The sequence below is a fragment of the Vipera berus genome (assembly GCF_964194415.1).
Source record: "Vipera berus genome assembly, chromosome: Z".
NCBI lineage: Eukaryota > Metazoa > Chordata > Lepidosauria > Squamata > Viperidae > Vipera > Vipera berus.
In genome coordinates, this window is record NC_138205.1 from 122038412 (window position 1) to 122182590 (window position 144179).

Sequence of the window (144179 nt, forward strand, 5' to 3'; positions counted from 1 at the left end):
TAAAATTAACCACAAATTACTAAAATAACAGTTTGATTAAAATCAACGATAGACTAACTTGATGAAAACCCTTCTCCAAAGAGAGGACTTCAGCAACTGGTTATTCAGTGGAAAAGGTGGAGTTTCTGCCTTTGCTCTATACTTCCTTAGCAAAGTTCTACATCCAGTGTTTATTGTGGTTAAATCATAGCAGCTATACAATCAGTCAATCAATCAATCAATCAATCAATCTTTGTTCGGCATAGGCCGCGCATAGTAACTGTAAAATCAATGGGCTCCATTTAGAAGGTTCTTTAAAGTTGTGCAATAGTTTCAAAATTCCTCCTGCTCCCATTCCAAAGATGCATTTTCAAGAGGCAATTGGACTTTATTGTTTTTCTTTGATGTTTCGCTTCTCATTCAAGAAGTTTCAGAGCTGAAGAAGCTTCTTGGATGAGAAAGGAAACGTCTTCAAAGAAAAACAAGAAAGCCCAGTTGCCTCATGAAAAAGCATATTTGGGATACGGTAACTATGACCTGGTTGACTGAGAATCCCCACAGACATCCTACTCCTATTGCACTTAGGCCAATTCCCCAGGTTGTCTGAAGATTTCCCTATTTTGTAAAAATAGGAAGGCTTGATGTTAGTGGGAAGGGTCAAGAAAGACCTCTTGAATTCATAAACTGTCCTGTTTGGTATTAGTATGGAATATACAGGTAGTTCTCAATTTACAACAGTTCATTTATTTATTTATTTATTTAATTTTATTTATTTGTTTTTATATACCGCCCTTCTCCCGAGGGACTCGGGGCGGTGTACAGAGTAAGGTAGGTATACAGTTGAACAATAGTAAAAAACAGTAGTAAAAACAACTGAGACCCCAAGAGCTATCGGGCCAGGCCGGACTGCTGGAACAGGTAAGTTTTTAAGTCGCGCCGGAAGGTGCGGAGGTCGGGGGCCATCCGGATTTCGGTAGGCAAGCAGTTCCAGAGGGTTGGCGCACTCACTGAGAATGCCCTCCCCCTGGGGGCCACCAGCCGACATTCTTTGAGCGGTGGCACCCTGAGGAGGCCCTCTCTGTGGGAGCACACAGGACGGAGGGGTGTTGACGTTGGCAGAAGGTGCTCCCGTAGGTAGTCCGGACCCATGCCATGAAGGGCTTTGTATGTCATTGTTAGCACCTTGAATTTCACTCGGAAGGCAACCGGAAGCCAGTGCAGCTCACGGAGGAGAGGTGTGATATGGGAGTATCGGGAGGCCCCCAAAAGTGTCCGTGCAGCTGCACTCTGCACCAGTTGAAGCTTCCGAGTGGCTCTCAAGGGCAGCCCCATGTAGAGAGCGTTACAGTAGTCAAGGTGAGAGGCCACAAGTGCATGGGTGACTGTACGTAAGGCATCCAGGTCCAGATAAGGTCGTAGTTGGCGCACCAGTCGAACCCGGGAGAAGGCCCCCTTGGTCACAGCTCCTATGTGATCTTCCAAGGATAGCTGTGAGTCTAGGAGGACACCCAGGTTGCGGGCCCTATCAACAGGGGGTAATAACTCATCCCCGATGTTAAGGGATGGAATGTTCTGAGTATCCTGGCTTGCCGGTATGTACAGCCAGTCTTGTCCGGGTTGAGTTGAAGCCTGTTCCTCCCCATCCATTCCCGGACCGCTTTCAGGCAACGGGACATCACGTCGAGGGCATCACTGATGCTGTTTGGAGTTGAGATGAAAAGCTGGGTGTCATCAGCATACTGATGGTACCCTACTCCAAAACCACGAATGATCTCACCCAGCGGTTTCATGTAGATGTTGAACAGGAGAGGTGAGAGAACCGACCCCTGAGGGACTCCGCAAACGAGAGGCCTCAGAGTCGATCTCTGCCCCCCTGCCAGCACCGACTGCGAGCGACCCAGGAGAAAGGAGGAGAACCACCGCAGTACCGTGCCTCCCACTCCCAGTCCCCTGAGGCGCCGCAGCAAGATACCATGGTCGATGGTATCGAAAGCCGCCGAAAGGTCTAATAGGACTAGGACAGAGGAATGGCCTCTGTCCCGGGCCCTCCAGAGATCATTCATCAGAGCGACCAATGCCGTCTCTGTGCTGTAGCCCGGCCTGAAGCCCGATTGGCACGGGTCAAGATAAACCGCTTCATCCAGGACCTGAGGAAGTTGATGCGCCACCACACTCTCAACAACCTTCTCAAGGACGCGAAGGTTGGAGACTGGACGAAAGCTATTCAATGAGGTTGGGTCCAAGGTGGGCTTCTTGAGGAGAGGTCTCACCACCTCCTCCTTCAAGGAGGCGGGGAAGTGACCCTCAGAGAAGCAGAGATGACCGCCTGAAACCAGCCTCGTGTCCCCTCTCGAGCTGCATAAGCCAGCCAGGAAGGGCACGGGTCCAGTAAGCATGTGGAGGAGCTCAACCTCCTCATAATCCTGTCCACTTCCTTTGGAGTCACAGGATCAAATTCCTCCCAGGTGACATCGACAAGACTGTCCATGTCCTGTTCCTCCAACTCTGCCCAGTTGGAGTCCAGGTCGGTTCGAATCCGAGCGATTTTATCCAACAGATATTGACCAAATTCCTCGGCTCGACCCTGTAAGGGTTCCTCCCTCACCTCTTGGTTCAGTAGGGAGCGAGTCACTCTGAACAAGGCAGCCGGGCGATTATCTGCGGACGCGATGAGGGTGGAAAAGTAGTTGGATTTCGCCACCCTTATCGCTGCGAGATAAGACCTGGTGAGGATTCTTAGTCGCAATCGGTCGGGTTCGGATCGACTGGATCTCCAACGGCTCTCTAGGCCCCGTCTCCGACGCTTCATCTCCCGGAGCTCCGCGGTGAACCATGGGGCTCGCTGGGATCTGCGCCGGGTCAGGGGCTGCAGGGGTACAACTCGGTCCAGAGCCTCCGTGGCTGCCCTTTCCCAGGCTTCCACTAAGGCGTCCACCGAGCTGTGAGCAGGGAGTGCAGGTGGGTTCCCAAGCGCTGCCTGGAACCTGTCAGGGTCCATTAGGCGCCTGGGGCGGTACCATCTGGTTGGCACCGTGCACCCACGGCGGGGGGTGGCAAAGGAGAAGTCTAGCCGTAGGAGGTGATGATCGGTCCATGACAGGGGCGTAACGGTCGTGGAGCCCCCACCGATATCATCACGCCACCGTCCAGATAAGAACACCAAGTCGGGGGTGTGCCCTCCGTCATGAGTCGGTCCAGAAATTATTTGCGACAGGTCCATGGCCGCCATGGAAGCCATGAACTCCCGAGCTAGTTCGGACGATCCTCCCAGGGACGGTAGGTTAAAGTCGCCCAAGACCATGAGTTTGGGGAATTCAACCACCAACCCTGAGAGGACATCGAGTAGCTTAGGCAGGGCTGCCGCTGCACGATTAGGTGGAAGGTACGCCAGCAGCAGGCCCAACTGCGCCCCTGGACCGTATCTCAGAAGGAGACTCACACCCGACTATCTGAGGGACGGTGGTCTCCCGCGGGCTAAGGATCTCCCTGATGATTACTGCCACTCCTCCGCCCCTACCATGGGCCCGAGGCTGGTGCAGCACCTGGAAACCAGGCGGGCAGAGGTCAACCAGAGGGACACCACCCTCTGGGCCCAGCCAGGTTTCCGTGATGCAAGCCAGGTCCGCGTGCTCACTCTCCACTAGGTCACGAACAAGGTGAGCCTTGTTAGCAACGGACCTGGCATTTAGGTAGACTAGCCTGAGCTTAGGAGGCTGCACATCTTCGCTCCCGGGTCCTCGGGGGAAGTACAGAGGGTCGGAGCGTCTCACCGCTTGTACAGAGCGGAGATGACCCTCCCGGTGTCGATACGGCCCTCTGCTTGTGCACCTTCTGCCGTTCCCCACCATCCTGGGAATTGGTTGTTCGTCAGCTCGCCACTGGGCTTTGTCGGCGACTGGCCCACATTCCTCACCTTCGTGAACGGTCGTAGGCCCGGCCTGCGCTATGGTAGTTGGAAGGCCCCCCTTCACCGAACAACCATAGTCTTTTCCCGCCCCCCTCCCTAACCCGACAAAGAACTTAACTAGGATTTAGTGACCAAAGTTACAACGGCATTGAAAAAGGTGACTTATGACCGTTTTTCACACAACCGTTGCAGCATCCTTATGGTCATGTGATCAAAATTCAGACACTTGGCAACTGATTCATATTTATGACAGTTGCAGTGTCTCGGGGTCATGTGATTGCCTTTTGTGACTTTTTGACAATCAAAGTCAATGGGGAAGCCAGATTCACTTAACAACCATCTTTCTATCTTCACAACTTCAGTGATTCACTTGACAACTGTGGCAAGAAAGGTTGTAAAATGGGGCAAAACTCACTTAACAAATGTCTCGCTTAGCAACATAAATTTTGGGCTCAATCGTGGTTGTAAGTCAAGGATTACCTACCTGTACATGGCCATTTTTTGCCTTCTCTAAGAAGCAGCCATAGAGGAAGAAAAATCTGCTAACTTGAAGCTTCACAGATTGAAAAACCTATGATAGATTGTAGAAGCTCTGAAGAAAGAGAAGAACAGAGTTGTAACAAGAGAAGAAGTCTAATTAAATCAGGTGTTTGGGGAGATACCTCGCCTATGGGATTGGCCCATCCCACTTGCTCCAGGAGAAGAGGCTAGCTATGGACGCCCATCTGTCAAGGAACTTCTGCTGGCAGGATTCAGGAGGAGAACCTTTGAAATATTCTGTCATTGCAGGTGAGATCTGCTTCCATCCTCTTGGACTTCTGGAAGGGTCTTAAAACCTGGCTCTTCCGGCTGGCCTGAAGCCCCAATTGGGGGCTCTACACTAGGGGTGGCTGATGGGGTAGAGAGAAAACCCTAACCCAATGCTGCCTGTCCTCTTGGTTTTTAGTTTCTATTTAATGCTGAAAATACTTATTTTTGATTGCATATTTACCTTTTTATCATTTTGTAACTTGCCCGGAATCACTTCCATGAGATTAGTGGCATATAAATTTAATAGATATGTAAATAATATGCAGAGCTATTGAAAAATTCCAGACCTCAGTTCCTTGATGATCAAGATGCCACATTAAGCCCCCATGATTGCACTGCAAAAACTCAGTTCATGTGAACTGGGTTTATTGGGCATTGCATTCTCATGTGTTTGAGCTCTTGGGAGAGGTTGGGAGAGTAATTAAGTTTCCTTGCTTTCTTGCTCTATTTTTGACCTCCAAGATAATGGCCTAAAGGTGAAATGGAAACAGGATCATGTCTAGCCAGCTTTCAAGTCATGCTGGTAACTGCCAACAAGGAATCTAGTTGCCAGCTGCCTTATTTGCATCCACCATAATGCTGAGCCTGGAGTGGACGCAGTGTCCTCAGGCTTGTGTCCCAAAGCTGTCATTTCTTGTCCTTCTGAACACTGAACGTTTGTATCCTGCTCTGGCTGCAAAACTTTAATAACTCATTAATTTTTAGAAGATGGTTTGTTAGCATCTCTGCCTTTCTCCTTTTTCAGTCATTACATCATGTATCTGAGGTGGCAAGCGCAGTGAACAAATAGCTTTTCAGTTCCAAGACCAAATCCTTTATACCTAATGAATATTTCTCATTTATTGGCACAAAAGGTTCTGCTGATCTTTCAAAGTATTCAGACATCATAGTTATAACTTTTTTTAAAGAGCACTTTCCTCATACAGGATTCCCTATGCATATATGGAGTTACCGAGTTACATATGGTGCTCTTTGCTTCCTTCCTTGCTGTGCAACCCATTTTAGGGATTTGAATCCAGAGCACTACCTAGCACAGGAGTAGGCAACCTTGGCTCTTTTATGACTCATGGACTTCAACTCCCAGAATTCCTGAGCCATCATGGCTCAGCTTGGAAACCTTTCTCAGGGAGAAGGGCGGCATATAAATTTAATAAACCTTAACCTTAACTCCCAGAATTCCAGCTGGCTCAGGAATTCTGGGAGTTGAAGTCCACGAGTTATAAAAGAGCCAAGGTTGCCTACCCCATGCTAGCATTTGCTAGGTTGGCAGGAACTGGGGTAAGAATGGGAGTTCACTCCATTGCGTGGCGTTCAGGTCTCAAATCTGGGCTGCCGGCTTTCCAGCTGACAAACCCAGTGTCTTAACCACTGAGCCACTGTGTCATCCTAGTCGGCAATGACTAGCAGAGCAAAATCTGCAGGGACTCCTTTACCTTTAATTTAACTAGCATTTTAAAGGTTTATGATACCCATTTTTGGTGTTTCAGCTTCAAATTAATTTCTGTTCCTCCAGGGAGATCGGGCAGAGTGGGTATGCATTGGGTGCCATTAATTTCAGTTTCATTTAATGAGATCCAGGAAGTACAGGAGCCTCAACTTAAAATCATTTGCTTAACCATTTGAAGTTACAATAGCACTAAAGAAGTGACTTACGATTGATCCTCACACATAACGGCCATGCAGCAACCCCATGGTCCTGTGATCAAAATTTGGGTGCTTGGCAACTGGCAGGTATCTGATGGTTGCAGTGTCATGGGGTCACGTGATCACCTTTTGCAACCTTCCCAACTGGCTTCCAACAAGCAAAGCCAATGGGAGAAGCTGGCTGCATTAAACAACCACATGATTCACTGAACAATGGCAAAAAGCTTATAAAATTGGATGTGGCTCTCTTAACAACCATCTTGCTCAACAACAGAAATTCTGGCCTCAAGTGTGACCTAAGAACTGTAAACCATCAAGAATCACCAGCCTGTTTATCAAACCTGATCCTTTTATGACTTGTGGACTTCAACTTCCAGAATTCCTCAGCCAGCCTGTAGCACTTTTTTTTTCAAGTAGTAACATGATAACGTCAGTATTTTGTTTGTCAAATTCTCCAAGGCAACATTATTTAAATAGACAAACTTAAATAATATAAGCCATTCATTGTTTTAATATTCATCTATAATGGTATATGGGAAAATCCTAGGCCAGGGGTAGGCAACCTTGGCTCTTTTATGACTCGTGGACTTCAACTCCCATGCTGGCTCACAAATTCTGGGAGTTGAAGTCCACGAGTCATAAAAGGGCCAGGTTTGAAGACTGCTGTTGTTGTTGTTGTTAGTTGCGAAGTCGTGTCCGACCCATCGCGACCCTATGGACAATGTTCCTCCAGGCCTTCCTGTCCACTACCATCTTCTGGAGTCCATTTAAACTCACGCCTACTGCTTCAGTGACTCCATCCAGCCACCTCATTCTCTGTCGTCCCCTTCTTCTATTGCCCTCAATCTTTCCCAGCATTAGGCTCTTCTCCAGTGAGTCCTTCCTTCTCATTAGGTGGCCAAAGTATTTGAGTTTTAGCTTCAGGATCTGGCCTTCTAAAGAGCAGTCAGGGTTGATCTCCTCTAGGACTGACCAGTTTGATCGCCTTGCAGTCCAAGGAACTCGCAGGAGTCTTCTCTAGCACCATAGTTCAAAGGCTTCAATTCTTTGGCGCTCATTCTTATGGTCCAGCTTTCACTGCCATACATTGCAACTGGGAAGACCATAGCCTTGACTATACGCACTTTTGTTGACAGGGTGATGTCTCTGCTTTTTAGTGTGCTGTCTAGATTTGCCATGGCTTTCCTCTCAAGGAGCAAGCGTCTTTTAATTTCTTGGCTACAGTCCCCATCTGCAGTGATCTTGGAGCCCAGGAAAATAAAATCTGTCACTACCTCCATTTCTTCCCCATCTATTTGCCAGGAATTGAGAGGGCCAGATGCCATGATCTTGGTTTTCTTAATGTTTAGTTTCAACCCAAGTTTTGCACTCTCCTTCTTCACTCGCAACAAGAGGCTCTTTAGTTCCTCTTCACTTTCTGCCATTAGAGTGGTATCATCTGCATATCTTAGGTTGTTGATGTTTCTTCCGGCAATCTTAATTCCAACTTTTGATTCATCTAGACTGCTGTAAATTGTTTAAATAAGCAAATAAATATGGGTGGGGGAAAACATCACTACTTCGTCCAAGGTGATTTTATAAAGATCTTCAGAACTAAAGGTTGCCATCTCTGACACAGTTCCATTGAACTCGATGAGATTTAATTTAGTATATAAAATAATCTTTTAGAGAAGAGTAAGAAAATATGCAATTTGTTTAAAAAATACAATTTAGTTCTTTATAGCAAGCTGAGTGCCAATACCTAAATACATATTTGTGGCTCTCCTTTGGACACTCTAAGCCCTAACTTCACAAATGGAGGGAATTAGCATGAATGGCAAAATATTTATTTATTTATTTATTTATTTATTTATTTATTTATTTATTTATTTATTATATTTTTATACCGCCCTTCTCCCGAAGGACTCAGGGCGGTGTACAGGGCAATAAATATAAAAAACAGAATATAAAAGTTAAAAAGCAATTAAATATAATGCCCAAATTTAAAATTTAAAACAATAAATTAAGAACATATTTAAAACCCAACCCTAACCCATCAGACCAGGTCAGATTGCTCAAATAAATACGTTTTTAGATTGCGCCGGAAGGAGCGAAGATCAGGGGCCATCCGGAGCTCAACCGGCAAGCGGTTCCACAGGTCTGGCGCGCCCACAGAGAACGCCCTCCCCCTGGGGGCCACCAATCGGCATTCTTTGATCGGAGGCACCCTGAGGAGGCCCTCTCTGTGGGAGCGCACTGGACGGAGGGACGTTGACGCCGGCCGCAGGTGTTGCCGTAGGTAATCCGGACCCATGCCATGTAGGGCTTTGTAAGTCATTACCAACACCTTGAATTTCACCCGGAGGGCAACCGGCAGCCAATGCAGCTCACAGAGCAAAGGTGTAACATGGGAGTATCGGGAAACTCCCAGTACAACTTGCGCGGCTGCATTCTGCACCAGTTGAAGCCTCCGAGTGGACTTCAAGGGCAGCCCCATGTAGAGAGCATTACAGTAGTCTAGACGAGAGGTCACGAGCGCATGAGTGACTGTACGCAAGGAATCCCGGTCTAAATAGGGCCGCAACTGGCGCACCAGGCGAACCTGGGCAAAGGCCCCCCTAGTCACAGCTCAAATATGCTCTTCCAAAGAGAGCTGTGAATCTAGAAGGACCCCCAAGTTGCGCGCCCTATCTACGGGGGGTAATAGCTCACCCCCATGGCCAGAGATGGAATAATTGGAATTTCCCAGGATGCCGGCACGAACAGCCACTCAGTCTTGTCAGGGTTGAGCTGAAGCCTGTTCCTCCCCATCCAGACCCGGACCGCCTCCAGGCAGCGGGACATCACGTCGAGGGCATCACTGGGGTGGTTTGGGGTCGAAATAAAAAGCTGGGTATCATCAGCATACTGATGATACCCAACTCCAAAACCACGAATGATCTCGCCCAGCGGCTTCATGTAGATGTTGAACCGGAGAGGCGAGAGGACCGATCCCTGAGGGACTCCACAAATGAGAAGCCTCAAGGTCGACCTCTGTCCCCCTGCCAACACCAACTGTGAACGTCCCAGAAGGTAGGAGGAGAACCACTGGAGAACTGTGCCTCCCACTCCCAACCCCCTGAGACGTCGCAGCAAGATACCATGGTCGATGGTATCAAAAGCCGCTGAGAGGTCTAAAAGGACTAGGACAGAGGAGCAACCCCTGTCCCGAGCCCGCCAGAGATCATTCACCAGCGCGACCAATGCCGTCTCCGTGCTGTACCCGGGCCTGAAGCCCAATTGGTACGGGTCTAGATAATCAGCTTCATCCAAGAACAAAGGGAGCTGTTGCGCTACCACGCTCTCAACAACCTTCGCCAGAAAGCGAAGGTTGGAGACCGGACGAAAGTTGTTTAATATTGCTGGGTCCAAGGCAGGCTTCTTGAGGAGGGGTCTCATCACCGCCTCCTTCAAGGCGGCGGGAAAGCTACCCTCACTCAAAGAGGCAGTAATCACTGCCTGGAGCCAGCCTCGTGTCCCATCCCGAGCCGCATAATTCAGCCAGGAGGGACACGGGTCCAACAAACACGTGGTGGAGCTCAGCTTCCCCATGATCTTGTCCACTTCATCAGGAGTCACAGGATCAAACTCCTCCCAGATAACATCGACAAGGCTGCCCGTATCCTCATCGTCAGACTCTGCCCAGTCGGAGTCCAGGCTGGTCCGGATCCGAGCGATTTTGTCCGACAGAAATCGACTAAACTCCTCGGCTCGACCCTGCAAGGGTTCCTCCCTCACCTCCCGATTAAGGAGAGAGCGAGTTACTCTAAACAGGGCGGCCGGGTGATTATCTGCGGACGTGATGAGGGTGGCAAAGTGGTTAGACCTTGCCACCCTCATCGCCGCGAGATAAGTTCTCGTGAACGACCTTAGTCGTAACCGGTCGGATTCGGATCGGCTGGATCTCCAACAGCTCTCTAGGCCCCGTCTCCGACGCTTCATCTCCCGGAGCTCCATGGAGCCCATTGGGATCTGCGCCGGGTCAAGGGCCGCATGGGTACAACTTGGTCGAGTGCCTATGTGGCCGCCTTTTCCCAGGCTTCCACTAGGGCATCGACCGAGCTGTGGGCGAAGGAGGCAGGCGGGGGCCCAAGCGCCGCCTGGAACCACTCAGGGTCCATCAGGCGCCTAGGACGAAACCATCTCATTGGCTCAGCAACCCCACGACGGGGAGTGGTAAAACAGAAGACCAACCGCAGGAGATGATGATCGGTCCATGACAGGGGTATAATAATTGGAGAACCCCCCCCCAAGATCATCTAACCACCGTCCAGATAGAAAAACCAAATCGAGCGTATGACCCCCCCATGAGTTGGGCCCTGAATAACCTGCATCAGGTCCATGGCCGTCATGGAAGCCATGAACTCCCGAGCTAACTCAGATGATCCTCCCAGGGATGGTAGGTTGAAGTCACCCAAAACTATAAGTTTGGGGAACTCAACCACCAACCCTGAAAGGATATCGAGAAGCTCAGGCAGGGCTGCTGCTACGCGACTAGGCAAAAAGTACACCAGCAGCAAGCCCAACTGAGCTCTAGGGCCACATCTCAGGAGGAGGGACTCACACCCGACTATCTGGACTATGGTCTCCCTCACAACTACTGCCACTCCACCGCCCCTACCCTGAGCCCGAGGCTGGTGTAGCACCCGGAAGCCTGATGGGCAAAGATCAACCAGGGGGACCCCGCCCTCTGGGCCCAACCAGGTCTCCGTAATGCAAGCCAGGTCCGCATGCTCCTCCTCAATCAACTCACGAATGAGAGGAGCCTTATTCATTATGGACCTGGCATTAAAATACACGAGCCTGAGCTCAGGTGGCTGCTCATCCTCGCTCCCGGAACCACGGGCCGAAATCAGAGGGTCGGAGCGCATCACCGCTTGGAGACAGCAGGGACGCACTCCCAGATATTGATATGGCCCTCTGTTCATACACCTGCGGCCATTCCCTACCGCCGTGGGAATAGGCAATCCCACACCCCGCTCCGGGGCCCCATAGGCCCCCAGCCCAACCCCCACCACGGCACGATCAATCCCCGACCTGGTCTGAGAAACGGTTGGTGGAACCCCCCCAGTTTCCAACCGAACCTGTAAACCCACTACATGTTCTACTCATGTCCATATGGATTAGGACAAGTTTCCATTGCAAAAAAAAGGCCAAAGGTGTAGATAACCTATGGATTGTGTAGGGCATGTATCATCTATTTTCCCCTACACTTACTTTAGCCTACATGAGTTATTACAAGAATAATTATTGTGTTTATTTTGAGCATAGTACTGTACGAAGAAAAAAGAAAATATAGTATTTCAAGAATGGTAAATTCCTAAGATTTTCTCACGGCTCTTATAAGCCTTCTTAATGTATAGATTTGATTTTAGGGAAAAGAAAACCTCCAATGTTGTGCTAAAAGTACAGGTGCCACCAAAATGTCCTGTTTGTCACAACTTAATAGGGTTCAGTTATGAGCCTGTGTAATAATAATCAACATGTCTTATTTTTTGGTGTCAGGCAGCAAGAAATATAATGATAAAGGGCAAAAAAATACAGGCAGTCGTTAACTATTCTTTTAGTGACTGAAGTTACAACAGCACTGAAAAAAATAATGTATGGCCGTTTTTCACACTTACGACCACTGCAGCGCCCCCACGTTCACATGATTAAAATTTGAGCGCTTGGCAACTGGCATGTATTTATGACATTTGCACTGTCCTGGGGTTATGAGGTCATGAAAGGTCACCATTTGTAACCTTTCCAACCAACGTCTGACACCCAGAGTCAATGAGGGGAAGCCATATTTGCTTAATGACTGAATGATTTACTTAACTGCAGTGATTTGCTTAACAATGGTGGCAAAAAAGGTCATAAAATGGGGCAAAACTAACTTAATAACTGTCTTGCATAGTAATGGAAATTTTGGGCTCAATTGTCATCATACGTTGAGGACTATCTGTATAGATTATTATACGGTAATGTTTTTCTGGATCCTGCAAGAGGAACACTGACACAAAATTTCTGGTTCTGGTGCAACAATGGTTTAATATTGGTGTAGGCCAGGGGTGGGGAACCTTGGCTCTTTTATGACTTGTGGACTTCATCTCCCAGAATTCCTGAGCCAGCATGGCAACCTCTCCCTTTCTCCTCAGCATGACTGGCTCAGGAATTCTGGGAGTTGAAGTCCACAAGTCATAAAAGAGCCAAGATTCCCTACCCCTGGTGTAGGCTATTGATATAGCTTTAAGTAGCTGAGTTCTTTTTCAAGAACAGCTGAACAGATCAGTGAGAGACATTTCTTCAAGTAAGGAGAATGGAAGAAACAAATGTAGCGCGCTTTGCTATTCAAAAATAATTCTTTTGTCTATGAGGAAAAATGTAAATTTGAAGCCTGGCTAGAAAAGTGTTAACAGACCAATTTCCATGTTACCCACAGGATTGCTGAAAGCATCATAAAAGTTGTGACTGAAACCTAGCTTTTAAATTAGCTGCTTGTTAAAAAACAGAGTTCAAAAATACACAACGATAAATCAAGAGAGTGGCATTAATCAATGCCATACATTATAGGACTCTGCATTTCCTCTATGAAATTTATATAATTAATGCGTCTATGCCAAGGAATGTAACTCTTTCTATTAGGAGAGACTTAACTTCAACCTGAAAGTTGACCTCACCTTGGAAACAATTTTCTGAATTATATTGCCATTTACAGGGTGGTTTTCATCAACACTGCAGTAGTAAATGGTTAGAAAATGTCATTTTCTTTCTCCTTGTCCTTTCTACATTATTTGTTGAATTGATGGGTTTAGTTATATATAGGAAAATGTCCATTCTTTTTTTACCTAGCGCTTAATGTCAACCCTTATTTCCATTAAACCCCATCCATGTCTGTAATGCACATTTAGCAGCTATTATGCATGATTATAGTGAGGAGAAAAGAAAGTCAAAATGGAAGAAGCAATAATGAACATAAGCCAGAAATCTTCAATGGCAACATTTTTCATTTTAGGCTTTTATCTTTTCAACTGGGAAGCAAAACAAGATCTGCTGGATAGTCTGTTTGAACAGAATGTGATTTATTTTTTTTAAATACAAATAGGAAACATATTTTTCAGATTTTTTTAGATGTCTTTTCAAAAATGCCACCTTTTATAGTCCTTTCTTAACCATCAGTAGCGAACAGAGTACATAATGAGTGTTTTAGTCAGCAGTTTTTGTTAGACTGGAGTATAAAGACCCTTAGGATAGAGCAGGGGTAGGCCACCTTGGCTCTTTTATAACTCGTGGACTTCAACTCCCAGAATTCCTGAGCCAGCATGGCTCAGTATGGAAACCTCTTCATTTCCCCTCAGTATAGGTGGCTCAGGAATTCTGGGAGTTGAAGTCCATGAGTCATAAAAGAGCCAAGGTTGCCTACCCCTGGGATAGAGGCTAGAAAATGACTTGTTTTAAGAAAAAGAGTAAGTGAAGTCTTTCATTTCAAGTCAATTGCACTAAGGACAAACTGTGCTTTCAAAATTTGGGCTTTCAGGAAGTCCTCAACTTAAAATCACAACTGGGACCGGGACTTTTGTCTCTAAGCAACGTAGTCACTAAATCACTCATGCCCAATTTTATGACTTTTTCAGCTACAGTTATTAAGTGAATCTAACGTTCCCCATTGCTTGTTGGTAGTTCCCTGGGAAGGTCACAAATGGTGATCACATAGGATGCGACTGTAAGTGAAAGCTGTTGCCAAACACTCAGATTGTGATCACCTGAAATGGTTGTAATAGTGAGGACTGGTTGTAAATCAATTTTTCCAGCACCATTATAACTTTGAACAGTAATTAAATGAACTATCATAAGTCAAGGATTACCTGCATATTTGTGAACATGCTATCCCTTAGTCCCCCACCCACTCACCCAATTTCTTTCCCTTACCTGGCACTCTTCTTTGCTCCTCCCTTAAGCACTGCATTCAATAAAGGAAGGGATTCAAAATTGGGGGTCCTCCAGAGAATTGCAAGCAAATTTAAGAGAGTCATACATTGCACCTGAAAAGCAGGATTGCTGCCATAAATTGTTTCTGCTTTTCCTGGGTAAGCAGAGAACAGTCAGAATTTTCTGCAACTGCTGCTACAAAGCATTAGCTTTTGACCTCAAATTGATGCAGAATAAAACAAAAATAAGTGCCTGTCTGAAAGAATAGAAACATAAAAGAAACGACAGCAGAAAAAGACCTAGTGGTCCCCTGAGTCTGCCCTTTGAGGTTTTTTTTGTTTGTAATGTATTAATTTATTATTTTTAATTATTATATTTATATTCTATCAATTTTTATTTTATTCTAATTAATTTTATATTTAATTTTTAAAGTTTTAATTTTAATACTTAAAGATGATGTACACGTGTTTATCCCAAGCAAGTTTAAACTCAGTTACTGATGACTGAACCACTGGAAGTTAGTTCCAAGCTTCCACTATTCCCTTCTGTGAAATAATACAGGTAGTCCTTGAGTTACCACAACTGAGCCCAAAATTTATGTTGCTAAGTGAAATATTTATTAAGTGAGTTTGTGATAGCTTTAGGAGCTAGTGATAGCTCCTAAAAACAGATTTTAAGAATTTTGCAAAACCAAGCAAAGACAGAATGCAAAGAATGTTCCCATTTCAAGTTTCACTTATCTCTCTTAGTAATAAGGTATTGCTAAAAAAATTGTAATTTTGACTTCACAGCACATGGAATGAGGACTGCCAAAAATACAAGTTTGTTTCAGAACAGCAGAAGGATGTAAGAACACATTGCTAACACCTGAAGAATAGTAAGATGTTTATTTTAGCTTTATTAATTTTACAGATCCTTCTGATTGTACATCACAACAAATCGGGGATAGTCCTTGAAAACATGGATGTACTGGGCCACTTAATATGCCCGCTGAACAGTTGTATGATGCCTAAGAAAAAACAAAATGGAATATGAAGCAGTTAAATAATTCAAATGTAGAAAAAGAGTATGTCAAAAGAATTATAGACCTATTTATTTAATGCCTACGCACTAAATGTATTACTAAAAATGCTGAACAAGGAGAAATAGAAATTGGAATTAAAATTGCTGGTAGAAACATTAATAACCTCAGAGATGCTGATAATATTACTTTGATGGCTTGAAGAAGACCTAAGCCAACCCAATACAATTAAGCATAGAAGGTCAAACAGACTTGTATCTCCTTAGGGTCAAAAATTCACAGGGGCAATGCATTTTTGTAAAAAATGGAAGGCATTTGAAAAAAAGACCAACTGAAGATGACATGGCTAGATAACATCACTGATGACACAAGAATGAGCTTGCAAAAGAACTTAATTATAGATACACATTCCTGGTAAAATGATGTTTCTTGGGAACTGAGGTCAAAAGTGATTGTACAGCAAGCTCATCCTTCCTATTAATATATGATTCCAAATTGGATTGTTTTATTAGTTCTAACAAAACAAATTATTTTATAAGGTTGCAAGATTTCATTTGATATATAGATTAACATGTCATTATTCAAAAGTTGCAGATTTATTTCTTCCCCAAACTTAATTTTATTGAATGGGGAGTCACACAAAGCAAGTTATCATTTGAGGGAGCCATAGCACTGCAAAATTTGAACTTTATAAAAAAGCATAATGTTTAATAGTGGCAAAATTTGTAGTATGCTGAATTGTTTGCTGAATTAACCATGATTTCTTATTTCTATTCTCCCCTTTTATTAAATTTATTTATTTATTTAGATTTATATATCGCCCCTCTCCGAAGGGACTCGGGGCGGTGTACAGGGCAATTAAAACACTATAAACAACACATAATATATAAAAATTAAAATGAGATTAAATCGAATAGCCCTAAACAATAAACATTCTAAAATTTAAATTATTTTTAAAATTTAAGATCTAAAATCCCAATCCCTCAGTCCAGGCCGGCAAGTTCGAATAGCCAAGTCTTCAGGTTGCGGCGAAACGAGCGAAGGTCGGGAGCCATCAGGAGCTCAACCGGATGAACCTAGTATGCTTAAATATTTAATGTTATCCCCCTTTTTACCCATTAAAGTTCTCTTAAAGTGTTTCTTTTCTGAGAGATTGAACATCTTAAAGATGGGCTGGAATCTACACGAATAGAAAAGCAAGTCTGTTGGCTATAAAGCAAAGTTGTCTATCAACCTTGATGATTTCAGGTTATCTGGACTCTTAACTCCCAGAATTTCCCAGCTAGAATTCCCCAGCCAGAATTCTAGGAATTGAAGTCTACAAATCTTGAAGTTGCCAAAGTTGACAAACATTGCCATAAAAAGGGGAAAGGCAAGATCAGCCAAGCAACAGTTAACCTTCTTAAAGCCTATATTTCTTCTGCAAGTTAACACCATTCTGATGCTATTTTGACAGCAAAGAATTGATCATTATTATTACATTACTCACAATTGCAATGTAACACTAAAGTAAGAAGGTTAACTTCTTGACAGAAGGAAGACAATCATGTCTGAAACATTTTAATTGAAATGGCAATTGTAAATAGATTCTCTCTGATTTATCATCACTCATTTGGTGACTTTTGAAGTTACAACTAAAAAAAAGTGGTTTATGACCTGTCCTCACACTTTTGACCATCGCAGTATCACCATGGTCAAATTTTGGGGGCTTTGCAACTAGCATTTATTTATGATGGTTGCATCATCCTGGGGCCACATGATCACCATCTGTGATCTTCCTAGCCAGCTTCTGATAAGCAAAGTTAATGGGAGGAAACGAGATTCACTTAATGATCACATGATGTACTTAACAACTCCAGTGATTTTCTTAAGACCAAAACAGCTTGTAAAATCTGTAAAATCAGATGTGGTTCCCTTAAACAATCACCTTGCCTAGCAATAGAAATTTTGGTCCCAATTGTGGTTATAAATCGAGGACTAACTGTAGGTCATCCTGGCACCTTTCTAAAATCTGTACACTAGCCCTGTTGCAAAGAAATAATCAACATAATGCATTGGTTAATGTGGCCTACATATTTACATATAAACATAATTTTTTAGCTCTAAAGACTGAATAGACCTTATCCATGCTCTAATTCTCCCAGACGTCAGTATAAATGTTTCCTGTGGATTAAAGCAAATCTATTTCCATTCTGGGAGAGGACCAAATCCTTTCAAGTCTTTCTCAAAAGAAATATGAAAGTAGCAATAACATAATGGGCCACAAGGTTAGAGTCCCCCATTAAATCTCATTTCTCAATAAACATATGCAGATTAAACTGAGATCATGTACAGAGATTGTTGTCAACAGTGTGATGGATGCCTTGCAGAACTTCCTCTCTTATGAGAACAAACAACTTGGAGGGCAATGTGTACTGCACAGTAACAATTGTTAGAGGTCTTTGTATTCTTCCCAGAACAATTGCAGAGGTATGTGTCTCGCAGAGAGTAAGTCTTTTGTCCTTCAGAATAGGCCTCTGATGAAGATATCTCATGAAACTGCAAACTAACAATTATGTGACTTGCAGCTCAACAAATTTTGCTTTCTTATCAACGCTGAAAATTAGGTTTGAATCCACATGAGCTGAGGGAACCGTAGGTTTATACATTTGTAATCTTATCTTCATAGAAGATAATAGTGATATATTGATCTGGTATGTAGTTATGGATCCAATTTACAACTTGTGAGCTTTTGATGTTTTGAGGTGTCCTGCTTTCATAACACAACTGTACTATGAACTTGAGAAAATATATTTCTTCTACAAAAGTTACATAGCATCAGATATGGACTCAGCATGGTGACTATTTTTCTCAGCCATGGTCATCTATAAAGAAGGGCAGCACCACCTTATTGTTAGTTTCTCAAAAGGTAAGCCTGGTTTAGTGACTGCCATGTTAAATACCTGTTTGCAGCTACAATGGTGATGGAAAAGTAATTTTGCGACCAATTCTTTCTCCACAGGTCAGTAAAGCAAAGGAAAATCAGTGTAAGAGTAGAAACACAGTTGTGATTTCCAAGGCTTCCCTGAGTTTCTGATCCTAGTTGTGGTCACCTAGTTATAAGGAATACCTGTATTGAAGTAGAACTGAAAATATGATCAAGCTTTAAATGCTTCCCATCCAACGGAACAGTTCAAGGACCAGGAATGCATTGGGTGTATTATGTTAGTCTATATAAGCACAGAATTTAATGCCTTCAAAGTGATAGTTACATAGATAAGAAATAAGATAAAGGGCATTTATAATTGAATAGCTGATGAAGAAATGAAAAAAGTACATTGTTTTTGTTTTTGCTCCAGCTAACCTCCATATCACTAAACCTTCCTGTGTTGTCAGTTATCTCCTGCAGGTAATAGAAAATACAGGTAATCCCTGTATTGTTTAGTGACTTTAAAGTTACACTGAATAAAAAATGACTAACAGCAGATCTTGTAACCATCGTAGCATCACCATGGTCAAGTGATCAAAATTTGGGCTTTTGGTAACAAGCGTGTATTTAGGATCACCATTTGCCAGTCAACAAACAAAGTCAATGGGGGATGCCAGATTCACTTAATAATCATGATTGCATGATTCATTTAACATCTGCAGTGATTCCCTTAATAACCATGTCAAAAACGGTTGTAAAATGGAGTGTGACTCATTTAACAATTGCCTTGCTTAGCAATGGAATTCCTGGTCCCAATTGTGGTTGTAAGTCAAGGTCTGTCTGTATTTATTTCTGCTGGGATAGCCTTCCCTTTGGCTGGAAGGAAAGTAGATTCCCACAATGTGGGAAATGCATCTTTCTGAAGGCAATGCAAGAACGGTTTCTTCCTTACTGGATATTGTCAGATGTATATAGCCAAATTTTATTCTATGGGACTCAAACTTTGTATCAGGAATTGAACTCTTGGATCTTTGCTTTTTAGAATATGATATACACTGTGTTAAAATCAAGAGCCACATTCCAGGTAAAACCCATATACATGTGTATGAGATACTGCAACATGCATATTCTTGCTGTCTGAGGGCTTAAGAAAAATTGGGCTAGATTTACCATTCTGACTGCATCCTTTTGCACTTGTCCATAATCAGTCAAAAGAACAAGCAGAAAGGATAGTCAGAAGAGTGCATGTTGAAAATAGAGGAATTTCATTAATATTCACTTAGATATAGGGAACACTACAGGTCTCAATAATTAGATGCTCTCTTCATATCAATGTTGACTCCAAAGTCCAATGGTTTTTTACTCAACCTCTGCAATTTTAAGAATGGTGTACTTCAATTGCCAGAATTCCTCAGCCAGTATTTGGGGTATGGGGGGAGAATAAGTCATTAATTAATATTAAGAGCTGTGGTGGCGCAGTGGTTAGAATGCAGTATTGCGGGCTAATTCTGCTGACTGCCAGGAGTTCGATCCTCACTGGCTCAAGGTTGACTCTGCCTTTCAACTTCCGAGGTTGGTAAAATGAGGACCCAGATTGTTGGGGGCAATTTTCTGATTCTATAAACCACTTAGAGAGGGGCTGTAAAGCACTGTGAAGTGGTATTTAAGTCTAAGTGCTATTGCTATTGATTGATTTCAATGGATCTTCACTAAATATGGTTATATTGGGATATATCTAATTTATTTATTTAATTCACTTTATGCCAACTCAAACTGAGTCTGAACACTACACAATATGAGATCATTTAAAATCTAGTACAAACCAAAAACAAGATGGGACCTGGTCATTACATACAGATAAAACCCTATATCACAGACACATCCAACAAGGGCCCCCATCCATGTTAACTCACGGCCTGGAACATTCAGGTCTTTAAAGCTTTATGGAATGTCAGACTCAAGCCTCAGGGCTGATCACTGAATTCCTCTTGAATTGTTAGAGGTCAGTTGTGTGACACTACAAAAGCATAAGATAAATGTTCAGTATGTACCTCATATCAAAGGTACTTTAGAAGTGATTAAATATTTGCATTAATTTATGCAGTTTCTCCTTCTGAAGCAACATAGCCTGCTTACTCAGCTAATTCTAGCAGATCTTCAATTAAATTCCATCAGTTTCTCCCTCAATATATCTTTGAGTGCTTTGGAATGAGTCACAGTCTAATTCAGATCTCCTTTTACAGCAATCTGACAAGAACCACACCATCTTGTCCTTTGCCTTTGGCAAAGTCACAGATGTGTCCTGACCAAAGGGGTGCCTTCCAAAAGAAGCTATAAATGGAGGAGTTGTGATACGGGGAATGTAAATGTGGAATGCAAATGTGTCAACAAGCTTAATTTAAGACAACCTGTCCTTTACGTAAAGGATAGATTGTGTTGACTTAGCCCAAAATGGCTGGCCTTCAAACCTAAAGTATGTTTTGCTCAATACCGACACATCTTAAATGTTGTCACAAAATGTTGCATGAATCATGGTTTGTTTAGTTAAGGTTCTGGAATAAATCACAATTAGCTGTGTTTGTGCAACTTGCTGAGCCACAAATTGTGACTGATAAATCCCATCATTTATATACTGGCTAGGTTCATAACGCACATTAAATCTAAACGATTATCCAATAGTGCTACTAGATGTTTCTCGCAATTTTACAGGTTTTTTTAAAATTTATAATATAAAACACAAAAAAGCAAAAGCAAATAGTAGGAAAAATAAGGGAGGGAAAGGGGAAAGGAAAAGTTAGAAAAGAAGTGTGTGTGTGGGAAAGGTGTTTAGTTCTGACTCCCTCTGGTGCAGTAGAATAAAACAGTAACATCAAACCTCAACTTTTTACTTTAACATAATAGGAGAAGCTAGCCATTTCTATAACATGGTTATTTAAAGGTAAGCATTTTCCCCTCCCCAGTTGATCCCACTCTAGGGGGCAGTACTCATCTCCGTTTTTTAGCTGAGGGAGCCAGCATTGTCCATAGACATTTGCAGCGTCATGATGTTCACATGGGTCTATGGCGAGGCGCATAGAATGCTGTTGTTCTACGCTCATTTGCATGCTTTCAAACTGCTAGATTTGCAGGAAGTGGGGCAAATAACAGGTGCCCACCCCATTACTAAGCCGGGCTAAGGGCTTTCTAGCTGACCAGTGTCTTTAACCGCTGAGCCATCATACCCTCTGTTGGATGTCAGGTTAAGGTTATGGCTAAAAAAACCCCAAAACCAGTGAGAACCTCATAGAATGCAAGAGCTGTGCTCGCTGGGAATTACAAGAAAATCCAAAACATATGGAGGGCTCAGGTTGAGGATGGCGAGCTCAATCTCCTCTGACTATAGCAGGGGTGTCAAACTGCCGGCCCATGGGCCAGATGCGTCATGGCAAAACAGCGCCCATCCCATTGCCAGCAATGGAAAAAAAGTTGCGATGCATTGCGACATGTCACGTGGCACCTCTGAACTATAGGTACTCCTCAACTTACAATCATTCATTCAATGACTATTCAAAGTTACAATGGTGCTGGAAAAAGTGACTTAGGACAGGTCCTCAGAATTACAACCATTGCAGCGTCCACATGGTCACGTGGTCATGATCTGAGTGCTTGGCCACTGGCTTGCAATTACAATGGTTGCAGTCTCCTAGGATCACATGACCACCATTTGTAATCTTTTCATGGGTCTTCCAAAAAGCAAAGTCAATGGATTTTGGTTTCCAGCGAAAACTCCCTATAGCGAACAATGGGTTCACTTAATGATTGCAGCAAAAAAAAAAAAAGCTAATAAAATCATGTCTGTCATGTGTTGACCATGGTTTTAACTTTAGTGGGCAGGCTCCATTCTGGTTGTTAGTTCTGGCTGTTACATGTAAACTCATTTGCTAAAAAAGTTTGAGTTTGTAAATGGAAGTTTTCTTTAAATGTGCCAGAAAATCAGGCACATGAACGATGGGAAACTGAAATGATGGATATAAATACTCTTTTTTGAATCAAGGCCAGAGATTGATTAAGATAATTACCACTGTAGCAACTGGCCACAAAAGCTGAGACTTGGAAATAACTGATTTATAAAAAAAATTAAGACACACGATTAGAATTTGGTGAATAAGTCAATTATTATTATTTCTTTCCCTTCAATCCTGTCCATTTCTCAGAGACTGCATGGATAGGTCCCTAAAATTATCTTGGCAAGGTTTTTTGTTTGCCATTGCCTCTTTCCTAGGACTGATTGGCCAAAAGTCACCCAAGGGGCTTCATGTTCATGATGGGGCTAGAATTCACGGTCTCGCACTTTCTGTGTCATTTGCATAGAACCAATTTCTTCTCTTTGGCCTTTTACAAAAGCCAACTTTTGGGGGTTTCCATACAACTTGATTGTTAATTCAGCTAAGGAATCAGATACATGGTCTACATCAAATAAAAAGCTGCAGTTTTGGTTTAAACTGTCCAGAGAATTGACTAGTAGTGTATCCATTCTACAGTATGCTTTTGAGAAGGCCTGTTCTCCTATATCCCATCCCCACCCCACCCCACCCCACCCCAATGTCTAATTTATTTTGTTGCTTCGGAGAAAAGCATGAAATAGGAAACTTTTCAAACAGACACACTGGGCTAATTATTACAGAGCAATAGGTTAATATATTTGCAGAGAGAACTGAGCTTTGAATAGAATATTGTTGAGGCAGCCAACCTCAATTAGGCATAGATGGAATTTGGCTATTTTGACTGGGAATTGAAATTCTGGGAATTGAAATCTAACATATTTTGGAGTAGCTGCTACAAGGATGATCATGTTATGAGGACCTTAGCGCTCTCTGACCTTAGTTGTTTTCTTGCAGATGTTTCATTACTCATCTAGATAACATCACCAATGCTATAAAGGAGTTTGCAAACTCCACTGCTTTCTAGTACTGATGATGTTACCTAATTGGGAAATGAAACGTCTGCAAGAAAACAACCAAGCTCAAAGAACACCAAGGACCCCACAGTTCAATCCTGACCTACAGATATTCTCTTCTTTGGTATCATCTTCAGTGTCATTTATGATAACACAACATTGGAGATGACATCCATGGTTCATCGTATTTTAGGGAAGTATGCTTAAACTACCCTTTATCTTCTCTTTGCACTCTTTCATTTTCTGGAGTGGATTAAAGCACACTAGTTGCACAGTTTAGCTTTCCATAATTATAAAAATTAATAATATAAAATAACTGGAAAATTATTCAAGCTGAACACTTCTCAGAATTGTTCATACTAAACAAATTACATATGCCAACATTGAACATGTGTTTAGATACATGGCAGGCTTATAAACTGTTAATCAAATGTTTCAATTGCTCTGCACAGGAATTCGCAATGACTACAATTCCTCTTTGCACTTTTAAAAGGTTGTCATTTTAAATTTATAGATTTTTACTACAATTGTTATTGATGGGGAACTGATGCATTTTCCATGCAATGGAAATTCAGTGGGGAAAAAAACATGGAAAGGGCCATTTTGTTTCAGGAAATGTACTATAAATCTCATTTTTTATGATATTTGAAGCTCTTACCCTGATGACTTCAGGGTCAATTTCCAAAGCATGTGCATCTAAAAGTAAGTGCAAAGATTTCTCTCTCTCTTTTTTTTGGCATGGAAAGTATTAAAAAGACAAAGAAATCCAAGACAAATCTTATTAGGAGCTCAGCATTTTGAATTCATGTAAAAACTTTAATCAAGCAGACTTGAGAAAGAGATTTTTTTTTTGAAGAAAACATTGGCACAAGAGATTCTAAATTAGAAAAGAAACATTGTATACAGTACAGCAGGGTCCCCAACCCCTGTTCCGTGGACCAGTACTGGGCTGCAGCATGCTAGCAACTGGGCCGCACAAACAAGCAAAGCCCCATCTGTAGGATGCAGGCAGCACAGAAGACCACTCTTCCTCCGATCCATGGAAAAACCTTTCCACGGAACCGGTCCCTGGTGCCCAAAAGGTTGGGGACCTCTGCAGTATAGTAAGTAAGTAGCTTTTGTATTTTCAGAGTTGGGGGCAAGGAGTACAGATAGTCCTCGACCTATAACCATTCATTTAGTGTCCATTAAAAATTACAAGATCATTGAAAAAAATAACTTATGATTGTTGCAGCATCCCAACAGCCATGTGACCAAAGTTCAGGCTCTCGGCAACTGGCATGTACTTATGAAGGTTGCAGTGTCCCAGGGTCATGTGATCACATTTTGTGCCCTGCTGACGAAGTCAATGGGGAAACCAGATTCATTTAACAACTGTAGTACTAATTTAAACAATGATAGTGATTTACTTATCCCAGGGGTAGGCAACCTTGGCTCTTTTATGATTCGTGGAATTCCTGAGCCAGCCATGCTGGCTCAGGAATTCTGGGAATTGAAGTCCGTGAGTCATAAAAGAGCCAAGGTTGCCTACCCCTGACTTATCCACTGAGGCAAGAAAGGCTATAAAATGGGGTAAAACTCACTTAACAACTGCCTTGCTTAACAATGGAAATTTTGGGCTCAATTGTGGTTGTAAGTCAAGGACTACTTGAACACATCCCCACGTCTCTGAGTGCTAAACTACACTATCTATTAATATTTTAATTCTACAGCCTTCACCTTGCAGCACTCATGGCTGAAACATGGGACTAAATTTTTGGATTTCTCCTGGTAAACTGAGTCCACACACAACCTACGCTTTTTTTTATGCTATGGGGCCCTATGCTACTTTTTGCTTGTCTGCCATTGCTGCTCTTTGTCGGTCCACTTAAGAGCAGCCTCGACTGAAGAGGCGAATAGAATAGAATAGAATCTGAAAGGGACCTTGGAGGTCTTCTAGTCCAGCCCCCCTGCTCAAGCAGGAGACCCTATACCGTCTCTTACAAATTTACAAATTAAGAATTTGTCTGCTTTTGGCTTCGCATATTACAATCCTTAACTAATAAACTTTACCTTCAATCTACCACTTATTTTCCGTAGCGCAAGCCTGGAGGACTTCTCGTCCACTGGCGCCTCGAAAGAAAGCCGAGCACGCCGCCTTAAGAGAGGGGCTCGCTCGCGCGCTTTCAGCGCCCCGCCGAGCCCCGAAGCTCCGCCTCATTCCTTACCATTGGTAGGGAGCGGGGGCGTCCCTCAGCCCCGCCCACCACGGACAGCAACTCCTCCCCCTTCGAGCCTGACAAGTCCCCGGGCAGCTGGTGCCCCTACCGCTTGTCAATCTTTGCGCAGGCGCAGTTTTCCCGTGAGAGTTCGTCCTCTCCGCGCAAGATGGCCTGGCACGCCCCGCGCGAATAAAGGGGCGGGGCGGCGTCGGAACGTGAGGCCGTCGGCGGGGCTGCCGCCTTCACCGCAGTTGTTGTCGCTGCCGCCGCCGCCGCCGCCGCCGTCGTGAGTGGCGCGTTCGGCCCGAGCTTCGTCTCTCCCGGCCTGAGGAGGGTCCCGAACGCCAGGCGTCGCCCACCGGCCATGGTCCCTCGCTTGTTCCCTGGGAGGCAAGAGGCGCGGGGGCAGCAGCGGCCATTGCTGGAGGGGCTATGACAGGATGGACGCGGACGAAGTGAGCATCCGCGAGCAGAACTTCCACAGCCAAGTGCGGGAATACACGGTGCGTAGCCGTCCGGCACGGCGGGGCCGCCTTCAGCTCCAGGGCTGCTCTCCGGATGCCCGTCCGCCCCTTGTCCCCGGCCGAGGCGGGGGCTGCGCTGCACCTGAAGCCACGGCCTGCCCGGGGGGGGGGGAACGGGGCGAGGGGGCGCTTTTGGGAGTCACTTTCTTGCAAATTACACGGGACTGCTCGGCTTTGGGTCTTTCTGCCTTTTAAGGCACTTTCCCTCTTCCCCGCCCTCCCCTTTAAGAAAACAGGTTCACCACTTGTGTAAAGCGTTTATATTTTTTTCCCCCTTGGCAGTTTTAATAATGCAGCGTTTCCCCTTGTGTATTGGTTGTGAAGGGAAAATGCAATAGGAATGTGATTACAGATCCTTTTTGTTGCTGTTCTATCCTCTGCAGGTCAAGATGTCCATTTCCATGCTCTTTTTGAGTCCTGGGAAGCCTCGTTTCTCGGGAGAAGCAGTCAAAACATAAGACTTCAATAGTTTCGCACTTTACAATTAAAGCGGGTAGAATTGAGAGTGGAGGACTGCAATCCTCCCAAAGCAGTTAGCATTGTACAGATATTCCTCAAATTATAACTACAAGTGAGCACAACAATTTCTGTTGCTAAGTGAAACAGTTGTTAAGTGGGTTTTGCCTCCATTTTATGACCTTTCTTGCCCCAGTTAAGTGAATCACTGGTTGTTTGTAACATGGTTAATTTATTTATTTTTTTATTTTAATCCCATTTATATCCCGCTCTTCTCCGAAGACTCAGGGCGGCTTACAATCTAAGCACAAATCAAATGTGCTTAGCAATAGTCTTCATTCTATGTATATGCCTGCTTATTAGGGCTTTCGCCCCCCCCCCCAAGCGGCATTATTACAAAGTCAGCTTAATTGCCCCCAACAATCTGGGTCCTCATTTTACCTACCTCGGAAGGATGGAAGGCTGAGTCAACCTTGAGCCTGGTGGGACTCGAACCTGTACTAATTGCAGGCAGCTGGTGTTACTTAAGGAGGCATTAGCCCACTGCTCCACCAAGGCTCATGTAATCTGGCTTCATTGACTGCTCCTCAGAAGATTGCAAAAGATCACATGACCCTGAGACATTGCAACTGTCATAAATACATACCAGTTGTAAGCATCCAAATTTTGATAATATAACCACAGGGATGCTGCAATTATGGTAAATATGAAAAACAGTCATGTCACTTTTTTCAGTGCCAATGTAAGTTTCAACAGTCGCTAAATGAATGGTTGTAAATTGAGTACTACCTTTATTTCTACTAGATGTAAGACAACAGGCACCATCGGAAATGAATTTCAATGAATTTTACCACTGATAGACATTTGCCTCACAAACAAATAATAGCAATTATCCTTTTGCCACAAGAAAACATGCTTTAGATGTATTTCTGGTACATATGGAAACTGAAAGGTGGTATATATGATGCAATCCTTTGAACTCTTTATACCAAAATTATGCGGTGCATGCTATATGTTTACAGCCTTAAGTTATAAAGTAATAAACGTGGGATAAACATTGTAAACTTTGGAAATCTATATAATACCAGGAATGGGGAATACAGATTACCAGATATATTACAATATTATGCCAGATTAAAAAAAATCATATATATGTAACTTTTCATATTAAAAATTTAGAGACCACCCATCGCGCCAGGCAACTGGTTTGTTGTTGTTGTTGTTAGTTGCAAAGTCGTGTCCGACCCATCGCGACCCTATGGACAATGTTCCTCCAGGCCTTCCTGTCCTCTACCATCTTCTGGAGTCCATTTAAGCTCACACCTACTGCTTCAGTGACTCCATCCAGCCACCTCATTCTCTGCCATCCCCTTCTTCTCTTGCCCTCAATCTTTCCCAGCATTAGGCTCTTCTCCAGTGAATCCTTCCTTCTCATTAGGTGGCCAAAGTATTTGAGTTTTAGCTTCAGGATCTGGCCTTCTAAAGAGCAGTCAGGGTTGATCTCCTCTAGGACTGACCGGTTTGATCGCCTTGCAGTGTACAATTAAAGATTAAATACTGTATTTTTGTAGATAGCAGTTAAAACAGGAATATAATTAAAATGAAAAAGGCAAGGGTGGGCTTCAAGGCGCTAGCCAACCCAAAATTTGCCTATTTTTCTGCAAGCCCCAAGCAAATAATCAGAGCCAGGTATTCAAACTGTTCTTAAAGACCAGGAGAGTGGGGTTTCACTTCCTTTTGGGAAGGAGGCTATTCCAAAGGGCAGGACAATGGCAGAGAAGGCTCTCTTCCCCTACCCTGTTAGTCAAAATTGGTTCCTGAAAAGCTGGGTTTGAACCCTGGTTTAATTTAGTACCTATTTTTCATCTTGGTGTTAAATTGCTTTATAACATTAAGTGATTTGATGAACTCTAGGTCATCATTTAACTTAATCCTACTATCCAGATAAATAATCCATGATTTTCCTACTGGCACAATGGCTAAATGTGACTTTTTGTTCCCATATTATGCCTGTGGCAGATGCATTTCATTAGTTTCAGAGGATTACATTATCTTTCACATTTCATTTTTCATCCAAAAGAAGGAGTTGTAATCCACTTTTCCTTTTACTATATTTATTTGTAAAAGTATATGCCACCTGTACCATTGTATATTAGCTTTTACTGAGCTGCCTGAAATTTAATAATACCATATGTTAATCATTACAGGCAGTTCTTGCTTAAGAATGGTAATTAAGAATGGCAACTCTGTTGCTAAATAGATAAAATACTATGTCATCTGACTGCACCAACTTACAATGTTAGTTGCAACAGTCACAGTTGCTGTCATTAGGTGAAGCCTGTACACTCATAGCATCCTGTGATCATTTGCTACTTCCTGTCAGTTTCCCCATTGACTTTGCTTGTCAGAATTTTTCAGTGAAGATCAAATAGGATGATTATGTGATCATGGGATATTGCAGCTGTCATAATTGTGAACTGGTTGCCAAGTGCCCTAATCACAATCATGTGATTGTGGGGAGAGAGTAGTGTCCACAGCTGAGTACCTGTCATATGTCCCCCTCATTTAGCATCGTCACAACTTTGAACATTTATTGAACGAGTGATCATTGAGGATTACCTTTATACCACATTGAATGGTATAACCATTAATTGCAAGTGTACATAGTTTGTCTCATCTCCTTGATATTATATTGCATGCTTTAAATCAGTTTCCTAATTCCTGTGTATATTGAGTTTTTCATTGTAACGTTACAGTGAATCATTCTGATTGGTTTTTGTTTTCCAACTTTGCGTTGTTTCACAGTGCACACAGTACATAGTGCATCACATAAGCTATTAAACATATATTTTCGATTCTTCTAATTCATGTTGCCATAAAGTTCAAAAGGAGAATCTGTGGACAAGCCGGTATAGCCTGTATTAAGCTATAGGTATGCCTCTCCCATTAGGTGTAACACCAAGTGAGCAAACAAAATGGAAGTGTGAGCAAATGGTACTTTTGCTTTTTATTTACATTAATGTTTAAAGTCAATCAGATTTTATATTTAGTAGACTGTGCTACCTCTCCTATTATTTAGTTACTTTTAAATGTATTCTTGCATATCTCCAGAATAATATGTCTCCAACCTGGCTTTTAGGTATTCCAATAGTGTACCCATTGCTGTTTCACTTGAGTGAGTCCATCCGCTTTACTGTTGGTCACTCTTTCCTTCTATTTTTCCTAGCATTATAGATTTCTCTAGAGCTGGGTCTTATGTGTTATACGTCCTAAGCATGCAAACTTGAGCATAATCACTTGTGTCTTGAGTGAGAACTCCGAGTTGATTTTTTCACTGATCTGCTTGTCACTGATCCATCCACTTCTTGGTTTTCTTAGCTGTTTATGATATTGAAAAGTGTCAATACTGTTTCTATCCTCTTTAAAATCTAACTTTCACTTCTTTATAGTTTCACAAAAGAAACTTCCTTGCATGATTTTGATCTTTGTAGATATGGAGATATCCCACATCTGAATATCTTTTACAAGGCCTTTGTGGCTACTTTATCAAGTGCTAGTCTGCTAGTTCTTTTACTATTGTAAATCATTTATAAAAGGCAAAAGCTACCCACCATTTCACTATCTTCATTGTTAAATTCAAGGCTGGTTGCTATACCTGTTAATACTGGTTTGATCTTTTTATTTAGTTGTCCAATTTTTTTCATTGCACTTCTTGACTTTCATTACTAGAGCTTGCAGTTTATTTGCCTTTTCAGAGTAGCATCATCACTACAGCAGAAATTACTGATGTTTGTTCCTCCAATTTAAAAGCACAGTCATCTTCTAATCGGGCTTCTCTCAATATATTCTGACTAAATTTGGGGAGAGTATACAGCCATATTTATAGCTATGTCTCACTCCTTAGCCAAGCTGGAGCCAGCATGTTTCAACATGATCTGCTCAGACTATGGTTTCCTCATTTTTGTATATATAATTTTCATGAAGACGTTCCAGGATTTCGGCATTCTATGGCTTGATATGGTTGATGCAATCAGGGGCATTTTCATAATTAATAAAACACACATTCCCTTATTTTGGGTATTCTTTGACTTGCTCATTGATTTAATGTGCCTCAGCAATAATATCTTTTGTTCCTTGCCCTTTTCTAAAACCAACTTTAACATCTGGCATCCTCTTTTCCATACAGGCGTCTAATTTATGTTAGTTGATCTTAGGCATTATTTTATTGTCTTGTGAAATTAAAGATACTGTGTAGTGTTATTGTTTGCATACTCTGTTGTGCCTCCTTTCTTTGTTGCTAATATATAGACTGATTTCTTCCAATATTTAATTTTTAATTTAATTTATTAATATTTCTATACCGCCCTTCTCCCGAAGGACTCAGGGCGGTGTACAGGGCAAGAATAAAACACAAAGCTACAAAAATTAAAAAGTAATTAAATACATGCCCATAAAAAACAATAAATACATTAATAAAACCCCAATAAAATGATAGTAAAAACCCCACCAATCCCCCCTCAGGCCAGGCCGGCTTGTTCGAACAGGTATGTTTTCAGATCGCGGCGAAAGGAGCGAAGATCGGGCGCCGTCCGGAGCTCAACCGGTAACTGGTTCCATAGCTCCGGGGCGCCCACAGAGAAAGACCTCCCCCTGGGGGCCACCAATCTACATTCTCTGACCGGTGGCACCCTGAGGAGGCCCTCTCTGTGGGAACGCACAGGGCGGAGGGAAGTTGACGCCGGCAGCAGGTGTTCCCTGAGGTACTCCGGACCCCTGCCATGTAGGGCTTTAAACACCATGACTAGTACCTTGAATCTCACCCGGAAGACAACTGGCAACCAATGCAGCTCACGGAGCAGAGGTGTGACATGGGAGTATCGGGAAACTCCCAACACAACTCTCGCGGCTGCATTCTGTGCCAGTTGGAGCCTCCGGGTGGTCCTCAAGGGCAGCCCCATGTAGAGAGCGTTGCAGTAGTCTAGTCGAGAGGTCACGAGCGCGTGAGTGACTGTGCATAGATCATCCCGGCTTAGATAGGGCCACAACTGGCGCACCAGGCGAACCTGGGCGAAAGCCCCCCTAGTCACAGCTCCTATGTGGTCTTCCAGGGTGAGCCGTGAATCTAGGAGGACTCCCAAGTTGCGAGCCCTATCTACGGGGGGTAACAATTCGCCCCCCATAGTAAGAGGTGGAATGTCCGAATAAACCCGGGATGAAGGTATGCAAAGCCACTCGGTCTTGTCGGGTTGAGTTGAAGTCTGTTCCTCCCCATCCAGACCCGAACCGCCTCCAGGCAACGGGACATCACGGTGAGGGCATCACTGGGGTGGTTTGGGGTCGAAAAGAAAAGCTGGGTATCATCAGCATACTGATGATACCCAACTCCAAAACCACGAATGATCTCACCCAGCGGTTTCATATAGATGTTGAACAGGAGAGGCGAGAGGACCGACCCCTGAGGAACTCCACAAATGAGAGACCTCGCGGTCGACCTCTGCCCTCCTGCCAACACCGACTGCGAGCGTCCCTGGAGATAGGAGGAGAACCACTGTAAAACCGTGCCTCCCACTCCCAATCCCCCAAGACGCCGCAGCAAGATACCATGGTCGATGGTATGTTGAAGACTGTTATTCTCCAGATTTTCTGATACAGGTTGGTTGAAATCTTTACAGTGTATTTTGCTGCTTGTCATATTTCTGTAGATGTGCCATCAGTTCTGATAGCTTTCCTATTGGTAATGATTAGAATGCTGAAACTGACACATCTGCTGTAGAGAATTTCAGTATCTTTCCATGTTTGTTGAATTGTTTTAGAATCAGTTATCAACTGTCCACTGGTTTCTTTTAACCTAACAATTTGAGGTTGGAACTTCTTTTTGAGTTTGGAGATCTTCTGGAAGACTTTCCTTGTTTTTAATGTTTGTTTCCATCTTCAGTGCCACTACAGATATTGTAATCTTTTCTAACAGCTGTTTGAAATCTTACGTTAAGTTCCCTCCCGAGATCTTTATTTTTCTTGGCTTTCGTTTCTCTTCTCAGCAATTTCCACTCTTGTTCCGACATGTAGTTTGTTTTCTGCTTCTTAGTTTTTGGCAGTTTTTCTTCAGATTCATCCTTAACAACTTTGATTTCATTCCACAATTCCTCTAGAGACCACTGACCATGAAGTTCAAGTCTTCAAAACTGTCCTTGAAAATTCTTCCTATAGTGCGTGCTGCCCAATGTTGGAGCTTCCTCATTTTAGCTGGGCAGATAGTATTTATTTTTATTTTATGTATTTACTTCTATCCTGAAACTGAAGATAGCCAATATATCTAATACTCCTTCCTCCTCCTATTTTCCCCCACAACATCAACCCTCTGAGATGGGTTGAGCTGAGAGAGGGTGACTGGCCCAAAATCACCCACTGACTCTTCAGTATGACTTCATGCCTAGGGCAATTGCTGAGTTTATAGATGCATTAATGATGCATTCCCATCATTCTTTGCTCATTCCTCCTAGGGTCACTTTCCCTCATCGTAAGATAATATACTAGGACTTGTGGAAGACTGACATTTTGCCATTTCATAAATGTCATTGGCAGGTTGATGCAGATCTGTTGCATTCACTTTTTAATGTTTGATTATTCCAGATTTATAGCAGACTAGACTTATTCAAATCAAGGTTTAAGTTATTAACATCTAGTAGTTCTCTTTTATGAATTAATCTGAACTGAACTGTATTTTGTTGTCCTTAATACTTTCTTTCTAGAAATATGAAGCATGTTAAAATGGAGTTTTGTGATTATTACCCCAGCCTCATACAACTGCATCATTTTCATGCGACAATGATTTGGGAAATTAGTTTTCTTGCTCATGTGACTTGGTTAAATTCTTTCTTAATTGGAAGGGGATATACAGCACATTTTCTTTAAACAGTTTTATTCTTATTGACGGATTACAAGATGCTTTGATAAAACTAGTTTTTCTAGCCATGTCCAATCACATGGATTTTTCTATTTATATATTAAGCCTACCTTTCAGATTAGAAGCACATGAAATATATTTTTAATGTCTGTGGTTTTGTATAGTAAACCTTGTTATTTGTTTATTTGTTTACCTGTGCAAAATATTGAAGAGTAGAAATACAGAAGGCAGAATAAAGAAGTAACATAAGGTAAAAGCATTTGTTTGCAAATTGTGAAAAGGGAGTCGATCTATTCTCCAAAGCAGCTGAAAGCAAGACAAGAAGCAATGGATGAAAGGTAATCAAGGAATGGAGCAACCTAGAACTAAGGAGAAATTTCCTGACAGTGAGAACAATTAATCAGTAGAACAACTTGCCTTCAGAAGTTGTGGATGCTCCAACAGTGGAGATTTTTAAGAAGAGATTGGACAGCTGTTTGTCTGAAATGGTATAGGGCAGACATGTCAAACACAAGGCCCGGGGGCCGGATCCGGCCCACGAAGTGGTTTCATGCGGCCCGCGAAGCCATCCTGGAAACAGTGAGGGAACAGCCCCCACAGCCTTGGCCATGGCCCAGAGACCCTCCTTCTGCTAGAGACGCTCAGATCTGTCCCACTCCTGCCCAGGCCCCCATAGGCACCCTTGATGCGAACGATGTAGAGCTGGCCACGCCCACCCAGTAGGCCATATGCACTCTAGCCCCGCCCACCCAATAGGCCCCACCCACCCTGGCCATACCCACCCGGCCACTTGAGGGCAACCACAATGCTGATGTGGCCCTCAATGAAATTGAGTTTGACACCCCTGGTATAGGGTTTCCTGCCTGAGCAGGGGGTTGGGTTAGAAGACCTCCAAGGTCCCTTCCAACTCTGTTATTCTGTTATTCTTTTAAATGCTAGGATTTTCTGACGGTTTGCTTTGAAGGTTTTTTTTCCCTTGAAGATAGCCTTGAATTGTCTTGCATTTCCTGCCATTTGGAGATCAAAGTCTCTTTCAAGTCAAACTTCATTTTTGGTTACTACATAAATATGATCGTATAATATTTTGGCAGCAATACATAAGTGACCTATCGCTGTTCTTTTCTGGAATTGTTTTATTTCCCAGTCTAGGCTGTAGTCCTGAGATTTCCTGTGGTCTCCCATCCAACACTAATCAGATCCAGCTGTGCATAGAGAATAATTAAGGTCTGCTAAATGTTTCCTGTTATATAAATAAATAGGAGCTGAGAATATTTCCATTTTTATTTCTGAGGACCTACTTATTCCTTGTTGTTGTTGTTAGTCGCGAAGTCGTGTCCGACCCATCGCGACCCCATGGACAACGTTCCTCTTCTGGAGTCCATTTAGGCTCACACCTACTGCTTCAGTGACTCCATCCAGCCACCTCATTCTCTGTCGTCCCCTTCTTCTCTTGCCCTCAACCTTTCCCAGCATTAGGCTCTTCTCCAGTGAGTCCTTCCTTCTCATTAGGTGGCCAAAGTATTTGAGTTTCAACTTCAGGATCTGGCCTTCTAAAGAGCAGCCAGGGTTGATCTCCTCACTTATTCCTTATTCCTAGCAATGCTTTTTTCCCCCTCAAAACACCTTTTAAAATGAAAGCTAAGAAATTTAGAAAACTGAACTTTGGACTTTTTTGAGTGTTGACTAGCCTAGACCTTGCCCAGTATGGTTTTTTTTGTTTTTGTTTTTTGAGGGGTAGAACGTACATGATATCAGTTTCTTCTTCACTATTTACGTCACTATGAGGATTAAACTCGAAGTTAACTGAATAGAATGTAGTTGCCATTTAGGCTTTTCTTTTTATCTTCTGGTGCTAAAGGCATGTGGGGACATGAACACGATTAAAATCCTTATTCTGCTTTGCAGAATATTTTGTCTACAGGATTTAAGAATGTTAAGACTAATAACTTCTTTTTTAATGCTCTTAGATTTTACAGAAGAAATTGTTACGCATTAGATGGAGACAGGAAATTTTAGGCCTTTGTAGTAATATCATTTGTCTTGATACTTACGTTCCCATTAAAAAATTGAAAGGGCACTTTGAAATTGCGTCTTTTATGTATTCTATAATTAATCTTCCAGTCTTACTGTTTTATGGGTATGTGTGGACTAATTCTTATTGGTGACTTTAGTTTATGTGATATTGTACTAGCAGTGTACAGTGTACTAGCAGTGTTTTCCAGTGAAACGTAAAAGCAGAATCTAATACAATTTTTATTACTGTATGTCCCTCCTATATTTATATACATGAAAACACAGCTAAATAATTTTGGTCATAAGTTATTAAGGTCATAAGTCATCACTAGGCTCAATTTTATGACCTTTGGCAAAAAAAAGAGAACGAAAATGTGATCACATGACCACAATACGCTGCAACCAGTTGTACATGCAAGTGAGTTTCTAAGTGTCTGAAATGTGATCACATGACTGTAGAGGTGATGCAGCAATCGTAACTTCCAGAATGGGTTGTAGATAACTTTTTTTGAGTTTTTTTGTAACTTTGAATGGTTGTTAAGCATGTGGTTGTAAATCTAGGACTACCTGTACAAAACATTCAAGAGTAAAAATACAGAATGCAGAATAAAAAAAATAGAGCATGGTAAAAACATTGTGAAGGAAAATTTGATGAGATAATCTTCTCTTCCATTCTTTTTTCTACAATTATTAACCAATACTTAAATATTTATGCTGTGCTTTTAATATTTAGTATTAAACATAGGAAAACTTTGTTTATATCTATTTAAATGATTTCATCTATTGTTTTTCATTAGTCTGTTAACTCTTCATAGAAACTGTATTTCAGATGTATAAATCTGCTTTGCTATGTACTTTGTTCTATAAAGGGGAATCCATTCCTGCTTAAATTTAGTCAAACATCTATTATATACACTGTCAGTTTTGCCACAGCAGGATATTCATCAATTTTGGTCTCTCAGTCTTGCATCTTCAACAGAATTTCACTTTTCTAACATTTTTGCCAGGTTCATTCTTCCGCTGTCAGTGATCAACATATCTAATACTCCTCCTATTTTCCCTAGAACAACAGCCCTGTGAGGTGGGTTGGACTGAATAAGAGTGACTGACCCAAACTCACCCAGCTGGCTTTCATGCCTAAAGTGGGACTAGAGCTCACAGTTTCCTGGTTTCTAGCCTGGTGCCACTAGATCAGTGATGGCAAACCTTTTAGAGACCGAGTACCCAAACTGCAACCCAAAACCCGCTTATGTATTGTCAGGTGCTGGGTGGGCGTGGCCAATTGGCTGCGTGTGGCCCATTGGGTGGGTGTGGCCCATTGGGTGGGCATGGCTGCAGTGGTAAAGGCAGACTGGGTGGGACTAAACAGTTCAATCAATTCCAACTTTGTGAGATCTTTTTTTCCCCCCGCGAGAAGTTGAAATTGATTGATTGATTGAACCTTTTTTTTTTGTACATGGCGGTGGAGGCCTAAAGTGTAAAGGTTTTATAAAACCCAGCTAAAGGCCTAGGACTGGGGCGACGGCATGCGTGCCCACAGAGAGAGCTCTGTGTGGCACTCACCACCATGGCACTAGATCAAACTGTCTCTGAAGCTGTGATACTTTTCATTTATACCTTCTAGAATTATTCTCAATATTTGTGGTTTTCAGTTCAAATTTCGTTTTTAAAATTTTATGAATTGTGTGATGTATTTCCTAATACATTTATTTATTTACTGAATTCATACGGCCATCCATCTCACAGGAAGTGATTGGGGAGTGTATAACGAAAAGTAAAACATGTCAAAAACAATCATATCGAAACAAAAACATACAAAAGATTAGATCAGCAAGGGAGCCACCTTCAGAACCTCCAGGCCTGATGACATAGCCAGGTCTTGAGGGACTTCTGGAAAATAAGTAGGAATGGAGAAGATAACACTTCAAGAGGGAGAATATTCCATAAGGTGGTTACCATGCCAGAGAAGGTCTATCTCAGGGGTAGGCAACCTACCCCTGGACTACCTCCTTGGGCCCACCGTGTACTTACCTCACAGATGGGACCTGCAGCATGCCTCATGGCAGATATGATGGGATAAGCAGATGTAGTTGGGATAAGGTGGTCCCTCAGATAACCCGGTCATGAAGAATTTTAAAACCAGCACCTTGAATTGAACTCAGAAGCAAACTGGCAACCAGTGTAGTTCTTGGTATGGAGGTGTAATATATTCTCTTCTAGAACCACACATAACTGCCCATGCTGCTGCATTTTGTATCAGGTGAAGCTTCAGGATAGTCTTCAAGGGCACCCCATGTTGAGCGCATTACAGTAATCCAGTCAGGTGGTGACTAGGGCATGAGTGTGACTTTTTTTTGCATGACTGCATGTGATAAAATGTTCCTGGGGTATTTTCAACATATATTGGTATATGATTTGTCCATCTTGGTAATAATTGGATTAATCACTGTCTACTAAGATGGAACAGAATGAACAGAGATGGAACAAATTAAAATCACTGTTTTCTAAGGACATAAAGGTAGGAATGTCTAATTCTGGCTACTCCAAGCCTGCCCGGGTTTGCAAAAGTTGGTTTACAAAGGTGATGTATAAATCCAATTAGCATGCAATTTGTTTTTTGCTACTGTAGATTTGCTTTTGTTATAACTATAGTTATTACATTAAATTAGATGCATTACACTATTAAATACTATAACAATGGGATCAATCCTAGTTAACCCACTTTTGTGACAATTTTAGTGAATGTAATGCTAAAGCAAATCCAGCTGTATATATTTGCTTATTATTAAAACATTTAACCTGTCCAATAGGTGGAGCTCTCTGGATGATTTGCAATAAAATACACTTAAAAATACAATCTGAATATAAGCCTATATTATAAAATAAAACCATATATTATAGAATCAAATAAAATACAAAATTTAGAAACGCCATATAAACTAGGTAGCAATATGGTGGCATTTAATGATGATGATGATGAAATATAATAATAATAATAATAATAATAATAATAATAATAATAATAATAATAATAATAATGATGATGATGATGATGATGATGATGATGATGATGATGATGATGATGGAAAGGACCTTGGAGGTCATCTAGTCCAACCTCCTGCTCAGGCAGGAAACCCTATACCATTTCAGACAAATGGTTGTCCAATCTCTTCTTAAAAACTTCCAGTGTTGGAGCATTCACAGCTTCTGGAGGCATGTTGTTCCACTGGTTAATTGTTCTAACTGTCAGGACATTTCTCCTTAGTTCTAGGTTGCTTCTCTCCTTGACTAGTTTCCATCTGTTGCTGCTTCTCCTGCCTTCGGGCGCTTTGGAGAATAGCTTGCTAAATTGCTAAGAATTAATATCAAATTGAAAATCAATGAAAAGGGAATTGTGTTCATTTTCTTTATCTCCTTATGTTATTTGTCATCATATCTTCTTCTTTGCTTAGATTTATATAAGCTGCCTCACCCAGACCTTTTCTGCTGCTGTAGTCTGCGTGATGGATGAGTCAGTCCAACTTAAAATATGGGTTACTATGAAGCAACTGCTAACGTGTTCTTGCCTGCAAAATCGGTAGTTAAAGTGCATAGGGAGGCATATCCAGAGAAGCATCTCATATATCTTTTAATGGAATTGTACATTTCAAACACAGAGCTGGTTTTTTATGCATTAAATATTGTTATTCATGACACAGATGGGCTATTTCAGCAATTTGAAAGTCTGTGTTTTTAAATAATACATGTTTCTTATCATATCAAGATAGTTGCCTTAAGCCTTCCCATGTGAAAGCTAGAATATACTCTTCTGAACCTGATACTATTCAGTTGTTCTGAAACTGAAACTGTATTTCCCAGCCAGCATGAAAAGCATTAATGGAAGAAGAAAAAATCACTTTTAAAATAATGCCATTAAATGTCCAGGTAGGAAAAGGAATGCATGTGAAATGGAAAAACCCAGAAAAATCACACTCAGAATTAACACCCATTGAAGTCTATCTTTCATGTTACGTGGTTGTACTGAGGTGCACCTATAACAGCTGTAGCTTCAATTGCCTGTAGCTTCTTCACATGAGCTTCCATGTAAAGTGCATTGCAGTAATTTAAGAGGGAGAGGATTAAAATATCAGTGGTTGTGAGAAGGGCCTCCCAAACCAAGAATGGGTAGCCCTGTCTCATAACATAAATCTGGATGAAGATTCCTTGGTCTTGGTTGCCACCTGTCCCTGTTCAAACCTGTCCCTCCAAACAACACCCTATCTGGAAATGTGCTACCCCATCCAAGTCTAAGCTGAAAGTTCCTAGGAACTTCCCTCGTGCAGCAACTACAGCCACTCAAATTTGAGACACCCCCCCCTCCCCCGGCCTCCTAGCAATATGGCAGGACCTTGACAGCATCATTTGCCAGTTTTGCGATTAAGTTGTATAACTGGGTGTCATCAGCATTAGACGACACTAGATTCTATGTTGCTGGATGACTTCATGGAAATGCTGAGTGATAAGAATTTTAGATTGCTTTTTCAAGATTGGCTGGAACTGAACTACAGAGATAACAGAAGAAGCATTGCAACGTCATGTCCTGTCTCTTCCCCCCACCCCTTGCAAAGTCGTGTCCGACCCATCGTGACCCCCTGGACAACATTCCTCCAGGCCTTCCTGTCCTCTACCATCTTCTGGAGTCCAGTAAGGACCAGCATAGTTTCACCATCTCTATCTGGCCCTTTAAGAGGTCATCCCCAAATGTGACCAATACCATCTACATGGTGTAGATTATTTAGATAAATAAATGGAATATAAATGGCTCCTGTTGTATTCTTTTGCTATATAGAACTTACAGAGGTGGGATGTAGAAATGCGGATGACTACTAAAAAGTTACCATTATGTACCATTTGCCAGTTTTGCGATTAAGTTGTATAACTGGGTGTCATCAGCATTAGACGACGCTAGATTCTATGTTTCTGGATGACTTCATGGAAATGCTGAGTGATAAGAATTTTAGATTGCTTTTTCAAGATTGGCTGGAACTGAACTACAGAGATAACAGAAGAAGCATTGCAACGTCATGTCCTGTCTCTTCCCCCCACCCCTTGCGAAGTCATGTCCGACCCATCATGACCTTCTGGACTACTAAAAAGTTACCATTATGTACATCTCTTTGTTGCACTCTCCTGGTTGTCTGGATTTTGTAACAGACCTTGTAACCCTGCCAGTGTCTCTTTCTCTATTACAGGGGTGTCAAACTCAATTTCACTGAGGGCCACATCAGCATTGCGGTTGCCCTCAAGGGGCCGGGTGGGTATGGCCAGGTTGGGCGTGGCCTACTGGGTAGGCGTGGCTAGAGTGCGTATGGCCTACTGGGTGGGCGTGGCCAGCTCTACATCATTCGCATCAAGGGTGCCTATGGAGGCCTGGGCAGGAGTGGGACAGATCTGAGGGTCTCTGGCAGAAGGAGGGTCTCTGGGCCAGGGCCAAGGCAGTGGGGGCCGTTCCCTCACTGTTTCCAGGATGGCTTCGTGGGCCAAATGAAGCCACTTTGCGGGCCGGATCTGGCCCCCGGGCTTGTGTTTGACATGTCTGCTCTATTAAGTAGAAATGTTGCTACGTTAGATACAGATCCTTTGATTTGTTGGCATTGTTTTATATTAGTAATGTAAAGTTTTGATTTATGATGATTTCTGGCAAGGGTTTATTATATAGAAAAAATGTGAAGGAATGTCTTTAATTGAGCCTTAGAAATTCCTAAGGTGAAATGATACTTTATTTTTTCCTGTAGTGAAATGATGCTAGAAGTAGAGGTCATATCTGTACATGGGGCCCAAGTCCTTTCTGCAGAATTTAAATCTGGCAGTCTAATCAGGTAGACCAGACGGGAAACATGACCAAATAAGCTAATTCTACTTTATTGTACTAGTAATCCTCAACTTACAGCAGTTCATTAGGTGACCTTTCGAAGTTAGAATTATAATTACAAAAGTGATTTATGACCATTTTTCACACTTATGACCATTGCAGCATTCCAATGGCCACGTGATCAGACTTCAGATGCTTGGCAACTGTCACGTATTTATGACAGTTGCAGTGTCCTGGGGTCATATGATCACCTTTTGCAATCTTCTGACAAGCAAAGTCAGTGGGGAAGGCAGATTCACTCAACAAACGTGTTCCTAACTTAAACAGCTACATTACAGTGATTCAGTTGACAGCTGTGGCAAGAAAGGTAATGGGGTAAAATTCACTTAACAAATGTCTCACTTAGCAACATAAATTTTGGGCTCAGTTGTGGCCATAAGTCGAGGACTACCTGTATTTATAAAGCATTTTTGTTTTAAAATGTGCTCCATTTTAATATTTTTAGAAATTGTTGCTTCAACTGTGAAACTTTCTCTTTCAGATCTGTTTTCTCTTGTTTGCGATATTGTATATTGTTTCCTACTTCATTATCAGAAGATATAAGAGGAAAGCAGGTAACTGGTTTCATATTCATTTATTTTCTATAATAAATTATAATAAGCTGGAAAGTGTTTTGGAAAGGATACCTATCTGTTTATGGAATAAGTATTGTAATATAATTGTAAGTGATCTGAGAGCTTTACCAAACTAATTACACCACCGTTTTCTTTCCTTTTTCCCAATTTGCATTTATTTTATTATAAGTCCTTCCAGCTTAATGTAACTTTTTTTTTAAAAAAAATATTTTTCCTAAAATGTATTTGCTGAGAAATCACACTGGGGAAATGTTGTTGTGTTTATATCCTGCTTACATATATCCCAGTAGAGGCGACCCGTTTTTCTTAAGTATTTCATTTGTATCTTTTAACTTACATATTTTGTCTATATACTTTAAGTTATAATTTTAGGCATGGCTTAAATGTCATTGATAAGTTATTTACTTATCCCACCATCAGTGATTCACTGTTCCTGAAACTTCCTATTAACTTACAGGAGATCATCTAGTCCAACCCTCTGCTCAGGCAGGAAACCCTATACCATTTCAGACAAATGGCTGTCCAGTTTCACCTTAAAAACTTCCAGTGTTGGAGCATTCACAACTTCTGGAGGCAGGTTGTTCCACTGATTAATTGTTCTATGCGGTATAGGTTCTCCTGCTTGAGTGGGAGGGGGGGGCGGACTAGAAGACCTCCAATGTCCCTTCCAGCTCTATTCTGTTCTAGTATGAAAAGAAAGACTACTCCAACTTTCTGTTTGCACATCCCTTACACTTTAGCAGACTGCTTGAGAGTCCCTTGCAGGAATAATCTTGGATTGGAAGTTAAAATGGGCTTGGGTCCGGATTATCTGAGGGAACACCTGCTGCCGACATTAACTCCCCATCGTCCTGTGCGCTCCCACAGGGAGGGCCTTCTTAGGGTACCACTGGTGAAGGATTGCTGGCGGGTGACTCCCAGAGAGAGGGTGGGTGTGGGTGTGCCTGCCCTTTGGAACCAACTTCCTATGGAACTTAGGACTGCCCCCGACCTCCGTTCATTTCGCTGGGATCTAAAAACTTGGCTCTTTGAGCTGTCTGGCCTAGACTGAGGGGTTTTTAATTGGGTTTTAAAGTTTTAACTTTTGGGCTTAAATTTAATTAATTGTTTTAAAGTTATTTTAACTTTTGTATTGTATGGTTTTAATTGCCCTGTAAACCGCCCTGAGTCCAATGGGAATAGGGTGGTATATAAGTCAAATAAATAATAATAATAATAATAATAATAATAATAATAATAATAATAATAATAATAATAATAATAATAATAATAATAATAATAATAATAATAATAATAAACAACTAAGAGATTCTTTTTAGATGCTGCAAATTTCTTTTAACTGGAAGGACTGCATCTGATAAGAAATAAGCTCGGTTACAAAGTTAATTCTTTAGGTAGTTTGATTTTATGGTTGTTTGCAACTGATTATCTTATAGATACAATATTTATACATTTTAAAGTCTATTGAATGACTCGTTTATGAAATAATTACTGTACAGGTTAATCAGGAGAGCATCCTAATCAATGATTTATTTAGATCTGGACCCATGACCAGTCTAGAAATGTTTCTTTTGAACACTGTAGGACAGTTACATGATATAAAATAATAATGTCCCAAAACCAGCTTATAGGAGGTAACTTTAACTGATATCTTTGATTTGTTAAATGGAGAGTTTTGTGTTGCAGTTTCCCTGGCTGCTTGCTGTCTGTTCAAAAGAAAACCAAGATTTTTGTGTTATACCACCACCTAGCTACCAAGCTACTTCCGAGTGCTTTGCTTATACCGGTACTTCACGAATAGTTGCACCAGTGTGATGCCTCTAGTACAGGGGTGTCAAACTTGCAACGTCACGTGACGTGTCGCGACGTATTGTGACTTGTTTTCCAATGGGTGGGTGTAGTTTCGGCATGATGCATCTGGCCTGCGGGCCGGCAGTTTTGACACCCTTCTCTAGTAAAATAAGAATTCAAAATAGCTAATGTAATTTATAGCTACATTATATGAATAAATCAGTATATTTTAAAGAATTTAATATTAAATTCTAGTCATGAGTATCTAAATATAATTTTTCTTCTTCATTATATTAGTGGCATGCTTTATTTTCTAAGTGTCATCATAGCATATATGTTCACCCACCCACCCACCCACAGATCTATAAGATTTGCACACAGATGCAGGATTTTGAAGAGTGACATTGAATGTGGAATGTTTCAAATTTATGGATTAAAAACAATGAGAATAAATCAGGATGTACTTGAGCGTAATCTGTCTATTCTTTCAGTTGGATGTGAATTAAAACATGCATTGCGATTCTCATTTTGGTGCATCTAACATGCGTTTAACTGCTGCTTTGTACTAATGAACGTTTCTAAGTCCTGATAATAGCATCTTTTAATTTACTCTATTGTATGATAGTATTATGCATTATTATATAATTGACAGAGGACATCTAAGTAATTCTCAGGTACTTAAGGCTAAGCAGCTTGCAATTCCATTTTTAAACCTTTCAGCAAAGAACACTTTAATGCAAATATTGGTAGAATACCACATTAATGAAGACTGCTGTCTTTTGAATGATAACCATATCCCCTCCTCCGCAAACTATCATGAATTTGAGATTTGTGAAATAACAGCCAAATATTAGAATTAAAGATAAGTACATTTTGAATTTTGATCATGCTACAGTTTCTCTTTGCCAGTTGCTATTAGACAAGAAGTAAAATACTTAAGAATGGCCATGATATCAAAATGTAATCTAAAATATGCATTTTTTTTCAGATGAGCAAGAGGATGAAGATGCTATTGTCAATAGAATTTCGTATGTATATCTTTACTTTCTTGGTAGATGTTAGAACTATGCAAATATAGCAACTCAAGAAGAATTTCCCTGTTTATGATTCAGGATAATGAGAATTGGTGATTGTAGTAATGCTGAATTTTTATATTGTTTGGAAAGCATTTTTAAATTAAAATATAATACATCTGGCTATTTTGCTCACATTTATGTGTGAACAAATTAGGTATATGAGGACCACATGTGAAGATAGCTTATTCCAATGATGGCGAACCTTTTAGAGACCGAGTGCCCAATCTGCAACCCCAAACCCACTTATGTATTGTTGCGTGCCAGGTGGGCGTGGACCATTGGGTGGCCGTGGACCATTGGGTGGGTGTGGCTCATTGGGTGGGCGTGGTTGTGGTGGTAATGGCAGACTGGGTGGGACTAAAAAGTTCAATCAATCAATCCCAACTTTGTGAGATCATTTTTTTCCCCAGGAGAAGTTGAAATTGATTGATTGATTGAATCTTTTTTCTTTTTTTTGCACTTGGCAGAGGCCTAAAGCAAAAAGGTTTTATAAAACCCAGCTGAAGGCCTAGGACTGGGGGATGGCGCACGTGCCCACAGAGAGGGCTTTGCATGCCACTTGTGGCACCCGTGCCATAGGTTCGCCACCACGGGCTTATTCTTTCCTATACAGGCTATATACAGATTTAGTTTTATATAAGGCAGATTTGTTGAAAACAATGTGACTTAAGTACAAAAGTTTTAATGAATGAGTTCTAGGTTTGATTTAGACTATCTGCTTAGAAAGTTAAAAGGCTTAGAATATGGAATGCACTTCTAAAATTATTAGCCATTTATTGATTTTATGTAAAAATGTTTTTATCCTTTTAGTGCTTACACATTAATGAAGGTAGATAACAGTTCCAATGAAAATAATGTAATAGTTAACTATTAAAATAGGGCATGAAATAAACTGAAATAAATTAAAAGATAGGTACAAAATAGAGAAAGTTCCCTAGATGCCAGTCTTGTCTTTTGGAGACGTATTCAGCCCTAAGCTGAAAATTCACTTTGGTCCATTGTTATCCAATGGTTTGTCAGATTTTTTTTCCCAAATAGAGTATTGAATTCTGCAGGGTGTTTTTGGAAATTACATATATATTATCAGTAATGTAATACATAGATGATGATATTTAGTTTTTTTATTTTTAACTAAAGCAATAATGTGTAAGTTATATTTAGTTATTTATTTTTAATTATTTTTTAACCTCTAAGTTAAATTGCATTTTTGTACAAAAACATTTTTGGTGATTATATAAGGAATTGTACTTTCTATTCTTTAGAAATAATGACTGGCATTATGTTGCTATGTCTGCCAAAATAACCCTCTGGGTTAAGACCTTAGGCCTGAAATTATTTCCGTGCTATTTGCATTGTAATCCCTTCCATTAGAACGTGTGAATAGCTATTTAATTAAGTATAATATGATCATGGATTATCCTGTTGAATTATTAATGGGTAACAAACGTTGCCTTTTTGGAAGATTTGCTTGAAATGCACTGAGTTTGGTTATGATTCTGATATATTTTTAAATTTGCCACCTTTTATGTGCTAACTATAGCGAAAACACTAATTTATATTGGCTATATATCTTTCTGAAAATGTGAAACTTAGTTTGGTAATATACAGAATCAAAAATATAACATGAGGTCCATAGATTAAGCTTTTTTCTGTTTTATAAAAATGAAAGTATTGGTCTAATTACTTTGTGCAAACTTTAGACAAGACATTATAAATCAAAATGATTGGCAAACTGGTTTAAATGGCTACTTCCTTCTGTGCCATTTCTGACAGCTCTTTTGTCATGATCATTGCCTTTCATTGCAAGTACAAGTAGTTTTTCTGTGAAGCTGAATCTACGATAATAATTTCCTTTTCTGAGCAAGGTACATGTTTTCCTGCATATTACGACAACTGGCTTCTTTTCCTTTTCATGTGACTAATCTTTCAAATTTTGGTATTACTCTAAACCCCAAACTTAAAATGCATCTGGAAATTAAAAAAAATCTGTTTATTTCTTATAATCAGTTTTTCATAATGGAATATTTAATAACTGAGGCGTTTTTATTTTCTGGATTCCCATTATTCCTTGATCCGAAAAATCTATGAAATGTCTTGATTACGGCTACCCTGGGGTAAGCTAGGTGACCAATAAATTTAATCAATCTATCAATCATTATTATCTACTCCCTTTCAAGCCAGGATATTATATAGAGCACAGAAAATGAATAAGAGATAGTAAGCTAATTAAAGGTATAAGCAAAGAAAAGATGGTTAAAACAAGCATTTGCCCAAACTACTCGGTACACCCCTCGGAATCTTTCTGTTCTTTCAGATCATCCTCCATTCCACCACATTGACATGCTCCTTCAGATATGGTCTTTTGTCCTTCAAATGTCTCTTTCATCAGCTCTCTTCAACCATAACTTTTTCAGGCTTCCTCTTGACTCATTGATTCTTCTTTTATGTATTTGTTTTGCAACGTGATCCTCATTCGTTCTCTCTATTTGACCACACTACTTCAATGTATTTCTTTTGTCCTGGTCCATCATTTTTGTATTCACCTCACATTCAGTCAGCACCTAATAATTTCCACCCTTTATCAATTTATGTTAACACAGATTTAAACACTCAGTTCCCACTGCATTCATTGATTTTATGTTTCTCCTAAAAACATAAAAGCTGTCACTTCCATGTAGTAAAAAGGGGCAGGAGCACGGTCCTATATACATTTTTATTCCAACAAGTATTCATTGTTTGGAACCACCAATGCACTATCCACTACTTATTTGCCATCTTAATATTTCTCCATCTGTCATCCTGTCTTTAATAAACATTCTGTCAAGGTACACTGAATTATCTATTTGCTCCGTTTTTTGTTCTTAATAAATCCTGGCAATCCTCAATTCCTCTGATACCTATCATAAAGTCAATTTGATTTTTAGTGGAAAATATGCACCAAGCTTTCCAAAATTTTTTTATTATTACCTGTTTTGATTATAATTCTGTGAAACACCATTCCAAGTGCATATTAAATCAACTTCTTTATAGTTTTTGCATTCTGTGTTGTGCCTTTCCAATAGTATGGGGAAATATAGGAATATTCTTTAATGGCAGTGCTTGTACAGGTTCTCCTTAAAGGATTTTTGAACTGAGTATAGCTCTAGAAAATGCACTTGGTTGTTTCCTGCTCCATATAGAAAACAAACCAATATATTTTAATCTTAACAAGTTTTGGGAGCAAAGTTGGCAACTGCAAAGACCCATCTATGTACATGGAACATCTGTCCCCTCTCTCTAATTCAGGTCTTTGAGTTCCTGCAATTCTTTGGTCCAGAAGACAGTTACAATTCCAGAAGAATTTCAGGAACTCAAAGATCTGAATTGGGAAGAGGGGCTAGAGGCTTTATGTAGGTAGCTGGGACTTTGCAATTACTGACTTCGCTTCAAGAGCTTGATAGAATTAAAATATATTGGTTTGTTTTGTATATAGACTGTATTAAGGAAAAAATGTCCAAAGCAAATATCAGTTGGTTTACTTAAAACTTGATCTTTAGTGAGTTAATCCCTCCCCCAATAAAATCTTAAGGCTGAGATCCAAAAAGCTTTTGTAGGCATGCTTATAGATAGGCTTAGCGTTTACTTTTCTTTTTTTCCAGATGTGGATCATCATTATCTCTGAGAAACTTGTTTACATTTTCCTTAATTTCACTGTTGGGATTGCCATGAGTGATGAAAAGATATCTGAAAAAAAATGGCACCCATTTGCCTACAGAGTTAGTTGCCACGTTCCTTGACTTTTGAGATAATGTATATGCTTTTTCTGGTATTGATGTGCCCAGTTCTAGTCTTCTCCAGTAGAGGGAGTGCTTCCATTAACTCTGGACAGATGTTTGCTTGAACTGGCCTAGTATGTGGATGACATACTTTTTTTAAGTACAGAATTTAATGCTGTAGAAGAAATATAGATGATTCTATGATAAATCAGCATAGAAAAACGTATTAGGGTATCAGCTTCATAGGTTTTATTTTTAACACAGGTTCAATTATATTTTCAGAAAATCTTCGATTGATGCAAATTATACAACATGTATTCTACTTGAAGCATGTTAGCTTACTTATGCTTTTAGATAAAATACTTGCTAAAACATCTGTTGATTTCAAAATTGCTCCATAGAGACTAAAAATGTTACTGCCACTCTGTCTTTCAGGCTGTTCCTGAGCACTTTTACTCTCGCAGTTTCAGCGGGCGCTGTGCTCCTCTTACCTTTCTCAATAATCAGCAATGAGATTCTGCTTTCTTTTCCCCAAAGTTACTATATCCAGTGGTTGAATGGTTCTCTAATTCATGGTTAGTATGATGTCATGTAACATTGCTATTTGAATGTGTGATACGTTATAGCTTGCGAATGCCTTTAAAGGTAGCCCTCAGCTTACAACCATCTGCTTAGTAGCTGAAGTTACAGCAGCACTGAAAAAGTGACTTATGACCAGTCCTCACCCTTATGACCATCGCAGCACTCTGCCCCCATGATCAAATTCTGGGCACTTGGCACCAGTATGTACTGTGTTTCCCCGAAAATAAAGCCCACCCTGAAAAAAAGACCTTCCCTGATTTGTGGAGGTGGGCCTAATATAAGCTCTACTTCAAAAATAAGCCCTAATTAGGACTCCGCCCACTCGGTCCCACCTGGCTGCCACAATGGGGCAGGAGGCCGTGCGGCACATCACGCTATAGAGCTTGGTGCACCATTGCACAGCTCCTCCCTCTTCTCGAGAGCATTTCTTCACTAACCTGCTTTCCAGCTCCGCCACATTTCTCTCCTGCTGTAGGGAAACGGAGTTTGTGAGACTAAGAAAAGTTCAGTCAGACCTTCCAACTTCTTGTGGGGAAAAAAAAAAGATCTCGCGAAGTTGGAAGGTCTGACTGAACTTGTTTTAGTCTCATGAACTCGTTTCTCTGCAGCAAGAGAGAAAAGCGCCGGAGCTGGAAATCAGGTTAGTGTTGACTTTTTGCTTTTGGGAAGAGGGAGGAGCTGGGCGATGGTGCGCCAAGCTCTGTTATAGCAGTGCCAGGAGGAGAAGTGGCAGGAAACAGGGCTGCCATTTCCAGAATGGAGAGGGAGATACGGGGCGACGCAGGGTGGTAAGCAAGTGCTCTTCTCTGCTCTGCATTGCTGTGCAGAGCCGTTCCCCTCCCCGTTCTCCATTCTCTCCGGTGCCGGTGACGGAGGGCTGGGGAAAGGGGCATCAGGGGAGGCTTGCGCTGCCCAGTCAGGGCTCAAGCCATGGGAGAGTTGATGGAGGAAGAGGAGGAAGATGCCCCCGGGCAGATGATCTGTAAGGTGAAGCGCAAAGAAAGCCCCTCCAGCGGCACATAGCGGCAGTGGAGTTTTTCACTGTCACTCCCGCCTGGCTCCGAAACGGTGGAGGGTAACCAGGCCTACCCCGTCCATCCTCTGTACTGTAGCTTGGCAGTCCGGCTCAGGAGGAGAGTGAAAGGAAGCAAGGAATGGCCTGGCTGGGGGGAGGGTCTGAAGGAAGTGGGTGCAGGGCACGTGGGACCGCTCCACCCCCTCTCCCATTTGCCTTGCCTTGTTGTGGTGGTAGTGGTGCGATGTGCCACGTGCCTTCCTGCCGCAAGTGGCCACAGCAGAAATGGACCAGCAGCCATGCAGGCTCCTGGATGGGGCTGTTGGTGCCGCTGCTGTGAGGCGAGGCAGGTGTCACGGAAAACATAAGACATGGCCAAAAGTAAGACCTAATGCCTCTTTTGGAGGCAAAAATAATATAAGACCGGGTCTTACCTTCGGGGAAACACTATATTTCTGATAGTTGTAAGCTCCTGTGGTCATGTGATAACCATATGTGGCCTTCCCAGCTGCCTTACAAAATGCAAATCAATGGAGGAAGCCAGATTTGCTTAATGACAACGTGATTCACTGGAATTATTCACTTAATAGCTGTGGCAAAAAAGTCATAAAATTGGGGGCAACTCATTTAACAATCATTTTTCTTAACAATGGAAATTCTGGTCCCAATTGTCGTCGTAAGTTGAGAACTATCTCTGTACACTTCCTATCAGAATTATACAGGTATGGAAAACGGTTGTGAGAATAAAGTGGAGTAGAAACATATGGTAACTGGAGGATTTTTAATAAATGAATAATTTGTGCAATCTGATTATTTTAATTGAGTTTGGAAGCCATATCAGGAAATTGTGGGTGAATTTTCGTAATAGCCAGTAATATTGTCAGCATCTTGAAGTACTGAAAGTAAACATTGTGTAAAGTTTGAATACAGGGGTACCTCCGTACTCATTGTTAATTGGCTCCGGGAGGCATGACAAGTACTAAACATACCATGTGACATAACACATGACCCTTTTTTTTGGGCTGGAAAGGCTGAAGAGGTAGCTGACACCAACAAGTTCTAGCTTGCGTGTCAAGTACCAAACAAATGACAGGTATCAAAAATTTCACATCAAAATGCTTTTGAGTACCAAATTCAATGAGTTTTAAAGCAGTTGAGTATTGAGGTATGACTATATGTTACCCTGGTGGTCCTCAATCATTATGAAATGGATTATTTTTGCAATTATTTCTTACTTAACATTTTCATAGAAGATACTTTTAAAAGAGTTTGTCAACCAATATTATAAAATATTCTGTGAATTAATTGATATAGCTATTTTTTATTTGGAATTATTTCAAAATCTTAAAATGTTTAAACTTAATGTAAACGCGTTGAATTTGTAGAATTTAAACAAAATCATATAATGATTGTGCCATTTTTATATAATAATTTTGACAAATAGGTTGTTGTTTTAAAATAAAGACAAAATTGTGTTCAACTTTAAATCTCAGTGGGGGAGGGAAAATGAAAAAGTCATGAAATTCTAAAAATACACTTGCCAAACATGAGTGTTTCTTTTTCTATTTCACGTTTGTCCAGCAGATGGCGATAGAATATAGTACAAGTGGCCCATGGACATAAAGCTTGTCATTTCACAAAATACTATAGGCAAGGGTGAGGCTTTATTGGAGCTGGTGAAATCCTTAATTTCTGTTTATCTTATAATAGATATCTTAATCCGATATTGCATCAGACAGAAGCTGGCAAGAATTTTGTGTTTATTTATAAAATCCAAGATAAACTGTAGTTTTCTCTTTGAATACATGTATATTTTTGTCTATACATTCAGCAACCCTTATCTCATATTTTCCATCATTGTGTTACATCAACATACTTTTGATGTTAAAGAACTATCTTCAGAGGGGGTTAGGTAGGCAAACCTGAGTCCAGTATTTATGAAGGTATCAGACATAAAATAGATCATGCATGCAGATATTTACTGAAGGATTTTTTTCACGCACACTTTTTGCCTGAACTGCTTGTGTTAAATGAATCAGTTCTGCTACCAGTAGTAACTTTCAAAGAATCAAACAACGTTTGGTACCTAATAGAATGATTAAACATTTGCATTTGGCATTCAGTCTGATATATGCTTTAAAAATTATTTGGAAGCGGGAGTATGAGAATGTAAAAGAGGCAGCTGCTTTGCCTTTAATGTGGCTCCTTAAAATAGTTGCATTTGCTTTTTGGAAAGCTGAAAAGACTTGCATCGATTCTGAAACACCTTGAAACACCTCATGAAGCATACTGAGCTCTTAATATCTGGAATCTTAAATCTTCAGAGCATTGAACTTGTCAGGAGGAATCCTGTGATTATGCTGCTAACATAATGTGAAAGCTAGTAATCACCAAACAGCATTTGAGAATGCATTTTAATTTATGGACAAATACGTTGTATGAAAAAAATACAGCTTAGAGAACCAGATATCTTTTCAAGACCATTTAAAATTGTCATTACATCTTAAAAGATGGCCAGGAGGGAAAAAAATTAAAAGTAATTTTTTCTATGATATGTTTAAAATTCTGCTGTCTTTGAGAAACAATACATTGACATATTTATTTTCTTATTTTGTTTAGGTTTATGGAATCTTGCTTCCCTCTTTTCCAATCTTTGTTTGTTTATATTGATGCCCTTTGCTTTCTTCTTTCTGGAGTCAGAAGGCTTTGCTGGCTTAAAAAAGGTGCGTAGCTATTAGATATTCAGTGAATGGGATATCAGAAGTACCATGTGATGGGGGGAGGGTACTTGATACTTTCTGAGCTTGGTTGTAACAACAACAACAACAACAACAATAATATAATTGTGCCTTGGGTGCAATCCCAAAATAACTGGAGCATCACTTGAACACCAGTGGCATTGACAGATTCGCCATTAGTCAATTGCAAAAGGTGCCCTTACTAGGAACTGCTTGCATCCTACGACGATATCTGTAATACCATCAAACATCCACATCTGCCTATCCCAGGTCTTTGGTAAGGACTCGATAGGTGGACAAAAATGCCAAATCCAGTCTGAACATCTGGCTGACTGTGCGATGATCAATAATAATAATAATAATTGTTAGTATTAGTATTAGTATTAGTATTTGGAAGGGACCTTGGAGGTCATCTACTCCAACCCACTGCTCAGGCAGGAAACCTATACCATTTCAGACAAATGACTGTCCAGTCTCTTCTTAAAAACTTCCAGTGTTGTTCTAACTATCAGGAAATTTCTCCTTAGTTCTAGGTTGCTTCTCTGTTTGGTTAGTTTCCATCCATTGCTTCTTGTCCTGCCCTCAGGTGCTTTGGAGAATAGCTTGACTCCCTCTTCTTTGTGGCAGCCCCTGAGATATTGGAAGACTGCTATCATGTCCCCCCTCATCCTTCTCTTCATTAAACTAGACATACCCAATTCCAGCAACATATAACTTCCTTATATGTTTTAGCCTCCAGTCCCCTAATCATCTTTGTTGCTCTTCTCTGTACTGGAATTTCTAGAGTCTCAACATCTTTTTTACATCATGGTGACCAACACTGGATGCACTTTTCTTACTGACGTGTTATTACAGTACTAGGTAAAATCATCATCATCATCATCATGTCAGTAGTCACACTGACATAAACAGTAGCCACATATTATGCAAAAGAGACAACCAGCAAGCCAAAAAGGGATCAGAAAGACCAAAACCCCTCCCACCAGCAATCAGTATCCGGATAAGCATAGATTTAAGTCCAAGATTAACATCACAACAACAATCAATATCCCAGTCAAGGAAAGGCCAAAAAACCTCTTAAGGCCTTTCCCACCAGCACTGACAGGCCACACTGTCTATAAACTGAGACCAAATTAATTGGTACTGATGATGTTACCTAGTTAGGGTAATAAAATGTCTGCAAGAAAACACCCAAGCTCAGAGAGCACCAAGGACCCCTCATTTCAACCCTGAGCTACAAATATTCTCCTTTATTGATACCATGTAATCCCTGGCAAAGCTTTATTTAAAAAAAGGGGAAGCTGTAAAAATCTATGCTAAAATTATTATGTTTGAGCTAAATGTAATAGAACTTGACGTAGCGAGTTTGACATGTCTGTCCTAGATGGATCTATTGACTTCTAGTAATGATGCCACATTAAGCTTTTTCAAGATACAAATTACTTTATGATCTGGTCTAGAATCTTTCAGGTAATGGGATCATATATTGGTCTCTAATTCCCTCAACCCTTCCCCAATTTTTGAGTTAATTATTTCAAAAAATTTCTAAGTAATTTTCAAATATGTTTGGGTATAAATCTCCCTATAGTTCAAATATATATTTTACATATTTTCTGTGAAGAAATTCTTGTTATAAGTAAAACACAATAAAATTTCCCACTTATATTGGAAACAATTTTATTATGTAAAATGGTTAATTATTAATAATATAATATTAATAAACAGATTCTTCATCTCACAACTCAGCCTTTAACTATAGGCAAGTACAAAAGGCAGCATCTTTTCCAAACCAGGTGTTTCCAAAAAAATCCAAACAGAATCCTAAAATAATAACAATAGTTAATAAATGTAAAACTCATCATTCCATATCTCAGCTCTTTAATTGCAAGCAAATCCAATACACAACATCTTTTCCAATCCAGATGTCAGCAAGTTCTAGAGAGAACACCCCAAATAACAAATTCCATTTTAACCATTTGATCAAATAAGCAACTTATGTTTCTTCTTTTTATAAAACAATCTTAAACCTCTTTTGTAAGTCTAGGAAGAAGAAAAAAAATATTCTGATTGCTCTTGGGACTGCCATTTTTATTTTCTTCTTAATTTTTAAAGCTTTGTCTGATTTTTTTTCTTGTATGTTTAATGACAAAGTCTTGTTCATGTTTTTCTCAATTATGTTGGATAGATTTTGTTCCAAATATTTTTCTTTAACAGCATCTTTGGTGTAGCAGCTTCTTCTGGGATCAAGTGTTCATAAGAACACCAACTTTGCTGACATTGTTGATTCAAAGTCCTGATGCAATTCTTGAAAGATGTCTCTGAATACCATTTCAAGTTCCTTATCTTGTTATATCCCCAGTATTGAAAGTGATTATGGTTTCAAAGTTAACTTCAAAGTCTTGATATTCAAAATCAAATATTTCAACATTTTCTGAGCCCTTAATCATTTTAAAACTTTCTACAGTCAGAACCTTGCCTTGCTTTTTGCTATTTTGAATTCTTAAAACTTATAAAGATGAAGTTTCATTTTGTTACATTAAGGGTTGGGGACATTCACCCAGCATTTTCAGCCTTGTCATTTTGAAGGTGTTTAACTTGTTTCGAATTAAGAGGCAATTTCCAAATGTGGTTAGCAAAAGAAGTGCAAATATATTGTCCTTTGAAGGCTCCAACACTGGCAGAATGGGACAACTTGCCGTGGCCAACTTGTCACAGCCAACTGTGGCAAGTTCAACAATTCAATTTAATTATTTAAAATAATTTAAAAACTGTGTTAATTTCTGTCATTCACATTTCATTTTGTCCCTCCTTTTGCATCCTTTCTTTAATTATTCTGTTCCAACATTTCTTCGATATTAGTGTAACTCTTGTCCCACAGTGAACTGGCCACAGTAAGTTGTCCCAATTTTTGGCTGAGGCGAGAATGGCAGATTACCTTGCAGATGTCTTGCAGCCTTGTCATTGTTGAGGAACAATTGTATGGAGCATCATGTGGGCAATCTCTCCTCGTCTCTTTCTCCAGGCAGGGTCTAAAAACCTGATCTGCTCTTCAGCCTCTTGTTCTTAGTTGCAGTTGTTGGCTCTGTTTTCTGCATTTTTTGTTTTGTTTATAAAAAGGGAGTTTAGTGTGCCTTGTTCCTGAGGAGGTCCCATAACTGACATTATTTTTCCATACACAAGTGTTATATGTAGTATGGCAAATGTACTATTTGTTACTGTATTATTACAGTACAGGAAATAGTACTATTTGTACTAATTTGTTTCTGTAATAATGGCCATGATCATGGTTATGCCTGTTACATTAATATTGTTGGTTCCTTTAAAAATGATTATTTTTCCTTCGTCACCAGCAAATTTAAATGCCAGTGAATGGTGTTCATTCATAATAACCTAGGATTCAACAAGTGTCTCATATCAATCCCTTTTTGCAACCAGTTTTAATAATTTTTTTGAATGTAACATCAAGATTTATATATAAAAATGGTTGCTCATCATGGATAGGTGTAGTGTTTGCTTGAAAAACAAAACTGAACATGACTCTAGGATTTTAGTTAAACTATTTCATTAATTCAGACAGATTATTGTCAGCCTAGAGGGGTTAGCTTGCACTTTTGAAAAAAGAGATGTTTTTCCCCCCTTAGAGCACTGAGGAAAAAGGTATCTCAGATAATTCTGTTTGACCAATTGTGTCTGTCATGTAAAAAGGCAGTTGGCAGTGTGGGACTTGGAAGCAAGAAGTACTTTCCAAAGAAGAAACCATCTTCTACTGATGGAAGGGCTCTGTTATATCTTGTACTAGGTTATTTACCCCACTTCCCCAAAATGAAGCTGAAGCAGATTTCTTCTGCCTACATAAATGGAAGCATAAGTATTTGGAATAAATCTAACTGCTGTGTGATGGGAAGATTTGAGCAAGCTTTTATGGAAGTAATTTTAGAACTGAGTTGTGCCATGCATCCAGATATTTCGGTGTTTGGTACTCAGTGCAGAAAATCTGTGGATTCAGAGCTTAACCAAGAACATCCAAAGAGGATGCTTAATAAAGGGACATAAATTCTAACTAATGCGTGGTGGTGCAGTGGTTCGAATGCAATATTGCAGGACGGTTGCCAGCAGTTTGATTCTGACCTGCTCAAGGTTGACTCAGCCTTCCATCCATCCCAGATTGTTGGGGGCAATAGGCTGACTCTCTAAACCGCTCAGAGAGGGCTGTAAAGCACTGTGAAGCAGTATATAAGTCTAAGTGCTATTGCTGTGGCTATAAACCATTAGCTAATAAAAGGAAATAGTAGCAATTTCTTTAATTAATTAGGCCAGATGGAAGCGAAGAGGCCAGTCTGTGAAGCCGAACAACATGATAGCACAATGGAAGAGGAGCATACATTGTTTTAATCTACTTCTATCCTGTTTCACAGTTTGAAATTGTCCTAATTGATGTTCCTTTTGGCAAACTTACATAAAAGTGACTGCATTGCATTTTGTGATCAAATGACTTTTTCTCCTTTTCTAGCTAATTTATGTCAGGCCTTCATTAGTAAAGAGACAGAAAAAGAAGTAGGAAGCAAAAGCAATATGTCTCAAGGACACTTCATTGTATTCCTTTATTAGGGCTTGCTTATTTTTTTGCCACTGACAATTTATAAATTGCTGGAAATAAGTTATTAAGGAAGTGTTTAGTGTTAGTGGCACATAGATGTTCTTGGTGCAGCCTTTTTTTTGTGAATGAAAGGAAAACAGATATTGGAAGAAGGAAGAATTCTGCTCGGAGCTTTTCAAGGAAATTTAGCCTGCATAATGTTCTAATCTTTTTTTAATTTATTTTTTTATTTTAATTCCATTTATATCCCACCCTTCTCTGAAGACTCAGGGCGGCTTACAAGCTTAGCAGTAGCCTTCAGTCTATGTATATGCCTGCTTATTAGGGCTTTCACACCCCCCCCCAAGCGGCATTATTACAAAGTCAGCTTAATTGCCCCCAACAATCTGGGTCCTCATTTTACCTACCTCGGAAGGATGGAAGGCTGAGTCAACCTTGAGCCTGGTGGGATGCGAACCTGCACTAATTGCAGGCAGGTGGTGTTACTTAAGGAGGCATTAGCCCACTGCTCCACCAAGGCTCAAATCTTAATGTTTGTTACAAAAAACATACTGCAGTATTTTACCAGATTCTGTATGTCAACTAACCCCATCACTGCTGTCTTTTCTACATTGAATAATCAATATATTTTTTTGTTTAAAAATGAAACTGGTTGGTTTTATGTTTTAATGTGCAAGTGACAGACTGTTGCTCAACAGATAAATTTTATGAAAGCACGGTGCATAAAATTAAGTTAGCATTGCTAAAGTTTAACAAAACTGGTGGCAAGGCTACTTCACAATATGCCAAAATACATTTCAAAAGCTGCTATTAGCACTGTAAATTGCCTGCTTCGTAATAGTGACGATTTTGGCTAATTTCCATTGCTGGCTGGGAGTGGAAGTCCAATCATCTTAAAATGTCTATGGAGATTCTCAGTCCTCCAGACCATAGTTATGCAAAGATGCTTTTTTTTCACAAGGAACATGGACTTCCTTGTTTTTCTTTATAGACGTTTCGCTTCTCATCCAAAAAGCTTCTTCAGCTCTGACTGGATGGTGGGGGAATGGAAAGATTTATACTCCTTGCAGACAGCTGGTCATTTGGCATTGTGTTTGCACAAAACTGGAAGGCACTGAAAGCTCCTCCAGAAGAAGAGGTGGTCGAGAAAATAATGGAATGTGTGGAAATGAATAGATTAACAATGATAATTAAAAATAAGACAGAGTCAGAGTATTATGAAATTTGGGGAAAATTTTACGAGTGGGTGAAAAAGAGAATAGCCTTAAAAGACGGCTAACACTAACTTAGATGGAAGAAAAATGAGGAGATAAGGAGGGAGACCCAGGCGACACAGTATTGCACAACCGGAGGTAGTATAAAAAGTTTATAGAAGTATATACTGAGAAGGCCAGATTTATAGAAATATTGATGTAATAGAAAATTAATGTTATCATACCTAATATAGATATTGAAAATCTAAGGCGAGGAGCTGCTCGGACATCACCCCTGAATTGTATCGGAAGAGGGATGGGAGGGAAGAAAGGAGAGGAGAGAGGGAAGAGAGTAGAGGAGGGGGAAGGAAGTAGGAAGGTTAGAGGAAAAGAGGAGGAGAAGTGGGGAGAAACGGGAGGGGAGTGGTGAGGGAAAGAGGAGAGGAGAGGAAGAAGAGGGAAGTAGGAAAGAAAGGAGAAAGGGAGAAAGAAAGTAGAGAAGAGGAAAGAAAGAGAAGCAGTGTGGATACGGTGAAAGGGGAAATAGACGAGCAGCACCCAAACTTACGAGTATGTATTTATGTATTGCGGTATATGTGTTGATTTGTTTGTGGGAAAAAATGGAAAAATAAAAATGAATATAAATTAAAAAAATAAAATAAAAATTGTAGCATCCCCAAGGTCACATGATCAAAATTCAGATAGTTCATATTTATGACGGTTGCAGTGTCCTGGAGTCATGTGATCAGTTTTTGTGACCTTCTGACAAGCGAAGTCGATGAGTTCAGATTCACTTAATAACCATGTTATTAACAAATGCAATGATTCACTTAACAATTGTGGCAAGAAAAATTGTAAAATGGGGCAAAACTCATTTAACAAATGTTTCACTTAGCAACATAAATTTTGGGCTCAATTATGGTTGTACGTTGAGGACTACCTGTATTTAACATGATGATTTGGAGCCCTACTGTTTAGCCTCTTGGCATTGTAAACTTTGGGCTGGGAATTCTAATGAGAGTTGGCTTCCTTTTGCTCCACAGCAATTAAATCTCTTCAACTAGCCAGATCTAGGAGAAAAGCAATGTTGCATTTGCATTTTTTCCACTTGTGCTGAATAAAAGTTGAAGTTATTTGGGTGATTTTTTAAAAAACTTGTTTTCTAGATTTTATAACGGCTTTATGCTTGATGCTATTGCATGGAGCAGATAAAAGTTTTTTTCCAAACGTTGTAAGAAAATTTGTAACTGAAGTTATAACGGACCTATTCTCAGACTAATTTGCTTTGATAGGAGACAAATTATTATTATTAATTATTATTATTATTATTATTGTTGTTGTTGTTATTATTATTATTATTATTATTATTATTATTATTATTATTATTATTTTGTTTGAAATTCAAAGGATTGTTTGCTGATATAGCTACCAAATTGAGTGTCTTAATGAAAAAAAGCCTTTGTGAATCTAGTATGAATAACTTTAATGAACATAAATAAAAATGGAACAGATGATACTTGTGTTGTTAGCTGCGAAGTCGTGTCCGACCCATCGCGACCCTATGGACAACATTCCTCCAGGCCTTCCTGTCCTCTACCATCTTCTGGAGTCCATTTAAGCTCACGCCTACTGCTTCAGTGACTCCATCCAGCCACCTCATTCTCTGTCGTCCCCTTCTTCTATTGCCCTCGATCTTTCCCAGCATTAGGCTCTTCTCCAGTGAGTCCTTCCTTCTCATTAGGTGGCCAAAGTATTTTGAGTTTTAGCTTCAGGATCTGGCCTTCTAAAGAGCAGTCAGGATTGATCTCCTCTAGGACTGACCGGTTTGATCACCTTGCAGTCCAAGGGACTCGCAGGAGTCTTCTCCAGCACCATAGTTCAAAGGCCTCAATTCTTTGGCGCTCAGCCTTTCTTATGGTCCAACTTTCACTGCCATACATTGCAACTGGGAAGACCATAGCCTTGACTATACGCACTTTTGTTGACAGGGTGATGTCTCTGCTTTTTAGTGTGCTGTCTAGATTTGCCATGGCTTTCCTCCCCAGGAGCAAGCGTCTTTTAATTTCTTGGCTACAGTCCCCATCTGCAGTGATCTTGGAGCCCAGGAAAATAAAATCTGTCACTACCTCCATTTCTTCCCCATCTATTTGCCAGGAATTGAGAGGGCCAGATGCCATGATCTTGGTTTTCTTAATGTTTAGTTTCAACCCAAGTTTTGCACTCTCCTTCTTCACCCGCAACAAGAGGCTCTTTAGTTCTTCTTCACTTTCTGCCATTAGAGTGGTATCATCTGCGTATCTTAGGTTGTTGATATTTCTTCCGGCAATCTTAATTCCAACTTTTGATTCATCTAGCCCTGCCTTTCTCATGATGTGCTCTGCATATAAGTTAAATAGGCAGGGCGACAGTATACAGACCAGTCGGTCTGAGTCTGACCGAACACAGTTAAGATCCTTTTCTAGATCTTATCTTGTGGCAATGAGGGTGGCAAAGCGCGCCTACTTCACCACCCTCATTGCGTCCGCAGATAATCGCCCGACCGCCCTATTTAGAGTGGTCCGCTCCCTTTTAAGTCAAGAGACGGGAGAGGACCCCCTACATGGACGGGCTGAGGAATTTAGTAAATATCTGGTGGACAAAATTGCTCAGATTTGGGCTGGTCTGGACTCTGACTGGGCAGTATCTAACGAGAGGAAAACGATGAAGTTGGCCGAGTACATTTGGGAAGAGTTCGATCCTGTGACTCCAGATGAAGTGGACAAGATCATGGGGAAACTAAGTGCCGCCACATATTTGTTGGACCCGTGTCCCTCCTGGCTAGTCTATGCATCTCGAGAGGTTACACGAGGCTGGCTCCTAGCAGTTATCAATGCCTCACTGAGTGAAGGGTACTTCCCTGCTGCCTTGAAAGAGGCGGTGGTAAGGCCCCTCCTCAGGAAACCGGCACTGGACCCAGCTGTTTTAAACAACTTCCGTCCTGTCTCCAACCTTCGCTTCCTTGCGAAGGTCGTTGAGAGCGTGGTGGCACGACAGCTCCCTTTGAACCTGGAAGAAGCTGAATATCTAGATCCGTACCAATCGGGTTTCAGACCCGGGCACAGCACGGAGACGGCATTGGTCGCGCTGGTGAATGATGTCTGGCGGGCCCGAGATAGAGGTTATTCCTCTGTCCTGGTCCATGGTATCTTACTGCGTCGTCTTGAGGGGCTGGGAGTGGGAGGCACCGTTCTGCGGTGGTTCTCCTCCTACCTCTCGGACCGTTCGCAGACGGTGTTGGCAGGAGGGCAGAGGTCAAGCCCTAGGCCTCTTAATTGTGGAGTGCCTCAGGGTTCGGTGCTCTCGCCCCTCCTGTTCAACATCTATATGAAGCCGCTGAGAGAGATCATCCGTAGCTTCGGGGTGAAATATCATCAATATGCTGATGATACCCAGCTATTCATCTCCACCCCGAACCAACCCAGTGATGCCCTCGATGTGATGTCCCGTTGCCTGGAAGCGGTACAGATTTGGATGGGAGAAAACAGGCTTCGACTCAACCCGGCCAAGACTGAGTGGCTGTACATACCGTCATCTCGTTTAGTCCAAGAGGTTTCATCTCTGACTATTGGAGGTGAGATGTTACCTCCCATTGATAGAGCACGCAATCTAGGCGTCCTCCTAGATTCACGACTCAGTTTTGAAGATCATATTGGAGCCGTGGCTAGGGGGGCATTTGCACAGATTCGTCTTATATACCAATTGCGCCCCTTTTTGGACCGAGATGCCCTACGTACAGTCACCCACGCACTCGTTACCTCCCGTATTGATTACTGTAATGCTCTCTACATGGGGCTGCCCTTGAAGACCACCCGGAGGCTTCAGCTGGTGCAGAATGCCGCTGCACGGGTTGTGATGGGAGCTCCCCAATACTCCCATATTACACCCCTCCTGCGTGAGCTGCATTGGCTACCAGTTGCCCTCCGGGTGAGATTTAAGGTGCTGGTACTTACCTTTAAAGCCCTACATGGCTTAGGTCCAGGATACTTGCAGGACCATCTGCTGCCGGGAACAAATTCCCATCGTCCAGTACGCTCACACAGAGAAGGCCTCCTCAGGGTACCGTCAGCTAGGCAATGTCGGCTGGCGACCCCCAGGGGGAGGGCCTTCTCTGTGGGAGCGCCAGCCCTATGGAATCAGCTCCCCCCTGAGCTTCGGATGGCCCAAAACCTCCAATCCTTTCGCCGCGGCCTCAAAACACTTCTGTTGCACCAGGCTGACCTAGACTGACAGGCATTTTAATTAATTTATATTTAGTATTTTTAATTTATTTTTTAAATTCTCTAATTTTAATTTATTGCACAGATGTTCTCAATTTTATTTCTATCTTGATTTCTGTACTTATTATATGTTTTGCTGTTAGCCGCCCTGAGTCCTTCGGGAGATAGGGCGGGATATAAATCCTATCAATAAATAAATAAATAAATAAATAAATACAGCCTTGCCGGACTCCTTTCCCAATTTTGAACCAATCAGTGGTTCCATGTCCAGTTCTCACTGTTGCTTCTTGACCCGCATATAGGTTTCTCAAGAGACAAATAAGATGGTCTGGTACTCCCATCTCTTTAAGAACTTGCCACAGTTTGTTATGATCCACACAATCAAAGGCTTTAGCATAGTCAATGAAGCAGAAGTAGATGTTTTTCTGGAACTCCCTAGCTTTCTCCATGATCCAGCGTATGTTGGCAATTTGATCTCTAGTTCCTCTGCCTCTTCGAAATCCTGCCTGTACTTCTGGTAGTTCTCGATCCACATACTGCTGAAGTCTAGCTTGTAGGATTTTAAGCATGACTTTACTAGCATGAGAAATGAGTGCAATGGTGCGATAGTTTGAACATTCTTTGGCACTGCCTTTCTTTGGAATTGGAATGTAAACTGATCTTTTCCAATCCTGTGGCCACTGTTGAGTTTTCCAAATTTGCTGGCAAATTGAGTGTAGCACTTTTAGTGCACTGTCTTTTAAGATTTTGAATAGCTCAGCTGGAATACTGTCACCTCCACTAGCTTTGTTGTTGCTCAGCTTTTCTAAGGCCCACTTCACTTCACATTCTAGGATATCTGGCTCGAGGTCAGTGACCACCTCATTGTGATTATCAGGGACATTAAGCTCATTCTTGTATAGTTCTTCTGTGTAATTTTGCCACCTCTTCTTAATCTCTTCTGCCTCTGTTAGGTGATACTTATTAAGGATTATAAAAAAAAATTCTCCAAGGTGTTTCAATTTTGGTTTAGCTTTTCAAAAAAAAGCAAATTTTAAAAAAAATCAATATATCTATGTTTGTATCTATTTCTTCTTTACTTTGTGCATTTTTTAATAGGGAATTAAAGCACGTATTTTGGAAACCCTTGTTATGCTCATTCTTCTCGCGTTGCTTATCCTTGGAATTGTGTGGGTAGCTTCAGCTCTCATAGACAATGATGCTGCAAGTATGGAGTCCTTGTATGGTAAGAAAATCTTTTCTCTGTTCTGCTTTTCTAAAGAAAGGTAACTGAGTAGCCATTAGACAAAACAAATCTACATTTTTATAGGCTAACTTAAGATTCTAAGCTTTTTAAATATTTTTATTTCTTCCCATCTTATGTTTCACTTGGGTTTGGGTTTGAGATAACTGCTGTGTGGGATAACAGTGACAATTTGTTTCTTCATTTCAGGAACAAAAATGTCAATTAAAAAAATTATAAAATGCTAATTGAAAGGTTGTAATCCAGTTGAGAGCAAGAGAAAGTGTTTTGATTTTGCAGATGTTGAGATTGGATCTCCTGGATGATCTGCCTTTCCCACAGAGATTTGTTTTCTGATTTAAAAAAAAATCATTTGAAGAGAAGTGATTGCTTTTAATCAATTTTATTTTTATTAGCAAGAATGCTGTTGCATATTTGAGGCCAGTAATAGAGTACATGAAAACATTCTTTTTCTTACTTTCATGTATATTAGGTGAAATAATATACTAAATTATGTATTCTTTAATTTCAGATCTTTGGGAATTCTACCTCCCTTATTTATATTCCTGTATATCTTTAATGGGGTGTTTATTACTTCTACGTAAGTTTTCCATGCATATATTAGAAATAATATTTAGTAAGGCTTTTTGGCCTCTCAGTGCAGGTATCAGACACTTGCTATTTACTGTGTGAGTGTCCTATATTTGGCCTTCATTGCCCCCAATGAAGCAATAAATAAATAAGTAATAAGTCAAGTAAAAAGTAGGAGTAATGTTTAAAATTGCTGTTCAGTCCACATGTATACTGGACTAGTAATAATGAAATCCTGAACAAGAAACAAAGCAATATAAATCATCTCAGACAAATGCCTATGTCCAGCTGGAGGCCTCCAGCAAAGTGGAGCCTAACATTTCACTGGGTCCATTGGATTCAATTTTGAACCACTGTTAACTATTCTTACTTATAGAAATTATTTGGAATGTCTCTTTGTGTAGGTTAAATCCATTATTCTGTCCTCTGGAAGAAGAAAGGACAGGTTTTAAATCTCTGTAGCCGTCTTTCTTAAAATATAGCCTGAGGGTTCCTTCAAGACCCTCGCAAAGGTCTGCAGTATCAAAATTATTTGCCATATTTATTTATTATTAATTAATTTATTAATTCAATTTGTATACCGCCCTATTCCCGAAGGACTCAGGGCGGTTTACAGGGCAAAATTTAAAAACAATACAGTATAAAATTTAAGTTAAAATAAAATAAAATTAAATATGGCCCCAAGAATTAAAATCCCAATTTAAAATCATTAAAACCCCTCAGTCCAGGCCTGATAGCTCAAAGAGCCAGGTTTTTAGGTCCCAGAGAAACGAACGAATATATTAAATATATTTGCAAAGATATAAAACAATGTCTCTTCTCATTACTATATTTGTTGAAAAAATCATATAGGTTTCTTTCATGAAAAATATCTTTAATATCTAATCTTGTTACTTTTACATTGTTCAACAATGATTCATTTCTGTGAGTGAATCAATTTTAAAATTTAAAATGGTGTATCTCAATAAATATAGTACATATAAACAAAGCTCTTTGGTGGTTCTTAATAAGTTTTAAAAGTAGGAAAGAGTCATGTAATATAATTTTTTTAAATTTGTTTTTAACTTTTGTATCTTGGTTTTTTAATTACCCTGTAAACCGCCCTGAGTCCTTCGGGAAAGGGCGGTATATAAATGTAATAAAATAAATAAATAAATAAATGTGGATAAAAGATTTAAGAAACACTAGCATAATTTCAGGTTTTTGAAAACAGCTTGTCTCCTCTCTCAATCACCTCTTTTCAAGCCTAACCATCCTCATCTCTTTCCTTGTCTTTTTAGTCTTGTGTACTAAGCATTAGACACCAAAATGTACTATTATAATACTTAGGTCAGTATATATAAATAGAGAAATTCTGACTTATACTTAACACCAAAACTACAAAAAGCATGAAATAAGGAATATAGAATGTAAGATACAGGTAATGTTCGACTTATAACACTTCATTTAGTGACCATTCAAAGTTACAATGATACTAAAAAAATGACTTACGACCGTTTTTCACTGTTACAATCTTTGCAGCATCCTCATGATTATTTATTTATTTATTTATTTATTTATTTATTTATTTATTTATTTATTTATTTATTTATTTATTTGATTTATATACCGCCCTTCTCCTGGAGGACTCAGGGTGGTGTACAGAGCAATAAAATAAGAATACATTAGATAAATAATATTAAAACCCAAATCCATCAGGCCAGGCCGGCTTGTTCGAATAGATAAGTTTTTAGATCACGCCGGAAGGAGCGAAGGTCAGGGGCCATCCGGAGTTCAGCTGGTAAGCTGTTCCAAAGGATTGGTGCACCCACAGAGAATGCTCTCCCCCTGGGGGTCACCAGCCGACATTCTCTGACCGGTGGCACCCTGAGGAGGCCCTCTCTGTGGGAACGTACAGGACGGAGGGATGTTGACGCCGGCAGTAGGTGCTCCCGTAGGTAATCCGGACCCACGCCATGTAGGGCTTTGTATGTCACCACTAGCACCTTGAATTTCACTCGGAAGGCAACTGGAAGCCAGTGCAGCTCACAGAGCAGAGGTGTAATATGGGAGTATCGGGAGACCCCCAAAAGAACTCGTGCAGCTGCACTCTGTACCAGCTGAAGCTTCCGAGTGGTTCTCAATTTTGTGATCAAAATTCAGATGCTTGGCAACTGGTTCATACTTAGACCGTTGCTGTGTCCCTTTTGCAACCTTCTGACAAAGAAAGTCAACGGGGAAGCCAGATTCACTTAACTAGGTGACTAACCTATCAACTGCAGTGATTCACTTAACAACTGTGGCAAGAAAGGTCGTTAAATGGAGCAGAACTCAATAAACATCTCACTTAACAACAGAAATGTTGGGCTCAGTTGTGGTTTTAGGTCAAGGACTACCTGAAGTATAATGACAAACTAACATTAAATAATTTTAGTTTACAACAGTGAATACAAAGAAATATGGGAATTGTCTCTTGTAAGATCAACTCCACATGGATTTTACACACTACATCACAATAATAGTAACTTCTTATAATATGATGGGATTAATAAATGGACATAAGCTTGATCTATGCAAAGTGACAATATTTTCAGTACAAGGAAAAGAAGAGAACTTTAGATATCTCTGCAAAATGAACACTGAAGAATAGTATGTTTGATAGATTAAACTTGCCCAGATCCATCACCTGGTAAAAATTGAATAAAATAAAATTAAAAAACCCTCAAAGGGCAGACTTCATGGACACCTAGGTCTTTTTTGGTTGTCAGTTTCTATGTTTCTATGTATTTCCAGTTTTCAGATATGAGTTGTTTAAAATCTCCAAGTTTTTTTATATTGCATTTTTGTAGGATACTTTTTTTCTTATTTTATTCAAATATTTTTATTCAAATAAAATAAAACTTCAAATGTAAAAACAAAACTTTATTTTTTTCTTTCAAAAAAAGGGACAAAAATACAAAATAAATATTTTTAAAAGTGCATAAAACACACACATATTATCCCCCCCCAGTTGAATACTTTTATTAGTATATTACAACACTATTTTGGTGAGGTACTTTTAAATTAAAAATCTAGGAAACTGACTTGATGTTGTGTATCAACTGATCTAACTACTGGGTTGCAAACACTGTGTGATGAATTTAAAATGGATCTTTTCATTTTCAGAAAGATTAAAAATTTCAATAAAAAATGAAGTTAGTTGTGTCATCAAGTTAGTGTGACCTGAGCTTTCAATATCTTTGGCACTAATTATTGCATTTGAAAACTGAGATGAAGTTATTTGTCCTACCGCAGGAGAAACTGCCTTCATCTTATTATTTACCAATATACAATAACAACTTAATCTACCATTTATCTTTTTCCTGGAACTATTTGATAGAATATGCTGTTAGATTGTTTATTGGTTTGGTAAAAATGTACATTAGATGTAAAGTATAAGGTTTAATCCTAATTATAGCTATGTATTTTAAGATGCTAACTTAACTTCTTCAAGAAGATCTGAGGTATTTGGCTTTTTTTAAATAAAAACTTCTCGATAAGGATATTGTAATTTTGGATAATGAATCAAAGATGATAGATAATATGTGTGTTTCTCTACAGTTTGTACACCAGTAGGACTTTCTCGTATGTTTACAGTGATGGGACAATTGCTTGTAAAGCCAACAGTAAGTATTGTTAATGTTAAATTGTTATCTAACATATGGACATAAGTTGTTTGGGCAGTGGTCTCCAACCTTTCTAGCTCCATGGACCTGGAGTAGTGACGGCAGAAATGAGGGAGGGGATGGTTTTGCACATGTAACCTAGCTCCCATGTATGCACAAATGAAGCTTTGCACACTTGCCCGGTTTGGGCAACATACAAAGTGAAATTGCAGATATTATAGCAAAGGGGGTTTCCCCTCCCTTTTTTTCTCTTCCTGTTTTGTTGGATTATTTCAACTTTGAATGGGTATTGTTTAATCAGGGAAGCTTGCAGCTTTAGGCAAATGAACATCAATTCACATTGATCTTGCATATATCCAGGTTTTTTTTTTGTAAGGACTCTAGTTCTCTTTCTCTCTTATGCATCGTAAATTGAATGCAATCTTCAAATATTTTATCTGATATGGTATCTGTATATCTAAACATAGATTCTTGAAGACTTGGATGAGCAGATATACATTATTACTCTAGAAGAAGAAGCTATAATGAGAAGGTTAAATGGTAAGTTACTACAGCCTGGCTTTTATAGTATTGCATTTAGGTATTATGGAAGTTGTATCCCAATATTTACAGAGGATGCTAGTTTCAGAAATCCTGAACACCACATATTTGGTGTAAGTTTGGAGCCAGTTTGGCTTAGTGGTGAAGTTGCTGGCCTAAAAATTAGGGCAATATGAGTTCTAGTCCCACCGTAGCCATGAAAGCCTGTTAGGTGATCTTGGGCCAGTCTCTTTCTCAGCACAACTCACCTCAAAAGTTTGTTCTTGTGAGGAAAATAGGAGGAGGGAGGTGTCTTGGATTATGTTGGACATCTTGAGTTACTTATAAAGTAATAAATATGGGATAAAAATACCTCAGGTAAATAAATAAATAAGAAAGAATATTCTTCTTTTCAGCAGGTGTGTAATGACTGATTGTGGCCCAGGAGCATTGTACTATGTCAGTTCTTTTATAATTAAATATTCCAAAAATTATAAACTAATACGAACTGAATAGCAAGTTAACATAACTGAGAAACAAAACTGGTTGTACAGAAATTATAAGTAACACTGGTCATATGTTATTTTTGAGTAGCACTTTTGCAAGTCTTAATGGAAAATAAATGCAGCTTGCTTATAGGTAGTCAAATCATTCAATTTGACTACGTTAAAAGCAGAATTCTGCAAATGAGAAAAATGATTCATTTTTCATGCATTTTAACATTTGATCCTTTGGTAAAATTTAAAATTATTCTGTGGCAACTTTTGGAGGTGCTCTGGAAACCATACTCTGCAAAATGATGCCATAGGGTATAATATCTTTTCTTTATATGTTCTGAGAATTAAAAAAAATGTATAAGATCAAACTGAAAACATATCACTGATGTTAAATCATAGTTTGGCAGAAACTCACGATTTTATTATAAATAAAGGATTGCAGTACCCCTTCCTCTTGAGAAGTAGAAGGAATGTTGGAAGTAATTTTAATAGTTTTCTAGTAGGTAAATTTGAATCCAATGTAATTCAGTATTATGTTAATAGGATTCAAATTGCAGAATCCTGAATTACAATTAGTTGTGTGTTTTAAAATTCTCACTTTTTAAACATAGTATAAATAATTAGGAAAGTGTGTACTTTTGAACTTCAGATTTCATATAATTTTATTGACACAGGAAGTTTGGAGAAGAAAAATTATCTCTGCAATGGTTAGCCTGTATAAATTGTTTTGTTATTAAAGAAATTGGAGAGAAAATGTGTTTCTTCCATATTGTATTTTAATACCCACATTATTTGTGCACGAAAAGAATAAAGCTCAAACTTTCTTTATATTAAAAAGGAAAAGTTGCTGTTAGCTATTAGTTTTCCTAAATCCCAGGAGACGGGTGGAGCAGGATCAAAAATACTTATTTGATCAAAGTTATTAGCTCTGAAGGTATTCTAACCTATGTAAGAAAGATGAAAGGTGTTGTTTTTATTGCACACTAGTAACAGTGTAATTTTGAACTAATTGGAGTTGAACTGCCAATCACCTACAGGGAATGCAAATAGATACTCCTACAATTTCCTTTGAGGTACTGAAATATTATGTTGGGACCGAAGAAAAAACAAAATAATACTGTTAAATTGACCTTAAATGAGCCGCTTTGTGGTTTTCTTGGAGAATCCCTTCTAATTTTTCATGACTAGTCTGAACAAGTTCTGTCTACCAATTTGATTTATTGGCCAGACAATGCAGTCATTAAACTTTTGTGCTTGTTTGAAATAAAGTTGAGAGCCCATGGTGCTTTAAATAGCTTGCATTCAATACTTTTCTCCGTCTTCCAGAGATGTGATTTGATTGCTCTAAAATATTGCTTCCTTCCTTGGAAATTTACCAGGATTAGTTCTATTAGTTCCACGCTGTTATCATTTTGGGGAGTGTTGTTGTTGTAAGGGTTATCATTTTTTTTTAAGTTAAGATGAATATTAAGGATCTGATGCATTTCCCATATAAGTGGTGAATATGTAAATTTAAGGCAGAGGCTCACAGTTGAGCATGCAAATATGTGGATATATAAAAGAATTAGTTTAGTTACCATAGTGAAAAGTGAATTTTGTTTAAGTTTGTTTGAGATTTCAAGGAAGTCTCAAACTTAAATAGTCAGGATTTTTTAAGCAAAATTCATTTAATTAAAAATCCCCCATGAACCACACCCTCTGGTAGTTTAGAAATAGCTAAATGGCTATCTGAAGGTGTGGCCCAGTTCTTTTTTAAAATTAAATAAATTTTGTTTAAAAAATCCTGACTATTTGTCACCACATATAAAAACCATTTTCTTTAGCCCACACCTGTTTCATCTAGAAAACTGTATTGTAATGGGAGTGAAAACTGCCATTAGAGTACAAGAGTTATACTTTACAGAGACATTTTCCTTACCTTAATCTGTTTTTCCTCTTGTAGTTAACAAAATGGTTGGGTACTATTGATGGAATATTTTAATAGAGATGACAGTATTTTTATTTTGGCACAGGAGGATTTTCCGCCGTGGAGTACAATACAAAACAACTTGAGCAGGAGTTGAATAATGTGAAGAGCATGAAAACAAAATTGGGTAATTGCCTCCTTTTTTTGGTTTGGTATCTACTGTGCTTTATTTTGGAGTAAAACCTCTTACTTTTGGAAATATGAGAAAAAATATTATCTACTGTTCTTACAAAAAATACTTTAGGTATATATTGGATAAATATCCTTTTAGTGTAATACTTAGACATTTCCAGAATGTCAGCCCTTCAAGGTTGGCCAGATCTGGAAACAGATTTCACAAGAAGACTAGAACTTTGCTATTAACAAAGTCTCACAAATCTGTCTGTGTCTCCTCTTCTTAGACTGAGGGAATCAGGAACTTTTTTCCTCTGATGGCCTCTGGATTTTCTCCAAAGACATTTCCATGGCTCTTTACACTAGTATAATGTTCTTATTTTGAGTTCTGTTTCCTTATTATTATTTTTTTAAAAAATGAGAATCATTTCTAATAGAAATGGGGAAAGATAAATAAGTCCCTGCGGATTTTACTCCACTAATCATTGCCAACTGTAGTGGGCATTGCTCATTTCCGTTTCAAGGCCATTGAGCCAGCGCCGTCCGAAGACATTTCACGCTTGTGTGGCCAGCATGATGTCACAGGGTGCTGTTACCTTCCTATCGAGGTGGTACCCGTTTATCTATTTTCATTTGCATGCTTTCGAGCTGCTAGGTTGGAAGCAGCTGGGGTGAGGACATCGGGTCTCAAACTTGGGCTGCTGACCAATCCAGGGTCTTAACCCCTGAGCCGCCATTTTGCTGTCCATAGTAATAGAGCCTGGGAAACATCAGATTAAAACTATAGGAAGAACCCTGTCATGGCACATCAAAGAGCTTTGTAAGCTGGCATCCTGTGTCTCATATTAGGCTGTAGAAGACATTGAGAGTGCCACTCACATCAGGGCAAGGTTGGCATCAGAAGCACCATGTCTCTGAATTCTAGATTTTCTCCTGCAGTCTGGAATTTAGAGACATGATTCTTCTGATGGTACTGGTTTCTTAAAAACTTATTTTTCATACATTAATGTATTCCCCCCCTTTAGACACTAGCCACCTCATATTATAATTGGCCCCTACCAAAAGATGTTCTTAATCAGCTTTGTATTCTATTCATATTTGTATTAAAGTGTTTAATGTTTATTATTTTTTTTAAAAAAATATTAAATTCATTTGGTACCGATCTCGCAGTTCGAGGCAACTCAGTTTTTAGCTGATTTTTGCGAGGAAGAATTCTTATTGAAAAGATACATAAAAAAAAAAATACTGTTGGCATGTTAGTTTCCTTCATGCCTTCCTTCTGCTATTGCTTATCTCCATTTGTAAATAAAATAATTTAAGTCAGATTGGAAGAAATTCAATATTGCTGAAATACTCCACTTCTGATTCCAGTCCAGGGGATCAGATCTTTTGAAAGCCGTTCCATTTAAAGTACTCACACTTTTTTAAAAAAAAATAACTGGAACCTTATTAGTGGAACCTTATTCCACTAATAAGAACTTTTATTTTAAAAAAAGAACCTTACTCCATTTTGGGAAGCAGATTCGTTTAGAATGATTTATTTAAGCCTTTATTACAGTGCTTTTTTAACCTTGGCAACTTTAAAACATGTGGCTTTCAACTCCCAGAATTCCCCACCCAGCATGATTGCCTGGGGAATTTTAGGAGCTGAAGTCCACACATCTTAAAGTCGCCAAGGTTGAGAAACATGTCTTTACTACGTACTTATGCTGGGGAGTGGGAAGACTGGTGCTTGGCAGGATAGGATGTTTGAGCTGAAAGTACATAAGTAGGCCAATTTGCTCTTGAAGTTTTAGTGGTCCATCTCAGAGAATGCTTGGACTGCTTTTGGTTGTTTGGCTAAGATTATGGCTACAGAGCTTCTAATTTTAAAAGGATTGTATATATTTGTCTCAAGCCACCGCGACATTTTTCTTCTGTTTAAAGAGCGACGGAAAAAGGCTTCTGCCTGGGAAAGGAACCTTGTGTATCCAGCTGTAATGATACTACTGCTAATTGAAACGGTAAGCTCTAATTTCTTTACATTGCTTAAGACCCACTTGGCCTCTTGAAGATAGTAATTTATTCCACACACGTGTCTGAATTGAGGATCATAAAAAAAAAAGGAATTGCAGGAATTGTCTCCTTTAGGGTTTTTTTTTTTTGTTGGTTTGTTAAATCTCAGAAGTGTTCAAGCCGTTGCTGCAAAACGGAGCAAACAGTTTTTGCACAAAACTGCTTGGATTTTCTGCTTCTTTTTTCAGGCATTCTCCGTGCTCTTAGTTGCTTGCAACATTCTGCGTCTGTTGGTTGATGAAACTGCAATGCCAAAGGGATCAAGGGTAAAGTCTTTTCCTTTCGCAATGTCAGTAATGTCAGATTTGATCGCACAATCTAGTTTACCACACATTCCCTTCCCCCCAAATAAATTTACTTCTGAGCGAGCAGATACAGATCTCTGCTCTGAAAAGAGTCTTTAAAAGAATTGAATCTGCACATGCAAACGCTGTTTTAGTGTTGCGGTTAAACTTGGACTAGAAACCAGGTAACTGTGAGTTCTAGTCCATCTTTAGGGACAGAAGCCACTTGTGCCACTCTAAACCATTCAGTCTCTCTCTCTCAGCCCTGGGAAATAGGCAACGGCCAAACATTCTGTCAATCTTGCAGAGAAAATTGTAGAGACTTGCCAAGCAGTTGCCAGAGTCAGGGTTGTTGAAAATGAACTAATACAACAAAAATGGAATACAGTTAGCTACTAAAATCCTGCCACAAATACTTTCCTGCATTTGTGGCAGGATTCTAGTATCTAATTAGGGGAACTGCTTTTAAAATTTCTCTAGTTCCCTTACAGCATTTTTAACCATCAAATTATTTGATGGTTAAAATCAGTATTCTGATATAGCTTCTTATTTAGGCGAAATCCTGTTTCTAATCCTGAGGCTTGCAGTGATTATTACTGCCTCAATATTAGCTAATAAACAAAATACAAACGATATACAATTGAATTATCCAAGGCATTCAGTCTTTAAAAAAATAAGTAAAAGAATGGCATCTCCTGTCTTAATACCTTTTTTTTTAAAAAAAATTCTTGCAGGGGCCTGGCATAGGAAATGCTTCTCTGTCCACATTTGGTTTCGTGGGAGCAGCACTTGAGATCATTTTGATTTTGTATCCTTTCTTTCATGAGGCGTGCTTGTCTGTTAACAAGTATTCTGTCTAATTTTCTGGGAGGCTGCTAATTTACTAAGATGCCTGCTTAGTAGAGAGGAGACAATAGGCCAGCTATTCCCAGGCACTCAAAGTGTATGTTCTTTCTCTCTTACCCCTCCTCCTGCATACTTTGCAAGGCTTAAAAGACCTTTAGGACTCTGAAACTTGCATTCTTTAGGAATTCTTTTTTTTCTTTAATTCTCACAGCTACCTTATGGTTTCCTCTGTTGTTGGCTTTTATAGCCTACGTATTTTTGGAGACTTTACCCCCAGGAAGGATGACACAACTATGACAAAGGTGGGTGAAAAAGCCCGAGATCACGTTTTTCTTCTCCCTCTGGTCCCATTTCTTCTACCAAAGCAAATCTGATTCTGCCAGACAGTAATTGCATTCTGAACAGCGATTAGTAGTTTAAACTTTCATCAACAATTATTTTTTTTTGCTTATTTGGGGTAGTTTGGAATAATCTGGAAAAGGCCTGAAATTGCAGAGATAGGTAGCCATAGAAAATATGATGAGTCATTCTCCCACACCCTTTTTTCTAGGATATGTGTGTGTGTGTGAAAGAGAGGGGGGGCTCTTTAGGTTATTACAAATAATATCAATAGATTCTTTTAATTTGAATGAATTAAGAGATTCTGTTCAGCAATTCTCAGTCTGAGGCTGTTTATATAATTGCAACCAACAGTTGCATACATGTTAAGAGAGATCTTAAAAATGGGTTTTCATAAATAGGGGGAACATTACAAACAAGATGAATAGGAGCCAATTTCTTTTAGGAGTTTCCTCTTTTTTTTCTTCTTTTCCATTTAAAAAAGGCATTCGAAGTAGGGGGGAGGGTGAGATTTGCTTTAATCTTTCCAGGAATTCTCAGAAATGGGAAAGTAAACAACCGTACAGAAGACCCTTGATTAAACCAGTTGAGCAGTGCCATTATGTTTGCTCAGTCCTTTTATACTACAGCATTTTGAAAAAAGAGAAATGGTAAGCCACATATCTTTCAGATTTTTCAGCTTTTTTGCATTTAGAACTCCTCTTGAAAAGAGGTCTCAGCATTTTCTGTTTCTTCGAAAGAATAATGCTATATCAGCTCCTGTTTGTTTATTGTAATTCTTTATATCCTCTAAAGGCGACATGTTCTTTTCCTAGACTCAAGACTGTGCTTTGGAAAACAAAGGCAGTTGATAAATTACTGCCCAGCTATAGCCGGCACCTCCCTCACTTATTCTCCATCATTATATTAATACAATGTTCCTTGTATAAGCACCTGCACAATAAGTATACAAAAGCAAATTTGGGTTAGAGGCCAGGTAAGGGTAGCTGTGCACTCAGTTTTAAAGACTGGAGCCCTAAGGTTCAATCAGCATCTATGAACATTATTAATTTACACTTGCCTATCCTGGTTTAGTTTTGAACATGCAAGTGAATGGTTTCAGCCGTGGTGTTTGTATTATGTCTGTTAGACATTGTGCCTGCAGGCAGGAAGTTTCTTGTAGTTTAGTTTCAGCGTCTTGCTTGGTGTATTTTAGTTGCTCTATCTCTTGATCTTATTTGTTCAGAGTTTATTTTGAATCTGCTTAAAATTTTTAAATGCAACCTTTAGATGTTCCATGATAACAAATAAGCATTTTGAGGAATATAGATTAATGTAAGTAGCAAAATTTCAGTTCAGATACTGGCTAAAGATTTAGAAATTGACACACTCCAGAATGAACGTAGACAGCTTATGCTTAAAATAGCAAAAAATTTTAAAAATTCATTTTAAGTGTCCTGACTCTGCACTGCAGCCAGCCTATCCAGGGCACCAGCATTCTCGGTGGGTGCGCCAACCCTTTGGAACTGCCTGCCTGCCGAAATCCGGATGGCCCCCGACCTTCGCACCTTCCGGCGTGACTTAACAACCTACCTATTCCAGCAAGCCAGCCTGGCCTGATAGACTTTGGGGTTTCATTTGTTCTACTATTGTTTTGCTGTATACTTACCTTGCTCTGTACACCGCCCCGAGTCCTTCGGGAGAAGGGCGGTATATAAAAACAAACAAACAAACAAATAAATAAATAAATAAATACCTTACTCCAAGACCTGGGAGAAGAGCTAGCTTTTTAAAAATCTTTGAAACTTTATCAGGATTGGAGCTAAATGTCTGGTTCCAAAGGGCAAGTGCTATGACAGAGGAGGCAAGCTTCTTGGGTCTTTACAGATGATGTGTTTAATTGAGTGGATCCAATATGTGCCGGTTCTGCCAGCTCTTCTCTGATGGGCAGTAACCATGGAGATGAGATCCCTCAAACCATCTGAACTTATGCCACATAGGGCTTTATAGCCAATACCCAGACCCTTACTGCCAAATTGAACTGATGTCGCATGGGCATATCAATGCATGCCCATCATTTTATTGCTGTTTCATTCTGTACAAGGTCTTTATGGGCAGCACCATGTAGACTGGACATTGCAATAGTCCAATTGTGTGGTGACTAGGATGTAAGCAGTCATCTTACGGCATACATTGAGGAATACAGTGGTACCTAGGTACTTGATTGCCTCAAAACTCATTGGCTTTGGTTTTCCACGCATTTTGACATGAAAATGTTGTACCTGTTCTTGGCCTTTGTTTAGCTAGATTTGTTGCTAAGGGAAGAGGGGAGTAGTGTAGGGAATGGACAGGAAGTCAGGCATGCTGGGAAGGTGTCCGCAAATGGAGGGGGATGGCCACAGAGGACAGACAAGAAGGTCACTGACATAGGAAAAGGGACAGACAGAAAGTTCTTCCTGGCCGAAACAAAGGTTTTTATGGTAAGCCACGTGGTTTGTTTAGGACTCGACCTTTTTAGTACCCATCACACCTCCCAGAACAAATTAACACCGAGTACCAACGTACCATTGTAGATGCAACTGGTTCCCCATATGAAGGTGTGCAAATGCCCTCCTGGTCACAGCTGCTACTGACTCTTTTCACTGTAAGTCCAAGGCTGTGTCATCTGTTCATCCCACTAGGACTAGTCCACCCTACCAATGATGGCAGAGGAGGCATATTGTGGACCCCATCGGCCAGGGAAATCTGGCTGGCTGGGGCCACGTGAAGGGCCTTCTCTGCTATTGCGCCTGCCCTCTGGAACATCTTGCCACTCCCCCCCCTCGAGTGCGGCCTGGTCCAATCCTCCAGACCTTCCCTGACAGCCTAAATACCCATCTGTTAGCTACTGTTTTATATATTTTTGTTGTATTTTATTTATATAGTTTTATCTTTTAATATTGTAAGCTGCCCAGAGTTATCTTGTAGTAAGTTGGGCAGCCAATAAATTTGATAAATAAAATAAGATCAAAAGTTTTTGTGCTGTTGTGAATTTTTAGAAAATTTGATAAACTTAGTTTTACAGTATTATTAGCAGAGTGCTGCATAAGCCAGGGAGCCAGACAATTTGATGGTGGGCAGAATGAGATAAAGTATTGCTTTGTATGCTCTACTTACACACTGCAATTTTTATTTGCCAATTAGAAACTTCATTTTAACTAAAATAATACATTTTTTGTCTCAACAGATAATTGGGAACTGTGTTTCTATCTTAGTCCTCAGTTCAGCACTGCCAGTTATGTCAAGGACGTTGGGTAAGTTTTAAATCAGCCTTTTTACAGAAACTTGAACAAATGTAGAGATCCCTTTTACCAAAAGTTCAGCTATACTTTTAGAAAACAAAATGCTAATAATGTAGGGTGGTACTTAATTATACAATTATGTTGCACTTTGTAAAAAAAATTAAAATTTGAGACTCAGTAATTTAAGTATATTAATCTATCGCTATGGAATTACAGATATATGGACAATGAAGTTTAAGCTTTCTGATCTTGGCCTTGATAAGTCTGTTGAACTAGTGGCAACTTAGTTTGGCCTTGTGGTTAGCATGCTAAAGTATACGGTAGGTAGATAAGCCTGAATGTTAGTTCTGACTTGGGTGACGTAATGACTGAAAGGTTAAGCTGGGTTTGACAACCAAGTGTGGCGCTACGGGGTGAGCTCCTGTTACTCGCCCCAGCTCATGCCAACTTAGGAGTTTGAAAGCATGCCAATGCTAGTAGATAAATAGGTACATTGGTAGGAAGGTGACTGTGTTCTGTATTTTCATGTTGGTCACATGATGACAGAATAATCTTTCAGACAACTCAGGCTCCCTTGGCTGAGAATCAAAGATAAGCACTGCCCCTACGAGTGGGTTACAAATGGACAGGGAAAAACTTTAGAATCTTTTAGTCCTCTCTTAGGCATGGAAGTCATTTGTGTATGACTTTGGGCCAGTTGGAGAATAAACATTATTGTTACACCTGAATTATGGGTTTGTTTCCTGTCGAGGCTTTACGTAAGTGTTTGAGTTAAATTGTTACCTTGTTAAATATTAGCTATATTGGTGCCTCCCCCTATCAAAAATGAAATCCTACAAATCCATGGAAGTCTTGTTAAGTTTTTAGTAAAATGTATTTTACATTACAATATTTTTTTTGTGCAGAGTAAAATATCTGCAATAAAATAGAAAGTAAAAGCATAAGAAAACAACAGTTGGAAAATAGCGAGGTTTCTATGCTATAGTTGGAACATATGTTTAGGGGCACTAACAGACAAGACAAAAAAATGTTTTTTTATATCCCCTAATTCACAATAGAGAAAAACGTCTGAGACAGATTTAGTCAACTTTTGGAAAACTCTTTTCTTCTGGAGCTCTCAGCTATTCTTCCTTTACTTCTTTTTTATTATTACTATCTTTTTTTGGATTCTTCTCTTCACTATATATTTGATTTTCCTTTCTTCATGTTGTGGTTCTCCATGATTTCTGGAGACCAAGACATCTCTCCCTCTCCCAGCATGTCATTGGAACAATTTTTAGTTGTACCATTCTCAGCAGTTCTTCTTGTTCATCTCAAGGAATCATCTTCAGTGGTTGTTCTGGAGGTAACAGGCACTCCTCACCCTCTTCTGTTGGGTAACAGAACAGTTCCACATCTTTGAGGGGAACTAAGGGACATGTGGGTTGTATTGTTTGGAAGAGTGGATCCAAGACAGCATTTTTCTTTCTTCTGAACCTCAGTAGGGGATTTTTATTGATGGCTAAAAGAGGTCGTTTTTATCAAGCTTCCTCCCTTCAATTCCAGTGCTTCTTTGCTTCCTCCCTCAAGCCCTAAAATTGACTTGAAGATAAACATTTGAGGAAAATACCATCTTGTCCAATCTCTTTGGAACTTCCCAGCAATGACTGCCCTCATAAAGTTTCTGGGGCAAAAGCGCTTATGCTCATCCTGAATCCAGAGTCTTAAAGAGAAGGGAACACCATTAGAGTAGACCATAATCCACTTCTTAGTAAGAGAAAAATGTGGGATAGACGGTACCGCCACCAGATGGATTCATAACTGGCCATTCAAGCGCACTCAACATGTAGTCCTTGATGGAATTACATCTACATGGAGGGAAGCGTGCAGTGGTGTATTTCCAGGTTCTGTTTTAGGTCCAGTACTCTTCAATGTCTTCATAAATGATTTAGATGAAGTGATAGAAGAGGAATAAATCAAATTTGCAGGCAACATCAAGCTGAAGGGAATAGCTAACATTTCAGAAGATAGGCTCAAGATACAGAAGGATCTTGACAGACTTGAACACCAGGCCATATCCAACAAAATGCAATTCAGAGGTGAGAAAATTAAGATTTTATACTTAGTCAAGAAAAACTAAAGGCACAGGTATAGAATAGGAGAAGTGTGGTCTTACCAAAGCAATGTAAAGTGGTACTAAACACTTCACATGACCTTATACTATTCCTCTACTGATGCAGTCTAGCCTGAATTAGCTTTTTTGGCAGCTGCAGCACACTACTGGCTCATATGTAAGTGCTTGTCCATTAGGACTCCTAGATCAACAACAGTAACTGTGAAAGGGATCAGCCTCACGTGTGTGTGTGTGTGTGTGTGTGTGTGTGTGTGTGAGAGAGAGAGAGAGAGAGAGAGAGAGAGAGAGAGAGAGAGAGAGAGAGAGAGAGATAACAAGAACGAGAACCTATTCTCCAAAGCATCTAAGAGCAGGACAAGATGTAACTGATGGAACCTTATCAAGGAGAGAATCAATTAGAACAAAGAAATTCCCTACAGAACGATTAATCAGTGAAATGGTTTACCTTCAGATGTTGTAGGTGTTGCAACACTAGAGGTTTCTAAGAAGAGATTATACAGCCATTTGCCTAGAATGTGTAGGGCAAAGGACCAGTGGCTTATATTTATGAGATTGTCTGGTACATCTTTGGCCACCGGAGGAGAAAGAAGGAAATATTCAATTTCTCGAATATTACACTTTTTGCAAGTAAATTTCAAATGGGCTGAAATCCAATACATTAACTACTTAGACTCATTGCCTGCACCTGGGAGCACAGAAGTCACAGCTGCCTTTTTATGAATGCTTATTGAATATCATATACATGGTGGTATCTTGGTGTTTGGAAAACTCAACAGTGGCCACAGGATTGGAAAAGATCAGTTTACATTCCAATTCCAAAGAAAGGCAGTGCCAAAGAATGTTCAAACTATCGCACCATTGCATTCATTTCTCATGCTAGTAAAGTCATGCTTAAAATCCTACAAGCTAGACTTCAGCAGTATGTGGATCGAGAACTACCAGAAGTACAGGCAGGATTTCGAAGAGGCAGAGGAACTAGAGATCAGATTGCCAACATACGCTGGATCATGGAGAAAGCTAGGGAGTTCCAGAAAAACATCTACTTCTGCTTCATTGACTATGCTAAAGCCTTTGATTGTGTGGATCATAACAAACTGTGGCAAGTTCTTAAAGAGATGGGAGTACCAGACCATCTTATTTGTCTCTTGAGAAACCTATATGCGGGTCAAGAAGCAACAGTGAGAACTGGACACGGAACCACTGATTGGTTCAAAATTGGGAAAGGAGTCCAGCAAGGCTGTATACTGTCGCCCTGCCTATTTAACTTATATGCAGAGCACATCATGAGAAAGGCAGGGCTAGATGAATCAAAAGTTGGAATTAAAATTGCCGGAAGAAATATCAATAACCTAAGATATGCAGATGATACCACTCAAATGGCAGAAAGTGAAGAAGAACTAAAGAGCCTCTTGTTGCGGGTGAAGAAGGAGAGTGCAAAAGTTGGGTTGAAACTTAACATTAAGAAAAACAAGATCATGGCATCCGGCCCTCTCAATTCCTGGCAAATAGATGGGGAAGAAATGGAGATAGTGACAGATTTTATTTTCCTGGGCTCCAAGATCACCGCAGATGGGGACTGCAGCCAAGAAATTAAAAGACACTTGCTCCTGGGGAGGAAAGCCATGGCAAATCTAGACAGCACACTAAAAAGCAGAGACATCACCCTGTCAACAAAAGTGCGTATAGTCAAGGCTATGGTCTTCCCAGTTGCAATGTATGGCAGTGAAAGTTGGACCATAAGAAAGGCTGAGCACCAAAGAATTGAGGCCTTTGAACTCTGGTGCTGGAGAAGACTCCTGCGAGTCCCTTGGACTGCAAGGCGATCAAACCGGTCAGTCCTAGAGGAGATCAATCCTGACTGCTCTTTAGAAGGCCAGATCCTGAAGCTAAAACTCAAATACTTTGGCCACCTAATGAGAAGGAAGGACTCACTGGAGAAGAGCCTAATGCTGGGAAAGATTGAGGGCAAGAGAAGAAGGGGACGACAGAGAATGAGGTGGCTGGATGGAGTCACTGAAGCAGTAGGCGTGAGCTTAAATGGACTCCAGAAGATGGTAGAGGACAGGAAGGCCTGGAGGAACGTTGTCCATAGGGTCATGATGGGTCGGACACGACTTCGTAGCTAACAACAACAAATCTTGGTGCTCAATCTCTTCCTTGATGAGGTACTAAAAGCTTAACCTGTGAGCCCCTTTGAAAGTTTGTTTGTCGGACGTGTCCTTCAGCAAAAAAGACTTCATAAGTCTGTTCCCATCCCACTGAGGGCTGCTTTGGTAAGTGGTGGCTAAAGATGTTGTTCATATATTGTAGGAAAAGAAACATTAGATGTACTATGAAATGAGGGTCTGAAGATTTTTGTTGTTTTTTAACAGAGGGTCGTCTCTGTAGTGCCTGTCTTTCATATCTGCTATCATTTCTCATTCACTACACTGGCTGAAAGGCTGCTCTCTTGTGCCACCTAGGGACCGCAAAAGAAAATTCTTGGTCTTGCCTGCCAGAGGAATGGATACATAGAGCTATCTGATCTGTCAGCAAAGAGCTTCCTTTTTTTTTTTTTGGAGCTGACTGACAATTCGTTTATAAATCTAGATACAGATTCAGCACTTCTATTCTTGACCCAGGTCAAGTGGAAAAGGCTGGTGTAGTTGAATCTGTATTGTAAATCCGTCTCACTTGGTGGCTTTTGTATAGAGACTAAAATGCTTAGACGGTCTTGTGTGCAGAATGCCACAGAACTATGCAACATTCCTAAAACTTGTCTCTAAAGTTAAAAGAGCTATTGCATTACACTGTCCCAATTTCCCAACTTGGACAGCCTATCCAGAAAGCTGTAGTGATCAAAATGATTGAAAACCGCGTAGAGGTCTAGCAGAATTAATGGGATCCTTATGGTCAAAGGAATCAAAGCTAGTTTGGCAACCAAAATATCGAAACGTGTCCTGAAATCACTTTTAGTGATGCAGTGACTGGTTCTGCGTTATCAGTTAGAGCAGAGGTGACAAACTGCCAGCCCACGGGCCGGTTGCATCAGACGGATGCCATGCCCACCCCAGTTCCACCAATGCAAAAAAAGTCGCCATATGTCACGACACGTCACGTGATATGGCGAATTTGACAGCCGTGAGTTAGAGGTTTCAAACTTCTTCATCTCCTTGAAGTTGCTAAGCAGAGCCTGCTGAAAAGCACTTTCTCTTAGCCCATATCATCTCTTCACTCTGATTAACAATAGTTCTAATTCTTGAGCTACAGGGATCTCTTCTACACATTATGTGTCATCAGGTTAAATTATAAATTTGGTTAGTGGAACATTTGCTTGGGATAGATAAACTGATGTGTAGTCAGTTTCTGAACTTCACAGAATGTTTTTGGTGCTTGATAAGCTAATTAATCTGAGCTTACAATCTGAGCTTCTTTATTTTGTTTGGCCTTTTAAGCATTATGAATGAAGAGAACTTTATCACTTCTCTTCACCTGTCACTTTCCATCATTCCATGGATGGAATGTTGGTTAAATGCCATCCTTTCAGAAGTTGTCTTTAAATTGTTGAAAGTTTTTCTAGAATTTTTCCTAGTTGGAAAATGCAAACGTAAGCAAATATTTCCCAGATAACTCTATTTTAATAACTGCAAAATGTTGGCATGTTCAGTGGGAATTCTATTCAGTGGGATCACATTAAGTTGTCTTAGGCATGGTTATTTCCAGTAACTCTTTTAATGAGCACAACTCTCATCCAATTTAATGGTACAAAACATTCATTTCTTTCTTTCTTTCTTTCTTTCTTTCTTTCTTTCTTTCTTTCTTTCTTTCTTTCTTTCTTTCTTTCTTTCTTTCTTTCTTTCTTTCTTTCTTCTTTCTTTCTTTGTTATTTATTTGTTTGTTTGTTTGTTTGTTTGATGGATGCTAGGTGCATTTGTTGCTTTACCCAAGACGAAATATCCACTTTTTTTTGAGTCTGTAAATGTTTGTTTGCTGTACAGTTATAAAGGGGAGTAAACCAGGAATGACAAATAGCTAAAGGAGAGTTAACGAAGTACATAGACACATCAAATAAAACTAATAACCATTACAGAGTACAATGGGTCATGTGAGGCTTTGCAGAACAGTCAGTATGTATCAAAACAGCTGGTTTGGTCTAGTGCAGGGGTAGGCAACCTCGGCTCTTTTATGACTCATGGACTTCAACTCCCAGAATTCCTGAGCCAGCCATGCTGAGGGGAAAGGGAGAGGTTTCCAAGCTGAGCCATGGTGGCTCAGGAATTCTGGGAGTTGAAGTCCATGAGTCATAAAAGAGCCGAGGTTGCCTACCCCTGGTCTAGTGGTTAAAGCACAAAACTAGAAACTTTGTGAGATCTAGTCCCACCTTAAGCATGAAAGTTGGCTGGGTGACTTTGGACCAGTCATTTTCTCTTAGATCAACTTACCTCAGAGGGTTGTTGTTGTGAAGAAAATAGGAAGGAGTCTTGGGCATGTTTGCCACATTGAATTATGACCAGTAACGCTGGTTAGATGAAAAGAAATTGAACAGATTCATAAACAGAAGCTTTAGTCTCAAAATAGTTTATTTCAGGATGGTAAAAGGAGCGTTGAGCTGTTCTTAGGATGGATAAGGTAAATGGGAAAGAAAATTTCCCTTTTATCAAACTACTTTTCATTTATTTGAATGCAGAATTAATTTTTGCAAACATTGTATCAAAGACCTGAAAAGATGATACAGCGTTTTCATCTTTAATAGTTTTGGAAGAGAATTTGTTATGCAGATTATCAATATTTTCCTTTATGATCTTGCTTGGCATGGAGGATTATATCATTCAATTTTATCAAATAAATACACTCATTGCTGTGATATTGGTTTTTTCCAATATAGTAGACAATATCTTTGAAGTGTAATTCAAAATAGTGATGAACAGGAAAAATTAGAGAGTATAAATATCTGAGTTTTAAAATTGTTTTATCAAATTTTATGTGAAAAGATATATTTATTTATTTATTTATTTATGGGATTTATATCCCACCCTATCTCCCGAAGGACTCAGGGCGGCTAATAACAAAACATATAATAAGTACAGAAATTAAGATAAAAATAAAATTAAAATCATCTGTGCAATAAATAAAATTAAAAACTAAAAATAAATTTAAAATTCTAAATATAATTAATTAAAATGCCTGTCAGTCCAGGTCAGCCTGGTGGAAAAGGAGTGTTTTGAGGCCGCGGCGAAAGGATTGGAGATTTTGGGCCATCCGAAGCTCAGGGGGGAGCTGATTCCATATACATATGCTATGTATTAGATTGTTTAAAAATTCCTAAATATCTGTACAAACTTTATTAATGTATTCTCCCCTCACCCTTTATTAGGCATCACCAGGTTTGATCTCCTTGGGGACTTTGGAAGGTTTAATTGGTTAGGAAACTTCTACATAGTGTTGAGCTACAATCTTCTTTTTGCTGTCATGACAACGCTGTGCCTGGTGAGAAAGTTCACCTCTGCAGTTAGGGAAGAACTCCTCAAAGCATTAGGTAACCCACTTTCTCTTCCTTTTATGACAGTATTTTTTTAACATTTATACACTTGATATTGTGCTAGAGATTGCTGATGTGAATGATTCATTATTAATTGCTTTTCTGTACCCTGTATAAAGCTTGATTTCAGAACTGCTATTTGCTGTTCTGCCTACTTGATAGGGAAATTCATGGCATACGTGCCACTTGCCAAGTGCCTGAATTTTGACCCGGTGACCCTAGGGATGCTGCAACGGTCATAAACGTGAAAAATGGTCATGTCACTTTTTTCAGTGCTGTTCTAAATTTGAATGGTCACTAAACAAATGGTTGTAAGTCGAAAACTACTTGTACTCATTTTTATATTCAATCTGCTGTATTCACTACCCTCTTCATTCTTCATCTGTCGCTTCTTTTTCCACCCTGTACCTCATTCCCATTGAATTCTGATTGAAGTTGCCTTCATATGCAAGTCTCACTTCCATATACATTTATTAGTAAGTTACTAATATTTAACAGGGTTTAATCATCCTTGCCCCTTTAAAATTCTATTTTTTAAATTCTATTTTTTTACATTCTTACATGCTGTTTTATATTTTAACATTTTATTGTACACCAACCAGAGTCCCTGTCTGAGGGGAGATTCCCACCCGTGCATTCAGTCCACCTAATAAAACAATCCCTTTCCAATCCCAGTTGCATTCATTTAGACCAGGGGTGTCAAACTGCCGTCCCGCGGACTGGATGTGTCCCGCAGAAGCCGCACCCACCCCATTGCCGGCAATGGCAAAACCGTCCCGATACGTTGCGCAACGTCATGTGACGTCGCAAGTTTGACATGTTTGATTTAGACAGTTGCAGTTTATCCCAAAACACATTTCTGGTTCTTCTACCAATACTACTCACCCTCATCCAATCACCCACCTCGATTGCACTTTTACAGCAATCTAGATAATCCCATTTCATACTTTGAGATACATTTTAGCTCTCTCATTTATATTTAAAAGAAAAACAGAGTTGGAAGGGACCTTGGAGGTCTTCTAGTCCATCCCCCTTCTTCAAGCAGGAAACCCTATACATCAGATGTCTCCAACCTTTTGGGCACCAGGGACTGGTTCCGTGGAGAGAGGTTTTCCCACCTATCGGAGGGGGCGTGACTTTGTGTGCTGCCTGCATCCCGCGGATGGGGCTTTGCTTGTTTGTGCGGCCCGGTTGTTGGCATGCCGCAGCCCAGTACCAGTCCACGGACCGGGAGTTAGGGACCCCTGTTATACATCTTGCACTTCTTTCCCTTCACATATTTTAAATTCAACTTAATTCTGATAATTCATCTTACACTTCCTTCCTTATTAACTCTTCACAGAAGATCAGAAGAACGAAACAAACTTTACTGTGTTTTTTTCTGTTTTGCAGGTTTAGATAAACTGCATCTCTCGCACAATGCAAGAGACTCTGAGACAACAAAACCTTCTGCAAATGGACATCAAAAAACACTGTGAATCAGTTGGTGGAAATGAGCCTTATAGCTTCCTGACATTCCTCTCACTGCACTATACTTGTTTTTAGTGCTCTTCTGGTTTATACCTTGGTTCCAGGTTGATGCAGAATAAATCTGGTGGCATTGGATTGTACTCTTCTTCCCTGGATCGATCCACTTTTTCTGTCAACTGGAGACGTCTCTTGAACATTCCTCTTTGAACAGGCCTTCATACTGATCTCTGAATCCAAGGATAAAAATCTTCTGCATGTAAATACATTGTTGAAGATGAACTTAGGAGATGAAGTTACTATCTGGAAATGGCAAACCTCTACTCAAGAGGCTGATTTTTTTTCTCCAGTAAGATGCATTCTGAAAACTTGTGAGAGCACAATAAGGCTCAGGATCAATACATTAATCTTCCCATCAAATCAGTTTGCACTATGATTGTATCTAAGATAATAGTACTTAGTTCTAAAGGGTAAACTGTCCTATTTTTTTGCTAGGGATAATTTCCTTTGCAAACCCTGATTATGCAATGACATAATCTCACAACTGCAGTGCTAAATCTGAGCCTGGGAAACTAATTGTAGATTTCTGATCATTGTATGTATAATCATACCTAAAAACATGATTGTCATACTTGGCTAAACAATGTGAGCAAAAATGTGTATAAAATATACATTATGTATAAACTCCGAGAAGAAAACAATTGCACCCAATTTTCACAAAGTTGTCTTTAAATGATGCCCATTCCTGTGACTGATAAGTGTATTTTATTTCGCTGAACAAGGTATTTTTTTCATTAATTCTTTTAGTTGTTCATATGTGTACATATGTCTACTTTTTATGAACACAGAATTGAGCTAGCATTTACTTAGTTTATAATATGAAAACTTAAGATTCTTGTTCAGGGTTCTAGATATGGTATAGTTGAGACAGCATGTACTTGGATGTTGCTACACTGTTGAAGTTTACAAAATCCTGTGAAGTTGTAAAAAGGCAGAAGGAAGTTAAGCTGCATTTGTTTAGTAATGTACTGTGAGTAGAGGCAGGTAGATGGTAAACACCGTTACGATGACATGTTCCAATGGAGTGATCCTACTCCCTGTATAATCATTTGATCAAGGTTAGTTTATTGGGACTTTGTAACTTCAAGTATTTCTCTTTGTGGAAAATCTGTTGCTGTTAATCTGTTACTGTTAATCTCTACAAATATCTGTAAATCCAAAGTCTCAAAATAGTCTCAACACATTACACAGTGTCCAGATATTTAATTCAGGTGTTTTGGATTATGATGTTGCTAATTTCATAGGATTCATAAACATGTTTTATATTGAGTATGGAGTTCTTGGACATCAAAAACTTGTTTCTTAACTTTTGTACTGTTTCTTCTATTAATGAATTTTGCATTATTTGGAATGTAAGAATTGTAGCAAATATATAATAAGGAATTTTTCTAGCATAACCAATAATAGTGTGAAATAACATACTCAAAAAGGAGATTCTAAGAATTTGCAATGAAGTGCAATGGATTATGCACTACAGTGAATGCTATAGCAAAATTAGCTCACTGAAATGATTTCAAATATTGAAGTATCACAAGTTGAAATGGTAATAATGTTTAGGTCAGTTTAGCTTCCTTTCATGATAATTTAATTCAAATATATTGTTAAATATGAGCTACTTTGATAAATTAATATTTTATTTAAGTAAGCTGAATTCTTGGAAATCCTGGTTTAGGGCTACAGTCATGAAAAATACACTAAATTTAGTCATGGATGTGATTTAGGATTTTGTTTCCTTGTGAATTTATGTCATAGATGAGGAACAGTCTGAATTTTTAATTTTCAGCAAGTTCTAAACCAATTTTTAACAACACATAAACAACCATCATAATTCTCAAGGGAAGAAGCATCTCCTACATGGATACTTATTAAAGGCTTAATCCATTGCAACTCCTTTGAATACAAATCCCCATTAAAATAAGGGCATATGTTGGAAAGTAAATACTTCTTTAGTTATTTTGGATTAGTTTATATTAATGATACTTAAGTTGAGATTCCCCTTTTAAAAAAATATTTTACTATTGAAAATTTAAACTACTTGCATGTTTTGTAATCAGTTCAATTTTTCATCCCGTGTATTGACATGCATTTGAATATTCTGTCTCTGCCTTAGAAACATTTCACATCTTAAGCTGGTCCTAGTGCAAGCATCACACCTGTTTTGTAGGATAGAAAGATTGCATAGAATCTCATTTTTAAAACGCTGCTCATCTTTTATCCTCATACACAGATTTATGATAATGTTGTGTTGAAAATGGATGTTAGATAAGTTGCGTCAGAAAGATACATATCTTTGAGCTCCTCTATTTCTTGGCTTTGTCTCTGTGAAATGACCTGTTGTAGACTACTTTGAAAATGATGTTTTTACTTGCCACTATGTTTTAAAAAAAATCACTCAGAAATATTTTATAAAGTCATAAAAGACATATTTTGGTTCATAATTCATTGGATATAGACAATGCATTCCTAGCTGTTTGATTCTTAGAGTTAATACTGTACTTCTTGAGGTATAAAAAAGCTTATCTTCAGGTATCAACCTTTGCCTCATTTATTATGAGGCTTAAGCACAAATATGCTTTCCTTAAATGTACTAGGTATCTATCAAAGCAGACCAAAAATGTGCAGAGCAAGTGTTTCAAGTAGGCTTTTGTTTGCCTTTCTCCATGATAGATTGATAATACAGTGTGGACATATTATGACAGATCTGTTGTTACGACTTGAGCACATCTTTGCTATTCACCTTTTAAAGCTAAACTTAAGTGGACATAGGTTAATTCAGAAGTACAGATTACTAGGACGTTTGGTTAGCTGAATGTAATGTGACCCTCACCCTTTTTTATTCACACTTATACACATTTGCCTGTTTAGTGATGATTAAAGTATTTGACAAGACTTTCGTCTATGACTTGATTCTAAGGAGTTTTATTGAAATTTTATAATTGCATACGGTGATATAAAGCTTGGAGTATGCATCACATTTGCTTACTTAACAAAGCGTGTTGCTTCCATATCCCAATTCAGAGATATTTTACATCAAAACAGTATTTTTCTTTGCTGATCCGCAATACTTGATAATATTCTTGAAAAAATCTTGAGTTACTGGTTTTGAAAAATATATCTCTTTTAACTTTGTACTTATATTGATATGATTTTAAAATGCCCTGTAAACCGCCCTGAGTCCTTCGGGAAAGGGCGGTATATAAATCTAATAAAATCTAAATCTAAATCTAAATCTACCTTTCTGCATAAGTGAAGTCTCTGGGTACATTAACAATGTCCCTAAAATCTTATCATTTCTAAAACTCTTATTTAAATTAGAAATAGGTACTAATGACACCAGGGACTCCCGTACCTCTGAGATGCCACGCTCTGGACGGTCCCCAACCAATAGGGGCCATGGAACTGCGGCCGGGAACAACGCCCAGAGGATCAGGGAGGGAACTGTTTGGGGCGGCTGAACCACCGGAGCTGACGCCAATTAATGGATCCCTCCATCCTGCCTTCTGCCCATTCTCACCCATCTTTGCCCATTCTCTCCCCACAGGACATAACGGGCCTGGGTGCTAGCCACGGTGGCAGAGTGGCTGGGCCATACACCTGCTACCCCATAGTGGTGAGAGCTCTATGGGGTATGCCTCACCCAGAGTACGTTCTGGACCACCTCCGGAAGCAGAGACACAACCCATCGTGAGAGGATGAGGAGTGGCCTGCTTCTGGGGGTTCGCCCGGCCAAGTGGCAGTGGCAGGGCGACGATCCAGATACGCACCTACCCGGCTCGACCCTCCTGCAAATTCACCATCCAGGGGACAGCCTTCCCGGAACCACCTGTGACTATGCCCGTTCAATACTCTAGCATAGCACTGCACGCCCTCAGGGGTTCCCCACTCTCCTGGGTGCGACCCGCCTTCATCACATCCAATCTTGATGACGGGCCCAACCACTGGGCCTCTGAGAGATGGCCGGGCAGGGTCAGGGGCCTCCAGCACATTCCCATCAAGAGGCCCCTGATTAAGTTCTTGATTAAGTTCTTAGCTAAGTTTTTTGTGGGGTTAGGGAGGGGGGAGGGAGGAGACTATGGTTGCGTGGGAAAGGCACACCTTCCAGCCACCATAACGCATGCCAGGCCCACGGCCGTTCGCGACGGCGTACAACGAGGGCCAGTCGCCGATAACACCCAGTGGCGTACTGACGAACGTCCCATCCCTAGGATGGTGGGGAATGGCAGAAGGTGCACAGACAGAGGGCCATATCGTCACCGGGAGTGTCATCTCCGCTCTGTAAAGGCGGTGAGACGCTCCGACCCTCTGTTCTCCCCCGGAGGACCCGGGAGCAAAGGTGCGCACCCTCCCATGCTGAGGCTGGTCTACCTGAATGCAAGGTCCGCAGCCAACAAAGCTCACCTCATTCGTGACCTATTGGAGAGTGAGCATGCGGACCTGGCCTGCATCACGGAAACCTGGCTGGGCCCAGAGGGGGGTGTTCCTCTGGTTGACCTCTGCCCGCCAGGTTTCCAGGTACTGCACCAGCCCCGGGCTCATGGGAGGGGCGGGGGAGTGGCAGTTATCATCAGGGAATCCCTTAGCCCGCGAGAGACCACCGTCCCTCAGATGGTCGGGTGTGAGTCTCTCCTACTGAGATTCGGCCCAGGGGCGCAGCTGGGTCTGCTGCTGGCGTACCTACCACCTAATCGTGCAGCGGCGGCCCTACCCGAGCTACTCGATGTCCTCTCAGAGTTGGTGGTTGAATTCCCAAGACTCATGGTCTTGGGCGACTTTAATCTACCGTCCCTGGGAGGATCGTCCGAACTGGCTCGGGAGTTCATGGCTTCCATGACGGCCATGGACCTGTTGCAAATAATTTCTGGGCCGACTCATGAGAGAGGCCACAACCCAGACTTGGTGTTCTTGTCTGGACGGTGGCGTGATGATGTCGGTGGGGGTGCCACAACTGTTACGCCCCTGTCATGGACCGATCACCACCTCCTGCGGCTAGACTTCCCCCTTGCCACCCCCCACCGTGGGTGCACGGTGCCAGTCAGATGGTACCGCCCTAGGCGCCTAATGGACCCTGATAAGTTCCAGGCAGCGCTTAGGGACTCGCATGCACCCCCTGCTCACAGCTCGGCGGAAGCCTTAGTGGAAGCCTGGGAAAAGGCAGCCACGGAGGCTCTGGACCGAGTTGTACCCTTGCGGCCTCTGACCCGGCGCAGATCCCAGCGAGCCCCATGGTTCACCGAGGAGCTCCGGGAGATGAAGCGTCGGAGACGGGGCCTAGAGAGCCGTTGGAGGTCCAGTCGATCCGAATCCGACCGATTGCGACTAAGAATCCTCACCAGGTCTTATCTCGCTGCGATAAGGGTGGCAAAATCCAACTACTTTTCCACCCTCATCGCGTCCGCAGATAATCGCCCAGCTGCCTTGTTCAGGGTGACTCGCTCCCTATTAAACCAAGAGGTGAGGGAGGAACCCTTGCAGGGTCGAGCCGAGGAATTTGGTCAATATCTGCTGGATAAAATCGCTCGGATTCGAACTGGTCTGGACTCCAACTGGGCTGAGATGGAAGAACAAGACATGGACAGTCTTGTCGACGTCATCTGGGAAGAATTTGATCCTGTAACTCCTAAGGAAGTGGACAGGATTATGAGAAGGTTAAGCTCCTCCACATGCTTACTGGACCCGTGCCCTTCCTGGCTGGCCTATGCAGCTCGAGAGGCGACACGAGGCTGGTTCCTAGCGGTCATCTCTGCTTCTCTGAGTGAGGGTCACTTCCCCACCGCCTTGAAGGAGGCGGTGGTGAGACCTCTCCTCAAGAAGCCCACCTTGGACCCATCCTCTTTGAATAACTTTCGTCCAGTCTCCAATCTTCGCTTCCTTGCGAAGGTTGTTGAGAGCGTGGTGGCGCACCAACTTCCTCAGATCCTGGATGAAGCAGTTTATCTAGACCCGTACCAATCGGGTTTCAGGCCGGGCTACAGCACGGAGACGGCATTGGTCGCTCTGATGAATGATCTCTGGAGAGCCCGGGACAGGGGCCATTCCTCTGTCCTAGTCTTATTAGACCTCTCGGCGGCTTTCGATACCATCGACCATGGTATCTTGCTGCGACGCCTCAGGGGACTGGGAGTGGGAGGCACGGTTCTGCGTTGGTTCTCCTCCTTTCTCCAGGGTCGCTCGCAGTCGGTGCTGACAGGGGGACAGAGGTCGACCCCGAGGCCTCTCGCTTGCGGAGTCCCTCAGGGGTCAGTCCTCTCGCCTCTCCTGTTCAACATCTACATGAAACCGCTGGGTGAGATCATTCGCAGTTTTGGAGTAGGGTACCATCAGTATGCTGATGACACCCAGCTTTTTATCTCAACTCCAAACAATATCAGTGATGCCCTAGACGTGATGTCCCGCTGCCTGAAAGCGGTCCGGGAATGGATGGGGAGAAACAGGCTTCAACTGAACCCGGACAAGACTGAATGGCTGTACGTACCGGGAAACCAGGAGATTCAGAACGTCCCACTGCTTAACTTTGGGGACAAGTTACTTCCCCCTGTTGATAGGGCCCGCAACCTGGGTGTCCTCCTAGACTCGCAGCTCTCCCTGGAAGACCACATTGGAGCTGTGACCAAGGGGGCCTTCTCCCGGGTTCGACTAATTCGCCAACTACGGCCTTATCTGGACCTGGATTCCTTACGTACAGTCACCCATGCCCTTGTGACATCTCGCCTAGACTATTGTAACGCTCTCTACATGGGGCTGCCCTTGAGATCCACTCGGAAGCTTCAACTGGTGCAAAGTGCGGCGGCACGGACACTCTTGGGAGCCTCCCGATACTCCCATATCACACCTCTCCTCCGTGCGCTGCACTGGCTTCCGGCTGCCTTCCGTGTGAAGTTCAAGGTGCTAACGATGACTTACAAAGCCCTACATGGCATGGGTCCGGACTACCTTCGGGAGCACCTTCTGCCGATGTCAGCACCCCACCGTCCTGTGCGCTCCCACAGAGAGGGCCTCCTCAGGGTGCCACCGCTCAAGGAATGTCGGCTGGTGGCCCCCAGGGGGAGGGCATTCTCAGTGGGTGCGCCAGCCCTCTGGAACACCTTACCAACAGAAATCCGGATGGCCCCTGACCTCCGTACCTTCCGTCGCGACTTAAAAACTTTCCTGTTTCAGCAGGCTGGCCTGGCATGATAGCGTTAATTGGGGTCCCAGTTTGTGTTCATTAGTGTTTCTTATTATTTTTATTGTTCGATCTGTATACCTTCCTTCCTCTGTACACCGCCCCGAGTCCCTCGGGAGAAGGGCGGTTTATAAAAACTAATAAATAAATAAATAAATAAATAATGTACAGTCACAAGGTCATATGCATCTCTTATCTAATTTCCCCAAGTTTAATAAATACATTTTTCTACAATCAACCCGGTTCTCAGGAAACAGTAATCTATCTCCTTTTGCTGACACAGAAGAATGTGGGGTGGGGAGGAGATATAATAGTGTGCAGAAAAGCAGATAGCAAAGAGAGAAAAGGGCTCTTAGGAGAAAAAATAGGCCATCCCATTCAGCTTCAGCTTCATTCACCAGTGGCATGCAGCTTCTAACAGATTATCCTCAAGCCCCTGATCAAAGAAAGCATATTGCCTATCTCAGGCATAAATGGACTGAACAAAGCCCATGTGAGAACAGGGGGTACCCTTTGTTTTTAAAACATTTTGTGAGGAAAGTTCTTGAGCTGTACTAATGCAATTCTTGCCTTAGCCTGAACAAGTATCAGGATTATAGAATCTTGCAAGTATTGTCAAAAAAAAAAAAAAAAAAGCTGAGCTCCAGGCAAAGCATCTCCACCTCAAATAAGTTAGTGGTTTCTTCAGTTAATTAATTCTACCCCCATCTCTTGAAATATGATCTCCCTCTTCTCCCATTAGATAGGTCTACAAGAATTTACAAAAAAGCATTTCCTGACATTGTCCAAGAGGAGAGTCCAATGTTTCACTTCCAAAATTAGTTGTTTTGCACATCACCAGCTATGTTCTTTGGCCGTTGCATAGAATTAAGAGGAACACCTCACTTCCTAAAACAATGCATTAAAATGTACAGTGAGCAGAGGGGGAAATGATACAGTCAAGAAATTTACAGGAAAATCTCACCTCTGGCTTGTGGAGACACATTCTACATATATAGCTCCCAACTATCCAGATGAGGAACACTGGTCACCCAATAAGGATTTCCTGTCAGGAAACTTGCTAGACTTACAAACCTTTGTAAAGCATTATGCAGCGCATCAATTATTCTTTCTGTTGCCTTTGGGCCTTGGCTAATAGATACATACAGAACCCTAGTTTTGGTCGATAGAAGACTGACAGACGGAATATTAGATGTTTAGCCTACAGAATTTTATGAAGAATTGTTTGATTCAGTTGATTCCGGTTTCCCCAGGTATTTGGAGCTTTTCTCCCTTTTTGACAATCCACTAGGATTTGTGGCACTGTCCACGCATGCAAATATTCAGCTGAAGTGAGACAGAAGAAAACGTGAACCCCACCCCAGACCTTAATGACTGCGAGATCTCTAGTGATAGCACTTCCTAGATTTACACAGACATGCACTCATCAGGAAAAAATTAATTTGTGTACCCCCTCCTGCTGAAATGCAATTAAAATACCAGGTCTCTTACAAATATATCCATAATTTATGTTAAATTGTTAGCTGAGAATTTTCTTCTGATAACAGGAACGACATAAAGGACAGATAGGTCTTTCTCCTAAAGAAAACTCTTCAAATGCTTGAAGACAGGTACTATGGAACATGTGAGAACAGGAGAGCAGGGCTGTCTGACGGGGGCATGACTGATAGCCATCCTGGGAAAGTCCATTCTGAAGTTGAGCAGGCTGCGTGAGTGGCATAATGCAAATAGGACAATCAGCAATATCTTGTCGGAATGCCTAAAACAAAGGTTGGCAAGGTCAGGGAATACAGTGTGTGGCCACCAAAGCTGCTTCTATGAATTTATTATGTCTTATAGTTCGGGATGATTTATTCTGGTTATAGTAATAAAAATGCTTTGTTCAAAAACTAAAAAAAATATTTTAAATAAAGATACAGTTTTACAGTTTAAATTCTTGGATATTAAAATACTAATGCTGAACAGCAAAAATAAAATATCAAGTAAGGCAAAATCACATCTGTGCTGCTAATGCTAAATTGGAGAATTTGGCAAGAATCAACAACTGTCTTTGTTAAGTGAGCAAAATACCCAGCATTATATACAAATATGGTTTAATGGAAGGGATGGTAGAATTAGAAACACAGCATTGGTCTAACTCCAGATTCAGCCACAAATTTAAGTTAGTGGCCGTTTGTGGCTCCTCAGACTATAGATTTATTGTAAGACCAAAGTAGGCCTGAACCATGTATATAAGTCAAAGTACAGCTAGTTCTTCCTTACCAAACGTTCATTGTTCAAGGTTACTATGGTGCTAGTCTTACAATCAGCCCTGGAAATTGTGGGCATAACTATCTCTAGTCATGTGATCACAATTTGGGAGTTTGGCAACAGATGCACATTTTTGTTGTTTGGAGCATCCCGTGGATACATGATCATGACCTGCAACCTCCACGGCCGCTTCCAGCGAGCAAAGCCAGTGCAGACGCTGCCAGGAAGTTGCAAGTTGTAGCCATGTGACATTGTACTTAACAAGCACGGCTAGAATCGACATAGGATGATGTGTTCACGTAACATTTTACTTAGTGCTCTCTGAGCTTGGTTATTTGCTTACTCAGAAACCAACCTGAATCTGAATTTTCTCCCATTCAACTTCATGTATCTCTGGGCCCAACTTTTCTTCTAGTTGCTGAAATACTTCGTGACTTGCAGCTACAGTGGAATCTATCTCACAGAAGAATTCGTCAATACAGGTATCATAGGAATTCAGTAATCGCTGGCAGATCTCAGTAAGCTGGAAGATGAGAAAAACATTTTTATTGTTAATGAGTTAAGAATGGAGAAGGAGCTGGGGTGTCCATGTAGCATTTTATCAAAATAAATCTCTTTTGTAGGATGTTAAAACTGTGGCTCAATTGAAGAACAAATCTAATTAGAATCCTATCTCTTTTTGATAGTTACTAGAATGGCGGGAAAGAAAATTATTTTCTGCATCTGTTGTTAGAGATTGTAAAGCAAGACGCTGGAAAACAGTATGACAATTGCTTTCATTTTCTGCATCAAACCTAGGGGAACAACAGTACAATGAAACAACCCTTTTCAAAGTTCTAAATTAAGTATCAGTCAAATTAAATTCTATTAATAGCTTAATAGGACAGGAAGGCCTGGAGGAACGTTGTCCATGGGGTTGCGATGGGTTGTACATGACTTCGCAACTAACAACTACAACAACAACAGCTTAACAAGTGGAGCTCTGCAACAGATTATAATTCATGCTTTTTTATTCTATAATATCACTCTCATCTGCCAGATAGAGAAGGATGCATTTGGGGTACTTGACACAGGCGGCTTCAATACTGATTTCTCCACTGTATCTTCCCCAAGTATCTTCAGGCCTATTGAACTGGCTCACTATTTCTTTGGCCTACAGGTAGTCCTCGACTTATGACAACTGAGTCCAAAACTTCTGTTGCTAAGTGAGGTATTTATTAAGTGAGTTTTACCCCATTTTACGACCTTTCTTGCCACGGTTGTTAAGTGAATCAGTACAGCTGTTAAGTTGTAACTTAACAGTTGTAACATGGTTGTTAAGTGAATCTGGCTTTCCTAATGATTTTGCTTATCAGATTACAAAAGATGATCACATGATCCCGGGACACTGCAACCATCAGAAATATGAGTCAGTTGTCAAGCATCCAAATATGAAAAATAGATTTTATATTGAACATTGGATTGTTTGCTGCGGTCCCAGTTATTCTATTATTTCTTATTTTCCCAAGATTTCTTGTGAGGGATGTTAAACGTGGAATCCAGCATGCAAAGTATTTCACTGTAACTGACCTTCCTTAATCAGGGAACAAATGTATGCATGCACACATACATACAAATACTCACAGACAATGCACCCTGGAACCATCTGCAGTAGTTTTTCTACTTGATATTGTGGAGTCCTTGGTACTCTGAGAGGTCGGTTGCTTATGCAGATACTTTTATGATCCATCTAGGTAACATTAGTGTGCCCAGTTCAATCCTGAGCTGTGTGCATTCTCTTTTACTGTAAACAGGATTGTTCAGCTTCAGCTATAAATTTTAAACCACAAACCAAATTAACCATATCATGGTGTAGTGCATTGGGTCATTATGATGTTAATGTTGTTGTTGTTAGTTGTGAAGTCGTGTCCGACGCATTGCAACCCCATGGACAACATTCCTCCAGGCCTTCCTGTCCTCTACCATCTTCTGGACTCCATTTAGGGTCATGCCTACTGCTTCAGTGACTCCATCCAGCCACCTCATTCTCTGTCGTCCCCTTCTTCTATTGCCCTCAATCTTTCCCAGCATTAGGCTCTTCTCCAGTGAGTCCTTCCTTCTCATTAGGTGGCCAAAGTATTTGAGTTTCAACTTCAGGATCTGGCCTTCTAAAGAGCAGTCAGGGTTGATCTCCTCTAGGACTGACCGGTTTGATTGCCTTGCAGTCCAAGGGACTCACAGGAGTCTTCTCCAGCACCATAGTTCAAAGGCCTCAATTCTTTTGCGCTCAGCCTTTCTTATGGTCCAATTTTCACAGCCATACATTGCAACTGGGAAGACCATAGCCTTGACTATACGCACTTTTGTTGGCAGGGTGATGTCTCTGCTTTTTAGTGTGCTGTCTAGATTTGCCATGGCTTTCCTCCCCAGGAGCAAGCGTCTTAATTTCTTGGCTGCAGTCCCCGTCTGTGGTGATCTTGGAGCCCAGGAAAATAAAATCTGTCACTACCTCCATTTCTTCCCCATCTATTTGCCAGGAATTGAGAGGGCCAGATGCCATGATTTTGGTTTTCCCCCCATGGACAGTACCAAAAGGGAAAAAAGATGATGCTAATATCACCCCAATAAAGCCTTGGTTGGTTTTGATGTGTGTAGTACACTTTGCAGGCATTCAAAAAAGGGATGCAGCTTCAATGCTCTGCCGTGCCCACTGTTTCGAAACCATTGTTTCTGTACTGAATATTTTCTTAGCATCCCTTTCAAATGTCAGCACATTGTGTATCTATCAAGAATGAGCAGTACAGTGACCTCAATCTCCTCTTGTGACAAACTTGTTTGACTAAAAAAGGTCCCAACTAATTGCTGTGATGGGTATGTTTTTCTGATTTGGTCGTAAGCTCTTGATGGAAGCTGGGATATAAATGGAAGATACCGTACTTATTCTGATCTAGGACTATCACAAAACTTATTTAATTTGGAGCTTTTGTACCAACCTTGACTGGGGTCCTGCACTTCATTTTTTCTTCTTCTTCAAGTTTTGCAATCTCACATAGTTTGTGATAAAGTTTTGGTTTCTATTGGAACTATTTGGTATTAATATCTGACTTACTTGGATGGCACAAACTATACAACCTGCCCTCTTCTAAAGCTATTTCTTTGTCAGTGAAAGACTCCAGAGTTTTTTCATGATTTTTATTATTGTTTATCATTTCCATGCACCACTGAATTATGTGTGTTCTGATCTTCTGATATTGTATCTTGCAGCAGCCGTAGGATGTCTTATGTTTAAAGTAGAGGAACTGGCACAACAACATTCTCCTTTCCTTTTTATTTTTCAGGTGAGATAAAAGAAACGGGGACATTTGCAGAAAAAGCAAGGCTAGATTAATCCTTAATTTTTTCTCTTCTGACTTGTGTTTTTGGTTTTTTTGCTTCAATTCTAGAGATGGGTGCATGCTGTATAGTTATAAATAAGTACAAAATGGTTTTTGCTTTAAAACTTGTATGTTTAAGACTCACATACACATCGTTTTCTGTCTGAAACTTCCTTCCCATGCCAGTGTGAAGGAGAGGCAACAGACATTAAAACCTTTTATTTTTTCTTCAAAAAACGAAAACAAAAAACCAAACCAAACCCATTTAACAAGTGTAAAGAGCACTTGCAATTTTAAAAAGGAGAAATTTTGCTTTCCATGAAAATAGCTGTTCTGAAATGATTCCCTATCTAAATCAAGTGCTTTCCTTTGTCACCCCTGTGCTTTTCAGCATAAACCATATGACAGTGGAGGCATTCTAAATATTTTTAGCTGTATGTAAAGCACCATCAGTCACAGGTTTTAGGTGACGCCCAAGAACATGATTAAATAAAGATGCACACAAAAGCATCAAAATGAACTTTGTCTGCCAAGAGGAGCTGTTTTAAAGCAATCCATCTTGATGTCAGCAAATTGCTTACTAATGTGTTGACTTAAAAGTAAAATGAAAAGCCTGGAATTTACAGCGTATCAATGAATCAGTTGATAAGCTTTTACTAGTTTAATATCCTCTTAGCTTGCTGCCTGGAGCCACATCAAGTTAGCAACAGAATGTTTGCCATCTCTATGTGATAAAGGAAGTCAAATGGCTAAACAAACTCCTAGGCCATTATGTTGTTTGGTGAGATTTAAATTAAAAACTTTGGGTAAGAGTCACATGGTGAGGAAAGAGTGAGCAGTACCATTTTATAAATAATATACCTTGTTTCAAGCAACAATACTTGCCTTTTTAGCTGCACTGAAGATAATGGAATGCATTTGAAAAGATTTAATTATAGCAATAAATTTTTTGGCTCAGTTAGGTGACATATACAAGCACTGTTTATAGCTAACAATCAAAGAGGTTCCTTATCTAACCCAGGGAAATACAGCACCATTTGATTCTCTGTGGACGTTAGTGTTAAAAATTAGCATGGATTGCTTAGAATAACTTTTCCTATTTCCTTTGATCTAAATTAGCAAGGTTTCTAATTGATTTATGTAATAAAGCAATTAAGTGATTCAACTGATCACGCACAGGATCTATCTTAGGAATTTATCACTCCCAAAACCTGACCCTTATCAATGAATACTTTTTTTAAGCTTGGCAACTGAGTACTTTGTGTTGTCCTCTGAAAAATAAATTTATATTTCAGAAACCTTGGGGGTCTTCCTACAATCTATAAACCAGGTGGACCAATGCATGTTTACTCAAAACTGAATCACTATTAAATCAATGGGTTTTGCTCACGAGACCAGCTCAGAGTGGTTTGCAGCTCAGAGGCTTTTGGAAAATAGCAATTAGAAATAAGTTGATTTATCTAGAAAAAAGCTGTTAGTAATTTCCCATTTTAGCAGGTGATGGGGGCTGAGGGTTGGCAGTGGTGTATTTTTAGAAGCAATTCCATTCTTTTGGAATAGCTTCCCAATGGATATCCAAAGGGCTCCTATTATGACAGCCTTGTGGAAACAGAGCAAAAAAAAGAATTTTTCCAGAGGATGTGGATGTTTGGGTCATGACACAATCTTGGTTGGGTTATAAATGACTTTTGGAATTTAGAATAGAATAGAATAGAGCTGGAAGGGGCCTTGGAGGTCTTCTAGTCCAGCCCCCCGCTCAAGCAGGAGCAGTGGCGTAGCGTGGGTTGTCAGCACCCGGGGCAATTTGCGCCCCCTAACCCGGTGACGTCATGGCACCACCGAAAAGACGCGCCCCGCAGCGGCGTAGACTTTCCAAGAAGAGTCGCGCGCATGCGGGATGCTTCCGGGTCCCTCTCGAGGGTGGCTGGGCGGGGCTCCGACCTGCAAGAGCCGCTGCATTCAAGCTCGCACGTGAGCCCCGCTAAATAAAGCCACGCATGCGCACGAAGCTAGGCCAGCTGGCCGGCGGGTCCGTCTTCGCTCGGCCAAGCCTGCCGGGGCGCCTGCGGGGCGCTTGCGGTTGGCCTGAGCCTGGGCGGAGAGTTGGGCGCTTCTATTTATTTTATTCAGTTTATGTGGCCGCCCATCTCACCTGCCGGACTCATTTCGCTTTGCAAGAAAGAGCAGCTCGAGAACGGAGCCAAGCCAACTCTGTGCAGCCCTTGGGGCTCCCTGAGCAGCTCAGTGTGAGCGCGCCCCCCCAGATGTTGCACCCGGTGCGGCCGGCCCCCCCTGCACCCCCCACGCTACGCCACTGAGCAGGAGAACCTATACCATTTCAGACATGTGATTGTCTAGTCTCTTCTTAAAAACCTCCAGTGATGAAGCGCCTGTGATTTCTGGAGGCAAGCGGTTCCACTGGTTGATTGTCCTCACTGTCAGGAAGTTTTTGCCTTAATTTCAGGTTGCTTCTCTCTTTGTGCAGTTTCCAACCGTATGCATTTTTTTAGATGCTACTCTTACTCTGGGAGGTCATGGAGACTTCCATTGCATTTTCCCTTCATTTACAACAGGCTTGCACAGGAGATTGGGCTGGGCAGTGGTGACTGCCACAAGTCTTCCTGTGAGTTTCCACTGCAGAAGATGGACTTGAACCTGGATCTCCTTGGTTGTAGTGCAACCAACTTTAACTGCTCTACCTCACTGGCTCTGATGCACATGTGGAACCGTATGGCGCTCAGTATGTGGAAAAAAATGAATTATAGGTAGTCCTTGACTTATAACCACAACTGAGGCCAGAATTTCCATTGTTAAAGCAAGATGATTGCTCAAAGAACAATCCGGATGTTATCATTTTGCCATGGTTGTTAAGCAAATAGCTGCAGTTGTTAAGTGAATCACACTGTTGTTAAATGACTTTGGCTTCCCCCATTGACTTTGCTTATCAGAAGCTGGCTGGTAATCACGTGACCCTGGGGCACTGCCACTATCATAAGTACATGGCAGTTGCCAAAGGCACAAATTTTGATCCTGTGACCATGGCCAGGGATCATGCAAGGACCGGTTTTCAATCACTTTGAACAGTGATAACTTTGAACAGTCAATAAATGAATGGTTATAAGTTGATGACTACTTGTATATACTTTCCTTCGTATTTTCAAGGCTCCAAAAGCTTACGAGTCAGCATTGGGGTGGAGGAAGAACAACCTTTTTTCTGGAGATACATTCAACCACACTGTTCATGGGACCAGCATTTTGAGGTAAACCACCCGCCAAACTGAAAAATGCATGCTTAGATGTCGATCCAGATGTGAACAGAGTCAGGCCATTTTGTTCTGAATGCGTATTTGATCAGCACTGAATTGCTTTGATTTTTAGCATTGCAATATACTTTGAAATGTAAAAATTTCCTACCTTTTCTTCGAAGAATTTCTTTCTTAATCTCACATCTTTGGGGGGTACCGTTTTCCTCAGATTTTTATACCACTTTCTAACAATATGTCCCCTCCAAAAAGCTTGGATTCTGTGGCATTAAAAAAAAGAGAGTCTTTTACAAATCTGAAACTAGAATGCAGTTTCAAAACTAAAAGATTGTTTGCTTCCAGTTTTGGACAAGTATGAATGAAAGAAAAAGCTTGATCTCTTTCAGCAGAATTTGCCTCAAAGAATAAGTTTTCAGTAAATTTGCTCTGCACAATTGGTGCCGTATAATTTGGCCACTATCTAGCTGAATACAGGTAGTTCTCGACTTATCATAATTATGCTCCAAACTTCAATTGCTAAGCAAGACAGTTGAGTTTTTCCTCATTTTATGATCTTTCTTGCCACAGTTGTTATGTGAATCACTGTAGTTATTAAGTTAGTTACATGGATGTTAAGTGAATCTGGCTTTTCCATTGACTCTGCATGTAGAAGAAGCTTGTAAAAGATTATCACATGACTCTGGGACACTGCAACCATCATAAATACATGCCAAGCATCTGAATTTTGACCATATGACCATGGGAATCTGCAATGAGCATAAGTCACTTTTCATAAATGTGGAAAATGGTCAGAAGTCACTTTTTTCACTGTCATAACTTTGAATGGTAACTAAATGAATCATTGTAAGATGAGGACTAGCTGAATGCTGGAAACAGAGCAGGTTCTCTTGTAAACAGAATAGATGCTCCAATGCTGATGTATATGTTTTATTTTATTTCACTACTTCTTTACACTAATTAAACATATCTACAGATCAATATTTCCTAGAAACGTGAAATCCAACTAGCGTGTTACTTGCCTTAGCCCAAATCACATTAAAAATAAGGCTTTTGTGGATCACTAATTAGAAAGTGGATTCAGGATTCAATTCAATTTTTTTGTTTAAAATAATGTTAGACTTGAAGTTGCATGGAACAATCAAATAATAGGGAGCTTAAAAAAAATGAAGAGGAAGAGAGAGGAGGAGGAGGAGAAAGAAGAGTCAAGCTATTTTCCAAAGCACAAGAAGGCAGAACAAGAAGCAATGGATAGAAGCTTATCAAGAAGAGAAGCAACTTAGAACTAAGGAGAAATTTTCTGACAATGAGAACAATTAATCAGTTGAATGACTTGCCTCCAGAAGTTGTGAATGCTCCAACCCTGGAGGTTTTTAAGATGAGATTGGACAACCATTTGTCTAAAATGGTCTAGGGCAGACTTGTCAAACTCACGACGTCACATGAAGTTGCGTGACGTATTGGAGCTTTTTTCCCCATTGCCAGCAATGGGGTTGGTGCAGTTTCCTGGTGACACATCCAGCCCGCGGGCCAGCAGTTTGACACCCCTGGTCTAGGGTCTCCTGCCCGAGTAGGGTTGGACTAGAAGACCTCCAAGGCCCCTCCCAACACTGTTATTCTGTTGTTTTGTTAAATAACAGGAGTGTTGACTTGGCAGAAGGAGGCCCTGCACTACTTCACATCAGAAAAAATGGCTGAAACAATCACATGAGATCCTCCAAGCTGCAATGGAGGGAAAGCAGTGAATTTTAAATATCGTATTTCGTTCTTTTAAAAGGATACATTCAAAATGTATGTAGAATGATATAGTGATGTGCTGCTTATTTTGTGTTATCACATGACCAGGAGCAGTTAAGCACTGTTAATAGAACAAAGCTTCATAATCCACATACAAATTGTTAATATAGGGGAAAGAAACATAATTTCCAGCAATTAAATAATTTAAGACCTTGGAAAGTTATTTCTTCCCTTATTCGCCTTACCCCTATTAAACCAAAGGCATAAACCACATGGTTTGGAGTATATCTAACAAAGTGTTATATATAATGAGGCCAAAATATTATCTTAATCTCCACTTCAAACTAAACACTTGCATGAACGTATTACATTATGATAGTCAAATTATCGTATGTGCTGAAGAGGTTTTATTTTTAAGCTTTAAAACCTAGCAGTCACTTACATTGCTCCATTACTATACAGTACTTTGTGTGCATGTAAATATTTCAACAAATCCTTCTTGGGGAATGGGCTTTGTTATTTGCCAGTCATTCTTACCTCGTAGCACATTTTATTTTAAAAAGGTGGGCTCCATCATGAATTACTCGTGTTTGATATTGGGTCTTTCTACACATTGGACAGCTCTTTTTAGCTGCGAATCTTTCGAAAGCTTTCAGGCATGCCTGGAAAAAAATGATTAGTTCTAGCTGTAAACCTGTTTGAACTTAGTTTGCCCCTCTCCAAGGTTTATGAATATCAATGCAAAGTTATGTGTCCAGAGTTTGTAGATTCAGGAAAGACAATAGCATCATGGAAGGCACCTTAGAGGTCATCTAGTACTATCCCATACTTGGTGCACAAAGTGTCTCTCATGGATGGCCATCCAGCCACTATTTGAAGAACTCTAGTGAAAAAAAATTTCAACATTTCCACATGGCAAACTGTTCCACTAGTTGACTCTATGTGTCTTTGTGTGTGTGTGTGTGTGTGTGTGTGTGTGTGTGTGTGTAGGAATGAACTTCACAAACAAGTAATGTTGTAGCAAGTCTGTTCTATGCTAAAGGAAGACAGCAGGTTTAACATTCTTGTTCATCTTCACATGGATAGATGCACAACAAGTTAGTTTAACACCAACATTCTGAAGCTATATGCAGATACGATTATTTATTTTAGAACAGGTATACTGCCACCTATCTTACATATGAAACTCTGGACAGATAACAAAAATTAATAAAAATAATATAATAAAGCATCTAAAAAGAAAAAAAACCTCTTAAATAATCATAACACAATAATCAAGGCACTTTGTAACAAGCTCATCTGTATAAACCATGCCAGATGGGGCTCAGCTAGTAGCTTTCCAGAAAGTCAAAAGAATTTGGAGCATCCAGATCTCACGTGGGGTGGCTGTTCCATGGGGCAGGTGGCTCACATCTCTATCACCACAGATGATATTCTTTATGACAGAGTATCCTTAAAACATACCAGTTGGATCTGGTGGGTGAGCAGAAGACCATGGAGATAGGTGATCCTGCAATTAATCAGGTTGTGTGCCATAAAGGGCTTTAAAGGGATAACCAACATGTCAAATTGCATCCAAAAGCAATGGTCAGACTTTGTGCATCCTGACTGCACACCACTGTATCCTGAAGCAGTTAAAATATTTTTCAAGGGCAGCCCCACGTTAAAGCACACTGTAGAAATCCAGTTGGGAAGTGACTAAGCGAGAAGGACCTCCTCATCCAGGAATGGACACAAGATGGATTTGAGCAAAAGGTTCTCTTAAGCCATAGTTGCCAACAGCTTTTCAAGCAAGAGCTATTAATTCAGGAGAACTCCCAAATTGTGCACCAACTCAGCTTGGGGAAATTGTTGAGAGTTAACAATGAAAAATCTTTAGATACAAGGAACCCCAAATTGCAAGCTAGTCTATCTTGCTAGAGCTGAGTTACAGCTGGTTCTTCCCATCCAGTCCCTTACAACCTCCAGGCACTTGGTAAGTACCTTGGCGTCATTACTTGTCCATGCACAGGTGGAGTTGTATGATAATATACTGATATTTTACCCTGGGCCACTGGCTATCCTTATCTAGTGGTTTCATGTAGAGGTTAAATAAAAAGGTGGGGGAGGAAGAGAGATGGAGAGAGAGAAAGAGAAAAGAATCTTGAGACATCTTACACACGAGCTAAAAACTTCTCCACATCAGCACTGACACAAACCAGCCCTAGAGGAAGAAAAACTATTGCTAAAGAGTGTTCCCACTACTCATCCCATAAGCTGATCCAGAAGAATATCATGACTGAGGGTATCAAAAGATGCTAAGAGATCCAGGAGGGTTAAAAAAAAAAGCTATCTCCCCTGCACGCTAGGATCCAAAGGTCACACACAAGTACAATCAGTGTCATCTTGATGTTATAACCTGGCCTGAAACCTGATTGAAAAATATTAAAATAATCCATATCTTCAGAGCCCTTTGAAACTATTTACCGTATTTTCAACAACATTCCATGAAACTGAAAGGTTAGGGACTGGACAAAGGTTATTCAACACTGCTGAATCCAAGGATGACAAGGGAGTGGATCTGTGTCTGTTTCAAGGCAGTTGTAACCACCACCACCTACAAAGAGGCATTTACCACCTCATGGTCCCAACCACGTGCTACCTTGCAGAGGACTTGATCCACCAGGGAACATTTGGATCCAGAATACAGGTGACAAAGCTTGCTAATCTAAGGATCTCATTACTTATTGTGTACTGACATGTGAAGCTCTTCCCATGGTGGCTTAGTCATTTCTATAAGAGCTGCTCAGCCACAGCAACTCAGAGCAGATCCAGGTAACTTTAGTATAATAGATGCCTATGTCAGATTAACTCTCTGACCCTAGCACTGACTGGCTGAAACAGCTAATAGCTCCTTGATATCATTAAATGCATTGTGCGTACAAGAGCCACTGTTAACTTTGCAAGCCACTTATTCTGATTCACTATAAAATTACAGATTTCAATGCTAAGTCTGGATACAAAAGTTTAGTGGCCATCACTGTACGTGAACCTTTTGGGTGCATATTTAAATTAAGGGATTGTTTCTACTTTTGTCCTTCCATGTGCAGGCCTGCATGTGAAAGAATGCACTGCACCCAACAGACTGCCAAACATCTGCAACGCTTCTGGGCCTCATCAACACCACCAGCTGCAACACTGCCAAAGAGGTAATTGAGATATCAGGTATTCTTTGTGACCTGTGGTTATTTTTAATTTATCTATTGAACCATTTTGCTCTATGAGTTGTGTAGGCTTGTTCCACATGCAACCATACTGTGTAAGATAAAATATATTGTCCTAAAACAATATCCTAAAATTACATTGTGAATTACACAATTAAAAACAACAGATTTATTCTTAAGACATAAAATTTCACATTATAATTAGTTACATAATGTACAACTTTCAAGACTGACAGGATATATATTTGCCATTAATTGATAAAGAGATATGGTTTACTTACTCTGTGAAATACATGAGAACAAGAGAGCAACACCTGTTCAGAAATAATAAAATCATTTTGAGATTTCAAGTTATCCAAGAATCCCCTCTATTCTTACTGTAATTACCAATAGCACAATAAAGAAATAGTAGCTTTCATTGCAGAAAGAACATATTAGTGTTAATTACATTATCTACATTTTATTACATTTTAGACTTAAGCACTGCATGATTCCACCCCCCCCCTCAATGATTATTAAAATGCTTTGGGAAAAGACACAAGTTGGCACCCAAAAAGCCAAGGGCATAAGGTGAATCATGAGTTCCTGAATACTAGGAATACATGAGACCAACTTCTTCCTAGAACAGATGGACCTTGAAGTCCTTGTCTCTGACAGCTATACAAAATAATCTTTAAAAAGTGGAAAGAATGCTGCTGATTATTTGCTTTTTGGAGAAAGAGATTATATCATATTCATGGTCAAGGAAAGTCCAGTGTTTTCTGAACATTAACAACTCACACAAAAAATTACTCTCTCCATATGATTAAACACAAGTTAATTTACCAATGAAGGAGAATATTTGTAGCTCAGGGTTGAAATGAGGGGTCCTTTGTGCTCTCTGGGCTTGCTCGTTTTCTTGCAGATGTTTCATTACCCTGACTAGATAACATCATCAGTGCACTGATGATGTTACCTAGTTAGGGTAATGAAACATTTGCAAGAAAACAAGCAAGCTGAGAGCACCAAGGACCCCCCCAATGAGTTAATTTATTTCATTTTTTCCCATTGGTAATTTTTGTGTGTGTTTCACGAGATTCCAGGACTATAAGATGCTTTGGATTCAATCTGGAATTTTGCAGCTTTGGTGAGGAAACTGGAAACTGATTGGAAACAGCAGCAGCTGCATAGATGCCCTTATGAAGCATCTCTTCAAAATTGAAATTACAGCATTCCCAGATATACAGCTAGTCCTCAACTTACAATCCAAATTGAGTGTACAATTATGGTTGTAAGTCATGATGGTTGTTCAGTGAGTCAACACATGACAGTACTTGATATTACCTTTATTGCAGCAGCTGAGTGGTGTGGTTTTTAAATGAACACCATGGTTGTTAAGCAAACACTGTATCGTTGAGTAAACCGACTGTTCACTATGAAGTTTCACCAGAAACCAAAAGTAAATGCCAATTCTATTAAAAACGTTGTAAATTGTGGCCACATGATTGCAGAAGTTACCGAGATAGAGTGAAATGATTGGAGGAGAGGAGAGGTTTTGGACATCTTCAAATTGGTGGTTAAGCAGCCAGTGGTAAGTTGAGGACTATCGCTATTCCATAATATTAAAGGAGGCAGAGAAAATACCTGTGGCTGAAGTGCAAACTCTTCTTTGCATATAGCACAAGGTTGAACAGAATCTCCTTGTTTTATGGATCGTTGCTTGACATATTCCCATTCCTCTAGAGTTAGTGGTATGGCAGGAAGCTCCACCAATCCGAATTTCTGAGCTGCAAGTTAAGTCCCGCAAATGAAATAGACTCATAATTTGTTTCATTATAGGATCTTCTGTGTGGCAGTGCATATTTAATATTTCTACTGTAAGCATTCTTATGGCTAGTAATGTTATTTGGAGATAAACTTGAATTAATACTTTCTAGCTCATATTTAATTATAAATCTAAATGTAGTAAATTCAATGAAAGTAACTGAATAACAATAATTTCATAAATTACAACATACATTTTATGGGATGGTTTATTTTGGAAAGAATGAAACTTAATGGGAGAATTCTTAGGGGCAACTGAAATGCACAACTTTTCCTGTAAATAAATCATCAAGAATCACTGCTGACAGAAAAAGAACTAGCCATAACTAGAATGTGTACAAATGCACAGAAATATCCATATTTCATACATGCATAGTATCTTAACCTAACATTTTATTTCATCAGATATGAAATTTCCTGCATATCTGCTTAGGAAGACATAGTATAAAATGGATATTCCCATGCATGAATGTACAATATGTTGTACAGAATTGGAACTAAATTTGCTTAGCCCTCCTTGTCCAAGTAAGCAAATGTGCCATATGACAGAGGAATTTGACAGGTATGTCACATTTTTCTCGGACAACCAAGACTTCTGGATTCCACACTGGGGTTTCTATCCGAAAGAATGTTTGCAAGGCTGGGCGATAATGAGCAAAACCCAAAACAAACAAACAAAATCTCAACTAAAATCAAACAGGTCACCTTAATATCTTATTCTCTAGATTTCAAATATATTTTGTTACTTAATATTTTTATTTGCCTACTTCAGCACGGTAACTACTTCATAATATAGTATTTTTTAAGACAAGTACTAATTTGGTCATTTTAATTTTCCCAGAAACCAAGAGTTTATCTATTTGAATAGATGTGATTTAGATTTAAAGAAATCACTCAATGAACAAGTAAATTGATTATAAAAATAGCTAAACAAAGCATTATTTAAGCACGTTCATAAATCTTCCTTATTTTAATAGTTTTTAAATCTTCTGCAGTGATAGTATTCCAACAGGGCAAAGCTGGGAAATCTGTGAATATTTGAATATTGTTGAACTACAACTCCCACCAACTCCAGACTGTTCTCTTCAACAAGTATCAAATATTCCAGTTTGTAGATATAGGTGGATAGTTGAATCATCTAATTAACCTACTAATGTGCATTAGCACACATATACAAAAATATATATTCTATATCTGTCTAAATATATGACTGCAGAACTGGGCTTTCAGATTGAATGATCTTGAAACAGCAATATACTGTTTTTTTAAAAAAAAGAATGGATGGGAGGCAAAACAGGAGGCAGAAGGTGTTCATTTTATTTATTTATTAAATTTATATGCCATCCAGCTCACTATCAAGCAACCTTGAGAGGCTTACAATGTTAAAAAACAACAATATAAAGCAATTAAAATGTTAAGTATTAAAATTAAAACTTTAAAATTAATAACAAAAAAGGGTTAAAAAGGGACCAATAAGTAAATAGGTAGAAGTGGGATTCTAATTTCCTAACCAATTCTAGAGTAGCATGCCCTCACCAGGAGCCCAAGCCATATGGCAGAGCCAGGTCTTCAGGGCCCTAAGGGAGGCCAAGAGGGTGGGGGCGGATGTCGTCTCAAGGGGCATGAAGTTCCCAAGGGTAGAGGCCACGGCAGAAAAGGCTCATCTCCTGGACCCTGCCAGCCAAAATTTTCTTCCAAGGCTCAGAGAGGGCGACTGGCCCAAGATCACCCAGATGGCTTTTTTTGCTTAAGGACGGACTTTGCTACGGTGCACCATCTTCTGCTTTCTATCCTGTGTCTCAACCGTTACCTCAAACTACCCTCTGTGAGATCTCTACTAGTGATTTAAAAGGATGAAAACTCTAGTAAACAAAAATTTAAAGAGTGTAACAGTAGCAGCTCGGTAGTTCTTCCTAGTTATTAGTCAGACCATGTAATGTTATTATCTCATGACAGTGTAATATGTTGCCGCTGCACCTCCTGTTTCCTCAGGCAGGAAGCTTATGTATCCATCTCTCTTTATTATAATACAGTAAGTCTCTTGTTTCTTGATCTGAAGTTGGATGTTTAGCTACAGGCATTATTCATGGATCTGCTCCCAAATCATTACAAAAACACAAGTTGTAAATTTTTGAGCAAAGGGTAGTTAAAGGTGAAGGTTTTTTTTTTAATAAAAACAAACTATGCCCAACCTAGTAAATGAATGTTTCTTTTTTTTTGTAAAAACAACAGTTGCCCAAGTGCTTATCCCAACTCTAGATGGTGCTAATGTAACTTCACTGGGTGTTAGGCTCGCTTCTTTTTGTATGAAGACTTTCCTTCCTAATGGCAAAAATATTTGTGCAGGCACTAAAGTCTTTTGCTATTGATCACAGTGAAAATAAATTTAACATACACATCAGGTGGTATCAGGGTGAAGAAAAAATTCATTCTCTAAGCAATTCTCCTTAACTTGGTGGCATTACCTTTTATTTAAGACAGATTCGTTAGATTTTGATATTTTATGGGGTTATTTAATGCAATATGTTCCTATTCTTTTTCCCCCCAGATTTCTCTTTATGTAAGCAAAGAGAGAATGTCATATCAACGACAAAGTCATCAGTAATGTTTGTAATGTTAATGTTATATTTTTAATCACATAGAGTGATTCTTCACCCAGTTCACACGTGTTCTCACCCAAAATAAATTATATGAGTTGCTTTTATATAATGCTCAGAATCCAAAATATATAGCCAAAAAAAATATAGTAATTGCTTTTTTTCTCCCTGCTTGTAACTTTCCAAGAAATATTTATCAGCAAACCTAAGCTGAAAAAGAAAGTAAAAAAAAATGCTTATAAGGACAAGCGGTTCTTCAAACAGCTGTTCTTTTATTGTGATGCTATTGTGCCATATGGAAAAAATTATCTATTTATTATAATATAACTAATTATTTAGTTATTTATTAACCAAATCCTTCCATACCTAAAAGGCATTAAACATTTATTAAAATCAAACAAGAACAGACTGGAAAATTAAGATTTTACCTAAAGTCAGAGGCTGAGGATATGGATCAAGGACATATTCTCTCTCTGGATCTTCATTTTGCGGGTTATTTTGGTTGTTTGGCTGTTTGTTTGTTTGTTTTAATCCAGTATCTATCACTGCTCTGATTTTCTCCTTGTTCACAGGCCTGTATCTTTTTTTTTTACTCCATGTCTTTGACTTTAAAGGATCTGCTAATGAAAGATTTTGCAGTTGAAGATCATGTAAAATATGATCTTGTAATGCCACAGCAGTAAGTGCTACAGACTCTGGTTTGTAGGAACTCCCCTAAAATAAAGTTTCATAATTAGTTTTTATAAATTACTGTTATATATGAATGATATGTATAGCACATTAAACAACAAAAGAAATTCAGCCTTTAGCCAATGATTTTTTTAGCCTGACAGAACCTTTATGCCCATACAACTCCCATGTTTGAAGTCTTACTAATATACAATTACCACAATATGAAACATAAGATTGATATTTGACACATCCCACTTTAACTTATATAAAGGCAAAAAGAAATCTTTGATTTATCATTTATATTAAATAAAATAGCAGCAATTTTAAACTTTTAATTACTGAACCCATAATTATTGTGTGCAATAAACTCATTATGAACTATAAAAGTTTGACATGCCTAAACATATTTTGTTTCAGTGTAATTAAAAATAAAACCTAAGGCTACTTCTCTCTTCCAAAGCAACTGCATATTAAAACAATTATAGGAGTAGATAATATTTTATATGCATTAAATCGGCCTATTTATAAAGCTTTTATTTTCAAAGCTCTTTCTTAGCATGTGTTTTACAAGTATAAGATCTGTGCACCTTGAAATATTTTTTTTGCATCATGGAACAGAGGCAGTAATAATCTCTTTATCTTCAATATACAAAGAGGTCCTGCACGCACTCCAAATTAGTACAATCCTAAAAACAAGCAAACAAAAAACATTGAATACTGTAAACAGCATGGTAATTAAAATATATGATTGGTGTTTGCAGATAGTCCTTGACTAATGGCCACAATTGTTCCCAAAATTTCTATGCTAAGCAAGGCAGTTGTTAAGTGAGCTTTACCCAATTTTAAGAGCTTTTTTGCCATACTTGTTAAGTGAATCATGTTAAGTGAACCTGGCTTGCCCCATTGACTTTGCTTGTTGGAAGCTGGCTGAGGTCACATGACCCCAGGATAGTACAACTGTTATAAATATATGTCAATTGCCAAGTGCTCAAATTTTGATCATATGACCATGGGGATGCTGCAATGGTCCTAAATGTGAAATATGGCCATAAGTCACTTTTTTCAGTGCTGTTGTAACCTTGAACAGTCACCAAATAAGTGGCTGCAAGTTGAGGACTACCTGTCTCTAATACTTTGGTGTATGTTTTTAGCACTTTGTTACTATAATGTAAAAGTTCTTGTGAGAGAGGCCCAATTCTAAGTTTATACTTGCTACTGATTTGGACAAAAATGGTATAAGGAAATAGGCTCTTGTTTATTAGAGATACCATGGTTTATCAGATAGTCAGCCAGACGTTCAAACTGATTTGACATTTTTGTCTGCCTATCGAGTCCTTCCCAAGGATCTGGGATATGGGGATGGGGATATCTTAATGGTGTTAGAGGTACTGTCTCATTTATTATTATTATTTGTTAAAATTATTTCCCACCTGTCTTGCTGCAGGCCTACTCAAAGGGGGCTTACAACAATAAAAAGAAAGAAATTAAAAGGATGTGAACAGAGCAAAAATAAAATAAACAATGAAAAACCTATAAAGCCCTAAATGGCATGGGTTTGGATTATCTTACGGAGCACCTGCTGCCAGCATCAACTTCCCATCGTCCTGTGCGCTCCCACAGGGAGGGCCTCCTCAGGGTCCCGCCGGTCAGGGAGTGCCGACGGGCGATTCCCAGGGGGAGAGAGTTCTCGGTGGGTGTGCCTGCCCTATGGAATCAACTGCCTGTGGAACTCCAGATCGCCCCCGACCTTCGCTCGTTTCGCTGGGACCTAAAAACCTGGCTGAGTTAGCCGGCTTGGACTGAGGGATTTTAAGGTTTTAAATTTTAAATTTTAAACTCTTTTGGGGCTTATTAATTTAATTTTATTTTAATTTGTACATTGCACTGTTTTAATTTGCCCTGTAAACCGCCCTGAGTCCCTCGGGAAAAGGGCGGTATATAAATCTAAACAAACAAATAAATAAATAAATAAATAAACAGAACACAATGAGAATATATCAATGCAATAACCAAAAAAATGGAGGGGAGCAGGGAGCAAGGGGTGAATCAGTCCAGCAGCCACTTCCAGAATGGAACCCCTCCCCCATCTGCTCCCCTGGCCAACCAGCACAGCCAGGTCTTCAGGATCTTGCAGAAGGATAGGAGGGGAGGGACAGATGTTACTTTAAAGCAGCGTCCCCCAAACTTCGGGGCATGAGGAAGCGGTTCCATGCAGGGAGTTTTTTTCCACAGACCAGAGGGGGGGCGTAGTTTCACACGCTGCCTGCATCCCACAGATGGGGCTTCGGTTTTTTGCATGGCCCGGTTTCTGGGGCCATGGACCGGGGGTTGGGGGACTCCTGCTTTAGAAAGTTCTTCTTCTGGAAATTGAAGTTCTTTGACCAACAGGATCCAAAGTAGGCCCTTTCTGCTGGCACAACTAGAACCAAAGGACTCTTATACTAAAACAAACTCTCTCTAGCCATATGACATCAGAGTAAATATTTTAATGTTACTTCTATTAACACTGAATTTAGATAAGATAACCATTATTGTCATTTTTTTTACTGTGGGCACAACGGCACACATCAAAAATGAAATTTAGTTGCCCACTCTCAATTTGCAATTTTTTTTATTGGAATCTAAAACTTAGTTTAATAAAGGATACTTGAGTGCTTTTGGACTAGAAAAATCAGAAAAAGATATCATAAATATTAGAGCTCAAACGATTTTTACTATTAACCTGCAATAAAACATCCAACAAGGAATTAGTATATTTCTTTCTTTTCTGCCTCTGAGAATCACACCTTTCAGAGAAGAAGATTCTCTTGAAAAAATCAAATATCCCATGGCTTTGAAAGCAGAGGTGAAGACACATTGACTTCTCAGCATTGGCCAATTCATTGAAGTGCTAGGAACACAGTTCAGTAGCATCTGTAGAGCCACATTTTCCCCAATTCTGTCTCAGAATACAGAAGGTCTCTGCAGGTTACTTTTCTCTGTACTTTTTAAAACAATACTGGCGCAAGAATTGACCTCTCCTAAGAACAAAAAGCTATCTATTTAAAATTAATATTTTTATTTGCCTAGTTTCTTTACCATCATTGTCCACTGAAGCAAAAGTTAAACACAAACAATGCAAAGGAAATATCCTTTTTCTCTATTATCTTCTATCATCACTTAGCACCCCAAGGTCATTGGAGCAGGGATCCATTTTCCTTTTTACTGCAAAATATTATTCACTCATAGCAACAACCACCATCAAAGTTATGGCCTTTTAAGAGTAAGTACCTTTCCTATCCTGCAATCTGACACATTTAGTATTAAAGGTAGGGGTTCCCCCGCACAAGCGTGCTAGTCGTTTCCGACTCTAGGGGCCGGTGCTCATCTCCGTTTCAAAGCCGAAGAGCCAGCGTTTGTCCGAGGACGTCTCCGTGGTCATGTGGCCAGCATGACTAGACGCCAAAGGCGCACGGAACGCTGTTACCTTCCCACCGTAGTGGTCCCTATTTTTCTACTTGCATTTCACGTGCTTTCAAACTGCTAGGTTGGCAGAAGCTGGGAGGAGTAACAGGCGCTCAACTCTGTTACGCGGCACTCGGGATTCGACCCGCCAAACTGCCGACCTTCTGATAGACAAGCTCAGCGTCCTAACTCACTGAGCCACTGTGTACATTTAGTATTATAGTACTGTAATTGTTTTAAAATATTATACGGCATATGAAAAATATCTTACACTGACTCAATTTTTAAAGTACAGTAAACAGAATCAATAGAAAATGCAATTTTGGTACAGTAAATTAGTGTGAAATAAGATTTGATTGTGACCTGGATTCAGGTATTTCATTGAGTTATTCATTGTTCACACAGCATTCACAGGGTTGGGATATATTGCATTTTCCTAGACAGAGAATTGAAGGGCATGACATTGGCTTCTGCTAGTAGTCTGACCAAGGACTGATCATGGATCATCTACTTTCCTTTGTTTGGAAAGGACGAACAATCTACCTTCTATCCAGTACCATAGAAATGAGCTATGGCTTCTTCTCCATCATCATCATCATCATCATCATCATCATCATCATCATCAAAGTTGGAAGAGACCTTGGAGGTCATCTAGTCCAACCCCCTGCTCAGGCAAGAAACCCTATACCATTTTGGACAAATAGCTGTCCAGTCTCTTCTTAAAAACTTCCAGTGTTGGAGCATTCACACCTTCTGGAGGCAGGTTGTTTCACTGGTTAATTGTTCTGTCAGGAAGTTTCTCCTTAGTTCTAGGTTGCTTCTCTCCTTGACTAGTTTCCATCCGTTGCTTCTTGTCCTGCCTTCGGGCGCTTTGGAGAATAGCTTGACTCCCTCCTCTTTGTGGCAGCCCCTGAGATATTGGAACACTGCTATCATTAATTCCTCTTTCTTTTGTATATTTCCATTGTGTGGTGAATCTGTATGCCAGGTTTTATTTGCTTCCTTCTTATGTATGCTTAATAGTTGGATGGGAAATCAAGCTTGGGAAGTGCATGTGTTAGATGGCCTGCCAATATCTCAAACATTGGGGATTGAAATTCCAGCGCCAATCATTGTTAGTGGAGGATTTGAAGAACATGAGGGCATCCAGAATATGAAAACTCCCCAATCCCACCCCAAAGATGAGGCCTTCAATGGTACCCTATGTTGGGACACTAATCTACAACGATAACGGCACCCTATAACAGTGTTTTTCAAACTTTGGTCACTTGAAGACGTGTGGACTTCCAGCTCTCAAAATTCCCCTGCCAGCATGCCAGCTGAGGAATTCTGGGAGTTGAAGTCCATCATCTCAAAATGGCTGTAATAGGTATCCCTTGCACTTCTTCCGTTTTCTTCGTGTCCCCTCCCCCCTGTACCCAAGCACTTGCCGCCACCCCAGGCGCTTCTGGGGCTAATATTATTCTGAAGGCGTCCTTCTCTCCCTTCAGGAATCAGAAACACTCACTTCCCTTCCCTGCAGATAGACACCTTCTTTCCCTCTTGCTGCTGCTGCTGCTGCTGCTGCTGCTGCCCGGCTCGAGCGCGCAGCAGGTTGCTAAGCGACCAGATTCACACGAGCCCCGGAAGGCCGGCCGATTCTTTTTAGGGCGCGCGCGCGCGCGAACGGACGCGCAAGCCCGTGCCTGTCCTCTCGCTGCCTCGCGCGCTTCCCTCTCTGGGGGAGGGGGCATTTGGGCGGGGCCTCCCAGAGGCCTCTCCCACCAAGGCTGCCAGGTAGCAGCTGAGGGAATCCAGGTGGGAATGTGGTGCCTCTTTGCAGCCACCTAGGGGTCGTCTGGATGTTTGCAGCCCAGGTTTGATAACAGTTTGCAGCTGAGGAGGGATGTTGAGACACCTGGTGAGCTTGGCCCCTTAGGCTTTTCCCCGGGTTAGGTGGCTTTGAGATCTGGGGTGAGATAAGGCTAGTCTCTAGGAGTGAGAGATCCTTTTCTCTGGAAGTCGCTCCTCAGCTGCCAAGGGCTGTTTTCCCAAGCTTCTTCATTGGTGCCCTAATCAATTCTTATTACCTTAGGTTTTGACCACTCCCTGGCTGCTGCCTAGTTTGGTATGATGTCGTTATTTTTCATTTCATTTTATTGGTTATGTTTAAACTCAAATTGGATTTTTTTAAAATTTTTGGCATGTTTATTGTAAACTGCTCAAATGATCTGCAGCTATAGGGTGGTTTGATTAAACAATTTTTTTAAAGATGATGTACAAGCAGTTAGGTTTGAATATAAGGGACTATAAAAATAATGTCCCTCAAATGAAGCTCAAGTCCTGATGACTTCATAGTGCAGATTTTTTCCAAACTGTATGGTTCCCAAGGGGTTTTTTGACTGACTTCTTACCCAAGATATATCCAAGGACAACCAGGTTCAAACTGTATTTAATCTCTTTATTGAGATTAACCAAGATCCATTAGGTGCTGTACCTATGTACTTGTAAGGGATTCATTAAAAAATGGATGAGTGGGCATACAGAATGGCATCCTAAACCATGGTTTATTTATCCATAATTTATTAATTAAATCAGAACTGGCAAGTTTGCACAAAACACTAAGCCATCAACCATATTTTACATACAACTGAAATTTTCTCAAATTTTCATATAGTTTCTTAAATCACATTTTGTCTGAGGATACAAGCATGTTCCCCTTTCTTGTTAAAGATATCTTTTCTGGGATACTATCCAGCTATTTTGGATTGTTGACGTGGGATTAGGGGAATTGAAATTTAAACAGTTGGGAAGACACCAAGCTGAAAAAAGCCTTCTCAGCTCAGCTAGTCTTAAATAAGATTCATGATTTGCATGCAGAAATCTTTTAATTCCCATTTGAAAAAAATCATGGAAAGTTTTGAGGACTGTACAAAACTTGATTAAGTCATGTTTGTGTGACATTCTGAGAAAGAAAACTTTATTTAATATACCTTCCCGGGCATAGGTTTTATCAATGACAATTTTTAATCTGTATTCTACATTATGCATTTATCTCATTTGGTGATTTAAGTGTTTCTTTAAAATATGAATTTTATAAACCAATATTCATTTAGTAATTTTGATATTTATTTTAGTATCATATGGTTTCCCCCCCCCCCCAGTTTGAGGATTCCAGTATTTTACCTTTTTTGCTCATTTTCCCCCCAATATATAGTCAATATTCCTCTGGCATTTAAAGACAAACAAATTGATTACACCATAAGCAACAAAGAACTGAAACTATTCTTTCAAAAGCTTGATGATGATGATAAACAAGAAGCTTTTTGATGTTTTTATTCTTTTTTTGCAAATGCTATTTACTTAATATTTGTGATCATTTTTATGCATTAGTTCTCAAACACACTCATGGTGATTCAATGGAATAAAATTATATATACCATTATTGATGACTATACAGTGAAATTGAAATATTAGCATTCTTGGAGCAGCTGCGTCTTTGCTAACTGAAAATAATTTCTGAAACTCATTTTGATATCAACAGGGATTGGCTATGCAACAGTGAAGGAGAGATGGGGATTTTCTTAGAAAAGATACAAATAAAACCTTATGGGTATATATTACATAGCTGTGGGATTCAAATTTTATGCTTAGTCATAAGATTGTTTGCTAGATATAGCTTAGCATGTTGTGTGAACAGCTAATTATTAAACAAATCATGGGCTAATACAGTGTGAATCAATGAATTGTGTGTTTCTTTGGTTTTAGATCAAATTGTTTCATTTTAACATCTCTACCACCATTTAGTCAAAAATGATATTATACTAAGATTATATTAATATTATAAATAATATATGACCCAGATAAAGACTACATAAACATTTATGCATAGAACAAGCATAAAAACTGATCTGTATTTTTTCTGAGGATAAAAATTACAAAGATTGTTCTATGAAGAACAAATACGGTAATTGTTTCTATGTTGGAAGTTCAGATTTAATTTTCTTAGCGCAGTTTGCTTCCAGTGTACTCATTTAATTCACACATAATACTAAGCTAAGATTTGTTTTCACTGTTGCCTATTGAATAAACCACAGTTGGCTGCATTTAGATGTTAACATGCTAAGTCACAGAAAAGCAAACTACATATCTGTTTAATATGAAATGTGGGCTCAGGCGTTCCTTTGCAATTCTGTAATACCATATCTATTATTATGTAACTTTGGGTAGACTGTAGCCAGCCAATCATAGTCATTCAATCTAGCCATTTGTCCCTCCCTCCAGTGATTTCCATACTGACTGCTTCAAAGGACTGGAAGTCAGTTTATAATATAACAAAAATAAAACCATTTGTGAACCAACATAAAAGAGATAATCAATTACAAAAATAGTCAGATCTATTACATGAATTAATCGATCAATTATATTTATTTTGTCAATATCCCATAAAAAATATAGGCTTCACCAACAGTCTGTGGAACAATGATTCTCTACTGCTTTGTGAAAAGCAAGCCATATCTTGTACAATCAAAGAAGGTACAATAATGTATTTGTATGGTGTATTTTACGTGGATTGAATTTCCATGATCAGATTGCCTTATAGTTAAATTTTGGCTTTGCTTTCCAATTCTATGAAACATATGCTCAGATTTGTGGTATGTCATAATAAGTAAAGTAAGAAAGTTTTTTTAAAATGTTATTTGTTTACTAAATACTAACATTATTTTATACATAGACTTTTATAGTATGCAATTGTAGAGAACATATTAAAGCAGAGAAAATATTTTAAAAATCAAGATGTTTCCTTTAGGGAAACTAGAACTGTACTTTCTGAGTTTTGAAAAACTTAAAACTGTGATAGGTTGATTTTATTTTTGCCAACCTATTTAAAATATTGAAAAGATTCATTGCTTGATCATGAAATGAATGTGTAGTTTTTAGCATCTTAGCCTTCAGAGTTAAGGCAGAAAAGAGGACAATTTTTTTTGTTAACTAAAGCAATTTTTTGTTTGCTTTGCTATGTCAAACAAAGCAAGCTATTTGTCACTGTGGTTTGTGTATTTTTTTTAACAGCTTTCAACTTTGATCTGAAGCAAAGTGCACTGGTAGAAAAGATGACAGAAGTAACAAATCCACAATGTCCGTTGTCGCTCAGACAAACTCTTTAAGTCAATAAAGGACGAGATTTAGAGGTAGAAAGCCATATGACTTAGGATGAGGCTTGTGCATGCTTGTGAGAAAATGTAGACCTTTGCCTCCCTTCATTCAGACAAAGGTGCGGGGAAATTTATTAGCCAGGAATTCAGTCCAATATGTACAATGAAAAGGTGCCTCGTTTAGGCCTGGGTTTTGCTTGCTTTTCCAGGCAAACAATCCCCTTTAAAAAAGCAGCACTGATCTAGGCTTGTGTCTTGTAACAGCTGTTTTATTCAAAGTGTCAGCCTAATAGATCTCAGGCCATGCTTTGGTTATCTCAGAGACGACATTGATGTCTTTTAAATATTACATTTTGAATTATATTCAAATTACAAGTAATTTTTTAAAATTGATCAAAGGAATGTTGCCCAGTATGTGTAATGATGATGTCACTGAATAAATAAATTAAGCCCCAGCGTTCTTATTTGACACTGACCCCAATACATTGATTTTTTGATTTTTCAAGAAGTTTTGTAAACCTATTTTTATAATCTTTAGTGAGATTAACTTTCCTGACTACACAGTTGAATACAGGCATGGCTGCTCAAATGGACAACGGGAAGTACAAAGGTCAAATGGTTGTCACTTCAACTAAAAAAAAATGTTAAGAAATGTCTTCAAACCTGATGGTGATGTTATTCATTCAGTCATGTTTGACTCTTGGTGACTCTATGGTCCAGGTCTCTCCACATCTTACAACCTTGTACTACTTCTTTGAGTTATTTTATGTTCTGGTTGGTGTCAGCTTTGTTGGTGTCCAGCCACTGTGTTCTTTGGTGGCCTGGTTTCTTTTTGCCACTAACTCTTCCAGGCACAATTACTTTCTCCAGTGAATTCTCCCTCCAGTGAATGATATGGCTAAAATAAATGACACAGTTTTGTGATTTTGCCTTCAAGGGACATATCTGATGTTATGGGCTCCAGTTTTTGCTTGTTGGTTACCTTTGCTGTCCATGGAATACACAGTAGCCTTCTCCAGCACCATAGCTCAAACGAGTTGATTTTCTTCCTGTCTTGCTTTTTTTAGATCCAACTTTCACAACCCAAGTTGCTACCATAGAGGATGCTATTCTAAGAGAAGAAACTTTCTGGTGTCAGATCAATGTACCGGATTGTGTAGGTTTGAATCAGAATGAATCTTAAGCATGCTATTTTGAAGTAGGCTTAAGAAAGAATAATTAGCACTGATACCAGTGAACCTTATTTCAGTGCAAAAATATTTGTCTTGCTGGTGATGTTTTCAGGGCCTGTTTCTTAACTGGTATTTCTGAAGGATAATCTATGGTCAAAGTGTACTGCTATGAGACACAATGTTTACTTATATTGGTGGTATTTACATTGACTCTCTCATGAATAAATTAGTCAGGCTGAGGACTGGCTTCGTTGGAACATCATTTTTGAGGAAGGAGACCAAATGGGAGGATTATTTCTTCCAAACCTAAAATCACAAGTCAGCAGTTCATTTGATCAAATAATTCTAATATTGTATATATTGTCCAAAGGGGGCTACTGAAAAAATAATTTCCCAAATGATTGCTTCTCCATTTGAGCAACAGGGCAACAGACCTTTTCCTACTATTATATTCTTAATAAGTGGCACAAAAAGTTGGTAATAGGATTTGTTTGATTGAGGGACCTTCTGTTTCCTCTAGTATCTGCCTGGACAATCTGATCTGGCAGAATTGATGTACACCAGATTCCTTTGATTAAATTGGGACCCCAGAAGTACACCTTCTCTATAGGACAGCCTGGCCTCTGGATTCTCTCTCCCCTCCCCCCTCCCCGCCAAAGAATCCAAAAGCCTTTGACAAATGAAGTTGAAGCCATGTTTCTTTTTCTTTCTTGGTTCTCATTTGGATTTGTTGACTCATCACCATTTGTATTCTGTTTTATCTTTTTTTTTTCTTGGTTTTAAGTCTTTTAACAATTTATAAACCATGAGAGTTGCTGGAGTCAAATAACATACACATTTAAGCAAAAAAAAACAAAAAATAAAAAAAACAGATACAATTAATACATGTGCTTTTATTTGTACTTTAGTCTCCGCACAAAAGTGAAGTGGTTACTGTCCAAGCTAGTCTATACCTTAATTGCCGCTATTCTCCAAAATTAAGCTTATGATAAAAAGCTCAAACATCGGTGTGCTTCTTAAAATTATTTATTATTAAATTTATATGCTGTCCATCTCACTGTCAATTGATTTAGGAGGGCTTATATTATTATATCCTTAATTTTCAGCTTAATTCTTAAAAAGGAGTAAGAGCCAATTAAAGAATTCAGTGATATAGTGAACAATGGCAGCAAATGGAAGCCTTGGTGGAGCAGTGGGCTAATGTCTCCTTAAGTAACACCAGCTGCCTGCAATTAGTGCAGGTTCGAGTCCCACCAGGCTCAAGGTTGACTCAGCCTTCCATCCTTCCGAGGTAGGTAAAATGAGGACCCAGATTGTTGGGGGCAATAAGCTGACTTTGTAATAATGCCGCTGGGGGGGGGCAAAAACCCTAATAAGCAGGCATATACATAGAATGAAGGCTATTGCTAAGCACATTGATTTGTGCTTTAGATTGTAAGCCGCCCTGAGTCTTCGGAGAAGGGCGGGATATAAATGGGATTTAAAAAAAAACACAATTCTAAGACGGTCAGTAAGATGAATGAAAAGTGTGGGAATTTTTTTCCGTTGAGAAAAGTACGTTTAATTAGCTATTCCCAGCTTTGCCTGGGGAAGGGAGGATTATTATTCTTATATTTCTAAGTACTATTGCCTCAGGATACTTCATATAGCAGAAATTTTAATTGTAAATAGAATTTTCATATTTTCTGTCTTGAGTTCCTCAAATATCTCTGTCTTGTACAGACCACTCACATCCTGGACATAAACGATTTCAACTTCTTCCCTCAAGATGACGCTATAGGGCATTGCACACCAGAACAACTAGACACAAGCACAGTTATTCCCCCCATGCCATCACTCTGCTTAACAACTAATTCCTACAATACTGTCAAAATACTTAGTAAAACTGTATTACCATAATACTCCTCATCTTTCCTATTACCTATCCTTATCTTCTTATGACTATAACTTTGTTGCTTGTATCTTACAATTTATATTGTTTTTTAGTATCCTACTATGATTTATGTTGTTTGCTTAGCTAGTACTCTATGACTATCACTAAGCATTGTATCTTATGATTTATGATGAAGTGTTGTATTTCATGATTTATGATGAATGTATTTTCTTGTTGTATATGATCATGATTATCATGATTACTTGTATGTACACTGAAAGCTTATGTACTGGAAAGAAATTCCTTCTGTGTCCAGCCACACTTGGCCATATAAATTCAATTATTCTTCTGTTCTTCCTGTCACCTGTGAAAGTTAATGTCTTCCTTCTTTATCAGCAGAGGGTGCTCTGTGTGTGTGTATCTCTGTGTGTGTGTGTGTGCGTGCGTGTGCATGTGCTTTGCATGTGAGTTGCAAAAATTCTTTATGCTCAATTAAATTTGAGTGGAACTGACTGATTTCCATAGCAATTAAACATCTTTTTACCTCACTTACAGGTGAACCAATTATTTCTTTAATTTGTGTACTATTGAAAGAGACAGACATCTTTTACTGGATAATTAGCTCTCCAACTATTCTTCCTATATTTTGTCATCTTTCTTTTAAACTATTACTAAACAGAATTTTAAAATGTGAGTTGAGTATATATATATTTAAATATTTATATAGATGTTTCCGTCATCTTAGAAATGAATATTTTATACAAAACCATGTGGGGCATGTGAAAGTTCATGTGTCAGCCTCTCCAATTTTTAATATTTTATATCAACTAAATCAATTTCAAGTTGTTAAAAGTGTTCTGTTTCTATTCTTGTCCCTTTCTTCTTTCTCCTAAAAAAGACTTTGAAAAAGAATGGCATCTTTAGAGAAATGAAATGTTACCTTAATACAGTTGGTTCCTTTGCATTTAGAAGTAGCTAGCATAATAGCAACTATATATTATTTTTCATACACTCTCATTCAATTTCCATTAATGTTTTTAAAAAATATAAATCGGCTCTTTGCCTTTGGTATGAAAATCTGAATGTTTGGTTTCACTGAATATTTCCATTATTTATTGCCCCATTAATTTGGGTGCCCCAGCCAAAACTTGGAGCTATGTGTTTTGCTCAATTTATAAATATATCAGAATATATTTTCTGCATATTACCGAAGTCTACTTTTATGTCAGCTATTAATGAAAGCAGCTCAGTTCTGTTCAGTTGTGGCTGCCATTAGTTTTGAATTTGGCCTATTATTTCTCTTCTGTCTTTTTCCTTTCTGAATCTTCTTTATCATATTGCCTGATTATTGTATCTGACTCTCTTGTTTGATCTATGACCATAAGTAAATTAATTGCGAATGTGTGTGTTTTGTGAACAGAATTTAGTGTGGGTGGGGTGGAGTTTTGTATGGGTTTTTATTATGTGATAGATTTTTGAAATCTTGTAAGCTGCCTGGAATCATGCATTAGACAACCATGTAAATTTGTGTAATTATAAGCAAATAAAAATATATGTGATATTGAGATATTTTTGCTTTTGTTATTTACTCTTAATAAGGGACGCGGTGGCTCAGTGGGTTAGGACGCTGAGCTTGTCGATCGGAAGGTCGGCAGTTTGGCGGGTCGAATCCTGAGTGCCGCGTAGCAGAGTGAGCGCCTGTTACTCGTCCCAGCTTCTGCCAACCTAGCAGTTCGAAAGCACGTAAAAATGCAAGTAGAAAAATAGGGACCACTTCGGTGGGAAGGTAACAACGTTCCATGCGCCTTTGGCGTCTAGTCATGCCGGCCACATGACCACGGAGACGTCCTCGGGCAAGCGCTGGCTCTTCGGCTTTGAAACGGAGATGAGCACCGGCCCCTAGAGTCGGAAATGACTAGCATGCATGTGCGGGGGAACCTTTACCTTTTTATTTACTCTTAACAAATCAGAGGAGGTGCCACTGAAACAATTTTAGTAAAATGCAAAGAGAAATGAAACGACCACCTTGTTTTTCAGTTTCATCTGATGCTGGCCTGATGGTGAAACGTTTGAACTTGTACCGCTATTGCAATATATTATTATTTTTTATTTAAAGTATTAATAAGTTGAGAAAAGTGTCCTTCCACTATTGTGGATCAACAGCTCTTAGAATTCATCCATACAGTATTGGGCATGCTGACTGGAACTGCTGATATTCTAATCCAGGAATAATCTGAATGGCCATAGATAACATAGGACTATCCTGCAGATTCTTCTTTTCTACAGTAGCACCTGTCCTTTGGAACAAGGTTCCCCCAAAATCTGAACAGCTCCAAAGTTGCTATTGTTTAGAAGAGCCATGGAGATTGGTTCTTTACCCAGTTTTTGGTGTGAGAGTGAGAGCCTTCACTTCGTTTTTTTCAGTCTGTGGCCCTTGCACTAATTTAGATTTACCCTATCTTTTATTGGTGTTATTGTGATTTTTTTTGTTCCATTGTTGTGAAACCCCCAGAGTTATTGAGAGTTGGGTAGTATAAAGTTAAAATAATAACAATTTGTCAAAAAGAGCTTGCTAGTCAGTATGAAGTGATCCCTTTTAGTTAAAAGGTTTGGGTCTCTGTTTTTGTGTATGTATTGTTCCCCTGTCATGGTCAGATCATTATCTCCTGCGGCTGGTCTTCCGTTATGCCACCCCCTGCCGCTGGGCTGCGGAACCGACCAGGTGGTTCCGCCCCAGGCGCCTAATGGACCCAGAACGGTTCCAGCGGGTGCTTGGGTCTATACCCATCACCCTTACCCACAGTCCAGTCGATGCCCTAGTGGATGCCTGGGAAAGGGCGGCCGCTGGGGCACTTGACTGTGTTGTACCCTTGCGACCTCTGACCCGGCGCAGATACCGCTGGGCTCTGTGGTTCTCTGCGGAGCTCCGGGAGATGAAGCGTCAGAGACGGGGTCTAGAGAGCGGTTGGAGGACCAGCTGATCCGAATCTGACCGATTGCAGTTAAGAACCTTTATAAGGTCTTATCTTGCGGCGATAAGGACGGTGAAGTCTAACTACTTCGCTGCCCTCATCGCGTCCGCAGATAATTGCCCGGCCGCCCTGTTTAGGGTAACTCACTCCCTCCTTAATCAGGAGGTGAGGGAGGATCCCTTACGGGGACGAGCCGACGAGTTTAGTCATCATCTGGCGGACAAAATCGCTCAGATCCAGACCGGTCTGGACTCTGACTGGGCAGAGTCTGACGTGGAGGAATCGGACAGTCTTGAGCATGTTATCTGGACTGAGTTTGATCCTCTTTCCCCTGATGATGTGGACAGGATCATGGGGAGGCTGAGCACCACCACCTGTTTGTTGGATCCGTGCCCCTCCTGGCTAGTTTATGCGGCCCGGGAGGAGACACGAGGCTGGTTCCAGGCAGTAATAACTGCTTCTTTGAAAGAGGGTGTCTTCCCTGCCGCCTTGAAGGAGGCGGTGGTGAGACCCCTCCTCAAGAAGCCTGCCCTGGACCCGGCTGTTTTAAATAACTATCGTCCAGTCTCCAACCTTCGCTTTTTGGCGAAGGTTGTTGAGAGTGTGGTGGCGCATCAGCTTCCTCTGTTCCTGGAGGAAACTGATTATCTGGACCCGTACCAATCGGGTTTCAGGCCCGGATACAGCACGGAGACGGCATTGGTCGCGCTGGTGAATGATCTCTGGAGGGCTCGGGACAGGGGTTGTTCCTCTGTCCTGGTCCTATTAGATCTCTCAGCAGCTTTTGATACCATCGACCATGGTATCCTACTGCGGCGTCTCAGGGGGTTGGGAGTGGGAGGTACCGTTTTACGGTGGTTCTCCTATCTCCTGGGCCGTTCGCAGTCGGTGTTGACGGGAGGGCAGAGATCCGCCCCGAGGCCTCTCATTTGTGGAGTTCCTCAGGGGTCGGTTCTCTCGCCCCTCCTGTTCAACATCTATATGAAGCCGCTGGGTGAGATCATTCGTGGTTTCGGGGTGGGGTATCATCAGTACGGTGACGATACCCAACTTTTTCTTTCCACCCCGAACCAACCCAGCGATGCCCTCGCCGTGATGTCCCGTTGCCTGGAGGCGGTCCAGGTCTGGATGGGGAGAAACAGGCTTCGTCTCAATCCCGCCAAGACTGAGTGGCTATGCATATCAGCATCTCGGGTCAACCAGACTATTCCATCTCTAACGATGGGGGGTGAGGTGTTACCCCCCCGTTGATAGGGCTCGCAACTTGGGCGTCCTCCTGGATTCACGATTCAATTTTGAAGACCATATAGGAGCCGTGACCAGGGGGGCTTTTGCCCAGGTTTGCCTGGTGCGCCAGTTGCGACCCTATCTGGACCGAGATTCCCTACGCACAGTCACTCATGCGCTCGTGACCTCCCGTTTAGACTACTGCAACGCTCTCTACATGGGGCTGCCCTTGAGGACCACTCGGAGGCTTCAGCTGGTGCAGAATGCGGCCGCGCGAGTTGTGATGGGGGTTTCCCGATACTCCCATGTAACACCTCTACTCCGTGAGCTGCATTGGCTTCCGATTGCCCTCCGGGTGAGATTCAAGGTGCTGGTGATGACCTATAAAGCCCTAAATGGCTTGGGTCCGGGATATCTGAGGGAACACCTGCTGCTGGCATCAAGCTCCCTTCGTCCAGTGCACTCCCACAGGGAGGGTCTTCTCAGGGTGCCACCAGTAAGAGATTGCCGGTGGACGACACCCAGGGATAGGGCCTTCTCAGTGGGTGCGCCTGCCCTTTGGAACCAGCTGCCAGTGGAGCTGAGGACTGCCCCCAACCTCCGTTCATTCCGCCGGGACCTGAAGACCTGGCTCTTCGAGCTCTCTGGCCCAGGCTGAGAATTCTAATTTTAGCTTTAATCTTAATTTTAACTGGGGTTTTACTTATGCAGGGACGAATATAATTTTTTAAATCTGTTTTTAACTTTTGTATCTTTGTTTTTTAATTCACCCTTTTAAACTGCCCTGAGTCCTTCGGGAAAGGGCGGTATATAAATGTGATAAAATAAATAAATAAATAAATAAATGTATGGGTATTTGTACGTATGTGTATGTATATGCATTTCTCCTTGAAAACTATTAACACGTGAAGCAATGCCGACAACAGTCAAAACTGTGTAATTGTAATGGGAATACCTCCTGATATATTAAGGAACAAGATACCTTATTTGCTAGACGTTCAGTATATCTGACTACAAATCCTTTAATCTTCTGCAAATCCAGTTTTGTTTTGTAATGTGGGATAATGAGTATTCTGATATACACTGGGGGATATCCGCATGGGTCAGAAAAGTCAAAATGGCAGCTTTGTTGTTGTTGTTAGTTGCGAAGTCGTGTCCGACCCATCGCGACCCTATGGACAATAAAATGGCAGCTACAACCATATAATTGAAGTTCCATCTATATTTAAGATGGTGTATGTAAAAACGGCTTGGCTTTGATTATATAATTGTAGCCACCATCTTGACTTTTTTGACACCCCCCCTGTAGATGTTCCTGGTTCAGATTAGGGAAAATAATTACTGACTCCTTGCCAAGAAAGTTATATGAAGCCAGTGCTTCCCTTCATTGAAGGAAAATATGGATAAATGTATCATAAATAGATTATTTGGTTCTAAACATTATTTCTTTGTCAGTTTTGATCTGGAGATGTTATATAATTGCACTGAGATGATAGATTAAGTTGGCAGGCAATTTACTTCAAAGAGACAAAAGTTAGGACAGCTCTTGCCTGCCCTCCTCTTGTTCAAAGATCAGTTCCAGAATGGAAGAAAGGAAGTGTTTTGAAGCGGTTAAGTGATTTTTCTCCCTTCACAGACAATTCTTAATTGAGTTTAGGCACATTCTGTACATTTTTAGATCGGCATCAAAGCTAGTGTCCATCCAGTGATAAGCAGTTAGTTCTCAGGTTTCCAAAAAAAAAATACACACATACACACAGAAACAAAGACACACACACACACACAAAGCATTTACTTTCGACATTTTTTCCATACACACACACACACACACACACACACACGTCTGTGTGTGTGTGTGTGTGTGTGTGTGTGTGTGTGTATACACACACGGCCTTTACTTTCCACATTCTTTGCACACACACAAATATATTTTCCATTAAGTTTTTAAGACTGTAATGTCCCTATCGCCATAAAATAAAAGCAACATAGAGCAAGACATGGCCTCAAATGTTCAGCTGGGAATATATAAATACTGTGAATTGAATTAACTCTAGGTTTTACCCAGAAGATCACTATGTAGTTGTGACTGGTAACACAGCCAGATATTTAGACTGAATTTGGCATTTTTATCCACCTATCAAGTCCTTCCCAAGCTCATGAGATTGTTTCTGCCTGTTTGACCTATTAATCCCACGTAAACCTGTAGATTACAACTAATCTGGGTGATCAACAATATTATTTGTATTACAATATATTATAAAAGTCTTACGATATTAGTTATTAACAGTGCTAAATTGTCTTATTTAGAAATGTTATTTGACTTGTGTCTGCATCAGAAATAACTTCCAGGGAAATGTGTGTTTAGAAAAATGTATTGATTTCCCTTTAGGAGAGAACAATATATGTATGTAAGAGAATAAAATAAGGGGCAGTTTCATTCTTTTCATTGCAGTTATAGCCATCGGACAGAATAGATTCCTTCTTCTCTCAATGTGTAAAAATTATGTCTATCTTTACTATGCGTATATGTAGAACTTCCCTTGAGAAGTATTCACTGTTGCGATTGGTGTAAAATCAGGTCGCTGGGCTGTTTATAGTTTCAAAGTGTATCATATAATGCCTCCATTCTAAGATCAGCATTTATTAATAATCCAGTACAACCAAAATGATATTATATGCATTGTAATAATTATATGCATTGTAATAATGCCGCTTGGGGTGTGTGAAAGCCCTAATAAGCAGGCATATACATAGAATGAAGGCTACTGCTAAGCTTGTAAGCCGCCCTGAGTCTTCGGAGAAGGGCGGGATATAAATGGAATTTAAAAAAAAATTGTGCAAATGTCACCATAACACAAGTGACATCACTTGCTAGCCCTTGCTCCCTCAGCAGTTTTCCAATTGTCTCTGCTGGTTGCCAATTGCTTAGCACAAGGGTCCCCAACCCCCTGTCTGTGGACCAGGACCAGGCATGCCAGCAATGGGCCACACAAACAAGCAAAGCCCCATCCACGAGATGCAGGCAGCACACAAAATCAAGTCCCCTCCGGTCCATGGAATTGGTCCCTGGTGCCGAAAAGGTTGGGTCCTGTGGCTTAGCAGATGCGATTTAAGAAGTTAGTATGAAGCTCTGAAGTCTTATTATTTAATAACTAGTTTCTTTTCTTACAAATCTATCCAGGAATTATACTCTACAGGAGAAGCTTTTTAAAGAACATGCTCCCATGGTTATAGCCCTGTCTTTCCAGTATGTGGAAAAAGTCGTTCTCCTGGGTTGTTTGCAGGGCTTTTCTCTCTTTAATTTATACAAATAAATTAAAGCCCAGCAGTAGCACTGATCCCAACTTGCTTGCAAATAATTCCCCCCCCCCGAAGATTTCATTGAAGAAATCCAGAGGGATTTTTTTTTAAACTGGACATAAGAATGTAAAGCAATATTTGTACTAAAGCAGTTAAGCTGTTTGTAAACATGTCTTTCCTGGATCTTAATTTAAACAGGACAAAGAAAACATTTTGTTGTTCTTCCTGGGATTTGAGTTAATTCAAAATGGGGCAACAAGTTAAAAAGAAAAACCTACCATGTGTTTCCTCTTTAATTAGCTAATAGGTATGCAGGTTAAATCCAAAAAAGATTTGGAAAATGAGTTTAAAATAAACACCTTAAACTGCTCCTCTCGTTCTGTTTGAAAATTACTTGTTTTTTCCCCTCGCTCTTTTATCCCTCCGTTTTTTCAATTATTGACTCTGCTTTGAGGGAATTCTAGGTTCAAAGCACCCTTTTGCATAAAAAACACTCTTGAAAGCATAATTTCGTTTACTGTTGGCTTGGAACTTGTGATAAATGAGCCCTTGCCAGTAAAGTGATGGTGACATAGCATGCTGGCAGACTTTGTATCAGAACAGCTAGAGAATGAATGTGGCTATCAACTTTGCTAAGAGAAAAGCTCACTACTTATTCCTTGATTCTAAGCTGTCTTGTGTAAGTAGAGGGTGTGCATTTTTGTAGGATAGAATCTCTTATTTAGATGGATGTCTTTTAGGCACATCCTATCTCTGATAAGGGTTACTTATGGTTAATGGATAATCCACATTAATGGATGGTCAATGGATGAAACACATTAATAGTCACACAAAAATGTGTTCAGATGTTTAGGGATTGCAACGCCCAGGGATTGAACAAAGCATTTGGCAAAATCAAATGAGCCAAATTAAGGTTTAATGGGATACAGTATGCCAATTCAGTCTTCTAGTGAATGGGGGGGGGGGTGTCTATGGAGATTCTCAGTCATCCAGGTCATAGTTATCCCAAAGGTGCTTTTTCAGGAGGCAACTGGACTTTCTTGTTTTTCTTTGAAGATGTTTCACTTCTCATCCAAGAAGCTTCTTCAGCTCTGACTGGATGGTGGGGAATGGAAGGATTTACAATGAATGGGTGTACTATTTTAGATTTCTGGTGTAGATGTGGAAGAGGATGTGGACAAGAAACAATGGTTGGAAACTGAACAAGCAACCTGGAATTAAGGAGAAACTTCCTGACAGTGAGGACAATTAACCAGTGGAACAGCTTGACTTCAGAAATCATGGATGCAGTGTATGCCTCCCAGCATACACAAAGGACAGCACAGCAGGAGGATGGTGCAGATCAGCAGGGGGTTGGACAGCTCCGGGCGATAACCGCTCACGCGGGATAAGCCTAATGACTTAAGCTGTTGACAGCCCCAGGCATGGTCAGCCTGGCGGGAAGCCAGGATTTAAACCCATTGGTCACCTGCACTGGCGGGAAGCCCAGGTTTGAACTGATTGGATGCCATCCACTTGGGCAGGTACAAATAGACGCCAGGTTCCCCTGTTTCCCCAGTTCGTTCTGTTCTGAATAAACTCATCATTACCCAGCTCTGTGTCCACCTCTCTGTGAAGCACGCGACTTTACAATGGACACACCATCACTGGAGGTTTTTAAGAAGAGACTGGACAGTCACTTGTCTGAGACGGTGTGTCCATGATTTCTGCTTGAGCAGGGGCCTGGACTAAAAGATCTCCACAGTCCCTTCCAGCTCTATTCTATTCTATTTAAAAAGCACATTTGCAAGTTGTGAAGTTTATCTGGAGAATTGGAAAGAGGATTTATGAGCTTCATCTGAAAATTTGAATGAACACCAGACATCATATGTGAAGTTAAAATTGCCACAGAGTTCAGCAGCTTTATGAAAATAATTATGTGGCCTAGAAAATGGTAGGTACAGGTAGTCCCCCTTCATGGATTACTGCCTTGTCGTGGCGAAGGGGCTTGCGTAATTCAATGAAGCTATGAGCTATGCCGTGCAGGGCCACCCAAGACGGACAGGTCATAGCAGAGAGTTCTGACAAAACGTGATCCACTGGAGAAGGAAATGGCAACCCACTCCAGTATCTTTGCCATGAAAACCCTATGGACAGTACCAAAAGGCAAAACGATATGACGCTGGAAGATGAGCCCCTCAGGTCGGAAGGCGTCCAATATGCTACTGGGGAAGAGCAGAGGGCTAGTACTAGTAGCGCCAGAAAGAATGAAGCGACTGGGCCAAAGCCGAAAGGACGCTCAGCTGTGGATGTGTCTGGTGGTGAAAGGAAAGTCCAATGCTGTAAAGATTTTTTCTCCATAGGAACCTGGAATGTAAGATCCATGAATCAAGGAAAGTTGGACGTGGTCAAACAAGAGATGACAAGACTGAACATTGACATCTTAGGTATCAGCGAACTAAAATGGACAGGAATGGGTGAATTTAATTCAGATGACCATCAGGTATACTACTGTGGGCAAGAATCCTTCAGAAGAAATGGAGTAGCCTTCATAGTCAATAAAAGAGTAGGAAAAGCAATACTGGGATACAATCCTCAAAATGACAGAATGATCTCAGTTCGAATCCAAGGCAAACCATTCAATATCACAGTAATCCAAGACTATGCCCCAACCACCAGTGCTGAAGAGGATGAAATTGACCAGTTCTATGAAGCACTACAGCACCTTATAGAACTAACACCAAAAAATGATGTTCTTATCATCATGGGGGATTGGAATGCTAAAGTAGGAAGCCAAAAGATAACTGGAATAACAGGCAAGTTTGGCCTTGGAGTACAAAATGAAGCAGGGCACAGGCTGATAGAATTCTGTCAAGAGAATGCGATGGTCATAGCAAACACTCTTTTCCAACAACCCAAGAGACGGCTCTACACATGGACATCACCAGATGGTCAACACAGAAATCAGATTGACTATATGCTCTGCAGCCAAAGATGGAGAAGCTCTATACAGTCAGTAAAAACAAGACCAGGAGCTGACTGTGGCTCAGACCATGAGCTTCTCCTTGCAAAGTTTAGGCTTAAACTGAAGAAAGTAGGGAAAAGCACTAGGCCACTCAGGTATGAATTAAATCATATCCCTGTTGAATATACAGTAGAGGTGACAAATAGATTTAAGGAATTAGATCTGATAGACAGAGTGCCTGAAGAACTATGGACAGAGGTTCGCGACATTGTACAAGAGGTAGCAACCAAAACCATCCCAAAGAAAAAGAAATGCAAGAAAGCAAAATGGCTGTCTGAGGAAGCTTTGCAAATAGCTGAGGAAAGGAGGGAAGCGAAAGGCAAGGGAGAAAAAGAAAGATACGCCCAATTGAATGCAGAATTCCAGAGAATAGCTAGAAGAGATAAGAATGCCTTCTTAAATGAACAGTGCAAAGAAATAGAAGAAAACAATAGAATAGGGAGGACCAGAGATCTTTTCAAGAAAATTGGAGAGATGAAGGGAACGTTTAATGCAAAAATGGGCATGATAAAGGACCAAAATGGCAGGGACCTAACAGAGGCAGAAGAGATTAAGAAGAGGTGGCAAAATTACACAGAAGAACTATACAAGAATGAGCTTAACGTCCCTGATAATCACAATGAGGTGGTCACTGACCTCGAGCCAGACATCCTAGAATGTGAAGTGAAGTGGGCCTTAGAAAAACTGAGCAACAACAAAGCTAGTGGAAGTGACAGTATTCCAGCTGAGCTATTCAAAATCTTAAAAGACAATGCAGTAAAAGTGCTACACTCAATTTGCCAGCAAATTTGGAAAACTCAACAGTGGCCACAGGATTGGAAAAGATCAGTTTACATTCCAATTCCAAAGAAAGGCAGTGCCAAAGAATGTTCAAACTATCGCACCATTGCACTCATTTGTCATGCTAGTAAAGTCATGCTTAAAATCCTACAAGCTAGACTCCAGCAGTATGTGGATCGAGAACTACCAGAAGTACAGGCAGGATTTCGAAGAGGCAGAGGAACTAGAGATCAAATTGCCAACATACGCTGGATCATGGAGAAAGCTAGGGAGTTCCAGAAAAACATCTACTTCTGCTTCATTGACTATGCTAAAGCCTTCGATTGTGTGGATCACAACAAACTGTGGCAAGTTCTTAAAGAGATGGGAGTACCAGACCATCTTATTTGTCTCTTGAGAAACCTATATGCGGGTCAAGAAGCAACAGTGAGAACTGGACACGGAACCACTGATTGGTTCAAAATTGGGAAAGGAGTCCGGCAAGGCTGTATACTGTCGCCCTGCCTATTTAACTTATATGCAGAGCACATCATGAGAAAGGCAGGGCTAGATGAATCAAAAGTTGGAATTAAGATTGCCGGAAGAAATATCAACAACCTAAGATACGCAGATGATACCACTCTAATGGCAGAAAGTGAAGAAGAACTAAAGAGCCTCTTGTTGCAGGTGAAGAAGGAGAGTGCAAAACTTGGGTTGAAACTTAACATTAAGAAAACCAAGATCATGGCATCTGGCCCTCTCAATTCCTGGCAAATAGATGGGGAAGAAATGGAGGTAGTGACAGATTTTATTTTCCTGGGCTCCAAGATCACTGCAGACGGGGACTGTAGCCAAGAAATTAAAAGACGCTTGCTCCTGGGGAGGAAAGCCATGGCAAATCTAGACAGCACACTAAAAAGCAGAGACATCACCCTGTCAACAAAAGTGCGTATAGTCAAGGCTATGGTCTTTCCAGTTGCAATGTATGGCAGTGAAAGTTGGACCATAAGAAAGGCTGAGCGCCAAAGAATTGAGGCCTTTGAACTGTGGTGCTGGAGAAGACTCCTGCGAGTCCCTTGGACTGCAAGGCGATCAAACCGGTCAGTCCTAGAGGAGATCAATCCTGACTGCTCTTTAGAAGGCCAGATTCTGAAGCTAAAACTCAAGTACTTTGGCCACCTAATGAGAAGGAAGGACTCACTGGAGAAGAACCTAATGCTGGGAAAGATCGAGGGCAATAGAAGAAGGGGACGACAGAGAATGAGGTGGCTGGATGGAGTCACTGAAGCAGTAGGCGCGAGCTTAAATGGACTCCAGAAGATGGTAGAGGACAGGAAGGCCTGGAGGAATGTTGTCCATAGGGTCGCGATGGGTCGGACACGACTTCGCAGCTAACAACAACAACAACAACAGGTAGTCCTCAACTTATAACCTCAATAGAGCCCAAAATGTCCACAGCTAAGCAAGGCCCTTGTTAAGTGAGCTTTTGCCTCACTTTACAACCTTTCTTGCCACAATTGTTAAGTGAACATGCGGTTGTTAAGTGAATCTGGCTTCCCCCATTGACTTTGCTTCTTAGAAGCTGGCTGGAAAGATTAAAAATGACCCTGGGACTATGCTCCAATTTTGATCACATAAGCAGGGGTCTTCAAACTCGGCCCTTTTATGACTCATGGACTTCAACTCCCAGAATTCCTCAGCCAGCATGCCTGGCTGAGAAATTCTGGGAGTTGAAGTCCATGAGTCATAAAAGGGCCGAGTTTGAAGACCTGATGCTGCAGTAGTTAGGTGTGTATGAAAACTGATCACAAGCCACTTTCTGCAGTGCCATTATAACTTTAAACAGTCACTAAATGAATGGTTGTTAAGTCAAGAACTACCTGTAATTTAAAATGGGAACTGATGCTGCAGGAACCTGAAAATGGATACTTATTTTAGGTTTATGACAATTAGTACAGCTAGGTACCAACCTCTAGGGCTCTCATCCTAGATTTGAAAGTACAAATGGCTTACAAGTGATGTGGGCAGTAATAGATCTATATACTGTGAAGACCTTCCTTTTGGTGATTGACCTGAACATTTTTTGTAGATTTTGTTTTAGATTCTTTCCATTTTCTAAAAAAAAAAGTGGTTCAGATTGAATGATTGTTTGAACCATAATCCTTATTTCTGTGAATAAGAACTGTCTACATAAGCTTGGAGACATTATTGAAAAATTAAAAATGGGAGGTGATAATAAGTTGTTCAAAGTCAAAATAGTATATAAAATTATAGAAGCATATAATCACTTATCTAATGAAGAATTCTCCGAAAAGATTAAAATTACAAAATCCAAATGCAAATTAAAACTCAATCAGTTTTTCATGAATAACCTTGACATCCTATTTTATTCTCTTAACTTTGCTTCATTATTCTGCATGTATGTCGGTATTTTTCATTTCAGCAGAATGAAGCTAGGGAACATCTGTGGCATTTACTATCAGTGTTTGTAAACAATATTTGTGTATCTTACAATATTTCTGTTTAAAAAATAATTCATCATTTATTTCTATCTTTGAAAAGAGCAAATGGGTTAACATGCTGAAAAAAGCCAATTAGAAAAGGACAGACACTTCATTACTTCTTTAAGGCTATTTCTACAAACATGTTACATGAATGGGTAATGTTTTTACTGCAGCAGTTAAGTGGTTTGCCGCTCAGAAGAAATACTTAGATTTAGGTATGTTTCTGTTTTCTTTCTTGAAAAATTAAAACATTGACAAGGATCAGCAACTAAACATAAAGCTATCAGAAATGAAATTAACACCGAGGCACCTTAAACAGCAGGAACAAATAACAGAATTGGTGCAATTAATAAAAGCTATGAAAAGGGACGTGGTGGCTCAGTGGGTTAGGACGCTGAGCTTGTCGATCAGAAGATCAGCAGTTTGGCAGGTCGAATCCTGAGTGCCGCGTAACAGCCTGTTACTCATCCCAGCTTCTGCCAACCTAGCAGTTCGAAAGCACATAAAAATGCAAGTAGAAAAATAGGGACCACTACGGTGGGAAGGTAACAGCTTTTCGTGCGCCTTTGGTGTCTAGTCATGCCGGCCACATGACCACGGAGACGTCCTCAGACAAGTGCTGGCTCTTCGGCTTTGAAACGGAGATGAGCACCGGCCCCTAGAGTTGGAAACGACTAGCACGCATGTGCGGGGGAACCTTTACCTTTACCTATGAATGGGTATTCAGTATTAGTGTAGAAGCCCAAATTTATAATTACATTACAAGATAAATTTAAAGGAATCCAGTCATTTTACAAAAGAGTTTCCTGTTTAGTTCTTCCCCCTTTCTTTTGATGTGCTTACAAGTCATATATTTTGTTGGCGTTTTGCCTTAGAACAGCTAACATGGCAGGTAATGACATTTCTTTCAGGCAGGCAATCTCTTTCACTGTGTGCAGTGCTACCCCTGGATGTGAGAACTGGCTTACATGTTTTGGCACCTGTCGAGGAAGGAAATAAGGTGCATCTATTTCTACCACTATTCTGTTTAATGGGATTTTTCGAACAGAATCTCTAACCTCATTTGCTGATGGGTAAGACAGCAAAGCTGTGAATCCAACAGTTAGATTTGGAAAGTAGTCTAAAAGTGGTTCAATGACATTATAGCGGTTAGTGAAACAATGTGTATTTTGTAAACTTTGGGTACATACTTTTTCATGATTTCTAACAGATCACCATCAGCGTCTCTGCAGTGAATGATCAATGGCTTCCTTAAGGAAACAGCTAGATTCAGTTGCCTCTCAAAAACCTTGTGCTGCTTTGGAATTTCTGTATGACATTTATAAGAGCAATCCAGTCCTATTTCACCAAAAGCAATAGACTTGGGGTGTCTCATTGCCTGCATCAGATTTCTTTCATGAAGATCTGTGTAATAACAAGCAAAGTGGGGGTGGCAGCCAAATGCTCCCCAAAGCATATCTTCCTTTAATAAATCTTCCCATAAGTTGTTTTTTAAAGTACAAGGATCACAAAAGTCAGTTATGCAGCCCTGAAATTCTTTAGGAAAGGTGCTGCTGTATCTTTTCCTAAATTCAGAAAAAGTTCCTCTGAAAGATGTTTTTGAATATAGCATGTCCAAATGGCAGTGTGTGTCAATAAAGCTGCCTTCTAAATATTTGGGCAAGCTCGTAGGCAAATCTTGGTCTACACAATTATTAGTGAAAGAATCTGACTTACATGATGAAGAAAAGATGGAAACATATGTTCCTCTTTCCATATTCTGAGGTCTTTTTTTCTCTTTATAGTCCAAAAAAGAGCTGTGTGGCCACACTCTCTCTCTTGCACACAATCCACTGAAGCTTTTTTATCCTTTGCTGCATTTATTGTTCTTTCTAAAGAAATGTCATAGAGATTATTGGAATATGAAATGTTTTCAGGGGATCTTGTAAAATAATGTGTTGGCTTTGGATTGCTTGTCTGGTATTTTGTACAATCATTCATTTTCTGGCTGTAGAAATGAGGAGGATACATCACAAATTCTGTTGTTGATGCTGATATTTCCATCATTTCTGAAAGTCTGCGATTAGGGGTGGAATATTCTTGTGAAAAGGCAACCAGTGGCTCTCCATCTTCCATGTTTTTTTTTTGTTTTGTGCCAGCACTAAAGCCTTTTACAAGAGGTTTCTGATTGTTGCTATTCTGCTTGGTCTCTTCACTTTCATATTTTGAATCTTCTGAGACCAATCTCCAATGGTTTTCTGATTTCCAATATTGTTTTTTTACTTTGGCTATTCCAGTCAGACGTTTTACCTAACTGTTTAGGAGAAACTTGACTATTTTTTTTTTTTGCTCTCCAATTTCTGAAAAGATGAACTTGCTTTTAAATCTGTGTTTTGACTGGTAATTTTCTTTCCAAAACCTTTTATTCTGAACATCCGTTTTCTCTTTTACTGGAACCTGTGAGTCATTTGATTCCTGATAAAGTTCATTTTCAAAACTCGATCCTGTATGAACATATTTGGAAGTAGTCATTGGCTTGGAAAGTTCTCTTATGCTATACTTAAGCTTTCTTTTCTGCTTCTGTCACTGGCTTCTTAACCTTGGAAATCTGCTGAGTTTCCAATTCATGTTCAGGTCTTGATAGTCTATAACTTTGGTTTGGAATCTTCTTTAACGCCACCACCAGAACTTTTATTAGTTTTATTAGAAACAGCTGTCTCATTGTTGGGAGCCTGTTGAATATTTTTTTTTTATCCTTTGGTCTGGATACTTTTGCTCCTGAACTTGACATAACGGATTCATGTCTTGAATTGCCACCTGGCCAACTTGGCTCTTTATTGTCTTGCTTGACAGAAATACGTAGTAGGTTTCTTTGGTGTAGTTTTCAAACAGTGCGAATTGTTTCCAATTTCTTGCCTTCTACTTTTTGAGACTACTGAAAGTCCCCCCAGGTTGTTAAGTGCTTCCTCTTTTCCAGACGAGCTTTCTTTATGAATTTCATTTATAGATGAAGCCTTTCTTCTGCTTTGCAATTGTCCCCCCCCCCCCGAATACGCTCAACAGAGCTTTCTGAGAGCTCTGAGATCCCTCACCCTGATCTTGGCTTTTTATTCTCTTCTAGACACATTCAGCAGACGTTTCTTTTAAGGCACTTTTTCTTTCAGGGAAAAGGGGTGGTGTTTGTCCCTGTATCTTCTCTATCATCTTCTTTCTTAATCTTCAGTTTCTCAGATTCCCGGGAGGAAAATGCCATGTTTGTCACAGACTTTATCAGAAGTAGGGTGGGGGGCTTTTGCTGGGGGCAAGAGGGTCTTGGCCTTCCTTAGCCATACTGCTAATGGCATCATCTTAGTTCAAGTTCATCAGAAGAACAATCGCCGGCAGCGAATGAAGTTCGGGAAAGCTACTCGCGCGGAGCTGCTGGGGAGAATTTCCTGAAAGCAGCCGCCCTTCCGCCACCGGGACTCGCGGGAGAAGGCTGGAAGCGTTTCGGGAGGCTTGCAGAATTTTTACAGCGAAGCTGTCCCACTCGGCTTCGCGTCTCCTGCTTGGCTGCCTCGATGCTAAATTGCCTTCTCCCAGGCGTCGGAAGGGGACCCTGTGGCCGCTAAGCGGTGCCGCTCATTGATTTGTCCCAGCTGCCCCCGCTGCGACCCACAGCATCTGCTTCCGATACCTTCCCGCGCTTTCTTCCCGTCGCGTGTCCTGCCCACGTCCAGCTGTCGCACCTTCGAAGCACCGGGAGGAGGCTGTCGCCAGGTCGGCCTGCCCAGTGCTTTGCTGGGAAGCCCGCAAGAAATGGCTAAGAGTAGACTACGCCACAGTAGCCAAGAGTACCCTAAGGTAATAGAAGAGAACAACTCTCATTTTATGTTGAAATAGTTTTGCGTGATTGGCATCTACCACCCTTGGTAGCTGTTGCGACTTTGAACATGTCCCGCTAAGCAGTATTTGTGAAAGTGCACACCCTTAAAGTTCCAACAACCATGCTGGCTCAGGCTAGGAACTCTCTTAACTCTCCATTTCATTCCACACAGTGCTAAACCAAATACAGATGGAGGAATTCATTCATTCTGATAAATAAAAAAAAATATTGTAAGAGGTACTAAGAAGCAATTACAGAAATAATTCCTATAACTGTAAGGTATCAAATACAAGCTCTGTTTACACCAGTTCAGCTTTCTGCTTTTTCTGTCTGTTCTTTGCAAAGGACTAAAAGTAATTTTCTTCTTGCCAGAAGATGTAGTTTCTACCAGTTCTTTGGTTTGGTAGCCTCTCTAGGTGGCATCTTTACCAAAAAGTTGTTTCTTTTAATTGTGAGAGAATTAATATTCACAATTGCCAAATCTCTGTATATAAAAAGAGTTAATTTTGGAAAAGAAGAAATAAGAGGGAACTTACAAATGAATTTCAAATTAAAAATAAAGTCAATTCAAATTAAAACAATTACGTATCATTTGTTAAAATAACGTGTGAAGAGATTGACACAAAAGAGGCCATCTTTGCATTCTGATTAACGTTATTCAACTATCTCTGCTGTTATTTCTGTGTGGTAGAGAGAGATTTACATCTAAGAAAATTTATATGGCCGTCCAACTTTCTCTCAGTAACTTGGGGCAGCTTGCAAAGATAAAAACACAATATAAAAAACAATTTAAAAAAATAAAAAAGTAAAAACCAGTCTCTTAAGGGGACTGATTGTTGCTTTATCTAATTAAACGAGATCCTCTGGCCACAGGTCCACCAAGCCAATAACAAAATTATCTGTTGGGGGTATGCACTTTCCCAATAGCTCTATAGATGAATAACAAAGAAGCTGGTCAGTTCTGATGTAATGGTGTATGAGAATGATCTTGAGAAACTGGGCCCAAAGAGACTGCCAGGGAATGGTCAGATAAGAAACAGCATAGTCTGTTGTTGGAGAAGGGGTGGAACAAGAGACTCAGAAGACACCTTCCCTAATTTATTCAGTTATACTTTCAGACTTGCAAGATTCTATTAATATAGCCTTATAACTAGTGGTGGGATTCAAATATGTGAACAACTGGTTCTCTGTGTGGATGCCACTTCTGGAATTCCATTCTGGGCCTGGGCAAAGAAAAAATTAGCTACCGATTCTGCCAAAGTGGTGTGAACTGGCTGAATCCCATCACTGCTTATAACAAAGCAGAAATAGCTCATAAAGCAGAAGTAGCTTGTCTGGTTAACCAGTTAGGCTGACAGTGTGAAACAAAAAATATTTTACTGGAAAAGCTTACTAAGAAACAAAATATGAGTTCTGATCCTTTAAGGCCTCCCAGCAGTGTGGCAGTTTAATAAATGTGGCTGATAAGCCATCAATACATTATCCAGAGTCATTTTCTGTGAGATGGGTGGCCATATAAATTTGATGAATGAATGAATGAAAGAAAGAAAAAGAAAGAAAGAAAGAAAAGAAAAGGCAGTGTGGTGGAGTGGTTAACATGCTGGATTTGGAGCTAGTCACTCTCTCTCAGCCAAACATCTTTTACAGGTTGTTGTGGGAAGAGGTACAGTAGAGAGAATGGTGTATATTAAT

General features: G+C 40.2%; 3 protein-coding genes across 6 annotated transcripts; 1 reads left to right on the plus strand and 2 right to left on the minus strand.

The window, feature by feature from the left end:
- Window positions 1-25550: 25550 nt before the first annotated feature.
- Window positions 25551-90105, plus strand: LMBR1 (limb development membrane protein 1). 4 transcript variants are annotated; one of them, XM_081344076.1, is made up of 17 exons: window positions 25551-25838; window positions 41625-41697; window positions 44498-44537; window positions 48776-48915; window positions 52557-52660; window positions 63820-63946; window positions 64476-64544; window positions 68114-68178; window positions 68646-68718; window positions 71207-71287; window positions 73201-73277; window positions 73518-73595; window positions 74348-74421; window positions 74671-74761; window positions 78004-78070; window positions 85525-85686; window positions 87082-90105. In XM_081344076.1, the coding sequence occupies exons 1-17, from the start codon at window positions 25776-25778 to the stop codon at window positions 87165-87167; spliced, it is 1470 nt and encodes a 489-aa protein (XP_081200202.1). In that variant the 5' UTR covers window positions 25551-25775; the 3' UTR covers window positions 87168-90105. The 4 variants fall into 4 exon arrangements, 3 of the variants coding, with proteins under 3 accessions (XP_081200202.1, XP_081200203.1, XP_081200204.1); XR_014028517.1 differs by lacking the exon at window positions 87082-90105 and having other exon boundaries at window positions 74671-75448; window positions 85525-85684; XM_081344077.1 differs by lacking the exons at window positions 74348-74421; window positions 74671-74761.
- Window positions 90106-95897: 5792 nt separating this feature from the next.
- On the minus strand, window positions 95898-113861 carry RNF32 (ring finger protein 32; the record flags this gene model as incomplete). Its single annotated transcript, XM_081345263.1, has 8 exons — window positions 95898-96137; window positions 96984-97151; window positions 103396-103504; window positions 105516-105640; window positions 108463-108495; window positions 109805-109947; window positions 113010-113295; window positions 113841-113861. The coding sequence occupies 8 exons, from the start codon at window positions 113859-113861 to the stop codon at window positions 95898-95900; spliced, it is 1125 nt and encodes a 374-aa protein (XP_081201389.1).
- A 25621-nt stretch (window positions 113862-139482) lies between these two features.
- Window positions 139483-141172, minus strand: LOC308679048 (putative deoxyribonuclease TATDN2; the record flags this gene model as incomplete). Its single annotated transcript, XM_081346283.1, is given in 3 exon segments — window positions 139483-139808; window positions 139811-140417; window positions 140468-141172. Coding segments are annotated over 3 exon segments (1224 nt in total). The 5' UTR covers window positions 140759-141172.
- Between the last annotated feature and the right edge of the window lie 3007 nt (window positions 141173-144179).

What these genes read in the sequence shown, in the direction of transcription:
- LMBR1 (XM_081344076.1), top strand. Translation starts at nt 25,776, where the DNA reads ATGGACGCGGACGAAGTGAGCATCCGCGAGCAGAACTTCCACAGCCAA. An exon ending in AAGTATGGAGTCCTTGTATG is followed by an intron (nt 63,947 to 64,475) that starts GTAAGAAAATCT and finishes CTTTAATTTCAG; the next exon opens with ATCTTTGGGAATTCTACCTC. An exon ending in AGTTATGTCAAGGACGTTGG is followed by an intron (nt 78,071 to 85,524) that starts GTAAGTTTTAAA and finishes ACCCTTTATTAG; the next exon opens with GCATCACCAGGTTTGATCTC.